Genomic DNA, 129,409 nt, shown 5'->3' on the forward strand with positions numbered 1-129,409 from the left:
AAGTGCGGCAGAAACATCAAACCAGCCAGCAATGTTAGCATACAAACGAAAGGATATATAAGAATACCTGCTGTATTGAGAAGGTTTTGAGTAAAAACAACACCCGATAAGTTATGCCAGAAGATTATGATTTTCTGTTATTTGTAAGAAAACGGAACCGATGGATAAGAGAATAGGAAAGTAGATACGTGGTAGTTCGTAGTCCCAACGATAAACAGCGTTGTAAATGTTGTGCAATTAAAATTCTTCAATCTAAAAATGAAACTATTCATAGTCATTGATAACAGCCAGTTCTGTGTTATCTTCTGAATAATTTATAGATGCTTTCATTTTACTGAAATTAAAGGTCTGAATTGTTAGACGAAAATACGATTTTTCTTTGTGAATTACCGATCGGAATCACGAAAATTCTATTATCAACTTCGTATCACTGTTTAATACTAGACACATATGTTGCCTATTATATTTGAAACCTATGTAGCAATGTCGGTGTTAGCAAATCATTGTCAGCTTGTTAACTGAAAGCGACGTGAATAATGGCCACAAGATTTATTTAACTGAACATCAGATCGAGGCCGCTGATATGTCCTTATGCTACACATTTTAAATGTAAATAGACGTCATACTACAAGGGCATACGAAAGTTCGTGTTGACTGAAGATTCCTTTGTTTTGCAGATTATTATAACTGAGAAATTAGATTTTTGTTGGTCTAGGAGAAAATAAAAGACATCGTATGTAATTACACAATGGAGATGCTTGGGTCAACTCTCACTGCCACTTACACCCGGCCGAAGTCGGTCGGAAACCACTTTCTTCCGTCTATAAGCACAATGACGGCAAGTTACAAGAGCCATGCCCCACCCCATGTGCTCAGTCATTCTCTAAGCTTGCCTTGGAGACCAAGTACATACTATAAGGTAAGGGATATAATACTTATGAGAAATCCAGTCTATCCATCAACACGAAATGAGGGCTAGCATATTTCTCTGGGTTCATATTTCTCTCGCGTTCATTAAGAAAATAAGATTTTGCGGAATAAATTTTAGTTATCTTGTGAATGCAAATCATTGAATAACGATTACACCATTTAACAGACATAGATTGCTTTATGGACAATATGTGTTTGTAAATAACTTGAACGTGAAGTCAATAGCATGGGTATGCACAAAAATAGAAAAGTCTGAATTCCCTTGCCTAATCGCCCGTTTCTTCGGGCTTAGACGAAAAACTAGTTACTGATTGATATTCAATGACGTCATAAATAAAGGCTCTCCATTGAGTCAAAAATATGACTGAGATAGTGATAAAATACCTCCTGAGGTGAGCACTCATTTATAAATCATTTATTTCTATTTCCCAGGTCGCCCAAGTCAACCCCACCCTCAATCCAATGAATCGTACATTCCCGTCCACGCTTGATAAAATTCCACCGCTGTCAGCCAGTAATCGCACAGCTCTTTTCACTCGTTACACACCTGATGACTGGTTCAAGTCCAATATCACCAACTACAAAACATCAGAATCATGGCGAAACAGCGCTGAGCGATTGAGAGCAGACACAGCACGAATGGTTCAAGATAAAGAACAGCTGACCTTTCGCACTCAACAAGAAAGCAGCAAAAACTTGGGAGAACGAGTAAGCGACATAACTTTCTGGAAATCGGAGCTGCAACACGAAATAGAAAATCAAATTGCGGAAACAAATGCCTTGACAGAGGTGAAAAAGCGTCTTGAACGTGGCCTTGCTGAAACTGAAGGTCCACTTCAAGTTGCTCAGGAATGCCTCTACCACCGTGAACGCCGACAGGGTATCGACTTGGTGCACGATGACGTCGAAAGAAATCTGCTGCGGGTGAGTTTCTTTCGTATTCATATTTGAATAAAGACTGAATTGTGTCGCCGTGTGGAAGTAATCATGCAACCGAATCAGTTTTCAATATGAGCGAACATTCGGGCGAAAGATGTGATTATTTTGCGAGGCGAAAATATGATAGTAGGCTTATTTATCGATATCAGTAATAAACAGTTGGTGGAACTCAAATTAAAAAGTTATACTTATGACAAATAATTTAAGCAATCAATTTGCAGTTTGTTTACAACATCGCAGAATATCAGTGTTTCAGTGCTCAAGTGTCGCTACTCCTGTCAAGCTAACATTTCTAAATTGAAACCCTGTACCACAGTCGGCGTCGAGTAGGCTCTTTGCGTTGTCCATAATTACTCAAGCTTCTTTCACAGAAGTTCACGAACGCAACTTGTGCCGGTAAAACTTCGTAAACTAATCGGTTTCGACCAACTCCTTTTGAGCCAAGCACGAATCGATAACGAATAGCGATTTCTGTGAATAAATGATGTATCGCTCATATTTGGCTCAGTTGTAGTTTTTAAATATATGGTTAACTGTTCGAGAAGTCCTTTGTTGGTCGTATACAAGTGTCTACTTACTTATAAGTGTCCCGGCTCGTTCGGTATCTTTAAGTCCTTGTCCTAAATGGAAGCGAATTGTAGATGATTGGATTGAGCCAATTTACTTCAATGTTGTTGAATGTCGTTAAGAATGAAACAAAAATGTGATAAAAAAATATCAAGATTATGTCAAGAAGTTCGGCCACCCTTGTTACTGAAATGTAATTCTGCGTCTACCTCCAAGTATGTTTCTTAAACTTATTTCATCTCTTTTGTGAGCAACAATGCCCCCCGTTCTCCGCAAGCCACAATTAACAGTGTTTTTCTTCATATTTCCTCAATGTGAAGAATATTTTTTATTGTGTGGTAAAAATAATTGTCTAGTCCATTTTGGTCTTGTCTAGACTAAACAAGATTATCACTAAGTTGGAGGCGATTTTCATTGTTGATCATCATCAAGGTCTGATCTGTATGGGTTTTAGAAAAGCTCTACTATTATGGGAGAATGCATTTTTTGCTCTGGTCGCCTTATACTTTCTAATGAGTCTGTGCAAGCTTGTCATTATATATATTCGAAAAAAGGTTTGCTATATATTTTACATGCCTAGATCAATGTGTCTGGAATGATTTGATTGACTTGGTAAAAGCTGTAATTGTGTGATATTTTGCAACACAGCAGTGAAATTTTCACTAAAAGTCGAGGCTGTTAGCAAAGCCCGAATTTGTTTCGACCTTAACTAGCTTTGACTGCCGGCCGTGCATGATAGTGAGGAAGCTCAATATTAGCGTAATTTTCTACACCAAACGCTATGAATATTTAGATTTACTTTAATGCGGTTTTACATGATGGGTTTCTGAGCATATAGACTGAAGGCGTACTGAACAAATTGACAAGCACAGGCACGACGTTTGGCACAAAGACGCAGACTCATGTAATTCACGAAACGTCGTTTTCTATCGCATTACAGTCGTTCAAGTTTATAATTTGCGATGTCAAACATGCTCTGTATAAATATTAAACATCCCCAGTGCATACATCAAACTTCAGCCTCTTTCCTTGACCCGTTGCCGAGGTGATAGTCACGTGTTTTTTCGGTCTGTATTCGATGATTCAACTTAAAGTGAATTAAAAATTAAATTAAAACTTGGATTAAAAAACAAAATAAAGGATTATAGCCTTCAATATTCTACTCTAATTTTATTGAGGTGAAGTTAATTATTTTAATTTTATCGGTTCGTGCATTAAGAAATGAAGAAAAGACTCAATGTACTCCTGTTTGAAGTCATTTCAATGTTTTCGTTCTCATTGAATAAAGATTTCATTTCAAATCTCTTACTGGGAATTTTTTTATTCTTATTTTCAGGAAGTTGACGTCATCAAATCATGCCAAGAACGCATGCGCAGACACATCGATAGAGCAATCGCCCAGTTATCGTGAGTTTTTAAATTCTAGTGTAGGAAAATCCATCTTCATATTGAATAAAAAGCAATGGAATTATTCACTAAACAAAACTAACAACTCACACAATTTTAATCGTCAACCTTCAATCGCTTGAACATCACGTATGAGATGTAACTTCCGCATGAACAAGACCGACATTCATTGCCCCAAATATATTAAATGAATGTTATGTATATATAACTACAAAACACAGTTTATGATTTTGTTCAAGCGTGTGCCGTGGTGTCATAACCTACAACACAATAAGCGATTTTACAAGCATTATTGACCGCCCTCAAAGGGCGTATAGAGATATCATTGTGAAAACATGAAGAACATAATGAAAATGTAAGAAATTTAGATCGACGGAACAAAAGCATCCTTAAGAAGGATCGAATATGGATTAATAATTTATTCTTTTTGTTTAAACAACAATTGAACGACGATCCAAAACTAATTTAACACCGGTGCTTCTTTTGTTCGTGGCGGTGTTTAACTGCCTGAGATATAGCGAAATGTTAGTGATATTTGTTCGTTCTGGTTCATGTAAGGATTGATATAATGTAAACGACAAACCATACAATGACACTCTAAACAAAGAAAATTGAAAACGTACCCAGCTCGGTTTTGTCTGTTTCTATCTGAGCTTAAACAAACCCTTTGTTACAAATGTTATGATATTTTAAAATGTTGTCTGATTATTGTTAATTTGTTCACGCGTGGTTTATAAATAAATCGCACCCATCCACACGCTATTCTTCCACGTAAAACGCTTGGCCAACATACATATAAGTAGTAATTATATGGGTTAATGTTGTCAATATGCCAGTAATCTAACGATAATAAGAAAGTCATATTCGGTCGGTAAAAATAATAAGAATGATTGAGTCTTCTCTTCCTGCTTTGAAGGTGAGTTCCAGGTTACGTAAATATCATCGCTTTGATGCTATTATAACGGAATATGCTTCATCGACCGGTGAATATAATATCTGCAAAATTAATTTGGTACCGTTGAAACATTATTACCTTTGGCGTAGGGTAATTTATCTGAGAGCGACGATATGTTGGACATTATATTAAATTTGTAAAAATTGGCCAGACACATTCTACTATTTATTTCGCTACATAAGTTTAATAAAAATTAATAATATTCTCTACTATGACCTCGTCCCCGACTTTATTCATGGATAAGTAATATCCTATCCTGATATCTTATCGTTTGCAGGCCTGTTTCTATTTGATGTGCAGCGCATATGATATATTTCAGGTTTATATCATCTACAACTATATTGTTTGAATATCAGAGGCAAACTTTATAATGCTTTGTAATCGCTATGAACATTACATCAACATAAGTTATTATTTCACAAAATTTATGAGTTTTCTACACACAACGTTGATATATAAATGAAATTTTACGTTACAAAAATCAAGAAATCCAAAACAGGCTTGTGATCTATGAATAAATATTCTTTGGAACATCTTCACAACTTGATGTTATGCGCACAATTCGTTATTAGTTGATCAGACATGATCTCAACTAATGTTCGTCAAAAGGGCGTGTCCATACAAATGTCCATTGATCACTAATGGTTCAACAAAAGCTTCCAGTAATCATTCCAAATATTTAGCCTCGCTCAAGCCTACTCAAGTTGTGTTTACTTGTCTTAGTTCTTTGTAAATATAATAATGCGATAAATCCGTGATGTTCAGCGTGATTTAATCCTATCTAAATATTACCCCACGCTGTGTGGCGATGTTTTTGTCATTCTCTGACATTTAGTCGACAACTGACGCAATCCTATAATAAGTCATAATGTCCTAGAATGGGCCGACTAGAAATTGGACGTCATTTATTTGATGATCGAAAATATTTTATTACATTGGGAAAAAATGGCCACTGTCAAGTTCTTTTAACAGGAACAATCGTGCTGCACAACATGAACTAGAGAGAGACCACAGCGATAAATTCTCTGCACTTCGTATTGATGGCAGATGCCATTATTACAGAAATACATCGGATGGAATCGCATTCCATCGAGGAGTGGAAAAAGTTGATGCAACGTAAGCCATTATTTATTTTACTTTTGCTCAAAAGATTTAACTAATTTTGCCTATAATGTTTTTTGGAAAATATGACCTCCAAAAGGAAGATTTTAAAGTAAAGTAGTAAGTCCGAGATAATAAATTAATGTATGTTATATTAAAAGTTCAAATTTTTTCTACGATATGTACCAATTTTGACTAATTAATAAACTAAAAACCGAATTTTGTTTTTTTCAGAGTATCAGTCCCAGAAACCTGGGCCAAATTTAGCGACGACAACGTTCTGAGATCGCAAAGTGAAAGAGCTGCTTCTGCTAAATTACGTGATGATATTGAAAATCTGCTAAATGCTACAAGGCAAGTCAAATCGTTTTGTTACTATATAATCTAGATTCTAAGACATCAGCAGCGACAGACCGTAAAATAACGCACTAAAACAGTGGCCTCTGAAATTTTGTACCAGCGTCAATTTCAGCGATGAAAATGAAATTCCAATTAAAAAAGTGATTATCGCGACTCCGCATCGCATTTCATCCCAATAAATTGATGCAAATAGTGATATTCGTAATCTTGAAAGTTATCGACAAACGAATGAACGTTTAAAGTCATTTATTGACTTCATATAATTAAATTCTACACGTACGATTACCACCGGCTTGAATAAAAACATTGTGTATAAGCTTTATAAATGACGTTCGACTTAAGTCAGCAGGACAACATAACCACTCTTAAATATTTTATGACCTTGATCGCAAAACGTTTTTTTTTTCTAAAATCCAGGAATGAATCAATCTTGGATCATCACTATGGCCTACTAAATTCATGATTCATGCTTGACTGAGGATAATAATGATGTTGCGTAAATGCCCCCAACGGAATAAAAGTAAATAAAGTTGCTTTTTTCTATTCCAGTAACGAAATGTGGACGCAATTCAACAACGTTAATGTTTCGTTCACTAACCGTGTAGCTGAAACCGCTGACGCGAAGAACAAATTGCAGATGCATCTTGCAAAGGTATGTTTGGTGTACAACAAGCAAGAGTAAATTTTTACGTCAGGGAAAGATTTGGTGTTATGCTATAACATTATTGACTTCATTTAGACTCTCCAAGAAATGTTCTCTACTGAACAAACTATCGCACATTTGAGAAGAGCGATACAAGAAAAAGATTCTCCAATGCGTGTTGCACAAACAAGACTCGATGAAAGAACAAGACGACCAAATGTAGAACTTTGTCGCGATCCGTCTCAAATGAGGTATATTTAAGTTCATTATATGCTGTTTTCTAGAAAAAAAATGGGTAAAGTACCAATTAGAAATCATTCGTGTTGCACCAGAACTTTGAAAAAGTGTCCGACGATCACGAAAGAATTGTAATATCATTAATAATGTGAACGCTTTTTGCTTTATATTTCCCATAGTAGTGAACGATACTATGATTTAGGTTGAGAATAATATGTGGTAATTACATTTGAGGTAACAGATTACCCCGGGTACCAATATGACCAGCATAATATGTGACTACCAATGCGGGAAAGAACGACTTTACGCATGAATTTGAGGCGTCATTTGCTCCAACAGCCGTGTGTATGTACATGCTAATGCGCATTTCAAAAATTCACTTATAAATAGTAAATACGTGTTTCAGATTGGTTAGAGCTTAATTTTTTTTCATTTTTCAGACTCGTATCTGAAGTACACACCATCGATGAAACAATTAATACGTTGAAAATCCGTCTGAGGGAAGCGGAAGATACATTACAAGGATTGGTCCACACTAAAGCATCACTAGAGCACGATCTTGCAGTGAAAGCCAACAGTTTGTTCATTGATCAAGAAAAATGCATGGGAATGAGGAAAACCTTTCCAAGTACTCCGCGTTTAGTTGGATATTCTTAAAATATCCACTCAGACGCGGAATTTACTTGCCTCACGACATGTCGACTGCAAATGATTTTTTTGTTACGATAAGACTTTGCTTCTTTCATTTATTTGCTATGATGTCTTCACATTTGTTACAATTTCTGAATAAAACGATTGCTTTAGTTTTCTAAATCAAACGCTTCTATTAAATACGGTTTTTGATTTTAGGGTTCTAAACAAAAACAATGCATTTTAAGTTTATTTTTCTGATGGCAAAACGGTGTTAATTGAAAATTATTGGATAGATTAATTGTTTCTGTGTTATGTAATATTATTGTATTCATCCGTCCTGACGTGTGGCTTTGTAGTGTAGACTGTGTTATTAGATGGTATTGTAATTTCATCCTATAATTTAAAAGTCAATTCAATGTCCAAGAATTAATATTATACGACGTCTTTATATCTACAATAATATTTGGTGCATAATTTCCTGTTATGTTATAAGTGATAATAAACGGAATCAACAACTAAACAAAGTTTTACTACGTCACTATAAATATGACATCATCACGAGTTTAGATTATCTTCAACAATTGCACAATTATTCAATTAAAATAATGAAAGGTAATGTATATTGGGTTTTCACTGCCCCAGAAAACGAAATTTAAATTTTTATAATAAAAAGCCATATATTGTAATTATATAACTATATAATGAAACATGTTATTTCATTTAATATTATTTGTAATGAGCCATATAAGACAGTATTATTTATGGTAAAATGCTTTGGGCTAATTAAAGCACTCGCAAATTATCTAGACTTTACTTTATAGGTTAAGACACTCACGGATTCCATTTTTAAAATAATTGATTACTGATTTTCTTTTGCTTCTTGTTGTATAAAACATTATTATTTTACCCTCACATTCATTGGTCTCGCTTCACTCAAATTCTCTAGATTTACAGATTCTTGTCGCTGGTAGTTAACTCGAAAATTAGTGTTTTTGTGTATATTTTTCTATTAATTACTTTTTTGCATCTGAATAAGTCATTTATTAACTGACATTACTTAGACAAAACTTTATTTTTCGGAAAAGATATGATGTTCTATAAATGGTTTATTTTGTTTCATTTTTGTGTGATGTAGCATCTGAAATTGTTTGATTTAAAGTTTGTTTTTTTGGTTGCATTAGTTTAATCATCAGTCAAAATTTCTGTCAAGTGAGGACTACGATATAAGCATTTCTATTTGATCTATCTATATATGGTCCATCCTTGAAGAAGAATGAACGTTGACTGGTTACTTTATTTTAGTCACAGATGACGCCGTAAGAGATTATATTAGTAGTTCGCTGTGTGCCCTATCCCTGGAATAATAACTATTATGCCCCCGCCATACATAAATCAATCAATTTGTGTTGTTTATAATCACACAACCTATTCGGTCAGATGCGCCCCGTATTTTTTCATTTACTAATTTCGCTCAATTACCTCAAAATTGAGGTTGAAAAAACAAATTATTCAACACTAATTCGAAAAACCCTGAATATCTACTAAGATTTTCCCCAAATTTAAGTTTTGTTCACATAGGCCAACTCCTATGTTGCATTTAAGTTGTTATTTACTGAACGTTTTTGCTTCTTATTTTTTTGTAGATGTGCTCAATGTAAATATTGCTTTATTAACCCATGCATAGAAATTCAATAATCGATCAAGGATGGCCAAGCACAATTGTACAAATCTCACAAAATTGAAATGAATTTAGACAATTATATCAAATTAAAGCTTGGCCATATTTGATTTGTCATGGAATTTTTAGGAAATTTTTTGAATATATTTTCTTGTTTCTTTAGAAACTACATACGCATCACATTGCACTTATTTTTGTAGTTTCGGTCAAAAAATGATCATTGTGGACACAGTAACGGCGTTTCCAGTCAATACTTGTCCCAATTGATCAAATTATGATCGTTTTTTTTTTTTTTTCCAGTGTTAAATTTATCTCGTTTTGCGAGAAACTTGCCATGGTAACAATGTGTGAAACAAAATGCAAGTACACCAAGTCATACGTGTTTCAAGTTTAATTGAAGATGAATTTTCTGCTGGGTTGTTTTTATTGTTTATTGTGAATATTAGTATGCCATATTTAGAAAATAAAATTTCTGGGATAAGAAGTCCCGTATGGTATATCCCCAGTCCATTGCACGATGTAGAACTGCCCGAAGTTTGTCAAAATGAAACATTTTGTCTGCATTTTTCTGATTGTATTATTTTAGGAAAAATCCCACATATTTGCTTGCTCATGAAGCACGTCCAGTAATGGAGATCCAAGCAAAAAAATGAAATGAACGAACTGTAAATTAAATAGCTTATGAAGTCGTTTGTTTCATTTACACTCGTAAGTACCATATACTTTTTATATAGACTGATATTATCACCGTTTTGCTATAATTTTATGTAATAAAAAAGGATTTTTATAAGAAAAACGTCGGGTCCTAAGTTTTTTTGAGGTATTGTATAGAGTAGGTATGTCAGGAAACTTTACTCTACAGAAACCATACCCAGCTTCGTGGACAGAAAGCGCCAAATCAAAATGCTTGTGGTAAAAGCTGAAATAAAACTTGCCTGATAATCAAAGCAATCACGGATAACCTACTGAAGTCCCAAACTTTATTGCAATCCCTGCTACATTTTGGCACGAGATGCCCCTGCTTTTCCCGCACTCCAAACAACATTGCCTTCCTTAGATAAATTTAAATTTACAATGAGTGTTTTCGTTACTGCTCAATGCTCATGTAAAATCGTGTTTTGAAAATGAGAGCATGATAACAGTGCCCATTCAAAAAAGCATGTGGTACTGATACAATGGATATTTTTTGTTGAAAATTGAATAAAAATTCAGTTATCATATTGGCTCGAAATTTTCTCAATTTCCATATTTTTTGCTTGTGTTTTGTCCAGTTTCAGAGATTAGTAAGTTATGGTAGCTCGATTCTTAAAACTATAACACGTAGACATGAAAGTAAGAGCTGTTAGCTGCAGTGTTCTACCCAAGTATATACCGATCATGAGAAGGGTATACAACTTGAAAATGGTGTACGAAGATTGCACAGTCTAAATTAGGCTTCTAAACTGTAATATAATAAACATATTTTCAATTGGAGACAACAATGCAAATGCTGCACATGGTTGCTTTGCTGTTTTACATTAATTAAAAGGAAAACGCCTGACTGCCTCCGCCAAGCAGATACAAACTCGCTGCTCAATTTAGGAATTGAGAGGTTTGCCTGCAAGGACGTGCGATCGGCAGGATGTTTACGTCAGGGTCATTTTGCGATGCTTTAGGAACTTGAGCATACCGATACAATAAAATTTATATTGGGAAACATGAATATAACATCGAGTAATTCCGACTCATGTCGAGATCAAATCGAATAACTTCCGATGCTTCATGATTTCGAATGGAAATTTGTAATCGGATCGGAAGGATTTATTTAACTTAAAACTAAAGAATATTTAGAATGAATTGAGTAAAAACACAGAACAAGTAAATGTTACTAATTAAACAAGTACCCCCCCTATAGGGGGCGACTTCTACTACACTACATGGGTCGGCATTAATAAGATGAACAAAAGAGCAATGCCCAAATATATGGACATGAAGATCAAAGCGAAGTAGTGTCAAATCGTCCACAGTATCACTGAATGCGAATAATTGTGAACTGTTCTTTTTCTGTTTTAATATAGCAGTAATGTTAAAGTAAAAGCTTAGAAAACGGTCTAAGTGAGATTTCCCCCAGAGATTTCACTACACCGACTATACGCCATCTTACTGTCGGTAAACATCACGGCACGGAGTTTCAACCTTGATATATTTCATATTAGAGTTTGAATTCTGTCACCATTGATGAGGTTTCAAGAGATTTACAATTAATACCGAAAATATATTTAGGAATGACATAATGATGAGATTTTGTTAATGTATATATATATATATACAATGATGCGTGTACTATACAAGAAATGTTATGAGTATAATTTACATAATACGAAATGACAATAATACGAAATGTCACTAATGTAGACTTATAAGACTTTCAAATATCGACATTGCTTTCCTGCATTTATCTTCTGTTTCAGCAATGAATAAAACGTGGTCGTTCGCGCCATGCATCTCTGCCACATAGACATCTACACACGAGGTTTTAGTCAGACGAATCGCATCGGCAAGTCGCTGACTTCCAATCACGCTCTTGTACCGGTAGTGCTTCTTCAAATCATAAGTTTCTTGAGGTGTGTTATACTCAGCGTGGTTATAAAGCTTTTGAAATTCATCAATTGCAGAGTCTGGGTTAAACTTGCGGTCAGGTGAAAGGCGATGTAGTCGAATGTTCAAACAATCACCAATTGTTTGAGTATCCAATCGCACACCGTTCGAAGCCCTGTATAATAATATGAATAGAAAAAATGATGAAACAGTATTTTATTTGTATTCAATAATAGCCAGTTAGAGCTCAATAGATGCAACAAGGTTGTTTACTGCCAAATGGTGAAAACAGTTGGATAAAGCAAAAAGTACAAAGAAAAGAGTCTGGAGTTTTGATCTATGTTTGTCTTAATCACAAATGAAGATGAATATTTCGCAGTGGTCTCACTTAATCTCCGAATCAAAACTTTGAATATTCTGTTGATACATTGTGCACAGATTCATTTGAAAATACAAATATATGGAAATATATGGATATTATACCATTGACGATATTCTCACCAAATTCTGTCGAGTGTACTGCGTCGAGTAAGTTCAAGATATCCAAAAATATCTTTGTCGACAGAAATCATATTTTCATCATTCTTATCAGTGGGTCCGCCTGAATTAGCTAAATAAAATATGAAAAGATTAGGTACAAATCCACACAAATGACATAGATTTAGAAAAAGTTCCACCGTAGAAATATACGTCTATGTGACACGATATAGGAGAAACAGCGCCTCTGTGTGATGCCGAATTTCAGTTTGCACTTACCGGCATTTAATTTTATTAAATTTTTTATAACTGAAAAAAGTCCAATAAAATCGCATCTATCAACAATTTACACTAATTAGCTACCTTGATTTGGGCCATTCGTCATTTTTTCTCGATCCAGAAAGTGTTTGAACATGTCCAACGCCATCCTGCATTTTTCGTGGTTCGGAGCAGTGAATATAATGTTGCATGGTGAATCATGCACTCGATCCATGTGTACTTGAGGAAACTCAGGACGAAGACTAGCAAAAATTCTTTCCAGTGCTTCATTAGGTAAATTCGAATCGAATTTGGTCGTATCCTGAGCGACAGAATTTGAAACTTTTTCATAAAGATCCTTCAAAGATTTTTCTGCTTTTTTAGGGTTTCCATCTGAAGTTGTAGGAGTGAGATTAATTTTGGACTTGTCGCCCATCACAGATTCGTTCATGTCAACGTCGAATTTTTTCCTAAAAATATATGTATATAAATTGTGTAGGCAAATAAGACTCTACATTAACGAACATCTGTGTTTGTTAAATTGTGAAAACGTTATTACTTTCTCAGTGATTATCATAGCTTACCTACCTGGTTTACTACTTTTGTTCAAAATCCATTAAAATTAGGAAAGGTTTTCGATGACCATAAGAATTGTATTGAACAACCAACCAAATAGTATCAAGGAAATATATAATGTTTCTCACTTAATATCATCCAAATCCGAAGAATGAACAAGTTTCTTATATGCGAACATATCCTTATCTATCACAGTTGATACAACTTTAAAGAATTTTGCAAAAAAACACTAATATATTTAATCAATGAAGTGTATCTCACAGTAATAAAAATAAAACAGTGAATTTCAAAATTTATGGTCCCAATTTTGAGTCTTAGTAGCACAATGAATTTTCTGAAGATTTTGCGGACTTGACAAGGGTACATGAATATTTATGGTTTCTTACTTGATATTATTCAAGTCCCAAGAGTGCACGAGTTTCATATATGCAAACATATCATGATCTAGGACAGTCGATACGATTTCTTTATATACTGGCAGATTCGATGATGTCTGTGAAACAAGCATTGCACCTGGACAATAAGAAAATAAGATAAGATACAAATTTTAACGCATAATTCATCTGAAACCTTCTTGTTCAAAGCGGGCACGTCTACATTAACATTTATGCAAATTTTTGAATATGATATTTGGTTGTAGACAATACTATTGAAACACAAACAATCCGGATACGTCGTTGGCATGCATCGATCGTTATATAATCCTTTGCAATTTTTATTTTATTGGAACCTTGTTACAAAAAATGAGAAAAAGGATTGCAAGCAGCTAAAGCAACAATGAACTATGGCTTCAGCACTATTCTCACTAACCTGCACTTGTAGAACTGTTCTCAGGTTCAAATGAGTCCGAATCAGATGCTACAATGTTCATGCTGTCCATTACAGACATACTTATGGCATGACAGCACTCAAGACACGTCTTGACGATTTTCTGAATAAATATAAATTGAAGAGGTTGTTATGGAATAATTGCGAATACGATTAATATAATCATCTGGAATATAACCTTCAAGATAGCATGTTACATACTTTTATTTCAATAAATAAATATTTACTTATCGAATAGTGCTCAAACCTTTTTTTCAATCAAGAATCTCCTATAATTGAGAGGAACTTTCTGTAGATCCACATAATGATCCAATTTCTTCAGTACTTTTTTGCGATCAGATGCTTTGTGTTCTATCCATGTTATTAATGCCTTCAGCTTCATTTTTTCTGATGCCTTCGGTAAAAAAAATGTGAGTTATAACTGCATGCATGCATAATTAATTCATTTGACAAAACACGTGTTTCAAGATTTTGTTTAAAACCATTTTTTTTTACCAGTTTGACTCCTATTGCTTAGATTTTAGAATATTGATATGTTAGAACGAAATAAGAAAACTCGCGCTTTGGTTGGCCGTGGATATTGATGTTCCGAGTTTCATCTCAAATAGGCTCGAGTATGAAGCGCTATAAGGTTGTCTCAAAATAAATTTATACTTGTTTAGTTGTTTCTACAAAAAACTACCTTCATTATAGGAAAAAATTATTTTTATGTATTATTCCAGCGAATTTATGAGCATTACCATAAAAATAAGTAGCAAAAATGGTGTTTTTAAAACAGAGGGCTATTGACCAATGTTAATAAATTTGAAGCCAAGCTATAGCTGTTTTTTGTACATAACATACTTCCATTATTTTTTTGCAATGTCTTCTTATTTACATAATTATACTGGTTGGTTAAAATAATGTAGCATGCTCAATACCTTATTGTCTTGGCATTTGATCATATCAATTATATCCTTTTCTTCGATGAATTTGAACTCTTCCTTATTTGAAATTTTCTCAAAATTCTTCATTGCAAATATTTTCCCTTTTTCCTCCAATATTTTGCAACCATAAAGATTCGCGATTTTCATCGTAACGAAATATGAGTTTTCATCAAGGTTTTCTTCGAGAGAATTTGTAATTCCATCGACAACTTCTAATAGTTATCGATAAAAACAAGATATTTTTAATGTGTTATTGACTAATTGTCATATATAGGCCTATATTTTTTGCAATATATATTGTCGTTTTATTCTATTTGATTCAAGAGTCTTTCTGCGCGCTAACACAAATGTATTTCTGTAGCATTCCTTCTGACCTCGGTTACAGAAATACATTCGTGTTAGTGTGCAGCAACACTCTTGAATCAAATAGAATAGTCATCCTCACTCTTGCTTCAACATCCTCACATTATACGGATACACTTGCACAAAGGCATAGAGCATGGAAATGTAGTAAGTTCCACGTAACCCCAAATGATAGTTCTCGCTTTATGCTGTTAAATATGTTCCTTTTAACTTCGTATTATAGAATCATAAAATCGATATAAACAAATATCTGCGAAAACCAAGAGATAAACACACAAAGAAGAAGCACGTACTTCTTAGCTGTATGAATTGAGCCACATTCATCAAGGATTCGGCGTTCTCAATTGTTGTAGATAATTCACCGGTGTAGATATATTCTATACATTGTTTCAGGCATACTGGATCCACTCCTTTAATCTCCACTCTGCCGGATTGAGTTTCAACATTCTTCCAAACAACAGATGAACAATCAAATTATCATTCTGTATTGTCGTACAATTAACATTCTCTAATCCTAATGCATATAATTCGAAACTTTTTTGGGGCTTTTTTTCAATATATTTAATGGATAACAATTACGGTGCCCAAAATATAAATTTTTGTTGTCGTAATTTCCACACTGTTCACCTATTAATCGCAGGTTTACGTAATTTGAATACAATACAATCTTACGAGAAAACTTTGTTGCACATGAGCCGTGATCGATATATTGAGAAAATAAAAAATGCCAACAATAATAAACCCACATCATGAGAAAGCATAGCTTTGAAGTAATCAGATCCAGCCGATATGACATTCTTGTGCACCGGGATTTCTTCTGTACCAGCTATAATAGTGAAATCGCAATGCAGCTTCGATTCATTTCTGTATCTTATATTCAAAAAATTAAATCAAAGTCACGTTTTTCAATAATGGAAAGTTTGGCATAAACTAAGGAAACATATTTGGCCACACTAAAGAATGACGGTATGCTCTGGAACAAAATAAAATCCATGGTCAAGTGGAAGAAATAACTTGCAAAATTGCTTTAACTTCTGGCAAAACTGAAGTCGAGAATCGCAAGAGAGCATATCACATTAGCATTGCCAACACCTCAAAAATCCAAGGTCATAAATCCTCAGAAAAGAATAAACAAAGTAAGTAAAATAAGAGAGGAATAAAGGGATAGTAAAAACACGTGAAATGAACGACAAGTTCGAGAAGTAGTTTGAAAGAATTTCCCGATGTTCATATAGACTAACAATTTTTGATAGCCGTTTCCTAATTAAAAAAATTATATTTCAGTAATAAAACAAACCTGTTCAATTCCTCCAACATTTCTTTTGCATGATTATCATCATTTACACCGATTTTTACAGACATCACACATAGATTTTATAAATAAAACTTTTAATTACACAGGTTTAACTAAATGGAAAAATAATTATAGATAGCAATTATATTGATTTTTGAAATTGCACAGTGCCATTTTTTTCGGATGCAAAGTATTTCATTGTCTGCCATCTTGAACAGCACTAACAAATAAATGTGATGCTGCTCAAGATATATAGTGACAATACCGGCAAGATGGAAGTTAAAGAAAATGGCAAGAACAGGGCAAATAAACCAGACCTCACCAAATACATAGAATATTGAGACACTTACACGGGACAGGATTTCGACCAGGGTGGTTCAAAGTTGTCGGCATCTAGGGCCACAAAATCATTTTTACATTGTTCGCGGACAACCTTGGACCTGCGCTAAAATTTAGGGCTGGGAATGGTTAATTTTAGATGGTTAACGGTTACGATTTATTTTAACCGTTAAAGTCAACTGACATTTCAGGTACAAATCATCTTTATATTGTACAATTCCTTCAAAAATGATAACGTCATCGCAAATTTATCTCCTGTGGCGTTTAATTCGAAAGAATATCACTAACTAACTGTATTGGTAACGACCCAATGAATGTGAACAATAATTGAAGTACCAAGATTGCTGATTATGAAAATTTGACAATGATATTTCCAGAATCAGTTTTTGGTCAAAATATATTGTTCACGATTTTATTGCAAAATCGTATATTCAATGTCATCCAACAAGTGCGCAGTTGATGCTGTTTTCCTTTATGATATCTTAAAGTAGAATTAGCACATCGAACATGGAAAATCACATTGTCACATAAATGACATTTAATACCGGAATCGGGTTTTACGAAAATACTACGATATGTTCGAACCACGCTGAATATCTCTTGCAGCAGAGCGATCACGAAACTATCTTGATTCCTGAATAATTTTGAGCGATACCGGGATAAGATCAAGCGAAATGGCTTTGTTTCCATTGTAACAAGCTGAAATTATAAATTATTACGTGAAACGTCACGCCTAGGGTAACCGGTTAATTTTACCCGGTTAACGGTTAAAGTGTTTTCCCTGGAATTCCCAGCCATAGCGCTAATAGATTCCTCCTCACTCAATATTTAGTTTTATTTTAGCGCGGATATTCCGACTGAAAAACTAGTTAACAATTTAGGCTAGCCAAGAATACTATTCAACTTCGCTGGTTGATTCATCTTTTCTTCTGTAGTTAGATAAGCTTCTCTCGGTTAAACGGACTTTGTTTGAGACGAGGTATTGTAAATTATGTATTATATATGACCAGCAACACACTACTCCACTCTTTGTACGCAAACCAAACATACGATTAGTCAAATATTAAATTTCAGATTGGTAACGTATAAATTGTACATATACATCGAGACGATTCGTACATTTATCATTGATATTATATCATTACTTTACACTGTGCAATATACATAAATTACATTGGCAGGAACAGACAATGATGACAACGACTCCGGGTGTGGCATAATAAATGTATTCTGTACTTTAATTAGGCTTCGTGTAGGCCAATATGTACTGAGAATACTTGCATCGATCATGTTAATAGCAACAGGGGAGCAATGCTCCACATTATGGACAGCATGACACGCTCAACGCTCACTGTCAGTCCCCTTTTTTCTTCCTAATTCGCATTTCGAATGAAACTCAAACTAGGACTTCAAAGTGTTCGATCAAACCCTGATTCAGATATGTATTTCTGAAATGTTTTTTCCGCCATTCAACAAAAAATATGAGTATATATTACTGATATATTTATCAAAATATGAATCCATCTTTAATTATGGTGTACGATGACTTCTACAATTAATCATTAACGAAGTCGTTATTGCCTAATAAAAGAATATTGGAAAACGCTACAAAATAGCGATAGTTGTTAACGATAGCGATAGTATTTTAAATGGGATATTAGATCAGGCGGTATTTTGTTATCTTTATAAAGTGAAAAACGTATTGTTAACACAAATTGTTGAAGTATCTTACCTATGAACCCCATTCATGTTATTGGCTCCGGGCTAAAACGAAATGTCGTACAGTGCTACACGAGCCGTTGTAATTAAGTAATATATGCGAAAAACTCCTTGCAGATATTTGAACAAAAATTGAATTATATGTAAATTCTCTCAGGACTTCGCAATTTCAAAATTCTATTCTTAGAACGTCATTCTCGTAAACGTAAGTTTGTGAAGAAACTTTTCTTCGCAAAAGTCTATTTGATAAAGCATATAGCACTGAGAGTGACTTTAAAAGGCTCCTTCAGCTTTACGATTGGTTCATACTTGGACTTCTTAACCTTGGGCTATTTTCTTTAGGACTATGTATCTTCTTACTCTTTAAACTACGGTACCCACGACAAGTAAATCTAATCTTGATATATTTCAGATATAAATTTGAATTTTTTCATTACTGAAAAAATAATCGATGGTTTTATAGATACAGGAATTCATTGGTTTAAGTGATTTACAATTAATTTCCAAAATAAATTTATGAAAGACTCATTAAATTTATGCCGATGAAGATACAATTATACGTATAGAATACAATGTTAGTGGTATAATTCACTTTGACAAATGACAATCATACAAAATGTCATTTATTTTGACTTAAAAGTCTTTCAAATGTCGACATTGCTCTTTTGTATTTATCTTTTGTTTCAGCAATGAATAAAACGTGGTCGTTTGAGCCATGCATCTCTGCCACGTAAACATCTGCACACGAGCTTTTAGTCAGACGTATCGCTTCGGTAAGTTGCCGACTCCCAATCACACTCTTGTAGCGCTCCTTCAAATCATAGGTGCCTTGAGGTGTTTTTTCCTGAGCGTAGTTATAAAGCTTCTGGAATTCATCAATTGCAGAATCTGGGTCAAACTTATGGTCAGCTGATAGACGATGTAGTCGTATGTTCAAACAATCACCAATTGTTTGAGTATCCAATCGCACACCGTTCGAGCCCCTGTATAATAATATGAGCTCAGCTAGAGCTATTCTAGATCTCAATACATACAACAAGGTTGCTTACTACTCAATGACGATTATAGTTGGATAAAGCAAAAAGCACATTAAATACGGAAAGTTTTAATAAAATTCGATCGATTGGCATCCATCGATATTTAAATTTGATCAAATTTTTGTTTTAGTCAGGCTCAATCACAATAGAACATGCATATTTCACATTGGTCTCACATGGTCATGCAAATATAAGATTACGCTTAATCTCCGCATTAAAACTTTGAATAATCTGTTGATACGTTGTGTCTATGGAAAAACTTTACCATTAACGATATTCTCACCAAATTCTATCGAGTGTACTGCGTCGAGTAAGTTCAAGATATCCAAAAATATCTGTGTCGACAGAAATCATATTTTTATCTTTCTCACCAGTGGGTCCACCTGAATTGCCTAAATAAAATATGAAAAGATTCAGTATAAACTATAAATTCACTGAAATTACATAGATTTAGAAAAAAATTTAGAATCGTAGAAATATACGAGTATGTAAATTGTAAAACATCACAGGAAAAATATCCCCCTTATGTGGTGTAGAATTTCAGTTTGCACTCACCCGGACTCAACTTTATTAAATTATTTATAACTAAAAAAGTCCAATACATTCGTATATATGAGCAATATACACTAATTAGCTACCTTGATTCGGGTTATTCATCATTTTTTCTCGATCCAGAAAGTGTTTGAACATGTCCAACGCCATCCTGCATTTTTCTTGATTCGGGGCAGTGAATATGATGGTGCATGGTGAATCATGTACTCGATCCATGTGTACTTGGGGAAACTCGGGACGAAGACTAGCGAAAATTCCTTCCAGTGCTTCTTTAGTTAAATTCGAATCGATTTTGGTTGTATCTTGAGCGACAGAATTTGAAACTTTATCATGAAGAGCATTCAAAGATTTTTCCGCTTTTTTAGGGTTTCCATCTGAAGTTGTAGGAGTGAGAACAATTTTGGATGCGTCGCCCACCACATTTTCGTTCATGCCAACGTCGAATTTCTTTCTAAAATTATATAAATATATATATATTGTGTTGGCATATAAGATTTATTTATTATGCCAAGAACACTAATTTATCCATAGATAAAGATATCTGAATTAAGGAGCATCTATGTTGTTAAATTGTGGCCTTGGCAAACATTATTAATTTTAACTTTTCAGTTATTGATCATAGCTTACCTACATGGTTACTACTTTTGTTCAAAATCCATTTATTTTAAAGTAACAAACGTTTTCGATGGCCATAAAAATTGTACTGGACAACCAACCAAATAGTATCAAGGAAATAAATACGGTTTCTCACTTGATATCATCCAAATCCGAAGAATGAACAAGTTTCATATATGCGAACATATCCTTATCTATCACAGTTGATACAACTTCCTGGGTTTTGATTGGTTGATGTGGTTGTTGTTGTTGTGGAGTAGGCATTACTACTGGCTGGAGCGGAATGCTGGGGACCTCGTGAAACACATTTCTTGACAAATAACCACTTTCTGGAGCCATTTTAGGTCCCATATTATCCAGATTTTGTGATATCATATTTTCAATTCTTTCAAAAACGGCTTGCATTTGATACCATTCACCTGAAAATGCAATATACTTGAAATACTGATTGTTTAGGTCAATACATCCAAAACTGGAACAAAACATGAATTTCAAGAATTCCCCAGATTAGAGAAAACAAAAATGAAAGTCGTTCGTTATTTGTTTTAATGACACTCTGCTTTACATATTACCACGTCCTATATTAATAGCATTATTTTATGAAGTCATGCTTATCTGCTTAACATTCATACTCAACCAATTTTATAGAAGCAGTACCTTCAGCATTATACCCTTGTCCACTGCCCACGGGAGTGATATTGCACCCAGTGGAATCCATGATACTTTCAAGTTCATCTTCGACATCGCCAGATTTGATTTTTAACTGTTGAATGACGTAGTCGGATATTTTCGCGGTGACAGTCTCGAATATTCGTGGCTGCCAAAATGATGAATATAACGAATGGACCTCAAATATATTATAACCCCCAGTTGTTAACGGACAAAACTCTTAGATTTTATTATTGAGAAAATTGACATGAAATCTACACTAACCAAGGTTGCGACTATGGGACCATTATGAATGAGGTCTGAATATGACTAACAAGTAAAAATACACGCAGAAATTTAAAATACTTACTTACGCCTTTATTAAATTTTGATATCGAATCAATCAATCGAATCGTTTTTTTATTAGCCATGCGGGAAAAGCACAATAAAATGAAAAGCAAGAGAAATCCCGGAATATAGGTATATGTATATATAATCTTGACTTGGCCCAGAATGGACACGATAACATCGAAATGACTTCGGTTTATTTGTCAGCGGCTATCTTGCAATAACTGTTATAATGAATAAAACAATACAAAGTTACCACAACGCAAACGCTTTTATGTTGACAGTTATGCTATCCTATTTTGTAATTATAATTCTATTTTATTTATATACGATTCCAACCCGCAGTTATAGTTATAACATAATAGTGTGTGTTATTAAAGAACACGAGGTACCTACAACATTGGTTTCAGCGGGGGCAAACATCAATATTCATTTCACCGGACGTGTCTAGATGCTTCACTTAGGTTTAAAACAAACAAACCCATATAATCGTGCTCAATGCTCACCATCGTTTGATTACTTACCCGCGGTTGCAGAGGGCTTACAGAAACTGTCTTCCCCGCTATTTTGTGTGTGTGTTGAAGAACGGACGGAACAGCTGAAAATCGAAAATATTTGTAATATAGTTATCAGCTCTAGCCATTAGCAAAGTATGATAATACATTCATTTTCAATAGGTAATCACGTTGATACTTTTTGTAATCGCTAGCCAATCACGTATGCGAGTGACGCTTTGTTTGCCCATCGTACATAATGGCGAAACACAGTCAATATTTCGCGATTACGTGACGACTGAAGCGAAGCCATGTCCATACTGTATTACAAAATGAAACACGTAGCAAATTGGTCGATTATGAAGCCTTTCCTTCCGTAACAAAATAACTTTGCTGACGAATATCTACGTTTCCGTGAATTTAGGCCTGACATAAAATGACGTCATAGTTTTGCCAGTCGCTATCTGTTAATTATTTGTTCGCGGCGGTGTTTGGCGCTCAGAGTTGGTCTGGCATACGATGTGAAACTACCGTTATCTGTACTTACTTTCTTGCTCTTCAAAGGTGATTATTGCAGTATCACTCTCTTGGTTTGATAAGGGAAAAGTCACTGATTGAACGTCACCCCCGCCGACATTTTTCTTTTTCTGGAAGTAGATCGTAAGTTTGTCCGAACTAACGTTCGATGGAATGCCTTTAACGACTATTTTATTCGAGGTAATATCTTGGCTTGGCGTCGAACTAGCCATAGTTGCCGAAATCCTCGACTATAATGCAACAAATACCTATAGACGTTACAAAAGAAACGGTCGATAAAAGCTGTGCGTTGAGAATATCAACGGACAAACTTCCTGTTCTTGCTGCGCATTGATCCGTGTAGTCTCAGTCATGGGGATTTCCCCAGGTATCGGGTGCGTAGCTTTACGCGAGACTTCACCTACATTGCTCAACAGACTCTGGTACTCGTTTGACTTATCTCCGACCAATAAGACGGGCAAAATACATTTATGCAGAGATGGCGCGCACACGATGTGAAAAACAACGTTCTGATCGTGTTGTAATTTGGATTTTTACCTCCGACTTCCATGTGGACTACATGCAATCGCCCATTAGCAAATCTGTAGTATAACTATATTCGTAAGAAACGCTGACTTACGACGAACACAAATAAATAAGCGCACATGAAGCATAATTTCGCGGCCATATTGAATCTCTATCCCACTGCTACTAATTATCATGGAAGTGTTTGTATTGCAAGGTGACTTTTCGTACGCAGTGTGCGATAAAGTAATAAAAGCAAGCTGCAAAAGCGCAAATGGCAAGGACACGGCAGTAATTCGAAAAAAAAAATTCTTCATGAGTGTGTATGGTAACTAATCTATCTCAAGATGCAATCATTACAATGCAAACCAACAACTTCACAACAGAAAGATAACTCAGTTGCAGACATCGTTTATTTTGTACAAACTACCAATATAGGACAATATCGAGGAACTTCCCCCTTATGTTAATCTACCCAAAGAAATCCCTTCAGACATAAAAGAAACCCAAAAGATGGTTAATTTTTCAACAGAAAATTGGTATAACTGCTTTCAAGCAAATCATGATAAAAAATATTGAATTCAAGTTAGTATGATTAACCAGGAATGAACCAATTACAGCCAAAAAAGTGATTCCAACAGACGTTCCCTGGGGATATGAGGCACAATGACAATGTTTCTCAGTTTTCTCTTTAGTCTGACTCGCTGCCACTTTCTCCACCTTCAGATTCATGAACGTTCATCTCTAATTTGTATTCTTGATCACACCCCATGAAAGCATCACTCATGAAGTACAAGGTGTAAGAATGAGTGCCGGCTGATGGTGGGATAAAATCTAGTTTGACCTGAACACACAAAAAGAACCATTAATGTTAAAACTCTCGCCCGTAAACGACTTTGAATTCCTTCAAACAACCACCAATAAGGAGAGCAGAAAAAAATGTCTTTCAAGCCCAGTTGTGTCTATAGATATAGGAATTGTTGGGACTTTCAGGTCAGAGAATTCTTTTTAGATCCCATGTCATGGTAAATATCTCAACCAAATCTTATACACCAAATCAAACCTTTTAAAATGTTAGAAAAATAACAGAAAAAATCCCACTGAGCAAGGTGTACATACATGTGCTTATAAACGAGTGGAATCATTTACCATTTTTGTTTTGTTGAATGTAGTATTAAAAGAAAATATATAGACCATACCTTCGCCTTTTGCTGCAGAGTTAGCCGTTTGATGGAAATAAGGCTGTTGGTCTTGGGATCTCCAACAACCACCCACCATCCTTCCTCACGTTTTTGAGGGAAGAAAGGTGCAATTACTGGTCCAGATACTTCATCTTCTCTTTCCAAAGTAACAACCACAACAACTGGATGACCTCTGAAGAAATTAGTAAAAGTTAATAGAGTCAAAATTTGATAATGATTGTACAATTGCAATCATACAATTACAAAGCACTGTTTCGTTTATAATTATAAAACAATGTTGTTATAGGCTCAAATGCACATTCTAGCTGACAACCTTAGAAAATTATTGGCTACTTATTTTTTGGGAATATTACAAGGGCCATATAAGCTTGGCACAATTTGGGCCAGAAAATACTGAGTACTTCCAGCATATCTAATAACAAAATGTGATAAGTAGATGACATTTGAATAGATAGATTTGTTTTGTCAAAAAAAATAATGATAAATGAACCTACGCTCTTAAATTATCGTCGTCCAATACATCATAAGTCAGTTCAATATTTGGGTATCTATTGCAAAATCTTGCAACATCGGCCATCTGTGGTTCCGTCATTCCCAATAAGGAATTTCTGTCATCATCTTCCATCTCTAATATGTCGAAAACACTTTCAATGTCCTGATAAAAAAATCATTTTTAGAATATTAATTAGAATTGACTGTTTCAAAAAATGTACCCATAACATCAAACAGTTATAGCTGTTAAGTGTTATGAACTGCTACATAAATAAGACAATTCGAATTATACTCTAACACCAACCTTTTCTGTGCATCTTCTGATAACATTTGGATCAAAGTGTGGTAACTGCTTCAAATAAGAATCCTTGCTCCACATTGCTTGTGTCACCATTTGTGCAAGTTCCATGGCAGCTAGTGCAGGTGACAACCAACCATTTGATGATAAAACATCAACACAGGCTTGAATCAAACGAACAGATTTGCTCAATATACCCTCAGTGTCAGATTGAAGTTCAGCGGGAAGTTGAAGCCGAGACAAATGTGCCTAAAAGAGAAAGATGAAATTAAACGTTTGACAATGTATTTGTGTAAATGTGAAGTTAAAATAAGTTAATGACAGCTTTTATCAAAAATTATGAATAATAATATGAATTCAGTGCCCTATTATTACTCAGTATAGAAAATGTTTATAGAGTTATCAATCAGACCTGCAGAAGCAAGTTAGTCTTGATATGTGGATCGGTGAATCTAACATTCTGTGGTTTGTATGGAACTTTATCCAGAAGTTGTTTGAGAGTTCCATCTTCTCGATGGCGTATTTGTATTGCTTCATATTCTGCCGCATTGCTGATAATTTCTATCAATCCACGAATCTTGGTTTTGGCATTCAAAGACATACTGAACAGCTCTATAGTGGTGTAGTTGATATAGTAGTAAGCAGAAATCATAGCCAGATTCAGAGGTGAAACATCCATGTCATCTTCTATCGCAATACACTTAGACTGCTCCAAGTCAGAAAGTGTGTTTTCAACAAGCTCTGACAAGCTGTCAGAAAGATGACGATGTGAAACTCCCTGGAAAATAATAAAATATTGGGTGATTGAATGAGTGATTTCTACTTCATAATATGCCCATGTAGTTGTTTATTGCTTGATTTGAAAATGTTTTTTCTACCATAATACAGCAAAACAACAATATGGTTTGAAATTTAAAAAAGTTCTAAGAGATACATTTTGTGTGCATAAGATTATGATTTATTTAATATTAGCTCATTTAACAAGACCTGTAGATAGCAATATTGAAGAATATATTTCAGCCACTCCATACTAAATATTAGTGTAAGGCTGTGCTTATTTGTTGCAACTAACTTTTGCAACCTGAAAAGCAATATTAGAAAGCACACATTGTGAGTCATGCTTCACAATAAAAATAATACTCAACTGTCGTCGAGTACCCCTGGAAATCTACCAATAAACCCTTGGCGACTCATAATCACCGGTTTAAAATATCTAATATATAAAACCTGCATGCATCATCATATCTCACCTGCAAATTATAATAATTTGGATTCTGAGTCATCCTACGATACAAGAAAGTCCATGTCATGTAATCAACTGCATCCTGTTTGTTTTCTATTGTTTTGGTGACAATTTCAGCATTGAAGTGATCATGTAAGCAATGATCAAGATGAGATTCTACAGGCAGGGGTTCGTAGACAAATTTCTTGAAAAAATCTTTTTTCGAGCCTTGACACATGATCACACATTTTCCTTCTTCATCCTTGAGAGGTCGATTTGCTCTTCCGATCATCTGAAGTACATCGGTAACAGGATAGTCAACATAAGCATGAATTTTTCCATTGTAGTATTGGGTGTCCATCACAATTACTAAGTGAGCAGATACAGTCAATGCCCAACACAAGCTACGTGATGCTACAAGTATTTGAACAGCTCCTGATGAAAATAACTGATCAACGACTTTTCTTTCCATCTCTGTTGTGCCATCGTGTAAATAAGCTACACCATTCGACAGTGTCTCCTTTAATGTATCATCATTCACATGTTCCAAGTATGGAGCCAGATCTTCTTCTTTGCAATGGAGGAACTTTTGGGGTTGTCCATCAGCTGCGGCAAATGTTAACATGTCAACAGCACTAAGTTTCGATTGCTTACGAGAAGTAACAAATATGATGACAGATCGTTTCGGGGAATGTTTAACAACTGCATTGTACACTGGTTTTGACATACTTAGCAATCTTGACTGAGCATGACTAATGTTGAAGCCTTGAATATGGATTTCCAAAGGAACTGGTCGGACATTCGGATGGAAGTTAAAAGTGTGAGTGGCACTGCAACCCAACCACTGAGCAACATCCTTTGCGTTTGCAAGAGAAGATCCGAGAGCTACAATCCTGATTTGTCGCTCAAGTTGAGAAGAGACATATCGCATTCTTGAGCAAACAACTTCTAATTCAGGTCCTGCTTCACCTCCAATCAGATGAATCTCATCGACAATGAATAACGAGACATTTTGCACATTTTTCCTTTGCTTCCATCTTCTAGAAAGAACATCCCATTTCTCTGGAGTAGACACTACAATATTTCCTTTGGCAATGAGCTTAAGATCAGTGCTTGTTTCACCAGTTAGTAGGACAACACGTTTGCCAAGATGAATTTCAAATTTTTCTCTCCAATCTTGATAAACAATTTCAGCAAGAGCATCCATTGGAGTGACATAAACACATCTGGCTTCAGGATTAACTGCCAATGCATGCATGAGTGCAAATTCAGCACAAACAGTTTTCCCACTACCGGTTGGAGCTCCAATAAAGATGTTATCATCACTATTATACAAAGCATTGAAAACTTGTGTCTGAATAGGGTTAAAGCATGGAAACTTATCTTCAAAAAGTGCTTCAAATTCTGGGTTTCTGAGAGCAGATACGGGCAAAGGTTGGAGGTCAAGTAACTCTGTTGGTGGAGGGTATTTCTCAGGAAGAATGAGATGACGGAAAGATACCGGGAGTTGTGTTTCTGATGATAACCACCTATCTGACACAATTCGAATGAAATATTGTGGTGGAAGTGGTTCAAATACAGGCACAAAGAAGTTGACAATATGTTCATCCGTAGAATACTTGTTTTTGAGCAGAAAATATTCATGGTGGAGAATTATTTCGCTGTCGACATCTTCCACAAATATCCAAAATGCTTCTGAAGACCTGTGAGTGTTTTCATTCCATTGAAAATCCGGAGTGATAGTGAGTTCCACTCGAAGAGTTGATCTGGTAATTGGTTGGATGTGAACAGACAATTCCATCTTTGGAAATTGATGTATAAGTTTGTGAAGAACTCTCCCCATTTTTGGCATCCTGATGAGCTCTCCAATTTCATTATGATTCAAGTCATAGAAACGTTCCCAGGGAAAGTTTTTTTTTTCAATTTTTTTAACCACCTCATCTGGTACTTTCTTGAATTGACGCAATGGACTCATTGACTGCCACATTCTACTTTGTATCATTTTGCACAATGATAGACATTTATCAGTAAGTTGGGCCCAACCTCTATAAAGCACAATTTCAAAAATAGCTCTCATCAGTCGACCAGCAGACTGTGTTACGTAGACCATATCAGCCATCAATGCAAACCCTTCCAATTTGAGCTGTGAGATGTAAGTTTGCAATAAAACATTAATTTTGGCAGTCGGCTCATCTATTCCTTCTTTGACTGGAATAGGCACTCGTTCCAAAAGCTTTTGCAGTTCCAATTTTTCTTCTTCACGAACTGCTATGTATTTGAACTCAGAAGAAAGTGAAAAAACTCGAAACAATTCAATCTCACTCAGAGTAGGTTTCAGTAGTTGGTTGTATGTTGCCATGCTCTCATGGGTGCAGTAATAATGACTAGCAATCCGGCCCAAATCTGTCACTTGCAAGTGCCCAGTTTTTCTATCATATTTGACTAAATTGCTTTTATCTAATATGTTTGCAGCAGAATGAATCAAGTCAACACGATGTTGTTGTAAAAGAGGATCAGCCTTTAGTGCATCATGACTTATGGAGTATAAAGTAGGCTGTCGAAGCATTCTAATGTACAGGTAACTGTACCCAAGCCAGTTCACAGCATCTCTGACATTCTGAACATTACCCAGCACAATTTCAGCATTCAGCATATCTGGCAGTTTGGCAACCATTTGACTTTCTACAGGCAATTGTTGATTCAAAAGCGACAAGTAATATTGCAATTCACTATGGGATGTAATAAGAACACCTTCACCCTTGGTGTCATATTGTGGCCTACCAGCTCGTCCCATCATCTGAAGTACATCAAGTGCACCCAATTCAACCCATCTACCTTTTTCTGGACTGTACACTTGTGTGCCTTTGATGATGACAGTATGAGCAGGTAAGTTGACACCCCAAGCAAGTGTGGCTGTTGAAACAAGTACCTGAATATGACGATCAGCAAATAAATCTTCAACCAATGTTCTGTCAACTCTTGACATTCCAGCATGATGGATTGCGAAACCGTATGGCAGAAGATCTTTCAATTCTAAATTCTTTACTTGCTCAGATTCTGTTCGTAAAACTTCTGTGGAAGCGGATCCTTCTCTCAAAAAATGTCCTAGAGTGTCATTTTCCAAGCACATATCTCTAACAGCACGAGCAGTTTTTCCAGTTTCTTTTCGTGAATGAACAAAAATCAGAACTTGATTTTTACCTGCATTTTCAACAACTTTTTCATAAACAATTTCATTCATAACCTGAAACCTCTTGATTGCTTTCTTTTCTGTTATGCCAATGTATTGCTGTTCTAAAGGACATGGTCTAAAACTGTTGTCAAAGAAGAACAACCCTTTGGAGGGATCAACACGCAAGAATGTGGCAACATCTTCATAATTTGGTAAAGTAGCAGAAAGTCCAACAAGTCTGACATCCTCTTGAGTTGTTTCGATGGATCTAATTGTCCTTGCAACAACAGACTCCAGGACAGGACCACGATCATCATGAAGCATGTGGATCTCGTCAATAATCAACAGACGTACCAGCTGTGTGTATGTTCGTTCACCACCTTTTCTTGTCACAATATCCCATTTTTCCGGTGTGCAGACAATAATTTGTGTGGCATTGATTTCTTCTTTGCAAAGCTGATGATCACCTGTCATTTCACTGACTTTGATGCCATAAGCGGCAAGCCGTTTTCCGAAATTTCCAACCATTTCTTGTACCAGTGATCTCATTGGAGCGATGTATATTATTTTAAAATCATTAACATTAATCGTTCCATCAGAATTGATGTGCTTGCCAATTTCTCTCAACATAGTCAAGAGTGCAACATTTGTTTTTCCAGCACCAGTGGGGGCACACAGCAAAATATTCTCATCACTTTCTAGTGTAGTCTTGGAAAGTCTACTCTGAATCCTGTTCAAACTTTTAAACCCTTCAAAAGCCGCTTGGGCATACTTGGGTAAAGTATCAATTGGAACAAGTTTTTCATCATCAGCAAAAACTTTTGGTTTTAAAGCAGGTACATGCACTTCTTCGTAACCTTTACGTTGTTTGCGATAAGAACCATCTGGTAACTGGCATTTTTTATTTGCCATCAAGTGAGATCCTTGTTCAAACATGATATCTTCAAGATCAACCCCTTTGCTTGGCTGTAAAGTTTCATCTGTCTGGTCAGTTTCCATTGCTTCTAGATCAGCATCAACTTTGCTTCTGCGTAATCTTTCTCTGCGTTCTTGTTCTTCTTTAATGATATCTTCTTTCTCAGTTTCGTTCAGTTGCTGGAGAATCACTGACAATTCTTGATCGTTCTTCATTCTATCTTCAATTTGTTTTTTTGCAGCTTCACTTTGTGCACTCGCAAGTAAAGTGCAATATAGAATCATTTGTCGATGTTCACGCAAAATTTTGATAAAATCAAACTGATTGAAACCGAGCAACATTACCAATTGATTTTCACATTGTAAATCATCAACCGCAGTCTTTAAAATTTCCAAGACTTCTTCTGCCTTTTTTTGCGAAACGATTGCATCATCATAAACTTTGCTCAAATTTCTTTGCAGCCAATAAGCATCAACATCGCGAGGATGTAGTCCACGATTCTTAATGATATTGACATTTCCGGCTTCGTTGGTAAGATTAGCAGAAACAACCATATTCGCATCTGCCTCTACGCCACCTTCTTCATCATCATCTTCATTTTCAGATTCCTCCTGAACTTCACCATACCTGTTTTCTTGGTCTTCTTCTTCATCATCCGATTCAAACTGGACGTTGACACCATATGTTTCATCAATGTTATCATCTGCGGTTTCAGCATCCTTATCTGTGCCGAAGTCGGTAATCTTTTTGCCCAAATTTACCAAAACATGATAGCGAGTATCTTCTTGAACTCCCAACAGTGATTGAACTTCTTTTCGTCTTTCCTTATCACGCAGTTTATCATTCTTAAGAACAATTATCACTTCGTCAGCTGCGCCACAAAGAATGTCTCTTGGTTGGTCACCCAATGCAGCCTGGATAAAGCTGAGTAAAATCTCGTACGTTTCTCTAGTTTCTTTTGTTTTTGGTTTATATAATATATTAACCATCTCATCCATTCCCTCAGATAACAGAGTTGCTCCTTTCAATTTCACAGAAGATTTTTGATCCTCGTCACGCTTGTATCGCTTTGCTCGACGCTCTTCCATCTGTGGTGGTCTTGTACGCTGCGCTCTATCACCCATTTTTGATCCAGTTAATTTTCCCTGCAATGAGATGACTTCTCCTGTCGGCTCATCTCTTGGTCGTCTATCAATGAGTGATCTGTCTGCTTGCAATACAAGATTAGAATTGGCTTTGTATTCATATTGCAGTGAACGGGCGGAGGCATCCGCCATGCTGTTTTTTTATTGACAGCGATTCCTCTACAGATTTAATATATCTGTGGTAAAACATAAATAATAACATGTGAAAACGGTTGATGCAGTTTTTCTAAACAAATTCAACTAGCAAAGCATATTGTATGTATTGCCCCACTCATAACCTCCGTCTAATAGTAATTTATGTGATTCTGCACAACAGTCTTAGGGTGGTGCAGCCAGTCTGCAGACAATTTCATTCAAACCGCTATAAAACAAAAACCAATATTTCTAACCCGTTAATTTTTTCACCGTAGGTGCATTGGCATTTATTCTACACGACACTCTGAAGACGTATTTGGGACCGAACGACCAGTTTGTGATCACGGATTTCAAGCCTTGAACATCGTTTCTGCTGCGTCGAGACTAGGGCAAACGCAGCCATGCGTGGAAAAATGGGCTTCTAATTGCATTTCTGACCGTCATATATTTTAAGAACACGGTTATTTCAAACAAAATTCTTCAAATTATAAACAAAGCACCGCATCACAGCAATCAAACAGACAAAAACACGGTGGTCGCAAATTAGTTGACAAAGATATTATTGACATATTGGAAATGCGCACCCCCCTACTTTGAAGATAGAAACGCGAAACTTTAGAGATGGTTAAAAGAAACACAACTCTACCCACCTGCCAAGTTTCATCTCTTTATCTCTTATATTTGTATGGATTTTCAAGCTTTTTTGAAGGAACAATGGGTAGTTGGCGACATGGTAAAATGGTCCGTTTTTTTTTTTCGGTCGTAACTTTTTTATTTGTGGCCGCATTTTAGTGTAATTTCGCAGAGCTACGAGGGATAAGTGGACGATAACGCGTGAGAAATATCAGCGCGGTTCGTTATTTTTTACGGCATTAATTTAATCGATGAAGTTGATGGTCGCAGATAGGTCATGGCCGCTAAGTGGGTAAGCCACCCTATACTCTACTGATCTATGAGAGTGATGCTCGAAAATATGACAGGGAGAATTAACAACTTTCCTTGGGTACAGATTTTTGCAAGCTTTTAAACAGTTTGAATGTTCATTTTACAATATTTAATAAACTTTGTTCAACTAATATGTCACTAACAAATTTTTCATTTGCTTAATCTTTCAATTACCCTTCAGCACAGGAAAATCTGTAAATCGCTATTGATATAAAAGGGCATTCGAGTCTATACTTGTTTGAAATATGGTTTAATCTTATAGCATAACCAGGCCTTTCATTCCAGCATCCGGTCACCAGCCCATGCCGTGTATGGGATTACAGGATTAGTCAGCCAGTTATTTCTTTAAGTTGCATGATGGTGGCGGGATCCATGCCTAACCGACGTCCCCAACAAAATTGGAACTTGTGAATTCTGGAATTACCCCTGCTTGGGGTAATACAGTACCGCTACGAACCTAATCAGCGTATTCCTAACCCTTATGCCTTAGCATGATGACTTACACTTCCGAGGCGGCGCATATTACTGTATTATTTATATCTGTGACTGTACCGTAGATATACTGAAGATGAACAAATGCCTGTGTCATGAAATCTCAAGTGCATTTCTCAGTTTCTAGTAAATCACAGTGCTCCATGGCATTACATGAAGACGTGAACATGAAATAGACTAAACTTTTCATTGAATCACTGACACGAACTAAAGTGTCGAAATTATTTCCAATTTTTGACAAAGAGGAATTTTCGTGTGTTTGCAATGTTCTAACCAAAACCTGAAAACGCTAAATTACCGTTTTTTATTTTTTGCTAGCGCACACACACCAAAACCAAATTCTGCAACAAGTCTTGATGTTTTATATAATCTATATCGATAAAGCCTTGGTTAGCCATGTGATAAAGACGTCTCTCCCAATACTGCAATACCGCAAAAAATCTCATAATTATACCTATAACAATAACGCGTGTGGGGATCAGAAACTTTCAAAAACTGAGAACGCACGACAAACGTCGGCATGATGTGCGCGGAGTCAAGGAAATCACACCTAATTGCCGGATAATGATAACGACAATTTAGGTGTAACAGACTCAATGTGAGAACCACCTTCACACTGAAACTTTACATATATGCATCGAGCTGATACAAAAAAGTTACCACAGTGTCCAATGAGATAATAAAAACTAAAACAATGCAGAGAAAATGCACAGACCCGAAAACAATGGAAGAGTCCACGCGCGGTATCATCGTCACTTTGTATTTTGTGAGTAGAAGTTTATTTCAACTCCATAATCAGCATAACTGGTAATAAAATTATTGATAAAACAAATAAATAAAAACTGTTTATCTAAAAATCCTTGTTCCTACTTAAAAGAGGCTGATTCAAACAAGTATAGGATTTGAACCTAAACCAAGCCAGCTTCATGAATATATAACATGGGCACAGGCTAAAATTGCTGTCACAAGCCAAGTGACCACCGTAGTATTTGTACCTGAAACTATGGCCCAACCCCTAACCTGGTACACAAACTACATTCTGGTGTCCGCCATCTCGGTACGCATCCTTCAGAAGTGCCAAATTTTGAACTGAACATCACGAGGCTACCCAGAACTAAAGCTGGTTTCAGGGATGCAGTTTTAACAGAATCGTAACTTGCTTATAAAGCTTAACATTCATGTTTGTATGAGCTCTGCTTCACTATGGTTTCCCCATGGTTTACTAAGAAAAACAACAAGCATGCTTTACAAATACTTCCTTGTGCATTTAATAAAACAATCAAAAATATTAGCAGTTAATCGGTCACATACAAATTTCATACTATAGAACCGGCAATCAATATAAAGTTTGTATACAACGGAAATGGTAGTGAAAAAATTCAATTTGTGACAAAAATCCTATTCAGTGGAATAAAAACTTTCGAAGATATAGATGTAATGACATCTAACAAGGGGACTTCCACAAAGTAAAAATATGTTTCTATGGAGCTTCCAGTTGGTATAAGCATGTCCAAAATGAAATAAGAACACTTAAAAAATGCAGAGATAAATACCTTGTTACCTACCTCACAAAAAAGGAATTTAAACTATCGAACTATGTAACATAAAATTAGAGTTCCATAAAAATTCAAAATCTATCACAATCGACCAGCAGTCAGTCGATTATGGTTTGATATAGATCAATTCATTTCAGGAACAAACGAAAGATTTTAAAACCTAAAAATTCTTCATAAGCTCCATCACTGAATCAGACTCCGTATTTATGTTATTATATGATTCGAGATGAAACTTAGTGAAGAAAATGTAAGCGGACACCATAAAGCAGCAAATATAGAAAATTGCCTAGAAGAAGATATGTACAAAACTTTCATTATCATTATAAGAACCGCGAAATCCTAAGAAAGCAGTAGTATTGCCAGAGCCTTTATTGGCCTCACATTAATAGGCAAATGATTTGTACCAAGACCATAAGAAATGAAGTTGGCAAATATATTGACAGTTACAAAATCGATATTTTTAATGATTGGCCATAGACTGAACTATCCCTCACAATAAAGGCTCCAGACCCTCATGGGTTAAAAAAGCTATGGTTATAAAAGAAAATAGTTCACAAGGCCATATATAAACACAAATACTGATCCAATTATTAACCTGTGTATCGTTGATATTGCTTCTTATAAATGCTGAGACTGATGAAGCGATAAACTAGTACGAATTACTGTAATACAGAGCGCCAGCAATCCCTGAACTGTTGAAACATACCACTAAACAGGGCGATGATATTAAAACTGGAAAATCCCGGACGAATAAATTTAGCAAACCATAACAAAATAAATCAAGGAAGTAATTAGTAAAAAATAAAGAGTTGAGATAATAGCTTTAAAAAACATATGTTTCATCCACCATTGCTATTGCCCAAGCAAATTTGTCACGTTGAGTTTTATTGTAGACTTTCTCAATTGGAACATCCCACTTCTTGCACCTTGAAACAAATATAATAAGTTTAATAGAAATTAGTGTTGTATTTAAGGTTACCAAGGTAAAGAATTAAATTAAATAATGATAGCCCAGATAACCAAAAAAGTTAACACAAATTTCACCGAGTAAAGTGGCATAAAAAGAACAGAATAAAGATTTTGAACATACCAAGCAACACTGATTCGTGGATCTAAGTAATTGAGCTTAGATGTTCCAAGAGCAATCTCCTTATTTTCTTCCTGAAATTACAAAATAACCGATACATGAAATTACACTGCAATATAAAAAATACAAATCGAATATTAATGATTATGTTGAACAATTGATATTGCTGAAAATGTATATTGTTCACTATGATATTGTGTCGATGCTATCTTAATATAGCACAAAATGTGCAAACATACTCTGTCAGTAGCTTGTACTTCCAATTTGATTAATTGTTCCTGCAGTCTTTCAACCTTTTTCTTTTTAGTTTCATATTTTTTCTTGTTGCTTTCTGTTTTATGGTGCTTGAAGTCTGATTTTGCGCTTTTTACTTCCTGTTTGGCATCTGCTATATCGTCTTGTTTCTTTTGTATCTGTAAAGACAGCGATATAAATTTAGCATTTTTATCTGATATGTCACGATTGACGATTTGAGACAAAATATTAATATAGAGCACAACTATACCCTCTCTCTTGCTCTTTGCATCTGTTCACTAAAATTTTTGGGAGCAGCACGTTGATGGTTACAAAGAATAGCTACAGCTCTGTTGCTTCTGTTGTATGAAAGCATACGCCCAGCCAACGTATCATCAGCTGAAGATGAAGATATTAGGAAGGTTATTAATTTTACTGCACATTTGCATCAATAACAGACATGGGCAAAATACATCCCGCAGGCTAAATCCGGCACGTTGGGTAGTTCAATCTGGCCCGCCGATGCAGCCACAACCACACTAAAACAAAATTTTGATGTTGAGCTAAGAAAGATAGCTCAAGGAACGAGGCTCATTGTTTTCCACTTTTGCTTCTGTACCAGTGTAAATATTGTTTGAAAAATGTAACTTTTTACGTCACACCTACATCATTACATGGCCCACCAGTCTCTAGATAGGCAAAATTTTTGGCCCCTGGTCTAAAAACCATGCCCACCCCTGAAATATAAAAATCATGAAATAGACAGTTGATCATTTTAGTAGAATTCTCATTGGTTATAGCCTCGTTAAAATAAGCATAAACTCACGGTCCGTCAGATCATTAAGTTGTTGCTGCAATGTGATGGAAGCATTATATGTACGGAATACTTTGGCAGTTAATCCGTCCATTAAACTATTCAGATACTTGTTCAAGTTCGATGTCTGAATAAAAAATAAGAAAAAAATCTTCACTTTTACAGCCATGGTGTATTAAAATTGGCATTAGGCAGAATGTTTGATGTAATACTTACAGTTAGTCTATCAAATAAATCATCTTCTCCGTCTTTGTTTTCCATGAAAAGATTAACATTTTTAAAAACCTGAATAAATATGGAAAAGTAGTTGAAATTGAGTCTACACGAGACAAATTCTTTACCAAATAGTCCTGAAGGGACCTAGCTCTGCCATCCCCCATAAATGTAAATGACTTTAATAGAGTCACAGTCAATCTCTTTATATTGCTGCACAGTTTTTTGACTGAAATCATCACGATTCTTACTGAATGAAGTCTAAATTTGAGTAATGAGTGAGTAGACTTTAGCATCTTAATTTTAATAATATGACAATACCTGTTTAGGAACAGGAACCTTGTTGTAATATCTGATTGAATCTTTTCCGAGAAAGTCAAATTCAATCACATATTCTTGCATGTCAAGCATTTTATGGGTTTTGATGTGTTCGCATCGGAGTGAGCAACAACCGACAGTATCCGCACCTTCGCCTTCTTCCTTTTCATTACCTGCTCTCAACGCCAACTAAATGAAGGATAATATATCAGAATCAAAATTATTGCATAAAAACTCCAAAATTTTAATTGTCCACACACAAACCTTGTCGATGAAAAATAGAGCCACAGCACGTTGTCTTATTGCCATTTCTTGTGATTTCATGTCTCTCCAATAGTCTTGTCGGATTTTATCGACGCGATCTTTAAGTTTTCTGGCAGTCTCGTATTTTTGCCAATCTTTTTCACCCTATAAAAATAACAATCCCTTTACTACACAAAGCTGAATACAACCAAAACAATAGGAAACATTCTTATCAGTAAACAACACTTAGAATAGAACAACTTATAATCACAAAGACAAACAAAATCACAAAGTGAAAATTTGCATTATAATCAAATATGCATACTCTCAATTCCACAGAAAAACCTATTATATTTTCTTTAAAGACTTTAATGCAAAAAAATCACCTTGATTCTTGAATTAGCGTTTAGCATGATGTATTTATTCTGTCCTTGTATGTTTTCAGTCCATGATACTAACCATGTCACAGTGTTGTCATGCCTGACCTCCTTCCACTTCTGTCCAGGAGGAGGTGATGGAACTTTGGAACCTCTGCATACAAGAGAACAACTTGAATTATAAAAAGTTTCATGAAATTTATTTTTTATATTAAAACACAGATTAACAGCTGAATATATTTCACTTGATCGTTCTAACAACCAAAATATTTCTATCATTTACATGATCCTTGAATTCCAAAATTTGCTTGTAAATGGGACTAAACAAACTTACTTGCTGCAATTTATGATGATATCTTTGGCTTGCAATCTTTTTTTAATTTTACCCATTTTGGGATGGTCCCCGCGTCCTCTAAACAAACTAGGAGGTTCTAATCGGAAATTTCCAATCTTTTCTTTATGATTGTCCCACATGCAAAATCCATATTCCTCTTGAATCAAATCTTTTTCTTCTTTTTCTTTCTGTGATGAAATAAAGAGAATTGATCATTAAAAGCATTCAATATAGTGATTATATTATGGTACTGCAGAAGTATGCATACCAAGATGTCGCACAACCTGAATCCTAGCCGGTAAACACATACTATGTTCAGGTATTGCGCCATCTTGGCGCGCATACTCCTGGAGGTCCGATTATATAAACAAAATTAGACAACTAACCTGCTTTTCTTGCTTTGACCTCGCTTTTCTTTCTTCCGACTTCATTTTAAAATATTCATTTGTGGCCCGAAAATCACATTTACCTAGATCTGTTATAATCTCCTTTTCCTTGCTGGTCATAACCTTGAAAAAAATAAAATGCAATTGTCAATCTCCATTATCTAATTCACCAAAAGTCATCTGTCAATCTCCATTATCTAATTCACCAAAAGTCATCAATTCAATAATACATAGTCAGGTGTAAATTACCCAAACAAGAGAGAATTATCAAAGTAAAGTTGACTATCTCAAATTCACTAAATTATAAAACTTTGAAAAGCTGATAGAAGCATGAATTCCTAATCTAAATTTGATCTATCCATCTATCTTAAAAGTATTCAATACAAACCTTGCGCCAGTCATGAAAAAAATTTTTATTGAAGATTTCTTTCGAAGTATAATCGTGGTCCAACATTTTAGCATAGAACGTCATTACCTCTTCTGTTTCTGGTTCGAGATGCATCACTTTCCCTACAAAAGCATTGATGAAACATCAAGTATTGCTTATTGTATTGGCACAAACTGAGGTTAAAAATAAAATATATGTGATAATGGCTATGATTTGCTGCAGAGTTGTTGCTTCCAAACTTTCTTACCGCCATATTTGAAAGGAACAGAACTTGGCAGAGGTTCATATTCAGGGGCAAACATTGGTCCTTTGTGTTCAAGAGTTTTCCATTTAATTCCATCATCAGTATCCTTCTTTTCTTCCCACCACTTCCACTTTGAAGCTGCTTCCTCCTCTTCTTTCATTTTCTTTGTTTTCTTGAAGAAATTAACAGAATTTAAATATTGTACCAATCCTTGACATTACCTTTTTTATACACATGTATGCCATAATGCATTTCCCCCAATATGAGAGAGCCATAGAAAAATGAACCTAACATTCTGGACCATATAAAGACGTTGCTTTTAGTCTACAATTGAACACTCACCTTTTTTGTCGGACTAGACAATGTAGAGGAAGGTTCGGCCTTCGTTTTAACTTTTTTCTAAAATAGAAAATTCATTATGACATAACATTTATTTTAAAATATATCAATAATCAATATCAAATCAATACTAAACCAAATACTTCTCATCAATTCTTCCAACGTTGTACAATGTTACAATACTGAAGGAGCCGGGCAATAAAATAAACTGAGATTTCGGTAATGTTAAGCGTAAAACAGACTAAGGCTATATCGAATGACCATTTCCTGACTTACAATATTTGGCTTCACATCATTTTCTTCAGCTTTTCGTTTCTTGGCATGTTTTTCCTTTTTCAACTTCTTCTTCATTCTATAATTGTTGACATGAAAATTATATTTGATGTATCTGGACATATATCATTCTGGTTAATGAATTTTCAACACATACCTCCTGATTTCTTCATTATCTCCATGATTAGTAACCCCTGAATTCTGATGAGGCTAAAAATGAATTCCAAAGTTGTTACGGTATGATATAAATAAATTGCAATTTAATACAAAAATTGGAAAAATAAAATGCCAAATACAATTTAGTGTTTTCCAAATAAAATTTTGGTTGCCCGCCCCTATTACTAACCTCTCCAGAATCCATTCTTTCTGTTTTAACTTGCATAACACCTTGACTGAAAAGAAAACAAAATCTGAGTTAAATAATTGCAAGTCAAGATATGATTGAGGGCAGGGTAGGAAAGTGCCAACCCCTTTATTGGCAAATATCAAAACCAAATTCAACTCTATGAAAAAAGAAAAGTATAAACAGGGAAGAAAACACTAAAAATTTATATGACGATCATGGACCAAGATAAGATTACTTTCACGAGATAGAATTGATTGCAGATAATTCAACTAATAATGCAATGAGTGATATAATTTACTGGATTCAATTAATACAAAGCATCAGCAAGAAACTCAATTTAAAAGATCTTACTCTCCAGCATGATTGGCAGTATGGTGTTCTGGTCGGTGCTCCCTTTTAATTCTTATTCTTTTCCCATCAGGACCAATTTTTGGTTTTCCATTTGAATCAAGTACATATTTGTGCTTACGATCTTTATCCTGAACAAAATAAATGACTATTATTAATAAGGTGCATGGACAACTTGTCTAGATTATTTCTTAATACAATTATCTAATAAGGCATGCAGTGATATATCACAGCCATAAAATATTCCAATTGATTTGGATTTCATTTGATTTCGCTGCATATTTTATTTATTTTGGGTTTACTCATTTTATAGAATATTGAAGTAGGTATTCATGAATTGAAAGATATCATTAAATCTGAGCTTGTCACTTCAAATCAATTTCATATATTTCAAAACTCTTCTATTACATACCCTACCTTAAATATCTTCCAGTCCCATTAAAGAATTATATTAATTATTAAAAACAAACAAAATTTAGAGAACAATATATCAAAAATAAATTCAACCTTGTGATGCTTATGCTTGTGAGGCGAATGTAATTTCTGTGGTGATGAACCATTCAGTGTTGTTGAGGAGTGTGCGAGTTCCATGGAAAGCAAACTAAAAAGGATTTTAAATTTTATAATTGAAAGATCATTCAGTCATTGCTAATGCAGTCATAAACCCATTAAAAAGTAACAAAACATTTAAAAATATAGAAATAACATATGCTATTTCACAGCCTTGCTAATAAAGTACGGGTACTGACAGTAGGGCTATTTTCGAATAACTTACCTAATATTAACAGTGAATAGTAGACGATCAGCGTCTGTCTTGTCTGTAGAATCAATAGAAAATGACTTCGCAAAGTTTTTTTCTTGGTCGTTGCCCTTGATTCAAAAACTGAATGACGACTCCAATGAGTAATGAAACCAAATTCGTAGTTATACACTTCAAGGCAGTGGAGTCGTAACCAACAAAGCAGACAAACGAAGAACCACACAAGGCAAACCAGAAGACAGTAATGGCGTTCAAAAAAAAGAACAAGTCCGACAATTTCCGTCTGCGCATGCGCACAGACTTAGCTTCTTTACCTTTTTCTTTGCCTGTGTTACGCAAACGGGTGTCGCGAGAAAAAAGTTAGAGTCTTTTGTCTGAGTTTAAACCTATGTTTTCGTTCAGATGTGCGCTGAGTTGGCGTGAGTGCGCTTGTAGTTTTATGAACGCGATTTGTCGATTCACGCAGTGAACACGAATCACCGTACTAACATTCTGAGATAAATTTCAATGTTGCTGCGTGTGGTCATATGTACATGCAGGGAAATCAAAGTCATTTCACGTTGCAACCAAACCGCATTGTTTCATCGCCAATTTACATATGCAATAAACCCAAACACATTCGATTTTTTCTGTTACGAACCTTCCTTTTTACGCATTGACGACATTTAACCACTTATGCATTTCACAGTTAGTTAGAATTATTAAAATCCCATAGATTTTCCCCACTTATACCATGGAATATCAGACCTCAAGTACAGAGTGCTGTCACCACAATTCCCAGTAATATTATGAAGAATATAAAGCATATATTCAAAGATGTCCATACACAATAATTTCATATGTTTTGAACTTGCTTGCTAGTGGTGCAATTGTCCTATACACTGCCTCAAACTATATCTTTTGAATTATTTAGTTGTTCTTATCCACTAGCATAAACCTTCTGGCTATTTTAATAACATTGTGGATCTTCTCTCTCATCAAGAACAATGTCTTCTGATACTTGGACAAATTTACAAAAGCTGAAAATGAAACAGGAAAGTTTAAGGGAAAGAATACAAAGAAGAAGACAGGGCCATAAAGGTGTGTTTTCCTTCCAAGACTTGATGGATATTTTTGAGTGATTACTATTTTCATGAATTTTACACATTTTGTTTGTCTGTTTTTATAGAAATTTTGGCACAGACTGCAGATTCTACTGCAGCATCGACAGTAAGCAATTCATCAGATGTGGCAGATACAGAGGAAAATGTTGACGTTATTGACCCAGGAATTGAGAAAAAATTTCAGCAATATCTATGTCACCATTCACTCACTTTCCCAATGCATTCTCTCAATATAATGTCTGGATTCAATAAGGTGTGAACATGATACTTTATTTGCCTCTATATATTTCTAAAAGTCTCAGTATTTGAAGCGCTAGAGAATGCCATAAGTTTTTAAACTTTTATACATACAAAGGTACAGAGGTATGGTATTTTAGAGAAACGTGCAGCAAAGGTGAAAATTCGAAAAAGTTGTGTATTTGAATACTATATAATGTTAATATTAAATCCATATTCCCATGACTTTCTTCTAGCAAGGTTGTTTCACTTTCGATTTATTTATGTATATCGATACAATTTATTTTTATTTTCAGATTCTCCAAAGCGTCCCAAAGACCACATCCTTAACTTTGCCTCAAGTTGAACTTCTCTTGAACAAGCAAGAAGCGCAGCGATTTATTGAAATTGAATACTCTCAATCAAGTGTAGATAAGTCAAACGAAACTGATTCAAAAATAACCGTTTTGTCTGTGAGCCATGCCAAACTTGCTGCAGTAGCTGGAGAAATGAAAGAACCAATTTATACAGAAGAAGATATTCGATCAAACATGTCTGCCTCTGAGAAACAAACTAGTGAACGAGAAAAAAATCAAGACAGTTCCCTGGTAAAGCAAAAACAGGCTGTGAAGCGCCACTCGTCTGATTCAAATCACAACCGAAAGCACAGAAGTGATACGAGACGGCCAGAAAAATCCTCAAAAACAAATGAGTCTGGAAAAAATAATGAACAGAAAGACTTGGATGATATAGAAGAATTGCTGTCAACTAAATCAGCGAAAGAACAGGACACAAAACGAATCGCAGAGGAAATTCAAGAACTACTTGGCACTGCCTCCACTAAGGAATTATCGTTAGCGGAAAAATTCCGAACTCTTGGTGGTTCACAGGTGCATATCGAGTTATTGAACTGTTATTATTTTGATTGGTTTGGCTTTTGACTCCTAAAACGTAGGTGGGAGGGTTAATCCAATGGCTCTAGTGAAATCTTATATTTCAATACTATACTGATTTATAATTGTTTTAATCCTGCAAATGCTTAGTCAGCCAATGGGGCGAAATCTAATATACCGCATTGCTAAACAAAGTCACATTTTCAAATACTGTTTCACCCGTAGAATCAAGCTGGAATTCTTTGTGGCAGGTTTCTAGTAAAAACTAGCAGTTTGCTGTGATATGTACTGAATTTTTACATACATATACCAAAGTCTTCCGTAAATTTCAAATTCTATACTCTTTTTACTACTGAGGCACATGTGATTAGATTAAAAAAAAATTCTGCATACAGGTTAAAGAATTCTGTCCTCATGGTACACGGTTTGAATGTATGCGGCAACGGAAATCCAATTATTCATGCAGTAAATTGCACTTCAAGAAGTTGATAAAGCCTCACACAGGTGCTTACAGTAATTATATAATGACAGAGATAATTTTGCGTGATAGTGGTTATAACAAAAATGATGGCGATTGAGAAATCTATTTCCCATACAAATTTTAAGATTATTTTTCCATTCAGATGAATCACTGGGAGACTGCTCTTTCCTCAACACTTGTTTTCATATGGATACATGCAAATATGTTCATTATACTATTGATTACAAGGGGACAGAACTTGACCCAAGGTATCAAAAAAGAGGAAAGAAAAGAACCGAGTCAAATGAAGATAATAAACTATTGCCAAAACTTGCATCCGATGAAGATTATTTGCAAAGGAAAATGCTTCCTCCACAGGTTGGTTTCGTCTCGAGCAAACTTAATCGTACATGACAGTTATATTAATCCTGTTTGTGATCAAAATTTATTTTATGAAGTTTACATAGACAATATAACAGAAAGTGGCATTTGTCCTCCCAAGTCTTTTTTGTTCATTTTAGTGGGTAACATGTGACATCAGATATCTTGATATGTCAGTGCTTGGAAAATTTTCTGTAATAATGGCTGATCCGCCATGGGATATTCACATGGAGTTACCATATGGTACAATGCAAGATGATGAAATGAGAGCATTAAGAATACAAGATCTATCTGATGATGGCCTATTCTTTTTATGGGTAACAGGAAGGTGAGTGTATCTATGAATAATTGTAAATTTAAAGCCCTTGTCTTTAATCATGTTACAAAAAATGCCAAGAATATTCATTTTATTGCATTTCATAAGGCAATCAGCTCTTTAAAGTGTTTCGTTGTTTGCTCATAGAGGTAAGGGTGCAACCATGCTATTACTCTAAGTCCTGACCAAATGATTCAATATACCTTCATATTTATGCTACAGGGCTATGGAGCTGGGAAGAGAACTCTTTGAATGCTGGGGGTAAGTTGAAAAGATTTGTTGCTTTTAAAAATGGTGATCCAAATAAAATTAGATTCATAATTGTACAGATACCAGAGATGTGATGAACTCATTTGGGTAAAAACCAATCAACTTCAAAGATTAATACGAACTGGAAGAACAGGTCATTGGATAAATCACGGAAAAGAGCATTGTCTGGTATGTCTTCAGCGCAGAGCGTAAAAGTCCAAGCAACTTCTGCTTGTGTAAAACTCGGTGTTGGAATATCTGCCTGTGATTTCATATAAAACCCGTTATCAAATATGACTGCTGAATTTTTTTCTGATTTGAGTCTATTAAACGTTTTTTCTTCAAGGTATTTTATTTTTAAAATTTTTCTTCCTGCAGGTCGGCATAAAAGGAAACCCTAAAGGCATCAATACAGGGTTGGACTGTGATGTACTTGTGGCAGAGGTAAATTTGCAATTCTTTAAAACAGAACTCGGCAATATGTTTGAAGGTTACAATTATATCTTTATATTCGTTGTAGGTAAGAGACACCAGTCACAAACCAGATGAAATCTATGGTATTATAGAAAGGCTTTCTCCTGGCACAAGAAAATTGGAATTATTCGGCAGGATGCACAATGTACAGCCAAACTGGTAATTATCCTCGATGCATGCACCTTTCTTTATAAGCATTTCTAAACTGTATGATCTTTATTATCTGTTCTTGCTACAGGGTAACACTGGGAAACCAACTCGATGGAGTGCACTTGGTCGAACCAGACGTTGTTGGAAAATTTAAGCAGAAGTATCCAGATGGGAAAGTCACAAAGCCTGCAACCAAATCTTCTAATTGACACTTTATTTAAAAATAATAAAAAATAAACGCACTGCCTATAGATTTCAGTTCATTAGAATTTCCGCAATCACAGATGTTCTTTATGATCAAGATCAGAATTATGCGGAGGTGGAGGAAAGAATTTATCTAATACAGCAGCAATCCATCTATGGTCTGGATCCCTTTTAGGTTTTGTCAATGAACAACAGCATTCAAAGGTGCAGCTTTTATGTTTGCCAGGTCCAGTGAGGAGTCTGTAGCATCGTCTATTTCTCCGACGAGAGCACTGCAAAAAGTGAGCTTGGTTTTAATACATGTATAGTGGAAGGATATTAGAAGAAACTGCCCATAAATATCCAACTGAACTGAAATTGATGCAATGGCTGCTAAAATTAGTTTTTAAGTAGCAGTAATATTTGCATGAAAATCACAATACTTTTCTAGTCATGATTTTGCTCTGAAGACGACTTGGCAGCAAATAAGTTCATACAACCAATAATTCCTCTACCTATATATGAAAATTGTAAATACCAAATGATCTCTCGTTCTAAAATATTATTTAGATTCCTGTTCAAACTTGGATAAAAAAAGGGCTTGAAACGCTTGCAAATATTAAATAATATTGGCTTCGCTTTTCAATGCAGATCTGAATAGGACCTTCCCAATGAATAAAAGGCTAGTTGTACTCGAAAGGGCACGTTGGTAAAAATAATTTAGATTTATATATTTCTTATACAAGTATTTGCAGATTACATAGTAAAGCAACTCACACATTGTCTCCTCGAATAATGTATAGTCCAAGCATGACTTGTTCGACACCTTGTGATGATGAAAACACTCTTTCATGACTCTCATCAAGAATAATGTTGACAGTCTGATCAAATCCCTTCAAAGTTCCAACTATCATTCTTCCATCGCCAGTGATCACAGACACAACATCTAATAAGTTTGTATTAAGGAAAATTTTTACAGAATTACCTTGAACTATATATTCCTGGCACTTATACATACCGTACTAATTAAAACTGAAGATCTAAACAAAACGAACTGTCTATCGAAATACATATAAAGTTAAGTGACTTTTGTCACTGTAAAGCTATCTTGACGATTGAAATGTTTTATGATCTTCTATTCAATTGCATTTTCAAAGGATACGATTCACAAGAGGCTCAAGCGCCATCGCCATGACGCCGCTGTCCAATGTGCTCAGATCAGTCGAAATAGGATTGCTCGGCTAGAAGATTCACACAACGCGCCACACTGTCTGACTGTAGCACCGAAACGCACGATTTCGATATACTGTAGTGGCCTGTGAGAGGGAGAGAGATTTATTTTACACGAAACGAAATTTGATGCCCACCTGAGGAATGGACCTTTCCCCGAGCATCGACTTCCTTGTTTACTTTGTGACATTGGCCAATCAGCAAGATGCAAAAAGTGACGTAACAATGCCCCCTTTTCGCATTCGCTCAGACACTTTTCTCACTCAGACAGATTTTCAAGCGCGGTTGTAAACATTACCTCGTTTTCGCGTTTTTGAACTCTATTCGTTAGTTTTCAGTTGTGTTTCGGAAACTTAAATATAAATCAGATAATTCAATGATCACTCTGTCTTCCTAGGAGTTTTAATTAAATTGCAGTAATAAAAATTAGTTTAGAAATAGCTGTGATAGACTAGCCTGAAATTCTTTACCGGTACTTTAAAAAAACAAATCGTTGTATGCGATGAATCATAATGATGGTTTAAAACACCTACTCCATTTTACAAGCGCCAACTCGCAAAAGCACTCCTAAAATAGCCTCGGAAATTTTGCAATGGTAAAGTATAGGAAGAATTTTCCAGGGGTTAAAAGTCGGGGAAAGGTCCATACTTTGGCAATGTTGCTGGAGGTGAACAATATGCCTAGATATATATAGTATTCATTATAAATAATATTGTGCAAATTCAGATATATCTATGTGAAATAACATATTTTGATATTACGGAAAGCGTCTATCGTGCGTGGTGACCCGTGTTTAAAAGGTCAAATTACATACCGAAAATAAACATAAAATCATTTTGCAGATGTTGGTCTGTTGTTAGCTCGCCTTGTTTTGTTGGGTTGGTATTTTCAGCGTTCTGTAATCAGTGAAAGTCCGAATGCATTGCAACATTGTGTGGATGTGAATTAAAAAGTGGTGCAGATTTCTATGGATGGAATGCAGTCTTAATATAGAATCTTCGGCACTAGTTCATTAAACGCCGTCAAGTGCTTCTAGTTGGCGTGGCATACGGTACCGGTAGTCATTTTTGAACCACACCTGACTATGTCATCTGAAAATTATGACACACAAACGATCACCCGAAATCGAGCAAGCCATTTATCTCGTCGCATCGATCCCGATATAACTATATGAGAGCGATCGCTGATTTCTTTATCGTTGGCGCAGATACCATTTTGGGCGATCGTAGGTATACTTTGGCAAGCTCTATGACATGATTGTGACATAATTTTTGGATGGCTGAGTTTGGTGGGGGTTAAGATTGACATGTGCATAAATCGTTATGCTATGCCCACTAGAAGTACGAAACTACACGAGACCCTGAAAATCATACCTTTTTCTGAATTTAGTAATTAATAACATATTTTCTATTTTATTCATCAAGACATGGATAAAATTATGAGTGAAAATGTGGGTGATTCTACTAAAAAAAATGATGAGTATTACCGAAAAAAGTACAAACGATTGAGAAAAACAGTGATAGAAATTGTGCACCAGAATGGTGCTTTGTGTGAAGAAATTGCAAGAACTGAAGACAAGATTTCCACTGTGAAAGCCGAAAGGAAATATCTTTTAAAAAAGCTTATGCAATATGAAAAACCAAATCTTAATTCTTTGAAATCATCCAAGGGAAATAAATCTCAGAAAACAGCAAACACAAAAGTAAAAAAATCTTCAAAAACATTTGGTGAAGGTACAACGAAAACAGGTCAACAAAAAGCAAAATGTACAATGGTGAACCCTATTCAAGTGGATAATAATGGCCGGCCAATTTTTCCCATTGAGATTGGGGATTTATCTGTGTACAGTATAGGTGAAATCGTTCATGATCGACCCAATTATCATAACAGAAAATTCATCTTCCCTGTTGGTTATTGTTCAACGAGATCTTTTAACAGCATTTCTTCTCCAGAAAGCGAGTGTCTGTACACATGTAAAATATTTGATGACAGCATAAGTCCAAGATTTGAGATATCTCCGGAAGATGCACCAGAAATAACATTCTTAAGCCAATCAATATCAGAAGTTTACGCTTCTTTTTTGTTAGCTGCTGCTCCTCAAAATCCTGACAATCTCACTTTGAGTGAGTATGATTTCTTCGGACTTTCTCATCCCATTATACAAAACCTTATTCAAAGTTTGCCTGGTGCAAGTGAATGCTCGGGGTATGAATGGAAAAAATTTGAAGTAGTGCGACCTGCCAAATCATCTCAGGCTGTCGCTGGTCATCAAAACCTTAACGCTGATTTGGTGAAAACTGGGAAAAGCAGATCAAGACAATCTGATATTAATATAGAGGCTTTGGAGAAATGGGCAAGGGATTTGTCATAGCATAAAATAGTTTTTTAATCTTTATTGGTTTCCGTTTTGTCGAAAACATTTGTGAAAATATTTGACAAATGAGGAAGAATAGCATACATTCTTTATGTCGCTATAAAATATTGCAGGCAGTTTCAAATTTTGCTCTTAATAGCAGTCCTCTGTGTTGTGGGGTGACAGCTAATAATTTTACAAGGCTGTACAAATTACTGTTGACTACAACTCTCTGCTCAAACTTTCACCACACCACTTTTTTTTACTTTTTTGCACAATTCTAAAATAAAATTGACCTGAACATTTTGTACTTTCATATAGTCGTGGGACTGTAGACTAAAAAATGCGCCTATTGTGTTGGAAGTCAATAATGAATGATTCAATATACAGATAATAAAAGCATGTTTTCTAGAAAACAAATTAGAGCAATATTTAATATAAACGAAAGTGTCAGTGCAAATACAAATATTTAAACTATTCACAGTATTAAAATATAAAATCTCATACTGCAGCAAGAAGTTTGAAAATTTAAAAAACCAAATAAGCATCATCTATCACTATATTGGTTGGATATTCGCTATGTGGGAAATATTTCGACACAACATTGAGGATTTATGAATTTAATTACAAGCCATTTTATTTATTTCACGATTCCAGGCAAGGAGTAAGTGCATGACTACAGCATGTGCAACTTTGGGAATATGAAAAAGTATTTGAATGAATATAGATTTTGCGAATACGCCAAATAGATTTTGCTACTTTAAAAATGGTAAGAAAACCCCAGTGATGTGTAATGTTAAAAAAAAGTACTGCATGAAAAGTAAAAAAATATATATGATGAAGATTTCAGTCCAGAACTTTACTTTTGTAAAATGAATCCATAATTCTACGATTCTCAGATGTTGCTGCTTGCCATACATTTTCCAATTCATTTTCCATCAATCTGTAAGTTCAAATAAAGGTTCAACTACAAGAATGAACCACATTTAGGTTAAGAAGCAAAGTACAATCAGGCTGAATTAGCATCAAGAAGAGAAAACATTCAAATTATATATTCTACATTTGTATTTCCACATTATTCAGTATTTGGCTCCGCGGTTGGCATTGTACTATGTGTTAGAAATACACTTGAATAGCACCTCTAATTACCCAGCGTGGACCCGTCCACCATCAAGTCCGTAATCTGAAACAAATTACTGGTCGACTACTACCATACTCGACATGGACTGGTAACCAGATGAGAGGCTGTGTTTTGTCATATGATTATTTAATTACCTTACCAGCTTTTCCTCAGTGCCAGGATAAATAGGAGAAACTATACCAGGATGAGCATGGCCATAAAAGCGCACCCTGCCTCGTGTACCCCGTAATCTTAATTTGTACATTGGAAAAGAAAGTTTCTCAATGATCAACCAGAACGAGCTTTCAAATCACAATTCACCTCTTTTCATGGGTAACATCATCCAACATTGCTTGTTTTTGTTGTAACAATCTTCTTAGATGTGACATTTCTCTGTGATATTCTTGCAATCTTCCTTGATGACTTTCTTCTAAACCTCTAATCTTGTCCGTAATATTGTTCATCTGATTAGAAGCTTGCTTTTTGTATTGCTAATTGGTAAAAGATGAGTTATAAGGCTTAATCAATTATTGAATGGTTGGGCTTCGAATTTAAATGTTCTATACGATTATCAAGTGGAAACTGACATACAATGTGCATTCATCAATGGAGTCATTACAGTAATATGGAAACTTTAAAAGACTTCCAATCTAATTTTTAAATCTTGTCTTTCTTCAACATTAAATATTATTCATAAAAGCTGGGTAAGACTGTTATACCTTTACAGTTTGTTCCATTTTCCCCATTTCCCATTTTCCATGCATTTGTGATCTCAATGCTTGTTCAGTCATCCTTTGTTCTTTTTCAACAAGAGCTGCAAGTGCATCTCGCTCTGCTGAAGTTTTATCAACAAGTCTTAAAACTTCTGCTAAATGTGCTTCACATTCTGAATTTCTTTTGTCAGAGTCTTCTAGTTCAGATCCCATATCAGTGCATTTGTCTTGAAGTTTGCTACAAAAAATTTGAACAATTAGTTACTCTTCAAACATCAAATTTAAGGTGCCAAACTACAAACCAAACAAAATTAATAAAACAATCTTGCCAAATATGAAAATTACTGTGCCAAGTCTTCAATTTGTTTTGTCTACAATAGTACTTGTCAACTTAATATTGAAGAATAAATTTTGGAATCAATCAATCCCACGTATCATACTAACTTAATTGTTAACTTATAGAAATATATTATATATGATATATGTTTAAAATAAGAGTTTTACATAAATACAAAACCTCTAGAGTTAGTCTATGTTTTATATAACTTACTCATAAGCTTGAGTCAGTGCTTTGATTTGTCCTTCAAGTTGTTTATTCTTGATTTTTGAATCTGTTATATCTAAAGTTAATGCAGCTCGTTCTTCCTCGATGCCCTTAACAAATATAAAGTTTAAAAATTAAGACAAGGTTGCTGTCGCAAATTTTTTTTAAACATGAATCTTTAGATGTTGAAATTTTGTAATTTACCTTTATTTTTTTCATTGCATTAGACAACTCCTTTTGAGATGCCTCTTTAATTGATTCAATCTCCCTTTAAAGCATAATACAGAGTTTGAATGAAGATTGCAAGAGTTAAACTTCAAGGTAAAATATAACATTTAATTTAAAAACATTAACCAAAAAGTATAATGCAAGTAGAAACTTTAAATTTATTTCTGTTGTGGTTTAACTGACAATTTTTATATGAAATTTGATGACAAGAATGGCACAATTATAATGCATTATGTGCTATATAGTATATGTTTGAAACAATAAAAACAAAAACTTACTCTTTTAATTCATTAACAGCAGTTACATGTTCTTTTGCAGGAATTTTCTCTGCACTTTCACTGACAATCTTTTCATGGTTTTTCTTGAGATCATTGAGTTCTTGCTGAAGTTTTGCAACCATTTCAGTTGAAACTTCAGCTTCTGCCTCTGCTACAGCGACTGCTTTAGAGAGTCTGGCAACTGTGAAAAAATGCATGAGCGATTTAACAATGGTAAAGAGATTTGTATTCACAATGGATACTGAGATTTTTATCATATGGATTGTTATCATTATAATTATTCACATTTACTGCCCATTAAGGAATTTAGTCATTCTTAGGAAAGAATTTTTCTTTGTAACTAATGTATTATTGCTAAAATTCTCTAGTTGTTTTTTTTAAATTTTTTTTACTTATGCACATTTTAAAAACCACTCAAACTGTACAGAAGTGAAGTTGCGACTTCCGCATGACACTAGCTAGGTTTCCATTAAAGATTGAACATTGTTGAATTTAAAAAAGTTTGGAAGTACATGATGAATAAATAGATTAATACTCTAATCTTATCTCAGAGTTATATTATTCTGGCTTTATCTTCAAGAGATAAGAGTCATGTAATCTACATTTGTGCGAATGTCTTATCAAAAACAATAACCTGGAGGGAAGACCAAATGAACAGAGATCATTTTTAAACATTTTCGAAAATTTTGACATATTTCTAACTAAATGGAACAATAATGGCCATCATTCCATGCTGATATGCAGTCATTTACCTTCTCGAGCATTGCTTTTATTGGCTTCAGATGATTTTTGTTTTGCCATTTCCAACTGTTGCATTAATATTTGAATTTCTTCTGTCATTAAATTATTCTGTTCTGACAGATTATCCCTGGAAATAAATTGTGAGTTTTATTGACTTCAACAAAAATTTAGTTGCTCCTGAAGTATGCGCACCAAGATGTCGCATAACCTGAAGCCTAACCTGGTACACAACCTGAGTTCAGGTTGTGCGCCATCTTTGTGCGCATACTTCAACAGGTCCAAAATTTATATCAACGAAGTTACACAGTGGTGAACTATAAAGTATGATAAGTATAATTGAATATGGAAAAGCATTAAAAATATTAACAATTTTGAATATTCATGACGATGACACTCAACACCAATAGTTAATGTTTTAATATAAACTGGTAGTCATCAGGGAAAACTCAATTGTCTTACGAGTAACAGCCCGACTATATCTTATTATTTGATTGAGATAAAAATATAAATCTGTTTGGAATCACATTTTGAAGTAGTGTAGAAAAACAATATAATGTATTTATTAAACATACCATTTATTCTTCTCCTCTGACCCCTGAAAAAATGAGAGGTATATAGAGAAAAAAGTTTTAATAGACAATGCTGGGCTTTGTTTATAAAACTGATGTCACAAAGGAATGTCTCCTTTTTGTAAAGTCCAGTTTGAGTAAATGCAAAGTTGATAAAGATGCAGCATTGTTTGCAGCTGCAGCATTTTAATTCTTAGTGAAAACAAATGCTGTCTTAATGGTCTTCACCATTCAGAATACTTTTATTCCGAATTGAAAAAAGAGTGAGACATGATAAAGAGGTGAAACAGCAACCAAGAAAATTGCTGTGATAAATTCTTGAATTAAGTAATGCAAGAACAATCATGTAACACACAAGAATTTGACAACCAATAATTCAGTAATATTTTCTGCTTACAGCCTGTGTTTCAATGTTGAAATTAGACTCCATCAACGTGAGTCGCAGAAAAAAAATTTACTGTGATTTAGCTGTACCGTTACTAAGTCATTCATAGCATTGAATATATTAACAATATTCTCATATATGATGATTCACTTTATTGTTTATGTTGTTTTCAAATCATTCTATATAGAATATGTGATTTTTTAGTTCAATTGAAATTTTGTTGAGTGATAATTACACAGATAATAAAGACAAACTTCATAATTATACAAAAAAACTTACCTGACTTCCTCCAAGCATCTTTATAATTCTGTCTTTTTCCTGCAATTGCGCATCATAACTTGTGAATAGCGGACTCAAGTATTCAACTTCAGTCTGAAAAAAAAGTCAGTTCATAAATTTACAAACTTATCTTTACGATTAATTATATAAATTTAATGGGTTAACAAAATGTCTGCATCTGAATACCAATTTAAAAAAAAACAATCGTTGCAATGATCAACAGGTTCATTATTCACTTTTATTTATTTATCACAATAATATAATTTGAATAGATTAATCAATATTGTCTATAACACGGGTGTGCAACCTTTAATACAGGTGAGCCATATACAAACAACTGAGTAAACCGCGAGCCACGCCCTTTTCAACAGGCTTTCTAGTAGTTGCAAACACAAAAATTCTGGTTATTGATCTTACGACATGTGCTGTTCGCTTCGCACAAGCTAGCTGTTAGGGCATTGTTACATCATAGGCATAGATAATAAATTGGACTGAGGTGTAGGATTTGCAACGAAATAGGATTGAAATTACTCGCATGTACCAGTTCAAACTAAATTAAAAACTCGTTTTACGGGCACGTTTTCCAAAACTGGCTCTTCCGCGTGGGCCGCACAATTTTTCCTTGTGGGCCGCATTTGGCCCGCGGGCAGTAGGTTTCACTCCCTTGGTCTATAATGAATGCAAAGGTTGACATGACTTATGTAAAGTGCATTTCAAATGTCAAATATCTACTATATACAGATAGATCAATACTAACAAAGCATATTAGAAACTTTTGATTGGTACTTAGCGCAGCAATGTTGAAATATTCATAGCCTATCTGGAGTAGTAGCAAAATAAAGATTTTTTGTAGTTCTGATTTTCTTCTAATTCTACTGTTGAGCAATGTTTTATTGACTCCAAAAAAGAGAGAGGTTTGCATGTTCCCATACCAGCCATTTTGGTTTTTGTTCCAACCCATCAGAAAGTGAGCGTCTTGATTTAGGTTTGCCAGGTAGTTCTCCATATTTTTCTTGAAACTTATGTAGTTCAGTATTAAGTCGTTCAACAGTTCCTCGTAGAATATCATTTTCATTCAAGATTTCTTCAACTTTAGTTCTAGGAGATCCTTGTTTCCCTGAAAACATGTAGTAATAAAATATACCCATTATATTTCACAGTCTAATCACAAATGATCAACAGTTCTATCACGTTTAAAAATATTTTTATTTTTCTATGTTACAGCAGTTTAAATTTTAAAATATCTTTAAATTGTTAGACTATCTGTATTTTGAAAAGACATCTTAAAGGTGGAATGCTTCTACACCACCACTTTAAACAAGGATCCGAACATGTGACAAACTTATTTATAGCCCGATGTATGAAATGACTGTATAATGGCTATAAAAAAGTGATATAAAATTTATGTGAAGTAAGAATATACAACAAACCTGCACGTTTTAAAGCTTCTGACAATGCATGCAGATTTTTGTTTTGTTCAACAAGTGCCGAATTTTTCTTGATTAATCTGTTGTTTTCATCCATCAATGCTTGATTATCAACATCTAATTCATCCAGATCATAAGATATCTCAGAACTTCTGTGACCTAACAATAGATCAGAAGAGAAATATTTATATAGACACTTCATATCTTAATTTACCTGCATATATATCGGATGTATTTCTCAATAACTGTAATTTTGGTAATTATCAGTATATATTCCTGTTACAGACGGTCAAAGCGATCTCCACCTGGACCAAGGGCCATTCCAAGCAAAAGTTGAATTCCATCAATGTTTTAAAAAGTGTAGTGAAATTATTTTTTTTTTACTTTTGATATCAAAAGACATTGGAATTTTATTGGACTGCATTCATTTCATTGAACAATTTAAAATTTCACCCAGGTTTTTGATGGTTTTTAAAAAATGGCCTGAAATGTATAAATTTTGGTATAATTGACATATTTTGTGATGATTCCTGACACAAAGTGTTTGATTGTGTGGTACAGTTATTTCATATGGAATTGACGCACTGGATTTAAGTTAATAAAGTTTAAATGTTTGCAGTGCTGTAGAACATTTTTTCACCCATTTAACGATTTATTACCAGAATTTTAAGAGATGATAGATGCTGCTATTCCGAAGTGGAAAAATGTCCTGTAGTGTCACATACAATATGCACATTATTGGCATGGATTTACAGTGTTACATTAAGTAACTTGAGCAACACATAGAGGGGTAGTTCAGCTACTGCACCAGAAAATATTATGAGCTCCTACTGTACCATCGCGAAAATTTACAGCACAACACAACGTACTGTTAGTGCATGGTGGATTTGCCGTCCTGTAGTGTCACGCTATATTTTACTATATTTTTTTTATCTACCAAGTAAGGTTGGGTGTAACTTTTGTGCAATTTTTTACATATTCAATAAAGCAACTGATTGGACAATGAAACAAAACATGTAGCTGAAAATGTGAAAAATATATTGAATCTAACAACATGCAAAATTTCTGGAATTGTCCCGTAGTGTCACTTGGAATAGCCCCAAAGAGGAATACTGTTCTAGGTGTGATTCCATTTCTTACCCGAAGACCAGAAATCAAGTTTCACGAGTGGGCTAATAAATATGGACCAATCATATCAGTCCAAGTTGGTAGAGAAAATTGAACTGTTCTTAATTCATATGAAGCGGTAATGGAAGTTAGGGTTCGTCAAGGACAAAAGTTCAGCGAGCGACCACAAAATTACGTCATTCAGCAAATATTCATAAACAGAGGATTTGTTTTTGTTGGTGGTGAATCCTGGCAGACAATAAGAAAATTTGGTAATTCTGTTTTCCGGGCTCTTGGAGTTGGCAAAAGAACATACGAAAAGATAATTCTAAATGAAATGGATGTTTGGCTAGAGAAGTTGAATGCTATGCGAAGTAAGCCGCATTGTTTTGATTTGGATATTTTAAAACTGTTTTGCAATATAACGTGTCAAATTAGTCTTGGAAAGAAATACGATAACAATGATAAAATATTCAAGTACACAGCAACAAATGTGACAGCAGATCCATGGAAAGGGATGTTACTCAATGCGGGAATGATACTACCATTTCTGAGGATTTTACCCCCAGTTAAAGCCACTTTGAATCAAGTTCGAGATGACATGCATGAACTTATTGACTACATAGGTGAAGAAATAAATGACATAGAGTCAGTAGCCGATCCAAATGAAGTGGAAAATGTAGCTCAAGCATTTTTTAAAGTAAAAAGAGAAGAAATTGAGAGTGTGATCGGAGTTGACGAGCCTTCTCTATCAAACCGAGATTCAATGCACTATACACAAGCTTTTATTCATGAAATTTTTTCGATATTGCACTATTTTGCCTTTGGCTATTCCACACATTGCCTCAGAAGACAGAGCAATTAATGAATTCTTCATTGGTAGAGGTACAAAAGTTATACCCAATATTTGGAGCATACATAATGATCCAGCAACTTTTAAAGAACCACAAAAATTCCACCCAGAGCGTTTTTTAGATGAGGAAAAGCAATTTACAAAACCAAAGATCAAAAATATAGTACCAAATTTGTACCAAGGAATGAAATGAATAGCACGCAGAGCTCATAACCAAATAGGAAAAAAAGAAGCTATACAAGAGGATGCATTATATGGGCTCAATTATAAGCCAAACCGAGACAGAGAAATTGAAGTCTATTTTTCGCCAAACTTGAATTGTTCATGATTGTTAATAGTAAAACGTCATTCTCTACCTCATATAGTGTAACTTTGAACAGGACTTTTTGCGTCATTTTAAGAAGGCGACCCATATATTACATTATGCTTCCCCAATTTGAAGTATTCCACAGAATTTCGTTTTTGAGTAAAGTCACTATCTGATTCACAGATAGTTTTTTAAAATTGGTTATTTTTAAGTTCTAAACCTACCGTACCTTATGCTTGTAGCATAGCCTAAATTGTTTGCGTAATTTTATGATCTTGGGTAAATGTTAATAATGATAGTAATTATTGAATATTCACTGCATTACAAAAGCAAGGTATATGCCGGTATTCATCTTTCAATACATCTTTCATCATGAATATTATTCAGTTTAATAGTATTTTAAATATCAAATGAACTAAACTTGATCATGTTACACCATAATACTTTCTCGCTAATTCAAAATTATAATTGATCTTACTTCGGCGCAATGAGTCTTCATGTTGCCTTGTCATGACTTCTCGAACCATTTCTCTCGTTTCATCGTTTTGCATTTGCATTTTTTCTTCCAGTCTACGTTGCTTATCTTCAAGTTCATATCCTAGCTGTTCAACATCAGCTTTGCCAATAGAAGGATCAGCTCTCTTCTGCGGAGCGAATATGAAAGCATATAAAATAAACCTACTCAGTGTTATAACTACTACACTATCTACATTTGTTTTGACTATATATTATCATATTGTTTAAAATGTTAATATTATTGTATTTTTACTGATATCATGTTTGATATTAGTAATAATACACTGATGCCCTATTGAAATACTTGAATTACTATTATTTACCGAGAGCTGTGTATCAATGATACATACTATGTATGGAATAAGAGACAATACCTGCTTATCTCTGGGTGATCCCTTTTTTTGAGTATCTGCAACATCGCCTGATGATTTCTGATATTAGAAAGAAAAAAATACTTTGTGACAGGTTTAAAATGTCTTGATGAATCACTGTCAAATAATTCTTAATTCAAAGTTTGTATAAAGAACAAGATGGATAGGAATAGCAATATGCCAACCTTTTCACATATACAAGCATGGCCCTTGATAAGATATCAGAGTATGTTTTATATAAAGACCCTACCAACTTGATACACCTTAAATGAATTGATCAATGCTCTGGCCCAGAATCGCACGCTAGCCGACAATTCTAGCACTGATAAGCCAAATAATAGGCTAAGAATCCACAAATAGTTTATCTATACATTATGTTAATTGCAAATCTTTGTTATGCTTTCCTAAAACCTTTATTCAATAAAGTTACGAAAAATCAATAATACTCACTCCTTTACGACTCCGTGCATAAATATCTTCATGTCTGCCTTGCATTCTGTCTTGTGCTATTTGAAAAGAAAATACAATCTTTATCAGTTCATGGTAGAACAGAAACAATCCAAGCATGCATTCCTCCACGTAGACAAGTATATTTCTCTCAAATAAATGTCATTGCCTTAGAACCAACCACAATGGTGTGCATTCATGCATGGCATTTATTTTACGAAGTGTCAGGATATAAGATATCACTGTAACATGATACCATTGCAAGGATTGAAAATGAAAGATTTTAGTGAGAGCATGATCAATTCAACAGTGAAAGTTTAAAACTCTTGTTATTTAGTATTGATAAAATTATTATTGTGCACTTTTCTACTACTGACGATAATGTATACGATGGATTGAATGATGATTTCCTATTTATCATGGAAATCCAATAAAGTTGCTCATTCATATAGCAAGCCACAGCCCCTCGTTCGGTTACTAGTTGAAAGGTTGTTTTGTTATTTGTTACTAGTTCAAAATCTGAAAAATTTTTACAAATGAAAACCAAATGCAAGCTAAATGATCGACTGACTGACTACAGAATTTGAAGTCTACAGCTATATGCAAATATACTTTACCTGCTGATTGAACAACTTGAGCTTCAACTACCATGTCCCTTCCACCGTCGTTATCTCGTCTTCTTGACCTTCCTCGTGTGGCAATTGAAGCATATCCTCCCTCATAGTCCTAAGAAGATCCAACATAAGAAATATTGTATGAATTACACACAAAGCAGTTATAAGCCGTTTAAAAAAGTGCAACCTCTTTAATAAAGATAATTACTTTCATGGTACTCCTTTTTTTTTAATTTCCAAATTAAATATAAATAATCCAAACACTGCTGTTGTAAAGGTATACAATAATTCCATGAAAGTGTTGTCAGACAATTTCATTGCCATTAGGGTACTGTATTAACTGGGATGCATGTGTGTGGTGAAATAACAGAGCAGTCAATGCTGTGGTAGATTTTGATATTCAGTAAAAAGCTGATATGGCAGTTTAATAGTATGGTGGACCCCAACCTCTTGTTTGATGTAGGGTATGGAAATATTTGTATCAGTTCCGCCATGATTGCTCGGCAGTAACATGAACCATCCTATCACAAAGCCAGGTAGTAACATTTTACAGATTCTACTAGCTATAGCACTTTGATCATTGCAGTTATTTAAACCCAAATCAACTTACCATTGAAACATCTGGAATCTGAGAACTACGATCTGGTGAACTTCTTGCACTTGATGATTCAGCAAAACTTAAACCAACTGCTCTCGCTAATAATTAAAATGATATTGCATATATTATTCTAATGAAAGCACTATGTCAAATTACCTACTATAAACTTCTAAAAAAAAATAAAATTTTCGAAAGCAGCTCAAGTATTCCATATCCATAAATGAAGACTTGTTTTTAAAAAGCCATAAATAAATTGCTGTTCTAAAATAGGTATATTTCACTTTGCGGCATATCATAGAATTTATTATATTCATCAGCCATAGTTTTCTCATGTGAAACATTCAATCACTATATCCACTTCAATCCATAGAGATTTTGTGTAGAGATCCAATAGTACTTTTGCTTCTGGTACCACCAAGCTTCTACAAGGATATCACCATAATCTGAATGCTATAAATTTATTTTTATTACTTTGTCTGAGCTTACCTGTCCTGTTGATTCCCATTAATACCGGGAGAATTGGTGAAGGACTCGGCGTCTTCTTCCGTTTCTTCCAAAACTTCATACTTCTTGATGGAGTAGGAGGAGTTGGTGGCGGAGTATTTGGAACAGCTGCAAAAGCAACAGGAGGGACTAAAGCAGTTCCAATATGATCCTAGAAAATAAAATGAAATCAATAAATTAAGGTTTTCCTAATTAACTATTACTAGTATATTCAGGATGCATATTTAGCATGAACAAGGAAGCTTCCAGGTTAAACAAGCACCAGACCATAATCTTCAAAAAAGACAAGCAGAAATCCACCATTATTCATACACATGACAAGCATTTTGCATAGAATTTCACTTACACTACAATTTATTTTGACATTCGGAAAACATTAAACCAATTGTAAATAGGGCCCGACCGATACTGCCTCATAAAACCGATGCCGATAGTTTTCGAAAACTAGGCAGATATGCCGATACCAATGTTTCCTAACTTGAAAAGATGGCTACAAGTAACAAGCAAGACTCTGAGAATGCTGTGTTTTTCTTGCAAAAGAAATAAATTCTATAACAAAATGTTAAACTCATGCAATGATGACAAAAAATTGCATAAAAAGTACATTTACACCTTTCTTTGTGCATCACTGAGGTGATTTTCAACGCCTTATGTTAGAAATTATCAGTGTTAAAGCTCTACGATTTACTGGTGTTTTTTTTTTAATCAGCGAAACCTTTTGACCTAATAATGATGTGATGAGCATATTTTACGAATTACACCATCATTATGGCACACGAAGTATTCCCTTACTTTTCCTTACCGCTAGAACCAGCCATCTATAACATCAATACAAGAAGTTCAATCGTGCCTTGAACGACTAAAGCGCAAGGAAAATTCAGAGCTTTGATGGCCAATGGTTGACTTGATTCTAATTGTTGTAATACTGTAATAAGAGTTTTGTTGTGGTGCAACAATTTAGAGCAAGGGAAATCTGCTTTTAAATTACTTTATATTTACAAAATTTACTATAGTTACATGAAATAAAAACTTGAAGCACAAAAATAATCAACATTTTCTTTTCAAAACATTTGATATCATTTTTAAACTGACACTTGAGTTGTCAAGGTTCGTTGTATGATAAGCCTTTAGGCTACTGCCTCTAAAACAAATTTGAATACTCATATCTCATCTGTTAACAGAGTTCTCCGTGAATGTTTACCACTACAGGCATTACTAAGGTCAGAATCAGAAGAGCAGGACGTTACCGTACCTGTACCTACCAAGCATTTCATATGGCAGTATGGCAGAATTCAGTACCGGTAGTAGCCATGTCCTACCAACCCCTAAACTCAGTTGATAGGATTACCGGTATAGCAAAACAGTGATATAGTCAACAGCCGAAAACAGGTCTGTCTAAAGGGTCTCATGTAGTTTCGTACCTAACATACTTCTAGTGGACGTAGCATGACAATTTTTTCACGTATCAATCCTAACCCCCACCTGACTACACCATTCAAAAATTACGTCATTACGACATCACAGTGACGTAATAGAGCCTTTCAAACTATATGAACTGCCATCCAAGACGTGCAAACGAGCACCCAAAATCGAACAGTTATTTCTCTCGTTTTCTCGTCGCAACGATTCCAATAGGAGAGAGATCGGATAACGTCAGTCAGTTCTTTATCGTGGGCGCTAATCCTATTTTGGGCGATCATACTATATTTGGCAAGCTCTATGACGAGATTGTGATGTCGTAGTGATGTAATTTTTGGATGGCGTAGTCAGATGGGGGTTAGGATTGACATATCAAAAAATTATTATGCTACGTCCACTAGAAGTACGTCAGGTGGCGCGGCGGTGTGGCTCAGGCGCGGCGGTGTGGCTCAACAGGCTAAGCGTTAGGAATACGCTCGCCACCGCACCTCTAATCACTCTGCGTGGGTTCGCAGGTTCGAATCTCATGCAGGGATGGTTATGTGCGAGAAGATTGCTGGTCTCCTCGCCGTCGTTGGGTGGTTCACAGAACCGCTGGTCGGTTACGGCTTCCTCCACCACCAAGTCCATGCTTCCGAAAACAAACAATACAGTACTGCAGTAAAACTAATCCCATACCCGACTTGGAATGGTAACCGGACGAGAGGCCGTGGTTCGCCATATGGATAAGCCGTCTTATCGGCTTTCCTCTCCCCCGGGATAAATATGTAAATCCTATCCTATCCTAGGTACGAAACTGCACGAGACCCTATCTAGATAGTAATCTACATGAAATCAATACATGCCGCTACCGGTCGTCTAAAACTCTAAAAGATACGAGCAAATGATTCAGTATTTACCAGAAACTTACCAGAGATTTCGTTTTTTTATTACGTTGCGACATACTTCAATACTTTTTATGACATAATATTCATTTCATTGCGAAAAAAAGTTTTGCGAAAGAAGCGAAATATCGAAACTTACGAATGCATAGCTAAATCAAAGCCGGCGAACAAGCCTGTTGACGTATGTTGCTCAGTTACGAACACACAAGCAATTCTAAATCAAGCGGTTGCTTAGAAAAAAATCATGGTTACGGTCTCCCGAACATTGACTTTTTTGTTTACTTCCGTAACATTGGCTAATCAGCAAGATGCCTAAATTGACGTAACAATAGACATACTGCAACTGCTTAGACACTTTTTTCATTCGGCCAAGTTTTCAGACATGGTTGTAAACATTACCTCGTTTTTGCATGTTATTTGTTTTCGGAAATGCATGAATCAAATTACTCAATAATCATTTTGTTTTCCTAGGAGTTGTAGTTCAATTGCAGTAGTCGAAAATTACTCCAGGAATAGCTATGGTAGAGGGAGAGAGAGAACCAGAAAACAAGCAATGGTGCACTTTTAAAGAACATGTTGTTGAATGTTTTGAATAAAAAGATGATTCAAGCATTCAAGGATCAAAATTCGCGAAATCACTCTAAAAATGAAAATTTGCAAAGAAAGAATTTTCTTGGGATTAAAGGCCATGAAAACCTCCAATGGATGCACAAATTCGAAACAAACAGATACAGCTGTACAGTCGATTATGACATAATAATGACATAATAAATATTGGCGTTATATATAATTTATTGCGCGAGGTTGTGAGCTTGTGACCATGCAGCTTCCAACAATTCCGAATCTGAAGTGTTTTCCAATACTTCGAATAAAAATTGAATGGTAATACGTAGTCCATATTTCTCTTTCTCTTCATATCCTCCTTATGAATATGTTAAATCTTATATACTGTCGAATTGAGGCCAGTTGGTATATGCCTTGCTCCTACATGATGAAAAGGTGCGAACGCCGCGAAGGTGAAACAGCGGAATGCAGACAAGGACGTGACTTTTTGCACGTTGAATGTTGGCACGTTTAGCTATAGGTCGCGCTTGTCTTAGTACTTAAGTCAGGCGGAAATTGATCGTCAAGACTAGTTCGATCGTATTGTCGCGAAGGTATACTGTAACTTGATAATTATAAACTAGTATATCTATATCAGTGTGTAATAATATAGATTAGTAGATTGTGTACCGGTAATCGTGTAATTTGATTCGCTGATTCGATTCATGTCTCATGGGAAATTCCCCTGCTTTCAAAGGAAGGGCGAGGCTAACTGTTAATGACAGTAGGTAGTACCGAAAATGAAAGACCTTCAAATAATTTAAAGTGTTTTCTCTCTAAAAACCTTTGATAAACAAATAAAAATGTAACTTTGTGATTGATTGTAATGTCTGAATGTTGAGTTAACTATCTACATATCTACCAGTAACTACATTTATTTACGATTATTCTGGTATTGGGGTCTGATAATTCTAAAACTCTATTCTGCCATTAGATTTCTTCATAGTCCCTTAAACTGTCAAATCTTATTCAGATATTTAATGCTAGATTTCCAGACTGTGCTTACACATCACATGCTTCAGTGCTTAGTATGCATGAATGATGAATCTTGTAAGTGTATAAATATTTCCAAGGTACAGTTAATCTGTCTGTAATTGAATATAAAGGGATCTGTCATTCATTACAATAATATCATTTCTATTGTATCTAATAGCAGAATAGTCTCTATGCCAATTTACTTGATTCTGTCATTTTTGGCTCATCATTGTATAGCGCAGTGGTTTCCAACCGGGGTTCTGCGGCACCCTAGGGTTCTGGCAGAAGAGCCCAGGGGTTTCGCAAGTTTCCATTGGGAACGAACAGTATAGTATTTATATCAAATACCTATTAGGTTTGCAATTCTTATAAACATGACACACTTTCAGAATCATTTTGCTTTACCAGTATTAGGTTTGATTATAATATGTTCATAGTTTATACAATTCAGACGATAATAAAAGTCATTCAAATTAAACTATTGTACAGGGGTTCCTCGAGCTACTGGAATGTTTCATTACACATTAGGGTTCTGTTCCATCCAAAAGATTGAAAACCACTGGTGTAGAGATAAAATCTACAACAATAGATCACGTCAGTAGATTAAGAAGGCTATGTCGAAAAATGTCTAGTGTCCTGTCATTTATTTCGCACAATTCCTTGACACACTTGGCTTGCTAATCATAATTTTTACAATGGGATGTTTCTCAATCTGTATTTTAGATAATACAAATAAGTTTAAGGATGGCTTCTTACAAGATTGTTATGGTAAGACATGGAGAAAGTGAATGGAATAAAGAAAATAAATTTTGTGGATGGTTTGATGCTGATTTAAGTGAGAAAGGAGTAGCAGAGGCCAATGCTGCTGGAGAAGCACTCAAAAAGGAAGGATTATCTTTTGACCTAGCATATACATCAGTCTTAAAAAGGGCTGAAGAAACTCTCGATATGGCTCTGAAAAAACTAGGACAAACCGATATTCCGATCAAACACACATGGAGATTAAATGAACGTCACTATGGAGGACTAACTGGATTGAATAAAGCTGAAACGGCTGAAAAGCATGGAGAAGAACAAGTTAAAATATGGCGACGAAGTTTTGCTACTCCTCCACCTCCGATGGACACAAGCCACCCCTACTACAGCATAATTGCGGAGGATAAAAGATACAAGGATGTACCAAATGGAGAAATGCCTATGTGTGAAAGTTTAGAATTAACAATAAAGAGAACCCTACCTTTCTGGAATAATGAAATAGTTCCACAGATCAAAGCTGGAAAGAAAATCATTATTTCTGCCCATGGAAACAGTCTGAGAGGAATCGTGAAGCACTTGGACAACATGTCAGATGAGGAAATAATGGCATTGAACCTTCCTACTGGAATTCCATTCATTTATGAGCTTGATGAGAACATGAAACCCATCGTTTCAATGCAATTTCTAGGTGACGAAGAGACTGTGAAAAAAGCTATGGAATCAGTTGCAGCACAAGGACAATCTAAAAAATAATAATTCTTTGCAAAAAGCACTGTGTATTTGTATTAACCAGTTCTGCCATTTTTTTCTCTCGATAAGTTCACAGTAAATGATAATATCTGTAAAACTCATTTCAACAAAATTTTTCCTTTATAATTTTCAAGTATTGCTGTATTCTAAATGGAGTTTTGTGTGTGAATATATATTTCAATGTTAAATACTTTTGTCAGAATAACACATTTTCTAGGGATTACAGGGAGTTATCCTAAGATCACATCTATTCAAAGGTCATGGACAGACAGCAATATTTCCTACAAAGTACAATTGTCCTAGATTAGTTCATTCTTTTAACGATGGTATCATCATGCGAACAATCAGCCAGATTCAGTAATATGCATCTTGCATCGAGTCATATCAAATTAAACTAGACGATCCTTGGTATCTGATACACATTTTAGTCAATTGTTACACTTCCAAAGGTCACCTAAGATTCCTTTACTAACCACGCCAAGTAGTTTGTGAGGGTTCCAACAACAAAGAGGACTACAACTGGCATTGATGAACATATTTTATTTGCATCGGACAAATGTATCAATGCGGAAATTCCCAAGCAACCCACCGAGCGTTAAAAGTTCTAATGAAAAAAATCAACTGTTACTAATATTTGTCATTGGACCTTATTTCTTCAAGGCGCGTTATTAAAAAAAAATTTTTGGTAATGAGAATTTACTTGTATGTATTGAGCAAAAACACTTTAATGCTTCCCATATAAGTATATATCGAACTTTCTAAACCTTCAGTTGTAACACCAATTTATATTTTTTGGTGTTTATTACACCTTGAAGCAAACAATAGACACTATGGCATTAATGAAACAAGTTAGTGTCTCAGAGAAGAGACAACTCAGCAAAGCTGAGAGAAACTCAGAATATTTATAATTTACAAGACGTTTAAAAAGTGCAAAACAACCAAATTAAGTTCATGAGTAGTTTAGTGACTTCCAATTGCTCAGATACTGATTATCATCTGGGATTGTGTCAATTCTTCACAAACTTGATTTGAGTATGCATCACACGATTTCAAAAAGACAGTATTTTGATAAACATAATTTCTTTGTGAAGGTATTTAAACAGGAATGATCAGATTAATTGAAACATGCAATAAGTATTTCTAAAAAATAGGCAGGATCACTAACTCTTAACAGGTTTCCATTTTACTGGGAAGGAAACTGGTGAGCGGCTGCAGATGACGACTGTGAACATGGTACGTTATCCAAGCACTACAGGGCAAAAGGAATGACACAACTAATTAAATTTGTCGCATCATGTCTACTAACATTCCAAACCGAGCAAAAGTAATTTAAAAATTTTCTGGAGCTCTTTATCAAGAACCAATTTTATATACATACCAGGTCATACGTCTGCTGGCAAAAAATTATCCATAAAATGCATACTCACATGAAATACACTAGGAGAATAAACATTGAATCAGAAAGATACAAAATAATTGAGAAAAAAAAATATAATAATACAGTTCACAACCAATGCATCAAAGGAACAGTTTTGTCTAGGCTGCAACAGGTTTACTTCAAATTGTTTTTACAATGTAGATAAAATTCATAAAATCACCAATTGCATCTTAAATATATTGAAATGCACATAAAACCAGAAATTAATTAAAAATGGCAATGGGTTCTGGTAAACGACGAATAATCAACAACGGAATTTGAAATCTTGTAATTTGCGAACCACATTTTATAATATAACATGGGAAGATGACAGCAAACGTGAAAATTAGCTTCTGGATATTTTTTTCAGTAATTTTTCATACATACATTGAATGTAATTGTGCAGTTAACTATATAGCAACTACAAAAGTAATTCACATTTCTTTCATTCAGTATTGCTTTTTTTAACCAATGTCAAATAATTGGAGGAATTACCAGCAGAACAAGAATATATACTCCTTTGAATGCTTTCCATTATTAATTGATAATTTCACAACTATATAGCATCATATACACAATTTTCAAAAATTCACAATCCTATGTTCGCCATGATTTCGCATGATGGGACCTGAAGCATTAACAGTTATCTGTGACAATTCATTAGTTCGGTTTCCAACAGATACTTATAATATATACAAAATTTCAATACTATGTATATATTTGGTGGTATTCATGCAATACGTGTAGCTATCTCCTTAGGAGTCCTGGATTATTTGGGTTTGACAGTATTTTTGAAAACAATATGCTGGTGAGTGTGATTTTTGCCTATCTTGCAAGTGACGTTATGAGACTTGAACACATTTCAAAAAATTCCATCGTGTGGTGAATACCGGGAGGCCCTAGGCTTTTCAAACTGGTGCGATCAGGTGACATTTGAGGTTTGGGCAGCGAAGATGCTTCAGATGAACAGAGTTGAGAAGTGTCTTCTGGAACTAAAGAAACGTTACTAAGAATTAATCCGTAAAAATGAAGTATTCAAAGATTCTTCAGGTCAGTCAAATTCCATAAAATGTACTGCTGGACAATTTTTTATTTTTTAAATTATTAAAACTATATATAGATATATATCATATTTTAGATTAAGTAAATGTGATATAGAAACGCAAAAATAAAATTACCATCAACAGCCATCTGGGATGGCACCGAAGATGGTCCTGGAATTTCAAATCCCATCGATTTTGGGCGTCGTCGTGACAACATATCTTCACTACTGAAACTACTTTCCATGCTTCTAGGTATATCCTCTGCTAGGCTACTGAAGTCAAGAAGATAGCTTTTGTAGTCAACTTGGTAGAGCTAAAGAGAAAGATATAGAACGTGAGATATAAAAAAAGTTACATACATTTATCGTTTTTTTTTATGATAGGGGAAATATAATGGCAATGCTATTGACTTGTTAAATCTAATGAATTCCACCTTTATTGCGCTTCAAATCTAAAAAACACAATATTACTGTAAATGCCACAAGTTATAATCCTCGAAAATCAGTCAGTAAATGCAGGGTAAAAAAGACGATTACTAACAAACCTGAAGATTTATTTTGTTGACATGGCCACTAACAGGATTCATTCTTCTTACACGAACATGGTATGGTGTGATTATTTTCCACTCAAATTGGAGTCGTTTCATTGCTCTGAAGACCTGTATTTAAATATGAAACACCACATTATGACAAAGTAAGAAAAATATTGTTGAGTAAAATGAAATTATTATAACTTTTGATTTTCAATAGATATCTCAAAATGTCCACAAAATTGCAGTGGTATTATTGACAACAGCTGATTATACTACCATGACCATAATGTGGAATCTTCAGAATCATGATAATCTGAGGAGATTCTTTTTTAATTAAGCTTGAATCAAAAATGTAATTTTATAATCAAGTGAAGCAGTCAAAAAAACTGATATAAATCTCTTCAAGAATATCATTTCTTTTAAATGAAATTTCACAGCTATACTTGTTCAAAACGATATAGTAACAATTTTACAAAAAAGATAGCTTAGCTGTATTCTGGTGTTGAATATAATCAATATAGAAAAGCAGTCACCTCATACATGATATCTCTGGGTTTGCTCTGGGATCTGATTCCCAAATGCCATTTTGCCTTTTTCATTGTTGCAGGACGTGGTCGTACATTCGCAGCAGGATCTGCGACTGGGGGTAAGCCTGTTGGAACTGCATCCATCAATGGTGCAATACGCTCAGGATGAGAAGATGGTCGTGCTACATGTGGACTCATCAAGTTAAAGCCACCCTTAGGTGGGCTCTGTGCCAAGAAAAAATCTTGAGCTTGGCTGTAGATTATCTGATAACATAAGAAAAATGTTGTACTTTAGTGCAGCAATATTGAAATTGATAACATGATAACTCAAAAAACATCTTGCAAAGTGTAATAATAAATTGCAAGTGGCAAATTATTGTTATACTATTTCAAACAATTCTTATTTATTAACTATATTTACCTTGTTATCAATAATCAAATGATAAGCAACGTTCAGTGGATCCTCAGGTCCATTATGTTTCAATGCATGTATAACTTCATCTTCAGAAACTTCAAACTTTTTACATACCTGATGAGGATAACAAATTAAAATAGTAGTTCAAAGTAGAAAAGAAATGCTGTTGATGACATAGCTAAGTTGTTCACATATGCAAATTAAAACAACAGCTAACAAAGGATAAGAACTTCCAAAATGAATAGCAATGCTTCAATGATAATCTCAATCGAAAACAAAAGAAAATATTCCTGTAATCAAGAAACATTTTGATATAATACTATGTAAAGTTGCAATATACATCAATATATTACGATACTTCCAAAATTATTGATGTAAAACAACTAAATTTAAGGAAAAATTCGATAAAACAATCCAACCTCAGCCAATGCATCTTCGTTAATGATATCACTGGTATTTCCTTCCTCTGGAAACAAATATCTCGGTAAATCCTGCTGAAACCAGGGATATCCTCGAATATCTTCAACTGTCGCTCTTTTCATTGGATCAACCTGTTGTATTATTTTGAGAAATCAACAATATTGTAGGTAGACAGATTTTAATAAAGTAATTTAGTAATCCAATTCCAATGTACTGGCCATAATGTAAAAAGTTTGGAATCATTTATTTCAAGCCTATTTAGATTAATCATGCAAGGAAATAAAATACGCAATAAGCCATTGTGTTCATAATCAACATGGAATTCATAAACAGTAAAACCTATAAATTCTTTCTTGCATTCATATTTTGGACGTTATTTTCTCAGGTTTTCAAAACTATTTCAACTTACACCAAATCATTTATCGTTCCATATACACCCAAAAGCAAATATTAATCAAAACACCCTCAAAAGCTATTCAAAACAAAAGAACAATTCAAAGGTTCAACCCATAAAATGTGATTTATTTTTATACAGTGATAGGAAAATGTAGATTTAATTACCAATATCCATCTATTTCGAGTTGCACCATTGGTAAGCGTATTCAATGCCTAATTAAGGCATATGCAATGAGTTCACTGATAGTACATGTTATTGAATCACATTTATTAATAAAATATACATGTTCCTGTTTTTTATTGACTTGAATAAAAACAAGATATTTACATAATGGAAAATTGAAGACTAATCATAAAAACATGTTGCTGGGATTCTATTTAATATGTGGAGAATTTGTCTGTATTTACATAGTGAGACCATTCATTCAGAGAAATTGTATATTGACTTCATTTCATTTTAGGACTTACAATATATTTTATTATGATCCAAGCACCATAAAACTTAACAGTGATTTATAGATATAGCAACTGGTGTATCGAACTTTTGTCTCTCCACAACAACATAAATTTAAAAATTATTGTTTTTTACCCTTAGCATGTGTTTGATGAGACTTGCTGCTCCTTTGTCCAAATAATGAGGAACGTCAAAAACTCCACTTCTTATCTTTCTGAACAGACTAGGGATATGCTCATCATCAAATGGCAAAGTTCCACACAACAAAGCATACAAAATGATGCCACTACTCCATACATCAACTTCAGGTCCAGCATACAACTTTCCTAGTATGCAATACAAGGTCAATATAAAAGTAAGAAACACTCAATAAAGCATGCTGTAAGAGCCGTGCTTTGATCAGCTTGAACCCCAATAACACAAAAATTGATATCATATAATCTGTATTTATTTTACCATTTATATACATGCAGTCATTGAATGTAAAATTTAAGCCAAATTATCTTTTATTATTTTCCAATTTCGAATGTCTGATACAATTAAGTATATTAATATCATAAGCAATTACCTATGTATAATAAGCAGGTACAGAAATAAAAATTTTATAGTTTAACTGAGTTTGACGACGCAACAGTTTAAATATGATATATTATTTATTACAGGTCAATAATTTCAGTCAAAGTTGCAACATCTGACAATGAGTAAAGAGTTGAAAGAAAACAATATTTGCTTTCCAATGTTATATTTAGTGAGTAGAAACACACACACATATTGTTATATAAATCTGAACAATTAAATTCATGCAGAATTGTGTTTTTATATTAAACTGGAAGTCTAGGAAACCTACAAAATTTAAATTGCTATGCAATTTGTCATACAAAAGGTGGACTGGTGAGTTAATATTACAAGATTGTAGTTAGGAAATAGAATGAATCTTGGATAATCAAATATTTACATTTATTAGACTAACAGTTATCATTTTCATCCTATACCATAACACTGGAACAGCTAAGAAATAAAATATGATATCTGACATTTCTCCATATTGAATCAAATTTTTCTTAAAACACTTGCTATCACCTGTTGCCGTATTTCATACATATAATTTTACCTGATATAACCTCTGGAGCTGCATAATTGGGTGAACCACAACTTGTGTTGAGAAATTCCCCATCCGACATCATATTAGACAAACCAAAATCAGCAATTCGTACATTACGATTGCTGTCGAGAAGTAAATTTTCAGGCTTCAGATCACGATGAACTACTTTATGCCGATGGCAGTAATCAACTCCTAGAAAATTAACATAAACACATATTAGATAATTTATACCAACTACATTACATCTGTGTCATTGCGTGTACAAGTAAAATATGAAGATGTTTTTTATTACAAATTATATCAAATATAAACAAATAAAATACATCAATTTCAATTATAGGGGTCATATGTTTGTCGAACAAACAAATTTTGTAATTTACAACAATATATACCTGAAATAATTTGCTGAAAAAATTTCCTAGCTTCAAATTCCTTCAGTTTTCCATTTTTCACAATGTAGTCAAATAACTCGCCTCCAGGAACATATTCCATCACCATAAATATATCAGTAGGGGTGCTGAAAACCTGATAAAGCTTGATAATATGGGGGTGACGAAACAACTTCAAATTTTGAATCTCTCTCTTGATTTTGCTAACAACATCAAGTGATTTGATTTTCCTTCTATTCAAGATTTTGACCGCAACTTTGTGTCCAGTAATATGATGTGTTGCAATCTTCACTTTACCAAATGTGCCAACACCCAAAGTAGGACCAAGTAAGTAATGCCCAATCTTCATAGGTTGAATTTGGCTAGCCATATCTAGCTGCTAACTAATTACTCAACACAATGATAACGAAATTAACTACCTACTCTGTTCAATAAAAATTAAATTAATTAAAAAAAATTTCAGAGATATGTCAGATTTCTTGTTTGAATTAGAGAAAATCCCAGACTTTTTGTAATAAGTTCATGACAGAAGAATACAGCAGGTATTGAAGAAAAAGGACTTAAAATATGGTTACAAATTCATAACGCACAAAATCCAGATTGCTCATAACAACCTGAAGTGAGAATACATTTACATACATATCATACATAGGCTACATAGACCATTATTGGGCATAGTCTAAATACTATCATCTGGTATATTTTGTGTACACAGTACAACTAAATAGTAATTGACAAATCTAATCATGACATATTTTTCTTTTTGAAATAGTTTCAGGCAGGAGCACTGTGATAGTACTTCAGATATTTTGAATAATAGTTTTGCGAATGAATTTGTAGTTGTTTAATTCAGTGGTTCCCAACCGCCGGTCTGCGGGAAATTTTATTTTGTAGTTTTACTACCGTCTCAATCGCTTTACCGAGGCCGAAAAGACGAAGTTGGTTTATCACAAAATTTCTCTCCCGTCGTCATATTGCTGTTAGATACGAGCAGAGCGGTATGGCCCGACGACGTCTTGGCGCCGAGTAATCACACTATTCGCTTTTTCTGTTCCGATTCATCACGGAAGCGCTCAGTCAAATCTCGCAAGATTCAGAAACCTGCAAATCAGCATGCGTGCATTTTCCTTTCTGAATGCTTTTCTTGATTAAGAAGTCGAAGTTACGTTGGTTTATTACGAAATTTCTCTTCCGCCGTAATATTGGTGTTTGATGAGTGCGGTATTAATGGCCCAGCGACGTCTTGGCTCCGAATAATTACATTTTTCGCTACCGATTTATCGCGAAAGCGTTACGCCAAATCTCGCAAGATATAATATTCCAGAGCTTTACCATAACACCCAGCGAGATATGAACTTGTTGCGACCCTGCAGGTGGTCATGAGACGCGCAACAAAAGCGGGTTGATGTGTTGAACCCGATGAACAGATTTATAAAAGAATCATTGTCACAATTCATTCTTGGACTTTCTTGATATCGAATACCCATCGCTAAGTAATCGAGCAATCAACTGTTGTCTGAATTTTCAACCAGTTACTTCGAGCTTTAATTAAAACGAAGCAAATAAATTGACTGTGAGCCGCTGCAAAGCTACGTCTTGCAAAACCTTTTTTCGATGCCTCGTTTGCAATCCCGTATTGGAAACGAAACAGTATCAAAATTCTCACTGGAATTAATTGTGTTACTACATGATTTGGCATGTACATGTTTTTATGTGATATGTGTGCCTTTTTTACGCATAATGGGTGCCCAGCACTCGATTTTATTACGCAAATATATGCTATTATTTAATGTTCCACACATTTCAATTTTTGGCCGGCACATTATTTGATAGTTTTTCCTCATGTGAAATGTTTTTAAGTGTGCCTTTTTCATCTAGAAGCATAGTGAGTGCCCTACATTGCATTACATTTCGCACATATATGTTATTATTTTCTATTCCACTCATTTCATTTTTTTGCCGGTTCGCGAGTACATTTTATTTAATTTTATCGGTCCGCCAGGGTAGAAAGGTTGGGAACCACTGGTTTAATTGGTTCGATTTGACCAGTCGCTTGTCTGAAGAAGTTTGATCTCATTCAGACAAAATAACAGAGAAATACATTTCTGTGACTGAGCAGTGAATATGTACGTACCCTAGTCTATGTCTAGTATAAAGAAACCGCAACAGATAGTGATTCAAAACTGCATTTCAGATCATTCATTGAGTTTATGTCGATGCTGTGCATAAAAAAATTGAATAATACTGATATTATAACTTCTAGCTCCTCTGGAAATGATGACAGTTATTCAAATCCGTAATCATCAATGACAGTCATCACATTTGAGTCTCGAGTGTCACTATGCCAAGTTCTTTTTTTTTATATCTCATATTTAAATAATGCTTTTGAATATCTTACTGCAGTACTGCTTGATTTGATTTCAGTGTGTTATTCATAGTTCAAAGTGCAGAATTGTAGATTGAAAAATAGGCAAAGTTGGTTCGATAGATAACAGAAATCGGTTTCTTTCAGCTATTGAGTTATTTCAGTATTCATTAAATTCGACTAAATTAATATTTTTTGAACACGAATGCATACAGATTCAACTTATGTACCTACGGCATACATACATTAGGAATGTTACAAAACGCGCTTTTCCGCGCCAAAAAATGTACGCACCACGTCTGCTAAGTACCGTTACGACGTGTCAGAATACCGCTCATAAAAACGATTACAGACTGCCTGCTGTTGTTTGGAATTCCATGAAATTTTGACATAACTTAGATAAAATACACAACTATGCTTCGGTATTTGAATTTTTTCATTAGCGCATAAATTTCCCAACATTCGGGGCTTTTGAAAATTACGCTCACGGTATACGTACTGCAAATTAATGATATTGTCTATGGACACCAATAAAATATATATGGACGCGTGTATGTCATTCCTAACTTGATACTTACCAATTTTTATGAAGTTTGTTCAATCAGAACATTGTTAATTATTACCCGCAACGAGGCACTGTCAAACTAATATGCACTACTCCAGGGTTGATTTGCGACGATCTTCCGACGGCGTCAATGACCGTTGCCAGAATAAAATCCCAAAATAATCCCAAATTTTCCTAGATGTGACGTACATCGAAAGATTAGTCATTGATATGTGTTCTTTTTTCATATTCATTAAGGTTCTTATTAAAAAAAGTCAATTCGCATACGTTTACGAAACGGTACAAATTAATTCAACGTACGGGAAGTATGATCTTAGCACGCGTCTGTCAACGCGCATCAGTTATCGATTGAATGCCGACATTTTTCCTCGCAGCGATTTCTCTCGTTTTGCGTTTCACTAAGCGCGGTAAGTATCTTACGAGATAAAGAATATTAAATAATAATTAATCGTTCATCAATTAAGGTCGGATATGAAAAACGCTGAATCAGTTAATTGCCGCGTAGGCGGGAACTTGCGTAGTGGCAAAGTCGTTGCCGACCAGAGGTTATGTAAAGTTCAGAGACTTTCTCGTACATAATTAATTGGAAAGCAGCTAATTTCGTTGAAAAGAATTTGTAAATTTTTTTGCATTAGGTTCTTCTATTCACAATAACTTCTCGTTCCTATTTTTTTTCGATTACCTTCAAAAATAGCCGAGATACATTCTGTTGTTTATCGGTCTGACATTCTCGCGGTCACAGTTTTTGAGTCGGCGCAATACAATCCTTATGGAAAAAATTGGCCTATCAGGCGGTACTGAAATGCCGATATCTCCGTTAATTCTTGACCGTTTTTCGCAAACTTGGTATTGTTTTCTTATTTTCACTTAGATCTATCCACTGGTGCAGTTTTTATTCAAATCGGATGAACTTTAATTTTTTTGTAACATACCTACATACATTACATATCTGCACATGCTACAATGTAGAAGCAAAATTTCAAATTTAGCAACCTTCAAGTTTAACAACACATGCTGACATGATCAGATGCTAGCACTAGCGGAGTGTTCAATTACCTGAATTCAGGAATTACTGACAAATCCCATTATTTCTTCAACCCTGTCAAACAGTCACAGGATGCAATACGCCTGCTACTGTACCGCCAATATTCTTTTCTTCAAATCAAGTATGGATTTGTAATGATATTGTGAATAAAAATTTCCAAAAACTCTACTCCGTCTTCAATGTATACCGGTACCCGTCTCGGATACAGCAATACCTGGTTTGGCCCAACATTGCAACAAACCTCAGACAACAACACTACAAGAAAAGAAAAACAAACCCAGAATGAACAAAAGTATATGGAGTCAAATTTCAAAATCCGAATGTTACGGTAACGCCTAATTGCCTATGTATCGCAAGTGCGGTTGGGATTTTGGATTTCCAGATTTCGGGGCTGGATTTGAAATTTCGTGATCGTTATTTTTATGTAACAGTCCAGAATTAAAAAAATAAAAAGGTACGGTATTGTTTATGAAACGGACAAAGTCCCGGTGTTTTTCATATGATTCAGCCGTCCTATCGGATTTATCTCCCCCTCCTCCAAATTGAATCATCGTCGGTCCCCACAGAGTTAAGCTCATCGTCGCTAGATTTACACACAGGGTTGACTACTCGCTGAAATTTTCTGTTTTTCCCGGATTAATGTACGGAGCTATTTTCTCCCTATCCATCTTACACCCGGTTTTTGTCTTTCGTCGATAAGCTTTCTCATCTCTTGCCCGATTGTTCACAGCAGATGCGGGTTCTTCACATGCCAAACTCTGTCTTTACGTTCGCGCTGTTCCTTCCCTCAACTACTTTTTACATTCTGCCTGGCTGCAAGCTAATTCGCTTCACTGGCATTTTTCTTCCTTACCCACGTTGGTCCATAAAAGGGAACATAAATCGCAGCAATATGATGATATTAAATACATGAAAACATCTTTTATGTGGGGTTAGTTGGCGGGACCGATAAAGGTCCATGACAACACATGTTGTACCAACTAACTTGTTTCCTTATTCACATCTGTAGCCAGACAAAAGGATGCAATACCATGGGGTATAACATCACATATTTACGACTGCTCTTTAGAAGAGGGGTGTCAAACTCACGGGTTTTCGAGGGCCGCATTGCATTTTGGGAATTGTGCAAAGGGCCGCAAACAGTTTTTGATAATGTATGCTTGAAGCATATTTTTGGATAGATGTAGTTTGTGACATATATTGTGATGCAATTAAACAGCCGAATGAAGTTTTGTTGTTATTTTCTTAAATTTCAAATGCCATTTACATATTAATTTTTGCATTTACTGTGTTTATTACAAAAAATAATCAATTTTTATATACAACTATACAAAACTGAACTAAGTTTGGATATGAAAAAAATAATAGCCTACATACACTAAAAATGACTTGAACTAAATATATAGACCTAAAATTTACAAAAATACCACAGAATAACTCAAATGTTTTTTTTTATTACATATGTTCTGACGTTTGGCATCTCTTGTGCCACCAGCATACTAATATCAGGCTGAAATGATTTTGCAGTTCCAACTCTTATTAACGAGGACCGAGGTCACATGATCATCGGTTAATCTGGATCGTTGAGAATGTTTGATTAATTTCAGTAATGTAAAAATATTAATATATTACCTTTATTATTTCATGTATAGATCAGAAAACAAACAAATGACAGACTTTTCAGACCAGACATTTCAATAACTTGGCATAAGACCGCTCGAGTTATTATTGATATTTAGTATTTGTATATATTTAGTAACTAGGTCGTTGTATACCTATAACAATATACAAACAAATTTTCTGTTTCAAGTTGATCTTTAAATTTGTCATATTGACTGCGGAGCTTACTCTGATAATGTCTACTTGTATTGTATTCTTTCATTGTACTTATGGAAATCTGACAAATTTAACAATGTGCTTTAGAATTTTGAGAAATGTAGAAATATTGCAATTCCCATTTTTCTTCAAAAATGTCACCTTATTCATGTACTTTGCGTTTCATTTAATCCCTGAAGTGTTTTTTTTCACAAGTATTCTTTTCCTAGATTGAGGTGTATTCAAAATTGGGTCGAATTGAAAACAAAAAAAACCTCAATTTTCCAAAACTACTTTCAGTAAATTGTCAATTTCCGTGTAAATAATCAATTTCACTTTGGAAAATTTTAAAAAATGTATTACATTTAGATAAAAAATTTCAAAATATTACGATTTTTGGTAAGCATTCGATGGCTGCATTGGAAGTTGGAGTTTGACGCCCTTTGATCGTATTAATTGCTCAAAATCATTTAAAGATGTTAAAATAAACCATTGACATAAAACGACTTCGCTAATTATGACTAATTTGATTTATGATATAAATTGGTATTAAAGAAAGCTCCATACTCCATAGAATATAAAGAGTGAAAACTTCTGAACCTGCATAATGTTCAATCAGCTCTACCGCTTCTACCTAATGGCATATCTCGGCCAAGATAATAACACTACAAACTGAAAATCATGATCAAATACAGAAAATATCGGAGGAATGACACAAGCTTATTGCAATGAAAAATTTGAAAAAAGCAGCTAGAAGGTTATTGTATATATACATAAAAAGATTTATAATGTTACGTTGTTGCAAACAAGTACAACAGACCCTTTGCAAATTGGATTATCTCAGTTCCTCCAAGCTTTGATTCACCATAGAATCTATCAACAAATGTGATTGGAACCTGGAAGTGAAATATGATATTTTTGATAAATTCCCAACAATACTGGCCAATGGCCATATCCTTATATCACCCATGAATTGAAACACCCACCAATAAATTAATATTTCTATCATCAATCATGACTTTTACAAATGTATCAAAAGACTGACACACAAAAACTGTTACAAGTTTCGAACATTAAAATCCAATATGATAAATTTCTAGTTTCAACCTACTGTACATATATTTATGAAGAGAATTTTTTGATCGTTGTTACACAACCAGTTGTTACTTGTACAGTCTTGATTTCATTGAGACTTGTCTATGGTCCAGACAAGCATTAAATATAACGCAAGTGCATGGTTGAAGCGCAAGTGACTGCCATGCCAATGCAAGAGTGTGGATGCTTGCTGCAACCCCTAATATCTTACTTTCGGTCCCTGTTGTCAGTTACCTATTGATGATATGACAAGCAACAATTAAGACTTTACCTCTCCAATCTTCAGGTCAAACTGTCTTGCCCGAATTATCATTTCCATTTGAAAAACATATCCTTTAGAAATACAAGACGAGATCAGCTTTTCCAAGACATCTTTTTTATACAGTCTGAAACTTCCAGTCAGATCAGATACTCCAGGACGTAGCAAGACTTGAGTGATATAGTTGGCAGTCCGACTGAAAAATTTAAAGCTATACAGAAATCTCCAATTTTTTAAATCACATAAAAAATAACCACGTTCAAGCAGTATTAGCCATGTAACAATCTTGCAAAGAATTATGTTGCAACTTGCATTGATTGCTATAAACAAAACATCGTTAGAATGTTATGTATTGTTGTTCATGTACTACTTGTTCAAAATATTTGACACAGTCATACATCATCTAGCATTCTAGGGCAATCATGTTATATTCATCTTTTCACATAAAATTTAGGGTGTAATAAAAAAAAATATTAATCCATAATTAAATTACCTAACTAGCTTTCTCTTCCAGTCCCATCCGTAAACACCGCCTTCTCCAATATATCGAGTACCTGATACAACATCACAGTCCCCATCTTCTTGTTTTCTGGCAAACAAAGTAAATGTGTTGAACCAAAAAAATATGTTCATATTTAAACCATACAACTTAGATGTGTCAACATGTGAGTACGCACAAATGTGAAAATAGGTCATATTCCTTGTATTGTAATCACAAAAGAGTTCATAATCTTACAAATGGTTGATACTGATGAGCTTATTAAACTATTGTAGGATAGAAACACATATATGATACTAATACTCACTTAATGTATTCTGGAATAAACTTTGGCTAAACAAAGAAGACATATGCTAGTAATGAAGCAGTATCATAATAGTTTAGATACATAAACGGGTGTAAGACAACAATTAGTAATACTTTTACATGGCTAATCAAATAACAAATAAACTGCAAAGGAATTGCAACAGTGATTGCTGAAATGAGCTAACAAGCATATAAAGATTACAGAAACATGCCTCACGATTAAGAAATGACTGTTGACCTCATTAACAAAAAATATTTATTCATTGCTTTGTGTATTTCTGATCGGATAAATATTTAATACTTCTAAAATCTGAACATTAAATTATAGAAACAACCACCAAAAGTGGATGATAGCCGATCGACCAGTACAAATCAAATGTGAATAGTACATTTGAGAAACCTGCTGCACAACTATACAATGGCAACTAAAACCATACTCTACTCACGTGATGTGAAAGGTCTGCATCCATTATGAAAATAAAATTGCCTGTTGCATGCTTAATTCCATGAATGTATGCTGTTCCAAGACCCAGTTTCTTTGCTCTTGGGCGCAAAACCTGAATGAATTTATTAGGGCTTTTTATTCAATTTATTAGGGCTTGAACGATTAGAACTTCCAGCCACTGGCTTCTAGATCGCCTGCTCTTGAATGTATGTATGTATCATTTTCACAGTAATCATATAAAATCAAGATGTAAAACTTAAACTTAGCATAATATTTTGCCCAACTTGAAATGCTCAAGAAGTTTCCTTCAAAATTAGAATAAAATGATATTAAATTCGCTTTGTGATCTTTATAGCATGCTTTCAAAACGTAAATATAGAAGTATAAATTTGAATATTGACAAAAATTACAGTATTTTAAATGAAATAATTTGCATGAAATCAGAACATACGATATCAATTTTTATTTATTGAGGTTTTTATAAAATAACATACGATTTTATCTTCTCCGTATATATCCTGCAACTGTTTGGCGACATCTAATGTACCATCTGGACTCCCATCATCAATGATGATAATTTCATGATCACAACCTCTGAAATATTTAACAATCTTTAACTTCGAAATCAATGTGAAAAAAAATGGCTCAGATAACTGGGAGGAAATATTACAGAATCCATATTTTAGATAACCATCTATCAATAGTTTAAAATTCTACTGTTTATTTGCTCATACTTTATATTGGAATAATTGAATATGATAAGATACATATATATTAAAATCGAAAACTCACATTTCTTTGAAATATTTCATCAATAGCCAGATAATTAATGGCAAATTTTCCCTTTCATTATAAGTTGGTAACAAAACTGAATATTTATTTTTTGACCCCATAATTCTTAAATATACCTATTAAGAAAAAACAAAAAGTGCAGATTTATTCATAGAACACAAACACCACAGATTAAACAAGCGTTAGCCTAAAATGCAACATGCCAATAAATGATAATTGTCATCAGGTACAATAATTTTAAAAACTGAGATTTTGTATTCAGGTGACCTCAAATACCTTCATAATTTAATAACATTCATTAAAAAAAGGAAAATATCAGACATGCCAGAGGAAGCGTTTTTTTATAATAATACGGGCATTTCACACAGTCAGTCACACACAGGGAACTATTTTTCAAAGAACCCAGTTTGGTATTGCCTACCCAATTTATTACAATATTTATTCAACCAGATATGCTAGTTAGGTATAACATTCTTGGCCATCTCAGCCAAACATTAAATAAATCGAAGAGAAAATTAAATGTTCATAACTATGGGGTTGTACAGAAATTTGTAAACAACGAAATAGACATGATTGAAATTTTGAACAATGAATTGCAACAAAAGAAGGTGGAGACCCTAACCCTGTGAGTATGTGGGCTAGCGGCATTAACAGAAAATTTCCAAAGTCGTTGACACAACACAGCTGGAAAAATTTTCATTAACTTAGGTACAAGTTAAGAGTTGACATGAAGTAACTAGTACAACTCTATGTGCGAATTTGAAAAAAAAGAGCAAAAAATGAAGTCATCGAGACTTATGAACAATAGAAGATAATAAATTATTTGATACAGAACCAGAATCATCAGAAGAGCTATCACTTTCCGATTCTTCTTCACTTTTATCATCACTATATGCTGCTAAACCAGGTAATACACCAACAAGCTTAGTTGCTGATGGATAAACTATTGTTTGTGTAAGGTTCTTATCAGCATTGTTTGATTCAGTTTCGGATTTTTGAATTTTCTCTGGTGGACATGGGTTTGTCTGCTCTTTATTAGAAGTTTGAGAACTTGGTACTTTTCGTTTTACAGCATTTTTCAATATGCTTTGTTGTGGATTTTTTCTGACAACCTGTGATTTTTTTGGCAACTCTTTTTTGTCCTCCGCTCTTGTTGAAGAATCTATTGGCACATTTGGAAGTTCTCTTGACTGAGCTACGGCAGTTCGAAAGTCTTCAAGTTCTCTTTTTTCTTCATCCCGTTTCTGTTTGTCAAGTTCAAAGTTTCTCTTTGAGACATCAGAAAGAAAATTAGATTCATCTTGATCTATCCCTCGGAATTGATTTTTAAACTTTAATTGTTCTTCAAACTCATCTTGTTTTTTGTCTTTTTGCTCTTGCAATCGTTCAAACAATGATCTGCTGTCATGAACTTCTTCTGGTGCCTCAACAGGGTCTTCAGGTTTTCTTAATTTTTCCCATTCTTCCTGTCGAACTTTCCTCTTTTCTTCCAACTGTTTTTCAGATACAAAGCTTTTAATACCAGAACTCATTGTGAGTCAGCAGATGAAACAGATTAGTGGATTAAATGAATATTGAAATATTTTATCCGGCTAAAAACGTATCATTAACGTTAGTTGATGCGCTCAATTACAGAATGTATCTAAAACCATACGGTAAAATGTTTGCACATAGACCAATAAACATCGGTATTCATTAAACAAATTGAATGAAAAATATGCATTCGTAAGCAGCAATTGCAATAACTGGAAAACAATAGCCTAAATGCAATAGGTCGCACACGGGTCTCGTGTAGTTTCGTACCTAACGTACTTCTAGTAGGCGTAGCATAACAATTTTTTGACATGCCAATCCTAACCCTCGCCTGACTACGCCATCCAAAAATTACGTCACTACGACGTCACAATCACGTCATAGAGCTTGCCAAATACTCGTACGATCGCCCGAAATAGCATCGGCGCCGACGATAAAGAACTGACTGACGTCAGCGACCTCTCTCCTATCGGGATCGTTGCGACGAGAAAACGAGAGAAATGGCTGTTCGATTTGGGATTCTCGTCTTCGCGTCTTGGATGACAGTTCGCATAGTTTGAAGGGCTCTATTACGTCACTGTGACGTCGTAGTGACGTAATTTTTGGATGGCGTAGTCAGGTGAGGGTTAGGATTGGCATGTCAAAAAATTGTTACGCTACGCCTACTAGAAGTACGTTAGGTACGAAACTACACGAGACCCGTGATGAGTGAAGTGAAGAGGATGATATATTATCCTACACTGCTAGAGGCGGTGAGGATGAGATGTTATCGAAAAACATTTTTATCCTACAAACTTTACATATTGCAGCTGGATGATACCATGGTTAACTGAATATTCAGTTAACCATGATGATACGGTACGATCGGTGCCGGTACGATAGTCAATCAGACTGACACTAGTACAGTACAGTAGTATGGTATAGTTCAGGGTGGTCAAAACCCAAGCCCGCGGGCCACATGTGGCCCGCGTCGCATTTGCGAGAGGGTAAACAAAAAGTCGCATTTGGTGTTGTTTCATGATAAAAAAGAACCAGAAAAATCTTTTGACACGTTACATCACTAATTCCACTGAACAATGACATTAAACAACATGATAGGCAACTCTGACGTCACTCCATAAGACTACATGCGAAAGATTGTATTTCATGATACGCTCCAATGCACATATTTCTCGTCGCCTTTCGCGGCCGTTTTCCGCTCGCTTCTGCTACTCGGCGTCTTCTTTACGTGTAGTACCAGCCTTTTTGCGCCTGTAACAAAAGAAAATAATCTCTATATCTAAGAAGTTTTGCTCATTTGGAAAGCTGGAATGGCAGACAAGCTGTAAAGAGTAATTCTGGACATCATAGACGTTTTTTTTTATCATAGAAGATTACAAACGCGATAGCGTGAAGATTTGTGTGGGACATTTTGCAGATAATGACAAAGTTCAAAGTTAGTAATTTTAATGTTTGCGTTTAAACATTGAAATTTCATTTAAAGAGGGTGTCATACAAAACAGTAAAACTGTTTATACTTCTCTTAACGGCGATACAATTCCATAACACAAAGTTTGCACCTATCGAACTTGCTTTAGTTGGTGAATTTATGAGACATATTACATATTTAGTTAATCATAGGTAACATTGCTGGTACATAATGCCTCGTAGATAGGTATGTGTCTAAACTTAGGAATTTCGCTCATAGCCCACTATTTAATATTATCTTCTATGCAGAAGGTTGCAGGGCTGATTTAACTTGCAGCCTTACCGATCACCTGACGATGCTCATTTATTTTGGTTCGAACAAGTCATCTTGAAAGACTTGTGTGAATGGAAACTAACTATATGTTTTGCCTTCCTCCGATTTTAGAAGACAAATTTATTCTGAGGGGTTTCGCATATAATTCTCATTGAACGTTGGCTGTTTACAATTCCTATTAATTGTGAGTACTGATTATAACAGAGAGTTAAAAAAAAATTTACGTAATTTACTGGCACCCTTTTCTTGTCAATACTCCAAGCTGAGGTAATAAACAAGGCAATACATTTATGTCATCTGGAAGCAAAATATGCACACTTATTAAAAGTTTGACACATTGAGATAATACACCATGACAGAAAATACAAGTTAAAGATATGTATGACCATCACATGATAATTAAAATTAAAAAAAAATTAATAGGGGCTGTGGAGTATGAAAAGTTCAAGACAAAGAAAAGAACAAAAGTTCATAGAATTTTGCCTCCATTGCTTTGTGAAGGCCAATATATTCCGAGTTGCTGAATTGGTTTACCTTTATGATAGCAACGATTTTGTAATTAATATAGCGAGATTTTTTTTCAATTCAATTGAAGTGATATTATTTCCCAAAGCAATGCTTTAATCGTCTAGACTCTAGAATAGATGGGTGGTGTCAAACTCATGGGTTTTCGAGAGCCGCATTGCATGTTGGAAATTGTAAAAAGGGCCGCAAACAGTTTTTGATAATGTCTACTTAAAAGATATTTTCAAGATAGTTTTAGTTTGTGACATATATTGGGATGCAACTAAACAGTTGGATTAAGTTTTATTATTTTCTTTAATTTCAAACGCAATTACATATTAATATTTGCATTCCACTATTATTGCACTGTATTTATTACAAAAAATCATAAAATTATATGTACAGCCATCAAAATCATTTTTGAACAAGCTTTGGATAAGGAAAGAATAATACATACACTAAAAAAAATGACTTAATCTAAATATATGGACCTAAAATTAACAAAAATACTACAGTATAAACTCAATGTTTTTTTAATTACATTTGTCCTGACGTTTGGCATCTTTTTTGTGTCACCAGCATACTAAGGCCAGGCTGATATGATTTTGTATTACCAACTCTAACTAACGAGGTCACATGATCATGGGTTAATCTGGATCTTTGCGAATGTTTAATTAATTCCAGTAATGCAAAAAAGTTACTTTTATCATACCATGTATAGATCAGTAAAAAAAAACAAATGACAGATTTTTTCGACAAGACATTTCGTGCCACATTGCGTGGCATAGGATTGCTTGCATTATCATCGATATTGATTTTTAGTAACTAAGTCGTTGTATAATTATATTAATATAAAAACACATGGAAATTTTCTGTTCGGAGTTGGTCATCGAATTTGTCATATTGACTGCTGAGCTTATTGTGTTTTTTCATTGTATTGATGTAAATATGACAAATTAAACAGTGTGCTTCAGAATTTTGTGAAATGCAGAAATATTGCAATTCCCATTTTCTTTGAAAATGCTACCTTCTTCATGTACTTTGCGTTTAATTTAATCACTCAAGTGTTTTATTCAAGTATTCTTTTATTCTCAATTGGATCAAAATGTGAACAAAAAAAAATTAATTTTCCAAAACTACTTTCAGTAAATTGTTTTCTGTGTGAATAATCAATTTCACTTTAAAAGGTTTGAAAAATCTATTACATTTAGATAAAAAACCCTTCCAAAATACTATAACAATTATTGTTAGGCGTTCGAAGGCCGCACTGGAAGTTCTCTGGGGCCGCGAGTTTGACATCCCTGGTCTAGATTGAAGTTGTCCAAAATATATAACAGTATTTTATCATGAATCTATATCATATCTATATTACTACCAAAAGTTCTTCTATTGCAAACATTAATGGAGTACTTCAATTATATTTCTTGGAATTACACTGTCACTGATATGTCGCCAGACTTCTGATATCTCCCCTTCTGCTACAGTTGTCCTGTGAATAAATAATAGGAAATTGAGGTTAGACGAATAGTTGAAAGTTTTGCTTTATGTCGGATTAATTTCTTGATTGATATACATACTATTTCTGCTATTGCCTCTTGTGCTGCAGGAGTCTCACAATGCTTAGACAGGTTTTTCCACAACTTTCCCATCTGAAGAAAGAGAGGAGATTTATTAATTTTCGTTAAGAATAAATAAAGCAGTCTATATGATTTAGAGTGGAAAAACTAATAAATCTAATATCCCATGTCTATGTAAAATATGTTTTACTGAATTTGGTATATAAACCAACTAATAAAAGGGTTTAGTCAGAAAATTACAAGCATTCTTATACTTGAAATACTTGAGAGATCAGACTGTACAATATAGACCGGTATGAGTAAAATGTTAGGTGAACTTAACCCTTTGATTCAATACGCAAATAAAAGTTAATGAGCAATAGTAGGTTACAGCAATGAGTATATATCCTCACTGATTACAAAAAATCTAAATGGAGGTGCATGAACTATTTGAAACCATAAGGGGTAAGAAAATATGCAATTTCGGCAAATGGACAACTACGTACCGTACTGAATTAATAACTTCGTAGTATTTGACAAAAGCTGGCTTTCCCACATGTACTTAACAGTGCGATGCCCGGGTGTGATATACAACAATAGTATTTACCTTACCTTTTTCCAATTTCTTTCTACCTCAACTTTACAAAATATCATTAAAATCGACAACAACTGTCAAAGCAGGCACGAACACCATTCGTGCTATTCCTTGAAAGCAGCACACATCCGCTCGTTGTCGTCTCGTCAAGTATGTGCAGTGGAGCGTGCTATCGGATACGATCTTCGGCTAAAAATGGCGGAGTTGCGCATCATGTTGTTTAATGTCATTGCACTGAATTGACTAGTGTTTTGTCTAGTTGAGGCAACTAGCAAAGTTGAAAGATGTGTAGGCTGTCGAAATATTTATCTGGCTGTTCATCTTTTTGGTTGGGAATATATGCTAACAAAAGAGGCTTCATAGAAAACTGAAAATCGAATGAGGAATCTATTAGCCTAGGTTGGCTATGCCTGATAACTAAATATTAATGTTATGGCCGAACAATACAATTCCCGCCGGGTGTTTTTTTTTTGTAACCAGCCTAAACAGTATTACAAAAAATGCTGCCTATATGTCAGAAAATTGAGTAATTACCCTCCTGTATCTCAAATTAGTAATCAATCAATTTGCAGTTACGTGTAAGTTATTTTGTAAACATGAATTTAAAAATAAAGCTGACCAATTTAAACATATTTTTGACTGGGTGTGGGAGCGAAAATACCACAATGCTTGCTTGATATGTCTGCAAGTTGTGTCGGTGACAATTTAACACGGCAGTTTCTCTTTTTGATACTTTCTCCGTTATGAAAAGATTGAAAATATAGTAGGATTTTTGCACGTTTTAGTGAGTTTTTTTTGTGGTTTTTGCATGCTTTAGCTTAAAAAAAGTTAAATAATGATCAATGTATTTGACAATAAAAGTGTTTGTTTTGCACTGTTAACATATTCTTGGCACTATTGTGGCCCGCGAACAATACAAAAATAATAGTGTGGCCCGCGAGGTCGACAACCTTGAACCAACCTGGTATAGTTCATGAAAGGTTTTGATCTACTTCCTACTTCCACATTGTTGATAATAACTAAATGTATCAATAGAATATTCATTGAGCTAGTAATACACAGCCTTTCACGCTGTCGACGTTTAAAAATATAATGAAGCAGTCACATTGATCAAGGAGCTTCGAGCATAATAAGTTAGTCGCCATTTGATCGTCTCATCATACTCAACAACGTAGCTAAAAAAGTAAAATTACAGTCCAGCCATGGCAAGACTTACATTCACGTATTTGAGAATCTCTTGGAATTTTATGTCTCGATCAAATTTTTTACCCAATACATTTAAATTTTAAACCATAAGACGTCATAGATAGACAAACGCTGACACACAATCACATAAAAATGTTGAAAAAAAATCACTCACTTGGTGAGAGAAACCGGGGAGGGCCCGCGAACTATTCGATTTTTTTTCAAAATACTGACTTGGCTTGGATTTTGTAACTGTCCACCCGTTGACAAAAAAAAATTCTGCGGATAACAAGTTTTCTGTTGCGTAAAATATTCAATCCATGGTCGATGCTAGCATTTATAATATCTTGACTATTGTCATAATAATTTAATTATATTTATCGTTTCTCGTCTTTGAGTTGAGATTACTATCACGATGACTAAAATGAAAGATTACTAATCTAAAATAATATAAAATACGTGATGAACAGCCGACTATAAATAGATTGGAATCGTATTTTTGCGACCTTTTGATTCGTCAAATTTGTGTTGTTTTTCCAGCACTCGAGGTTATTATTAGGCAAGATATCGCCATTACAAATACCCTAAGATCAAGGTAAAATATCAATGAGTACAATCGTAACTATATGTACAATCTACAATTGCCCAATTCATGACCAATGACTGTTCATGACCGATGCGTGCATATTTGAAATGCCTTGTTTATTGGCTTAATTGTGCTGGATGTATGACATACGACTATATAGAATCATCACTGCTAAAATTACCACGGCAATCCGCGGACATGAAATGAGAAACAAAGTCAAGTAAACGAAGCACTTGTGGACTACCATTCATCCCGAACAATGCTGTCATCATAAGATATTATAATAAGTTGTCTATAAGTATATTTTGATTTTCCCGCAAAAAAAAATCATACACAAAACACAAACAATGAACACACAGAAGGTTGGGAAATCTGGCAAAACCGTTACAAGGGTTTAATACATGTAAATATACATGCGCCAGTTTACCCACATTCAACGCAATGCTGTACTGCTTACAGAAGAACATCCCTCCCGCCGGTACCGGTAGTTTTGATTAAGATTAAGATTGTGTGGCAGATTACAGCGATTTAGCGACTTGGCCAAATTTGATCCGTTCTTGCAACACTGACTCCGCCCCATCGCAGGTCTGCCACTCAGATTCTTTTTAAGACATTGTCGCGGACTAAAGTGTCCGTGGTTATATGGTGTGTATACATATATTTTTATGTTTATAAACAGTTATGTTGACTATTGTTTGATGCTGATTTGTCGGATTTGGACTCCGTCCACTCACTACACGTGAGAAAAAAAACTGTCTTTCGCTCTCTAATCTCCGGCCGTCGGGCTGGAGGTCGGACGTGGGTTAGTTCTTTGGTGATGTAGGCTAATCTGTTATGTGGTTTTAAGTTTGATATTAGAGTTGCCGTACAATAAACAACAAATCCGGAATCCTTAAGTCTTCTGATTCATCTACAACCACATTAGAAACATCTTTATACCGTGACAATATATCACCGTTGGAAAAATTCCAAGATCTGGACAAAATATGAAGGATTGAAATTTACTTTATTGCATTAATAATTTGATTGATATACGTTACATTAATTAATTATCCTATATATCGTCATATACTGAAAAAAAGTCGCATGCAGCTCTGTAGTTAATTTCAAAATAGATAAAAAGGTACATCGCGCGCACAATTGACTGTGTTTTGATTTTAGTGACTACGGTTTAATTTCCAAAGAAAACCTTACACAGCACCAAAATTGGTGAAAAGCGGTTTCAATCCGTCGCGAGTCTGCTAAAACAAAACTTATGGTGTTATCTTCCGTTTTATAATGCCAATTTTCAATCGAAAAATTTGGTTTGCGGAACCACCTCTTTATTAATTATTTTTAGCATCTCGTCGCCGATGATTATAATAAACCTAATAACTACACATTGAACTCACAATTCCGCACGAGAACCCAAAAAATAATTATCGTCGTCTCGAGGAATACATATGCCGAAGAAAATCTGTGATTTAGGAAGAATAACCACCGACGGAAGGAAGTTTACTGCATAAAACAAGTCACGTTGACGAAAATAATCGGCGATTTTAACAAAATGTAATCGCGCACGTTTATTAGCGACTTTTTCAGTCTTCCAAAAATACCAAAAGGAATTTATTAATAATGGTTGTCAAGTGTCAAATTTACAGCTTGCCAGATCACGTCATATTTTGGTGCCCTTGTGAATGAAAAATCAATTGCAGGGCAGAAAGAATTACGATTATTTTGCGTGATTTTTATGGAAAAGCAGCCAGCCTCGGTGATTTTTTTTTCTATTTTCCTTCACATCCCACTACTTTTCTCTTGGCTAGAATGGTCGCTGATCTTTCCTGGGCCCGATCTAATTTCGCTCACTCCATCCATGATGCTTGTCGTCTGATCTAGTTTTGCCCACCCCGTTCATGTTCGCTCACTCACTCCATCCATGCTGCTCTGACCCCTTTCTTAACCCTGTCGCTGGATTTCCTTACTATATCGCTCCGTTATTTCACTCCCACTCGTCTTTTTCGCCACACTCTTCGCTGATTATTAGCGCCATTTTTACTTAAAATCGATGATAAGTAATTACTACACAAGTTAAACGGACGCAATGTTGAGGTCAATACAAAAATCAAGTGAATGCAATTCTCTATGTAACAGTGTATCTTTCTCTTCATTCTAATACTACGTCGAGGTCACTCGTCATATTTCTCCGGATTCTGATGAAATATCAGCTAAGCAATGTAAAAGGCTATGGTCTAATATAAATGCATTCATTGGGATTCTATTGCGATTCGCGTATGAAAATTTCTGTGGTGCCCAATTTCTCAGCACATGCTTTTTTGCTTAATGGACAATCCTGCACAGCTTAATACATATAATTAATCTATCTATTTAATACATATAATTTATCTTATGGGCCTTTCCCGAGCATCGACTTCCTTGTTTACTTCGTGACATTGGCCAATCAGCAAGATGACAAAATTGACGTAACAATGCTCCTTTTTCGCATCCGCTCAGACACTTTTCTCACTCAGACTGATTTTCAGGCGTGGTCGTAAATATCACCTCGTTTTCGCGTTTTTGAACGCTATTCATTAGTTTTCAGCTGTGTTTCGGAAATTCAAATACAAATCAGATAATTCAATGATCACTCTGTCTTCCTAGGAGTTTTAATTTAAATGCAGTAATAAAAAATTAGTCTAGAAATAGCTGTGATAGACTGGGCTAAAATTCTTTACCGGAACTTTTAAAAAACAGGTTGTTGTATGCGATGGATCATAATGATGGTTCGAAACACATACCACATTTTACAGACGCCAACTCGCGAAACCACTCTTAAAATAGGTCCCGAAAATTTTGCAATGGCAAGGTATAGGAAGTATTTTTCGGGGGTCAAAGGTCGGGGAAAGGTCCTTTAAAAAGTTTTAGTATTTAAATTAGGTTTCTGTATTAATACCCTCAAAATATGATAATTATTCTTCTGAGGAGTAATGAAATCTTTCATCTGTTTTCTTGCTATTCCAAAATCACAATATCTAGGCCAGGGTGGTCCAAACCCAGGCCCGCGGGCCACATGTGGCCCGCCGCGTCATTATCTGTGGCCCGCGTCACATTCGTACATCGCATTTCAAATCGCAATTAATTAAAAAAACATATTGTTACACATTATTGATACATATATTTGACACTAATGTCACTGAATTGACTAGTGTTATGGCTATAGCTGAGGCAAATAGCGAAGTTGAATGATGTGCTCGGCGGTCTAAATTATTATCTGGCTTTCTATCTTTTTGGTCGGAAATATATGCTAACAATATAGGCATCATAGAAAATTAAAAATCGAATGCGGATTCTATTAGCCTAGGATGGCTATGTCTGATAACTATGTGTTTGACTTTGCACAATAAAAGTGTTTGTTCTGTATTGCACTGTTCACCTATTCTTGGCACTATGGTGGCTCGCGAACAAGGAAAAAATAAATTTGTGGCCCGCGGAGCCGACAACCTTGGACTACCCCGATCTAGGCAGTAATGGCTGTGGAGTCTGACAGTACTAGTTGGCTCAACCAAGTAGGGGCGAGTCTTGGGAAAAGCCACGTTGTAGGGGGCAGCTGATCCGAACTGTGGAGTTCCCGTTATCACATATATGAGTTTGTTGCTCAGTTTGATGCTTTATTTACATAATAACAGTGGCGGCGCGTCAATAGGGCCAACCGGGGCGATGCCCCGGTTGTTTTTTCGGTATAATAAAAAATATTCGAAAAATACCTCAATATCGGTTGCACAGACTGTCTACACTAGCCATATTCTCCCGACATGGTTCATTTTTCGCTCGCAAAGCCTTCGCCGAACGTCGACGGGGCGACGCCGATTTTGGCCCGGTTGCTCATTGTATATCGTATTCTCTCTTTTATCTTCCACTCGCCGCGTTTGTTTTCTGTTTCTTTTACTAAATCATCGGGGCCGATCGGGGCTAGCCCCGAAATTTTGACGACACAATGCCGACGTTCCTTACAACAACGTGTTGACATATTCACGCATTCCTTCTCGTTCGTTGGTTGCTTGAAGTTTCCTCGCCTTCGTTTTTGTCGCTTGTTTCGCTATTTGAATCAGTTAGAGACCTTTAGTCCATTTGCTTTCGATTTTCCACATTCCTTTTGAGCTCCTCACTTCTTTCCGGCTTCGCATTTCTTAGCCTTAGACCTCATAATGAATAAGGTTGATGCACTACTTCGCACTCCGTTTTCGCAGCTGCCGCTGGAACAAAAATTAGAGGTACAACGTCTTGGGCCTTATCTACCAAAAAATTGTTCACTGGAACAATCCCATGACGGAGGAAAGCGTCGGCGTACATTCTGCGCAGAAACTTGGTATAAAAAACACGAATGGTTGTGTTACAGCGAGGACAAAAATGTACTTTTTTGTTTTTATTACCTACTTTTTGCTACCGCCCGTGACTCACGTTGGTGTAAATTTGGTTTTAGAGATCTTAAACATCTTTCCGAGCGTGCCAGGGATCATCAATCTTCTATGGAGCATCTGGACAATGCAGTAAAATACCGAACATTCGGAAATGTTAATATTGCAGCACAGTTGGATGAAGGACGCGCGGTTTCTATTCGTCGGCACAACCAAAACGTCGAGAAAAACCGCCATGTTCTCGGTCGATTGATAGATGTTTTGAAGTTCATTGGTTGTCACGAGCTGTCCCTCCGTGGGCACGATGAATGGGCTGGCTCTTCTAATAGAGGGGTATTTTTGGATATGGTGGAATACACCGCATCCCTAGATACAGTATTGAGAGATCATCTTGATGCCGCAACTGTTTCGAAAGGGACATCTAAGGATATCCAAAATGATTTGCTCGACTCAATGTATAAAATTTATTTACAACATTTGGCTCTGGAAATTGAGAATTGCCAGTTCCTTTCGATTCAGTCTGATGAGACAACTGGCATCACGTGCGTTTCCCAACTGGCTGTGATTTTTCGGTTTGTGAAAGATGGTAAACCTACCGAGAGATTTCACAGCTTTGTACCAATCGTTGATCGCACGGCTTGCGGGATATCGGCTGTACTGAAAGAAGTGTTACAGCCTTACAACGCGAAGTCAAAATTGATAGCTCAAACTTATGACGGCGCGGCAGTCATTAGTGGGTCGGAACATGGTGTTCAAGTTTATATAAAAGAAGATTTTCCTCATGCGCATTTTTTACATTGTTATGCACACCAATTTAACCTCGTTATTAAAAATATGTGTCTTGATACCCCTCTCGTCCGTATATTTTTTGCAAATGTTTCGGGGTTTTCTTCATTTTTTTCCGTTTCGCCGAAGCGCTCTGACCTCCTTCGCCAGATATGTAGCCGCCGTCTACCAGCTTGGGCACCAACACGTTGGAACTTCCAATCACGCGTGGTGCAGGGCGTGTCCGAAATTAGGTCTGAGCTCATTGAGTGTTTCAATGGCATTCAGAGCTCTCCGGTTTGGGACGAACGCTCTGTGAGGGAGGCGGCAGGTCTAAAGCGTCTGCTAGAAGATGGTGAGTTTTCATTTTTTTTTCGCTTTTTTCTCCACAATTGTTATATCTTTATAACAAGTAATGAATACAGACTCATTACAAAACTGCACGCGATTTATTTGGACATCCGTCCGTCAAATTAGTTCAGAACAAAAGACCTCTAAACAGAGGAAAAACAACTTACGGCACTAGACAGCATTGTGACGTAACAATATAGCACACAAGCAGATAGAGTAGTAAACAAGCTATGATAGTAAGCTTAACATAATATATAACAAATATTCTATCACGTGGATGTATTATACGGCGCATTGCAGTCAATGCTAATGGATGGAGCGTCTGTGCAGTCGTGTATTTCAGACTTCTGCGATGCTGTATCTCGTATCCGGGAAACAATAAAATACGACGACACATGGAGTGCTTCTTTACGCCGCGGGCAAACAACGCAGCGTTTTATTTTGTCTGCAAAGGAATGCTGTGACATTCTGGTGAATCAAATAGGCGATCGTCTGCGCACTGAACACCTTGCCGCGTTCTCTTTGATGAACCCCAAAATTTTTTCAAAATTTGCAAGTCAATTTCCCATCCATTTGTTGGCTACTGTCTCCAAATTTTACCCCATGATAAACGTGGGTAAATTGGAAAATGAATTGCGATGTATATACACCAATCAAACTTTATTGAACATCACATCAACTTGCGCGCTCTATGGGTTCCTCATAGATAACACTCTAGTAACTACCTTTGCGGCGTCTGCAAAATTTCTGGACATCATTTTGACGACGCCTATTTCTTCCGCCGACGCAGAGCGAACATTCAGCACGCTCAAGCGTATTAAAACGTATCTCAGAAACACAATGAAGCAAGATAGATTAAATTCCTTGGCTGTTTTATCCATTCACAGAGACGTTATTTCTGGGATGCATGACTTTAATCAGCGCGTTATTGAGCATTTTGCTTCCAAGAAACCGCGGCGTGTTGCATATATGTTCAAGCAGTAGAAGTCTAGCAGCATATATATCTATGAGTGAGCGACGCATGTCCTTATCTTTGCATTACCTTTCCTTTCTTCATAGTAACGTTTTAAACCTTATTTTAGGTTTTGTCTGCTTTCCCGAAGTTTCTGTTAATATGTCATTGTATTTATCTGGGTAAATATTGCCTTTCCTTTTGAAAGAGGTTTCAAAATAAACTATGTCTATATTTATTAATCCCTTGACTTGGACCGGTTCTAAAGACACTTTCTTATCGTTAAAAATTGTCGCTTTTGCCGATTGGTTGTTACCGATGGAATGGTTTTTATACTCATAAAATGATGGGAGAACTTACAGCGCTCATCCTGTCCCCGTATATGGGGGTGACTTGGCCCCGCAGTAGCTTGCCCCGGTTGTCAAAATGACCACGCGCCGGCACTGCCTAATAATACAAATATTTCACCCTTACATGACCTTAATTTATTTATTTTCATGTATATATATATAACCATTTTGTCTATCCCTCGAATTGTTTTTGGAGCTAGTTAGGGCAACATTATCAAAAACTCGCCCTGGGCATCAAAAAGGCACTCCCCTGACCAAGTATCAGCTTGTTAAATATATGGATCTTTAGTTTATTTGTCCATCATTCATAAAATACACTTTGTGAAATAAGAATGCAAAAAAAAATTAAAATCGAAGGTTTGAGTAATCTCGAATATCACTTTTTATAATTAAATTGTGAATACAAACCCCTACTTTACGCGACCGAAATACAGCCTATCACTTTTGTCGCAGAAAAATTCGCGAAATTAATAGTTCTTCGAATGAAATTTTTTTATTGAACAATTTAGGGGCCGTTTTGTAAGAAAAACTGTCGTGCAAATGTTATCTTCCATTTAGTAAAAATCGCTACGCCTAGATAGCGATCGAGATTGATAATCTCAGAATTTTTTTGTTTGTTGATCGCCTGTTTTTCTCGTCGGCGTGACTTGGTTGTATAGGCCCTGAACATCAGTAAGCGGCAAATCAATCAATACAACTACAGCAAAAGAGTTCTATGTAGGTTAACCCCAATTTCTAGAGTTTTTACCGTTAGCTATTTTCATATTTGTCCCGTCGATTTATCCTATGGCCTCTGAGATTCGGTTGTCAGCCAATTCCGCATATGGGTAACAGTTTATTGCCTCGTATGCCGGAAAAATTGTGACACGTCGATATCACACTCTTCATTTATCATGTAGACCTCAGTGGAACCATACGAATATTGAATAATTTTTGTCGGCTGTACGTCTTCAAATATCACTTGTGGGCTAGTTTCATTCACTACCGAGTGAGCGGATTCTCATTAGAAACTATTTTCCTTGACAATGATTACATGCTCATGAGAAAAAAAATTAGATGTGCAAAGTGTATTTGATAATGGGTACAAAACAAAACACTTACAGTGAACATAAAGATACATGATGGTGGGATGTCAATTAGGATTGCACAGATTCCAGAAAAATACAGAAAATATTAATGGTTGGTCATATCAATGCTACATCACAAGATTTATCAAAGAATTAATGACCAAACGGAATATGACTAGAATTGATCACATAAGAAGCAGCAATTATATAAAACATTCAACGGAAAAAGCATGAAATAGAGTTACAATCAAATTTCATTTTTTCTTCTAGCTTTCTTTGGATTTCTTGATCTACTCTTTGCTTTGCACAATGGGCAAATTGGTGCATTTCGATGAATAAGTTGATGACAAGATTGACAAGACTGGAAGAAAAATGAAATAAATGATTTGACTATGCATGCAACTTTGCAGCATATTGGTTGATAATACGAAAAATTCTGATCACAGAATAGAAGATTAGATAATTTGAAGGCTCATATTACTGGTGCAGTCATGGTGCCTACAATAAAAATGATATCTATTCTATGTTACATCTACCACTCAAAGACAGTGCTCAAACAAATTCCAACTATAAAAATGTCAATTGAACCATTTTCATGTATGCTCCACACACTATTTGCCCTTTAAAGATAGCTCTGAGTATATAACTAAAAATCTTATGAATACAAACCTTCATTGGAGCGGGTTGCTGCTGCCGGATTGTTGGTTTAGTAAGTGTGATTTTTCCACAATTTATTGGGCCTGAGGGCAGATTCAGCTGTAGAGCAGGTGGTTCTGGAACTGGTTGAACACTTGATGATGTTACTTCAGACTCTGAAGATTCACTAATTAGAAAACATTATTACACATTGAATTTCAAACCATCAACATAATAAGAAAAACACCCTTATCACAGCACAAAATTGAATTATTGCAGTTCGCAAAGTTTTTCAGCTGAATTAAAACTGATGTACCCACCCAGATTTTAGAACATAATTTAAACTCTCTGGTTCTTGCAAAGGTTGTACACCAACAGCTGATCTCATTTCATCTAGTTCTTTCTTGAGAGGTAAAAATTCTTCATGTGCTTTTTTAATTTCATCTACTAACCGTTGCCGGGCAGTTTTTGCTTGCTTTGCTAGATTTTCCATCTAAAAAAATACTGAGAATTTAAAAAAATATAACAACAACACATTTTCCTTCACCACGCTATATCTTTGGGTTGAAATATGAAAAAAAGTGTGAATTTTAGTACATTTCTAGTGTTCTAATAATAAACTATAAGCCCTTAACTTGCTGATATTTTATTATTATATGAGAGATATATTGGCTGACTAAATGTAAAAGTATGATTGTAATTTGGCGCATTTCAATATCCTATACCTTGCGTAAACGCATGGTAATTCACAGTACATTTTACATAAGCTTGCAATTAGTACCAATATATTATGATTGAATAAAAATCATAAAAAAACTTTTTTGTTACACTTAAAAAATTAGAACATCTTAGAATGGGATGAATGATGTCGATATTTCACAGAACTACTCTCATACATGATTAGAATAAATTAAATAAACCTACTGTATTAATATCTGTGTGAATCAGCCTTAGTTCCTCAACATGAGCCATTTTTTCTTGAATTAATAACTCGATTTCAGTCTGATAATCAGCCAAGCACTTTTCCTCACTATGTAGATCATTCATGAGTTCTTTCATGTTCAATTTCATTTTCTCCGCAACAACAGTTTTTTGCCTATAAACGGAAACAGAATCGATCTTTCACATTATCTCTAAATGATATTCGAAATCGAAAAATTTGCACATTGAACAACTCAAATATAGTGAAAAGTATAACTTTATGAGCTCTTATAAATAGAGAAAAATGAGAGTCGAATATTACATATCCTGAAATGTCTCAAGCCTTGTGAAAATTGGCATTTACCAACATGTAATACCATGGTATGGCTTTGATTTTATAGATTGTCCCTGTAGCTCTCGGCTCTTTAAATCTGTAAGTGGTGACCATAATTTCACCGAAGCACTCAGAGATCAGTCGGCTTTATCTCAGACTCAGTGTGCATGACCATGTTTTTGAGAAAATTTTTCCTAAAAAAAATATGCCACACAGTTTGAAAAAGGCACTAAAGTACCGTGGCATAGCGGTACTCTAATTTCTAACGTTAGCCTGCTTCCTACTGTCCTAGGTTGAGCCTATTTCACAAAGTTACCTAATTTCTTTCACGAGTTCAAGCTTTGCAAAATAATCTTCTTCAGAACTTTCGGGATCCATCTTTCTATTGTATTTTCGGATTTCACCAAACAAATGACAAAAAATACACTTTTCCAGAGAGCCAACACTAAGAGATCTAAAACGATGTTGCCTAGAGCCTGGAATTCTACAAGTTTAAAGAATTTGTATGAAGGTCTTAATGCTAATTTGATAAGTTACGATATTTAAAGAACCAATTTCTTTCCCCGCCTCCTGACTGGCTTTACACGTAAGACTGGCGGTAAGGTAATTTTTTTTGGTTCTACAATGTGGATTATTCAATTATTAAAAAAAATATAAAATAATAAATGAACAACGATGAATTATCATACGAAAATAACAAACTAATACAATACGAGCAGAGTTGTTTTATTATAGTCCATTCACCATTGATTGTATTGTTATTTATTTTTTACCATTAATTATTAAGAAAATTTTTTAATATATATTAGTTTCAATACTATGGATCACAGTTTTAAAAATCTGCAAGCTATTATAGCAAGTTCTCTTGTGAAAATCGGATGTTGCCTAAACTTTTCTACCTAGCCTATATTTCTTCTCACTATAGCCTATAGGCCTACTGCTGCTATTCTTCAAACCTTTCTTGAGGTTTTGTTTGCTCTGCCGATTCTATAATCAGTTATTTTCTTTCTTTTTTTTGTTTTTATCCATTTATCGTCAACTGCTGATTATGGAGTCGAAATAAACTTACTTATAAGTATATGGAACTTCTCAATTTTCATGATTAGAATGCTATGTATCCCCTATCCTATCCTAACATTTGGATTAGCATTTTGAAAAATTACTGCATTCTAACCAAATTTTGTGCATCGAAGTGCAAAATAGTAATATGATAGGATATAGTTTTCAACCGACAATAGACTTCACCCGCAACAATAAATAAATGGAAAAAACAATGTTAGGCACAGACAGTACATTCAGGGTCGGATCAGGAGTCTTATTTTTACCTCTTCGGAGCCGTAAGACGGAATTCTGATGTTAATGAAATTAATTTAAATATTAATTAAATTTAATGAAAGTCTGAATATCTGATAAAATTCGGAATTTTTACTCAAGAATTTCAGGGGTTTAGGATTTAGGATAGGATTTACATATTTATCCCGGGGGAGAGGAAAGCCGATAAGACGGCTTATCCATATGGCGAACCACGGCCTCTCGTCCGGTTACCATTCCAAGTCGGGTATGGGATTAGTTTTTACTGTATTGTTTGTTTTCGGAAGCATGGACTTGGTGGTGGAGGAAGCCGTAACCGACCAGCGGTTACGTGAACCACCCAACGACGGCGAGGAGTCCAGCAATCCTCTCGCACATAACCATCCCTGCATGGGATTCGAACCTGCGAACCCACGCAGAGTAATTAGAGGTGCGGTGGCGAGCGTATTCCTAACGCTTAGCCCGTTGAGCCACACCGCCGCGCCACCGGTTTATAAATTTGTAAATACTACATACATAAGCTGAAAATTTGAAAAGTTCACCCATATTTTGGACACGAAATGAACATATGGGTAGTTTTCACAGAGATATATAAATAGAGTGCGCTTCTCTCTCGTTTCCGCGGGATCATTTGAACGCTCTCTCGTTTTGACGATATGCTTCCAACTTTTCGTAGTCGCGTAATGCATTTCTTATGGGATTTGACCTTGACAGAAATCAAATATTTGCGTCACATATTCTCCTGATCATGACTCGTTTCTCATTATATATCAAACGCTAATATATCCCAGACCAACATACGGTGCTAATTTTGGCAGTTTTATAAATTTGCTCAATTTGTGGTTAATAATCAACGTATCAGTCTAAAGCGAACAAAAACGACAACAGAACATTAGCCAAGATGGCTTTTCGGAATCGCTTCCCCGTTCACACGTATTTGGCCATGTTTTATCGCCTCAAGTATTTTGCGTGGCGATCTCAATATCATTGCGTGGCCTGGTTCCGTAGTACCCGAGCTATGAATAAATATAAATAAAACTGAAGGGCGCTCTAGAAGTGTGTGTATCAATATGGAGGTAACTAATATAGTTCGCCCACTTTACATTAAGGTGTGTAAAAGGACCGAAGTCATATTCACTTGGCTAACACACACAGTACCCGATATCGTAATAGAACGAAAATAAGGAAAATCGGAATAAAGGTATAACCCCAAGTCCCCAACCTGGTACACAGACTACGGGAGCTGCGCTTCGCACTTTACCCAAGACTTGGGTGAAAGTTTCCCTGTGGAGAATATTGCATTTTTATGATATCACGCAAAAATAATTGTTTCCACCTATATCTATTGTGTAATCGCCTGAACAATCAAATTTTTTCAAGAACGAGATCCACATCGGGCTCTAAATTTCCAACTCGAATATAATTGTATTTTAATACCCACACAGTGTCGCATATACATCCATATGCGGCGCAATAGACGAAATACGGGCCAAAACCATATGCAACACGAAGAAACTCTGGAAGAATAAATGCCAAGATGGCGGCGATCAAATGATCGGCGAGACAACGCAAAACGAGAGAGAAGATCGTTTCATGTACTCCAGTTCAATGGTCGTTTTGCGTTTATTACTTATCGATCTTAAGATCGGTAAGTATGTTGATAGGTATTTGTCTGTTAGACACTTTCGTAGGCCTATGTTACGCGATATCTCACGAAAGTGATGTTGAATCTCCTCCAAATTCTGCATGTGCATTCATCATATCGAGTTATTAATTAATTAGTGATGGGACACACAGTGTCGCTGTGGAGTAAGAGCGGATGAGTCGAAACCGCAGTTTCTGTTTTGGGGGATCCCCTAACTTTCGATCGATAAGTCTTCGGTCTCTGACCGATATTCTCGTTTTGTTCTTGTTGATATTTTTTTAATGTTGTTATGAAAGAATCGCTTTTCTCATTCACCAATGGACCAATTGCCTTGAAATTTCCAATGGTCAAAGATTGTATTTTTCGCTAGTAGGCTATTACTTTTATTTATTCCGGAAATTATTCTCATTCATCGTTGTTCATTTAATATTTTATATTTCTTTCAATTATTGAATAATCCACATTGTGGAACCATAAAAAAAGATACCGGTAGGTACGGTACGAAAAGTACTTTGTTTTGGACTTCGTGTTCGTACATTTGAGCATCGCTCTCTTGTTCCTATTAACATTGGCGCATAAACAATTCACATCACAGACGTTTCTATTAATGCGGCTTCTGATATTATTTGCAAAGTTTGGAAAAGCACGTTCGATCGCAAATTATGTAGCTAGTTTCGAGTGGTTCCCAGCTACCTTCCCATGCTATCTGGCCCTTTCCGATGACCTTATAGAACAGAATTTTCCTTGCACACTTGGCGAAGTGGGGCTGACGGAAACCCCATCTACATGGAAAATCAGCCTACCTCCATCAGTGAAGTACCGGTAGGTCTTTTCTCTATCATTAGGGATCCCCACTTGAAACATGCGAGAGCATGCATATTTTCACAGCTTAATTGCGAACGCATGAAGTAATATCGGAGTACAATCGGGCGTAATTGACGTCCTGAGATAAAATAAAACGCACAGCGGAGGTTTGAACACGGGGTACGAGTACGATGAAGTAAAAAATCCACAAAGTTTCAGTGCATTCATCAGTCTGTTTAGAGACTATTTAACGCTCTATGTCTATAATTTGTCATATTGCTGATTCATGCACGAGTTCAATTAATATATATATATATATATCAGTATTCAATGCCGTTTCAAATTCATTTCAACATTAGCGATTAGTGATTACGTTGGCTCACGTCATTGTTATTGAAAAGCGTTGAAACAGACGAATAAACTAAATATTTTGATGCGTACAAATATAGAAATAATATTTGTACATATATCTCATTTTTATATCCGAGGGCAACACATTTATACGAGGTTACATTGGCCTTGGTTTTCTTTTTATACTGTTTATTTCCAGTAATATTTTATATTCGGACTATCAGAAACCACAGACGGCAATGGGCTGAATCTAGTGATATGATTCAGAATTTTAAAAACAGGATTTCTTTTGCAAGGAATTCACAAACAACAGTTTCGCTCATTTCGGAAACCACTCAACCAACCAGCTTATAGCCCTAAAAACAAGATCGGATTCACTAGTTATCACGACCTTTCCAGAACGGGTTCGCACGCACCAGTGCTACCAACCCATCGAATCTCATCACTAAATTTAAACAGAATAAAATGGAATTGTAATTTGAGAGATTTGTATAATAACAAAATCAAAAATATTAGTTTATTTATTTACATTTATAAATGGATAGAATGATTTTAAAATGCAGCAAAATTTAAGTTAAGTTGTCCAAAACGGATATTTTAACAATTGAGTGCATATGCTTTTTGCCACACCTGAAACCATAAAAAATCGAATATATAAGAATGAATTTTGCATGTTACAGGCGGATAAATCAAAGCCATGTATAAACAGTATATTCAATATCAAATTTCGTACGATCTTTGTTTAGTTTGGATCATAGATAAGAAAACCCTCATCACTTTTTTAATTTTAGTTATTTTTTGGTGAACTGTATTTACATAATCTTTTAATTTTTTATTCCAGAGGCCCAGAAAATAGTGTTATCGTACACGGCTTATGGACCTCATGAACTATGCGCACCAAGAGGGCGCACAGCCTGAACTCAGGTTGTGTACCAGGTTAGGGTACTGGTTGTGCGACATCTTGGTGCGCATACTTCATGAGTACCCGGATTATTTTATAAATAGGCCTCTTTGTCTGTGATATTCGTGTTATTAGCACGAAATTTGATCTTCTGTTTGTTTGTTTTTTTATTTTGTAATATCCACTTTTGCTCGTCGTTTAATTCACAGCGTTGACTTCAAGCGCTAACCTCAGACGCCTTTTATAGAATAATCTCGTACTGCAGTAAACAACAGTAATCTTATAATATCAACCTTTCACTGAAATTTTTAAACCAGTTGAATGCATAGAAAGAAATCTTTTTCTGAAATATCTATTTGGACTGGTATGCGATTTGTATGCTGCTTTTGTTCTCTGGGTAAAAAGTGAAATCGCCGACAGTCGGAGATCAATGAGATACGTGAATAATATATCACGCCATGTGGCTGCTCTCATTATTTTCAAATTCACTTTTATTAGATTATTGACAAAGTAAACAAAACTACAGCTTCGTCGCATATGGGACGTGAGCTTATGATTTTGGCATAATGCATCTATAACTTCACACTCCATTTTTATCACATTGTTTATTTGTTTAATCAGGGACAGCAATCATGGCATTTATTAATCATTTGTCTTTTTTGGAAGAATGAAAAATCAGAAGCTCAGAAGTCATCTGATTTTCTCTGTCATTTGCCAAACACTTCGTGTTTGATTTGATTCTGCAAAATGTACTGTCAACTCATTCATCTCTAAAGTGGTATCAAGTATATACATGGGGTCTTTCAAAGACATCTTCAGATTTGGACATAGTGAGTTTCTATTTACTCGCAGAGTTTGTCAGAGCGTAACTGAGTGATCGATGATCAAGTCTATTGTTGTCGGTACCCCGCGAGGCATTTAGCCACCGTCTATGGAAATTCCCATTACGCAGTTTTATGTTCGAAATATGAAACGCAATTTAGATTAAATCCATTCTGAAGGAAATCGCAGCTCAGACAAGAGAAAAGTAAGGATCTAATTTGAATTCATATAATATTTTGATAGCTCAAACATGATACCTGTGTATTAAATTTGCTCAAAATTTAGCAAGATTTTATATATATCCAGTATAACAATTCAATATTACGAAGTAGTATTAAGTTTGTATGCAGCATGACGTCAAAACTCGATCATAATGTTTCAATTTGAATGTACCCATTGCCAATCGAAAAAATATCTTTTTGTTCAATGTTACCATACGTGATTACAGCCCACTGTAAAAATATGTATTTTATCGTTTGAATTCTTTTGTAAATTACATTGCTAGTTTAGTAAGGCTATCGTGCAAATTGTATCGCTATTTTAACCTCATAGCGAGAGCATATATATTTTCACAGCTTAATTGCGAAAATGCATGAAGTAATATCGGAGTACAATTGGGCCTAATAAGTCCTAAGAGAAAATATAACGCACAGCGAAGGTTTGAACACGGGGACGAGTACGATGAAGTAAAAATCCACAAAGTTTCAGTGCATTTATCTTAACCCGCTATGTCTATAATTTGTCAAATTTCTGATTGATGCACGAGTTCAATTAATATATATATCAGTATGCCGTTTTAAATTCATTTCAACATTAGCGATTACGTTGGCTTACGTCATTGTTATTGAAAAGCGTTGAAACAGACGAATAAACTAAATATTTTAATGCATACAAATATATAGATAATATTTATACATTTATCTCATTTTTATCTCCGAGGAAAGTAAGGATCTAATTTGAATTATTATAATAGTTTGATAGCTGAAACATGAAATTTGCTCAAAATTTAGCAAGATTATATATATATATATATCCAATATAACGATTCAATATTACGAAGTAGTATTAAGTTTGTATGCAGCATGACGTCAGAACCTGATCATAATGTTTCAATTTAAATGTACCCATTGCCAATTAAAAAAAAATCTTTTTGTTCAATGTTAACATACGTGATTACAGCCCACTGTAAAAGATATGTATTTTATCGTTTGAATTTTTTTGTAAATTACATTGCTGTGTTATAACTGTTGGTCTGTTACACGCGTGAATAGTCAGTGTTTGCAATGGAAAATCCAATGTTTTCAATTCGCTAGTTGCCTTTTCATTTTTTAGAAAACAAAGAGAAATTGGATACTTGCCGAAGGTTTACCACGTCGCCGAAATTCGTAACAGTCAGTTAGTTGAGAAATGAACTTGTCAATGTGGGTAGCGTCTGCAAAATAATGTAAGCAAGTTAGCGTAGCGTATAGTGTCAGTTATAAGCAAATGTTCGCCACGAAACAGAAAGTACTGAACAACAGCAAAATTGAATTTTATATTTCAAACAATTAATAGAAAAAAATGGAACAGAAAGAAGTATTGAAATGCAAACAAAACTATTTCAATATTTTCCAAGCTCGTGAAAATCGGACCCGAACAATTGCTACGGTATTAACCTGATGTGATAAAAAGATCCGTTTTGTGAACAAAGTATCACATGGATTTACCGCATGGCTGCCGCCCCTTCGGGCTGATGTGTTTATGTCTTTTTTTTTTCAGAAACATAAATAATAAACGCAAATTCTGTAGGCTATTTGCACGAGCTGTGCAGGAAAAAAATCACAGCAATCACAGTTTCACCAAAATTGGCCGATAGGACAGAAAATCATTTGCTTCAATTTACAATGAGTGACTCAACGAATCTAAGAAGGCGTAAACCAGGGAGCCGTAGCAGTGAGAATGATGACGCATCTTTCACCGAGTCTGATGGGAAAGTTGAACTTAAAAAAGAGGTCAGAGAATAAAAATAATCCAAAATATGAAATATTTATTTGATTTTGTTATAAGCAATAAAAATAACGTTTTGTGATGGAGAAATTTTGTTTATAGGGAATTTGTGTATCAATATATTTTCACGTATTCTAAGTAATTTTCTTTTAAAAAAGCAATTGTGACTAATTTTACAAGGTTCATAATTTTTATTCTTAGTGAAAATAATTTGAGCTTGTGATACATCCATCCCGAGTTTCTACCGTTTTAAATACTGCATATTGACACTACGAATCTTCATTCAAAATGAATTGAATGAAGATAGTTTGTGGCTTTCGAATATAAAGAAAATCGTTAAGTTTGACCGGTGAAAAGTTTAATCAGTGAAAATCATTGAGTTTTGCATAGCTAAATCTATAATATTAGAAGCATCCAAGATATATTCCTAGAAACTGTATACAATGTTAGAAGTATATTATTTAGATCGGTTTATTCGGCGGAATCGCTCTTGTCGTTGGAACAATGATTGGATCAGGAATATTTCTGTCTCCGAAATCAATCTTACGAAATGTTGAATCAGTTGGAGCAAGTTTGTGCGTTTGGGCGGGATGTGGAGTTCTGGCCACATTTGGTAAGGGATGTCTCGCTCGAAATAAACATACAATCCAGATTTTATTTAGCATACTCCCAACTCAAACTGATTTTTACTGTACGTTTTTTACTGAAAAATCCGCTGCCAGTGTTGTGGATTTTGTAACAAGTGCTATATATTAATATCCAGGTGCAATCAGCTACATCGAACTTGGTTTGATGATACGAAAATCTGGAGGGGAATACCCATATCTTCGAGCTGCTTTTGGTGATTTGATCGCTTTTGTTTTTACCTGGACTTCTGTGCTTATTTTGAAACCTTCTTCGTTTTCAATAATATCGGTTGGATTCGCAGAATACGTGACAGCTCCGTTTTATCCCGGATGCGATCCTCCAGTCGTAGCGCAGAAATGTGCTGCTTGTTTCGCTATTCGTGAGTATATTAAGATTACCAAACTTAAATTAGGATTCTATGTTTCTACATTTACTCTTAATTTTCAAAATGTGAAAGTGTATGAAAGCAATATTAACCTGGATGTCATTATAGCCCATACTTAGGAGCAGCGTTTCTCAAACTGTGTTCCGCGGAACACTGCTTTCCGCGAGCTTCTTTGAAGTGTTCCGCAGAACAGGGATTAAAATTGCTATTAAATCGGTCGCCATGGCGATCTCGCCCGTACTTCGGCGACTCTGGGTCGTAAATTTTTTCTACCAACTGCGACACACAGGCCTTGCTATCCAAACAGTCTGAAAAGCTTGACGTTCTCGTTAACCGTTTAATATCGTTAATCGTCGGCCACATTTTTTAATAGCAAAGTTTACAGCAAACTTTTCAATTTTACCATAGGCTTATTTTTGTTTAAAACAACCCACCAATTCCACCTTCTAATTTTTCGGTGTTCCGTGAGACGAGATAAAAAGCTTAGGTGTTTCGGGGCAAAAAAGTTTGAAAAACGCTACTTTAGTGCATATATATGGTTATCAGAAAATAGAATATTATAAAATATACCTAATATTGTCCGGCATCTGCCCTACGTGGTATTCAACGTCTTAATAGTTTTCTTATTGCCACCTGAGCCGTTTTCATTTAAAATATACCGTTGACATTGAATTAATTTATATAGAATACGTAAAAAAAGTTAATCATAATTAGAACTGATATTTTAACGAGGAGGTGTATTAAAACGTCAACACAAAGTAGAGAAGAGACGAAATGAAAATTTAATCTTCTAAATTAATGCTTTTTGCCGTTTTTTTTGCAATTTCTATATATATTATTTGTAAGTAATGGAATAATATGACTTAGAATCGCCAATCCTACGACAAAGTCATTGACTATATTCAGAATACTAACATGTTGAAAAAAAGTATCGACAGTCGAAAAGTTTATATAGTTATCAATAACTGGGGTGTCGTCGCTGCAGTTTCTATTGTAGGTAATAAACAAATAAAAATTCAGTTTTGACCTGAAAAATATCATTCGATCTTCTTCGGTAAAATAGACTGTCAACACCGGTATATAAATCGCATGTATATTTGTTTTCAGTTGTCATAACGACGGTCAATTGCTACAGCGTGAAAGCAACGAATTTCATTCAAATATTTTTTACCATCGCGAAATTACTGATTATTGTAGCCATAACTATTGGAGGCTTTGTTCAAATTGGGATGGGAAAAACTCAATATCTTACGAATAGTTTTGAAGGAACAACAAGTTCCGGTTCAGCCGTGGCATTGGCTTTTTATTCCGGACTGTGGGCGTATGACGGATGGTAAGCAAACTCATTGGTCATCAATTTATTAATTTTTTCCGGATCTTTTTCGAATTATAATTAATAAATTATGTAAATCTTTATCTTTATTAGGAATCAACTGAATTATATCACCGAGGAACTAGAAAATCCAAGAAGGTAAATCAATTAGAATGCATGCATATCTATTTTTAGTCAGCCCGTCAGACAAGCATGACGTTCTGCCAAATTTTGACACATTCCTTAATAGTTGGTTAACCATCCATGAATTTTTCGAGACAAGTTAAAATAATGGAAAGTTTCAAAATTTATCAATTACCGTACTTTTGTGATCTCCATTATAAAGTTTTTCCATTTTGCTACACGTTAGTTAACAAGGTGTCTCGCTTATCATCATCCACGGGATCTGAATAGCTTCCCAATTTTAATTTAGGAAGCAATTATTTTCAAATATGAGTTTATTTCTGAATCAAATTTTACTTAAGAGTAGAATGAAGATCAAGTGCATTCTATAACTAGATATATATATTCGAATATTTTAACAATTTGTAATGAAAAAATCTAACAGCCTAAATTTACATTCACAACTAGGCATGATATCATTATTGAAAACCTCAAAATCCGATTGTCAATCTCAAAATATCTCATTTTAGGAATTTGCCTCTTATTATCTGGATCGGACTACCTCTTGTAACAATTTTATACATTCTTGTAAACATTGCATATTTTACTGTTATGTCTCCTGTCGAATTACTGGACTCAAATGCCGTAGCAGTGGTAAGTTTTTAACCTTATTTTAAGTTATGTTTTTAGTTTTGAATCCTGGGGTTGCATTACTCGAATTCGAGTTTTTTTTAACTATACGTAATTAACGGTAATATTTCAAACTCACACGGGGGCAGAACATCTGATTCTAACTTGTTTTTTTGGTTATTTTCAGACTTTCGGAGATCGAGTTTTTGGCGCATTTACTTGGACGGTACCTCTCGCAGTCGCATGTTCAACGTTTGGAGCAGCAAACGGAAGTGCTTTTACATCAGCAAGGTATATATATACATCACGATATATTCTTCGATATCGGCGAAAAACAATGCTTCCGTTCACAAGTAAAAATATCCTGCTTACTATGTTGAATTTGATAAAAATTTCGAATTCTTTGGGTACTACTCACTTATTGCCGAATTAGTTGATAAACTATTTTACCAAACAGAGGCAGCTTAAATATAATTTGCTAAGATCTGAGGGAATTATTTATACAATTGAAAGCAACTGGAATCTCGATTGCCTTCTGAATATATTTGGAAAATAAAGTCAAAGTAATGAAGTCCCAACATATATACTCAGTGATAAAATCTTTATAAACGCCGAAACCACAAGTATAAATTACGATGTCTGTACAATTGAAGGTGTTATGTAAAGGTTTGCGATAACGATTATGTTTACCGTAATATAATATCACAATTCATCGAAAAAATGTTCATGCCGAGTTTTTTGGTATATAATAATGAGATTTTTTCGATTTCTTCGTCGTCGATGACCCTAATTTTGTTTGTTTAACATTTCAGATTGACTTATGCAGCTGGTAGGAACGGCCACGTGATAAAATTGCTGTCGTACGTCAGCGTAGAACGCCTCACCCCATCTCCAGCCGCTATGTTTAACGTGAGGATATTCATATTGTTTATTCGAACCTTAGTCAATGTAAATCATCACACTTTTTATTTGTAATGAATTACAACAAGTCCATTTAAAGGGTTGGTACAGCATGATCCAGCATTAGCTGGCTGGCTGCCAAGTTTTAGTTGAATGAACTTGGACGACTTATCTTGTTGAAACAAAGTTCCATTTTTGTTAAACTACAGAACTAATCGCTTTCAATTTTTGAGTATTTAAAGATGTGTTGTCTGCCGGGAAACTCGTATATATATATTTGTTTTAATATTATTGGCCCCTCGTTTTACCCCAAATTTTGCTGGTTACAAAAAAGTCCACATCTGAGCATTACACACTCTTGTCTTGGTTATTATTACATATATATGGTTTTAATGGTCTTATACAAAATGCACTTGATTATTCAGGCTTTCATTGCAATTATCATGATAATACCAGAAAGTTCAACATTTGAAACTTTGATCGATTATTTTTCTTTCGCATCATGGATATTCTACGGCGCTACGTTTCTTTCCGTCATTGTGCTACGGTTCACAAGACCTAAGATGGAACGACCATTCAAGGTAGCTAATTAGTTGGTCAATCGACAAATAACTTCAGGATAATTTTTAGGAAAATAAGTAATTAAATAAAGCCCAAAAAACTAGAGCTATAGAATTCAATGGAAGATCTATATCATAATGTTTGTTGCTTGGTAGTGGATAATAACTACGTTGGGTTTCTTCAGTTCAATTATTGATCTTATCTTACCATTCAACTACATTCCATCAAAGATAGTGTTCAGTAATAAGCTGACAGCAAAATAATTCGTGTAATGTTTTTTTTTGAAGGCTTTTATTGGCATCCCAATAATATGTTTCCTGTGTTCCATTTACCTCGTGATCGCCCCGATCATTGAAGATCCAGCGTTAGAATATTTGTACGCCAGTATTTTCATCATTGCTGGATTCATAGTCTACATTCCTCTCATCCATTACAAGATTTCATTGCCTTTTATGGGTAAGTGGTTGGGGAACTTTATATTGTGTCTCAATTTTTATTAAGACACATTGTCATAGTTTTCTGATTTGACACATTTGATTTGGCCCCGGAATAACGCTACAATATCTGGAGGCAGCAATTAATTATCAAATGTATGGACACGGAGGCCAGAACGAAGTAATATCAAACCTTTTACAGTACCGGTGATCGGTCGGAAAACTCCGGACTTTGCTAACCACCAGATCGCACAACCGGTCGCAGTTTTCAATTTTAATGACGTCATCAAACAAAATTTGAAAGTGAGAAAACGAATCCACTAGCGCCCACAGAATTTTAAGAATCAATAAAAGTAATAGCCTTATAGGGACAACAACACTCTTTTTCCACTGAAAATTGACCGTCACAATTACATAGTAATTCTCCACAATCTCGTGGATATATATATAAAAATTTGGTTGATCAAGCACGGTGGGAGATCTAATCGTTATTAGCCGATTTTAACAATATGTTTGTCCTCGGGCTACGGGTCTGCGACTCAACTAATAGCTATAGAAACTGAATTGTTGTGACCAACTCGTTTGACCTAATTCAAATAATCTTATTTGAACCCGATATAAATCTAATACTAAGATTTTGTCAAAATTCGATTAACTCGATATGAATGCGATTGAATAAACAGTTGAAGAGGAATCGTTTTTTTCCACAACAACAACAACAAGAAATATACCAACAACAAAATTTTAATTAAACAATCCGTAGGTCCACTTCGTGTGAAAAAAGGTGACTTGGGTTGTAAATATCACAAAATATATGAATTGATAAGAATTCGTAAATAACTGAAAGATCATTGGAACGTCGTGTTCACGAATGTCAGATGAAAATTGAAGTGCTATATTCTATTTTACTACAGATCCAATCACAAGTTTCTTTCAACAACTGTTAGAAGTAGTTCCTCCTCCAGATTTCAAAGAGGATGATGACGAGGAAGAACCAAAAGAAAGCAAAGTGGCTGAAATTTAAAATGCTAAGAACTGACAACCTAAAACTAATAATATCTCTCATGCATTTAGAGTACAGTAGCCTCAAAATCAATATAACGTTTAAATTGCATGTGAACTTGGCAGAATAATCACTACACCACGAAAAAATTATTAGCTCTAGAATAACCAACTTTACAATTTTATTTCAATAACTTGAAATGCGGTAGCCTACGTTTGATATACAAATGTATAAAATACTATTTGGATTGTACGAAAGCCATGTATAGCCTACTGTGGATGATAGTTTTTGGTAGAATTGTAGGGGAGAATCTGCAAGTTCTGATCTGATATAACTCATCACTAACTATTTTAGTTTTGTTTAGAAGTGTTAAAAATAGTGAAGTTAATTAACGTGAATGAATATTATACTTTTCTTTACTAATTTTATTCACTCAAAGGTCATACCTAGTAGCTTTGAGAGTAAGAGCGTGCAAGCTGAATAGTATGCCCGAGATATTGAAATTTCGGACCTCCAAAAGTATGCGCACCAAGATGGCGCACAACCTGAACATAGTATTATGTACCGGTTAGGATTGAGGCTGTGCGACATCTTGGTGCGCCTACTTCTGGAGCACCGAAATTTCCTTAAAAAATACCCGACCTTAGATTTGTTTGAGTATACCATCAGACCGGCTTAGCAGTAGTGTTCAAAGACAATCTTTCCCACAGAAGCAGTCTGTTACGGTAGATAAGCCCGTTCATAAGTGTATCCAAGAAACAAAGATTTCCGCGGTGCGCAACAAAAATATTTAAGTACTCCAATTTGTCTTACAAGTTTGGACTGCAGTAGAGCAGAATTAGATTACGTATTGTGAGTTGCAATGACAAGATTGCCACACCTGTGTCAGAGCCAATTCATCTATCTGCAAATGATATCCACATCCCTAATTTTAAAGAAATCTCCTTGGTAGGGTTACCATAGCTGTGGTTTTTAGGCTTTACATTTCACAATTTTACTACTTAAGTCTACATTTAAAGCTATCCCGGCTGTCTCCATTGATTATATTGTAATCGAGAGTTCATGCACATATTCTCTGTCTAGATATCGGTTTCAGATCGAAAAATAGAAAGGAATTGACGTTAACGATACAAAATAATTCGAATTTAGAGTTTTTATGCACAACGACAGGAAGAAAGAATAATAAAATAGCCTGTCGTTTACAAGCATTGAGAATGTACATATTCGCAAGCCTGCAGCACCGCAAGTGATAAAAGATAACCTTGTACTGTACAGGTGGCTGACCATCACCCTCTTGACGTACAGGGCTTACACGTAACAAATTGTACTAATTATTCACTAACAACGAAACAAACAAAATCACGATTTCACCTTCAGTAAGTAGCCAACCGGTACGCTACACAGCAACGACAGTAACGAAAACACAATAATTGGTAATGTTCGTGTAGTAAGCTGGCGCTGAATGCCAAAGCGGGATATTTGGCTGACCGATCGGGACTGTCCCGCCTAATACGGGACGTATGGTAAGCCTACTCCTTGTAGTTAGTCAGATAAGGGGTCTTTTTGGGCCCAACCTTGTTTTCAGACATAAAGTTTTTTTATTTGTGATTATTCATCTTGGGTCAATGCCCATCATTTCTACATGGGTGTAGAGTTTGCAGCCTTGAGCAATTTTTTTACAGCTTGATATTTGTATTAGTGTTTTTCGTCAAATCTGTGCACTATAATGGCGCACAACCTGAATCCTAACCTGTTACAATACTATGTTCAGGTTGTACGCCATCTTGGTGCACAAACTACGGAAGCACCAAATTTACTAAAAAATACAATCAATAACTTTTAGGTATTTGTTGAACCCAGCTTCGGGTCGCGACCCATATATATGGAAATACTGTTGAAACATACGCGTAAAATAAAGAGTTCTGTTTCAGAATACCCGCATTTGTTGCAATTAACAATACAAGCCTGCTAATGCAGTCGGCAGTGGTTCAAGTGGATATACACCCGGTGGAGAACAGTCAATTATTTATTAGCAAGGATTGTTATGCAGCGGGATGATCACGACGATGCAGTGAAAGATAATGCTATCACGAGAATAAGAATGAGAAAATTGCTAAATTTTATAGTATATTCCTGGGAAAGAATGTAGTTCATTCTTATGTTCCATGCCAATGCTTTCCAAACTACCGAAGACTCTCAACAGTTTTGCTTCTTCTCTTCTATAAAAATACATTGGTATTATATATTCGCATTTCAATTTGTTTGTTCGTGCTTCCTGATAACCGATCAGTGGCCTGCAAGGAGGCCGTAGCCCCTTTTTAGGAAACCATGTCATAAACTAAAAGAGGCCACCGTGCTTCTCTTGTATGTTGTCATGCTGGACCTCGAATTCAGCTACAACAAAAAATTCATGAAAACGGGTTTCAAATTTTATGATTTCATTAATATTCTTGACAATGAATGATATACGGGTGGTAAAATGCCAAGTTATTCCAACAACATGATCATGTTTTGCACTTACAACCAATTTTGTATGTAACTTTGTTTGACAGAGCCGCAAGTGATCTAACTACAAATATCAAAAATGTGAGGCCAAAAAAGTTACACTACAACATAGTCAAATGTGCTGTATTTACGATAGATAACAGGATTACCAGAAAGCATTACATGAAAAATGGTGAAATAGAGATCAATTTAGCAATATCTACTTAGGACTTGGTGATATGCATCTGTTGATGATTTTATGTGTTTGTTTTGGAAGTTTAATGACAGAATTAATTGTGGTTGCTGGGGATGTTTAAAAAAAAGGTTGAATGGAAAAAAGTTTTCACAAAATGTCGAGGTTTGAGAGTAGCAGAGAAGTAGAAAAAATACTCCCATGTTTTCTTCATTTGATAACCACGCCACAGAATTCCGATAAATATACGCAGTAATTGCGAGAGGCAGACACGCCAAGATGGGATTTCATCGCATTGCAAACCAGTATTAGTAAATTCTTCGATATATTCGCGCATTCCCATCTGAACAGCGTGGAAAAGATTATACCTATCTACACACTTGAAAACCTATGTCAGATGAGCGTCATATTATTGAATATCAGTAAAGGAACTGTGCAATGGAAAAAGACATATAAGGCGTAACGTTCAGTAATATGCAATCAAATAATCTTATTGTAGAATATATATTTCAAAACATTTCGTCACGCCAACCGCAGTCCGAAACTTTTTGTCTCTGGCTAAGCTTAGATATCAATTGTCACTCATGTAAACTGGTAAGAGGCACACGATGGAGCAGATAATATGAGTATCCATCCCCCAGCTGTCCTTTGAGTGTGTAGTGCTGTTTTTATTGCAGATGATACTGATCTTTTTGTATTAAAGATTTACTGGCATCACCGATTCAGGGATGTCAAGTGATGGATATAAATGTACCAGTTGGAAACCAACACGCAATATTACAAAACTTTCTTCCAACACGCGGTTTGAATGAATGAAAAAGCTGAAACTAGTATTCTTTAGAACAGCATACAAATTCTATGGAATGAAATCATACACAAAAGCTAGTCAAAAACCTATAGCTCAATAAACAAGTGGAATTTGAGGCAAGTGCGCAAAAATGTGCGCGTTACTACGTACAACCGATTGAACCGAAGCACGCAGGAAAATGTGTGTGACGTACTAGTGATCAAAATGTTTGACTCAACTATGTTGGCATAACAGGTGCACATCTCGGTTTTGCATACGCATACCTTCTATCTCCACAAGGATATGTTAATTGGGCCAAAGTCAATGCTGCACCTGAAAGGTTCCGGTTCTTCCAAAAGAAAACACGTTACACATCGTTAGATACCAGAGATTTTACATGGCCTTGTTCGGAGTGAAAGAAGAGGTCGAATATGCCAATCCATTTCAACTAATAAAATATTTCCCAAATCCCTAAGTTTAACCAGGAAACGAAATGCCCGCGGCAACACAAATGAAGTTTGAAGAGCGCAAAAGGAAGGGCTAGATGCTGTTGATGAATCTTGGCTTATATTAGTGAAATAAACTACCATTTATTCTACTAAAATTGAATTTCTGACATTGTTAGGAGATTCAATGTTACTATGTATTCAAAACTAACCCATATTGTTATAAAATAATCGTTTTTAACAAAAAGGTGCTCCCGAAGTATTCGTACCAAGATGGCGCACAACCTGAACATTGTATGTGTACCAGGTCAAGGTTCAGGATGTGCGTCATCTTGGTACGAATACTTAAAATCCACTTTGAAAAAATTGCTCAACATTATATATTCCACACACACCTGGATATCATTATTTGGGTCATCGACATTATATCTAAACAATAAAAAAAACTTTATGTCCCAAAACAATGTTAAGGCCCGATTCTGCCGGATTATTGGTAGTACTTTGTACTTGTAGTATGCAGTCTTCCACAATCTTCACCACTACGTCTGTCCACTAGCCAGATAACAACCAACCCGAACCGCCACAAGGTGCGCAATTTTTTAATTTTGATGACGTCTCCGCACGCAAAAAAACGAATCCCACGAAATTTTTGAAATAAATAAAAGTAACAGCCCTAGAGCGAAAAATACAAACTGAAAATTTCAAAGCAATCGGTCTAGTTCTAGTAATTAGAGAGATAAGCGATTTTTTTCGCAACAACAACGAGAAGAAAAGAATGACTAGCAAGATGAAAAACAACAACATATTAATAAAGAAACGATCTATTTGTGCACTCCTTGTCCAATGAATGGTCAAAGTGAAGACGCGCGAAGTCACGGCTGTTTAAAATCGCAAATGGTTTTTCGGCAGTTTCTCTGCACTGCTTTCCTTTTCTCTTTCACTGGCGCACGCGATTCCTCATTAAGGTTTTCACTGGGCGAAGGGCTGGGGGAAGGAAGTATTTCACTTGGGTAATTCAAGGACATAATAATGATATGTTCGCCTGCCAAGACACGCAGTCGTCACGGGTGTTAGGAATCGCTGGGATTTTTAGCGATTTGATGGCTGATTGTAGCGGAAAATTTGGGATAAACATATCATGAGCGTGAGCAACAACGTTTTGTGCAAAATATTCCTTATGCCATTACGCCGAAGTCTAATAAATAATAAATGCACCAACAACCTGTCCATTTAAGGCCGATAACTAGTGTGACGAAATCGTTGCAAAAAAAAGTATATATTACCATTGCCCCGAAAAAGCCTTGCTGACCTGAATGGGCAGTCTTCATGAGAAGGTCACTTTGTTTCCTTCAGGAGTTTCAGTTTATTTTGTTTGGTATTCGACATTTTGTCATGCCTTTTTGATTTCATATATATATATTTATGCCCACAATTTTTTTTGATTTTTATTTTATTTTGATAATGTATATACAGGCACAATTAAATCAAATATTGAACAAAAATAACATTGACCATCGTGCTCTACGTTAGAGTGCAGTTGACGTATTTGTTGCTGAATGTTCAAGCATTTGGGGAGTGGATGGTGCCAGGTAAGTGGAGGCGGGGTCCGTATTTCAACTACTATATAGTGTTCGAGAGGATTGGGTCAGGTAGGTTGTAGCGGGGTCGGTATTTTTACTTAAGTGGGATCATTTAGTTGGCCGATTGTATAGATTGTATAACTAGAGGGAATTATTTATAGCTTATGTTATATTACGATGTCAGTGACTTATTTGGAACCATATTTTACTTATGGTACATAACTCATATTTACTATAGCTAACGGGGGTCATTAACTTATTGTTATATTACAATACAATATTAGTAGCATAGGCTTTTATACTATTATCTGATATTTATACTATTAGCAGGATGGGTTCCATTATATACTATCCATAATGGCCTATACCACCACTTGTGGTGGCTGAGCATATCGGGTCAGGTAAGTTGGATCTGCCTAACAAAGGTAATATAGCACAATTTTTACATCTACATTCACAACAACAAAAAATAACACTAAAAATTTTTTTTACACGTAACATGCCTAAGAAAAGTAATATAGCATAATTATATACATCTATACACGCAAGAGAGGTTAACCCTATCTATCTTAAAACATAACATGCTTGGCGGGGTGCTTCAATCAGAACTTTATGGGTTTCTATACATGTGCATGCATTACAAGCGCATGCATCACAGTTTTGGAATAAATGCAATACGGCGGGGATAGTCCAGTTAAAGTCGGCTTAGGTTGCGTCTACGTGGGCTATTTCCGTAATAGGGTTGTGCAACGTTTAAGGGATACATAGCTGGTTTCGTATAAGTGGTTTCTATATATGCTTGTTGGGGATCTCTATATTTAGTTACTCAGCATACTTAATATAGTACACTGTTGGAGATCTCCATGTTTAGCTACTCAGTATACTTAATATAGTGAACTATCATACGGGTGTTGGGGAGAGAGGATGGTGCCAGGTAAGTATAACCAAGGGGAATAATTTATAGCGTATAGTATATTACGATATTAGTAAGTTATTAGGAACACTATTTCACTTATGGTGTATAAGATTCATATTTAGTTTATATAACGGGAATCATTCATAACTTACTGTTATGTTACAACATTAGTAGCTGTATTCGTATAGGTGGCTTATTGGGCATTTGTATCACAATCCTACAGACACATGGGCCTTTACACTATCATGTGATATTCATAATAGTATTAGGGTAGGTTCCATTATATACTATCCATAATGTCCTAAACCAGTGGTCGGCAACCTTTTTCAAGTGACGGACCGGTAAAGCTTGACCAACCTTTTGGCGGACCACCTTTATACAAACGAACTAAGCCTATGCAATAAATTATACGCATTAGGAAATTTATATTGGCAATATACTAAAAACGACGGTGATGCTATTTAATGTGATGTCTGTATTTGTTTGATGGCCATTAACGGTTCCCATATTCGGGATATGGTCAACATTGACACACGTAACGTGTTTCTTACTTCCGTTTTTGTAGTTATCAAGATTGAAAACCAGGCCTCACATTAAGATTTCGGGAAAGTTAACAATGCCTGTATCGTTTTGTTGTGGAAATCTTAGTCGGACTGATGAGAGGCATTCTGATACAGGCGTAGAGAGAACAATTGACCCAGCATTATTGCGACATACTGACATGGCAATTGTTCTTGAAATCAGACATGTTGCTCAATAGTGTTATGCAGTGGTCGGCATACTTCATGCACTTGCGAGCCAATTATAAACATCTCCGTAGCGCGCGGGCCGCAATATTTCCGCTTTCGAACAATCGCTACCATAATAAAACTTCAAGTTATGGCGCATTCGCATTGCTACCCTTCTATTGCTGTGTTGAAAGCCTGTCCCAATGAGATGTATATGTGGCGTTTCTTTTTATTATCTAACAATACATTGTTTTTATGTACTTATTATCAATGTGAAAGATGATGCTTTTATGGTAACTCGTCGTCAAAATGATGATCTGACAAGCGAGTACGAAATCCAATCTAAGTGTAATGCATTTTAGATACAGCTGCTCAAGCCCAATTATGTTCTTCCGAACGTGCACGTTACACGTTTTGCACTGTCGAACAGATCAGCTGTGGCGCAGTCCCGGGTCTCGGGGTCGAATTTTCGACGACTCGTTTCGTAACGAGTTTAACATTGAAACCCTTACCAACTGCGATGTTGACTGAGTATATTGAGCAAACCGGTTTTGAAATGCACAAGAAAGGAAAATATTTTTCCGTTTAAGCACTTTGGAATGCTCGACCCGCGTCGCTCCGTTTTCCAAACATTTTCAAATTTTAAAAATCAAAATTAACTCGAACGACATACAACTGACGCTACTTGTTACATAAGAAGCTCCGTACATCAGCACTTGTCACCACATAAACCCGTGTAGAAACAATAATAAATTTGGGATTAATTTTTGTTTTATTTCTTAAATGTCGGGTCGTTCAAGGGACGCAACAAATTAGATCGCGGGCCGCATTTTTTCCGACCCCTTGTGTTGTGTTTGTCTGGTTTACTGTTGTTGCGCTGTTTTTTAGTCGTGGGGTTTGTGGTTAGATTGTAGAGGTTTTATTACAGAATTGTCCGTTTTTGTGTTACCTCTCTGCGGACCGGAAGTAACGTTTCCGCGGACCGGCGATGGGCCGCGGCCCGGTGGTTGCCGACCACCGTCCTAAACTATCATTTGTGGTGGTTAAGCATATTGGGCGAGGTAGGTTGGACTTACCATAAGCAAAAGTAATATAGCACAATTGTCTACAATCTACATCTATCCATACAGAAGAAATTTACACTAGATACATCAAAAACATAACATGCCTAATAAAGGCAATATATATCACAATTATATAGATGTATACACACAAAGGAAGATAACACTAAGTATATTAAGCATGACATGCTTGATGGATAAAGTGTGGGGTGCTTCAGTCAGAACTGCATGGGGTTCTATATATGTGCATGTATTATAATCGCTAGCATTTGGAATAAGGCAATTAGATAGGGATATTTCAGTTTATTACAGCGTAAATCTCGTCTATGTGGGTTATTTCCGAAATAGGGTTATGCGGCGTTTAAGTGATTTAAAAAAAGGAATAAGGAATCATGATTAGAAATACGTAAATTAAAGTCGAAAGACATAGTTACAATTGGGTTTTGACATGAGCGGTGGCTTTTGCAATGTCTACTGCTATCTGAATGCTGTTGATTAACCACAAATGCGTAAGGTTAACTTAAATTTTATAGTTACGAATAGACGAATACAGTTACTACAGGGATTTCAAGTTTTTGATATTTTTCAACCATATTGTTGGCTATTTGTCTTAGAGTTAAGAGCTCTTTGTTGTGCTCGGACCTTTTTGCATAATTCATCAGTTTGAATTTGTAATTTATTCCAGCAGTTATTTTTGCTAACATTGTTTTAATTGACGGCGGTTGTTTCGTTTGGATTATTTTATTTCTTTCAGTCCAGATGCTCCTTTTAATAGCTGTTGTGAGGTAGATTAAAGTTGTTTTGGCCGAAATGTTTGTCTCTATCTTATCGTGAAATTTTAAGTGTATCAACACTGCCTCTGTCGGCTTTATCCGGCCTTGACTAAATTCTCTTGCCCAGATATTAAGGGCTTCAGACGATATTTTACACGTGATTTTGCATTTCGTGAATAGGTGCATTTCTGTTTCAATCTCAGTTTTACAAAATGTACATCTCTTTGATTTGCTGGTGAAGTATATCCTTGGTTTATTGTTGGATGGTAAGATCTTGTGGGCAATCTTCCAATTTAGGGTTCTGTCGTTTTCATCTAATATATTGCTGTGTATATTATTCCAATTGTGATTGGCGAAGTATGTTGTTTTCCATTTGTTTCTGTTGTTAACTATTCTTTGATATATTTCCTTATTTGAGCAGGTCTGTATTTCTTGTTTTGTCATACTGTTTTCCTTTATAATTTGCACTACTATTGCACATTGTTTTTCCGGATTCCATGTATGTGGTCTATTTAATGTTAGCTTTATATCGGCGAATTTTTTCAGTTGGTATCCCAATTGGTAATTTATCGTTTTGTTGATTGGGTGACATTGATGGTCTTCTGGATTTTTGCAGTATTTCAGTACTGGTGCTATGTACATGATATCAACGAATGTTGGAATATCTATTACATTATAACCACCATTGTTCTTTTGTCGCACTAGGAGTTCGTAGTCAATATTTTCTTTGCCTTCGAAGCAGAATTTCATTATTTCCTTCTTTATTTCCGACTTTACCGTTTTTGTCATATGTCGGAGAGTGCTTTTGTATAAGAATATTGGCAGCATTTTACTGTTTACTATTATTCTTTTTTGTTCCATTGTTAGGCGTCGAGGTTGATATTTTAAGGTGGTTTGCCGCAGTAGTTTTATTTCGTTTATCCAATGGTCTTTCGCGTTAATATATCCATGCTGGTGGCCAAGTATGTTTATGGATTGTTTCCATATAATTTCGGGGATTTTTTTCATCTTTCCAAATTGTATTCCATGAGTTTTTTGAGGGTTTTTGAGGAAAATTTTCAATCTGGATCGCTTTGTATATAGAGTATTCCGTATTTACTGTGAGCGTCGGATCGTCAGCATAAGATGGTGTTTTGAATTCTTGCGCTGTCGCTTTGAGTTTTATTGGTACTATCTCCGTGTCTTTTGTTATTTGCTGCAGTAGAGGGTCAATCGCAATTGTAAATAGTACCATCGATAGATTGTCTCCTTGTCTGACGCCTCTTTCTAAAGAAAATTCATGTGTTAAATTTCCATTAACAAGGATTGCTGCGTTTGCTGATTTATATACCCTTTTTATATACGATGTAAACGTATTATCAAAACAATTAGCCGTCAAGACTTCAATTAGGTATTCGTGATCTATTGAGTCGAAGGCCTTTTTAAAATCGATTGATATGATTGCTTCCGTTCTGGATCTTTTCATCTGGTTTGTAATTTCTCTCAGAATCAGGTTGAGATCAGCTATTTTATTTGGCGGGTTAAGGAATTGGTGTCGATGGGTTATTTTTGGAAGTATTAATTTGATTCTATTTGCCAGTACTTTGTTCAAGATTTTGAAGTCCACGTTTAATATAGGGTGATTGGTCAGTAATTGTCTATGTTTTCTTTGGGCCCTTTTTTATGTATTATATTAATTATTCCTTTCGATAAGATTTGGGATATTCTGGGGGTTGTAAATAGTTCGTTTATTATAGTCCTGAGTTCAAACTTAATAGTGTTCCAAAATATTTGATAACATTCGATGCTAATGCCATCTATTCCGGGAGTCTTATTTCTCTTCATATCAAAGACTGCCTTTTTGAGCTCATCTTCTGTTATGAAGTTGCTCACTTCACAGGCGTCCCATGGTGGACAAGACGCGAATTTCTGTAGAAAATTTTGCATATTATTTTGGTGGACCGAGACATCTTTTGAGAATAATTTTTTATAATATTGGTATACAATTTCTTGTTTTTCTGATTCCTTTTCTCTAGTTTGGCCTTGTCTATCTACTAATTTTTCGATTCTTGATTTTACGCAGATATAATTGAAAAATTTTCTCACCTTTTGTAATCCGATTCCTAATTACCTCCAATTGGTGCCTTAGGTATTTTTCCTTGATTTTTTCTTTTCTACGTTTTTCCTTTGCGTGTTCCGTTAGGGTGTTTTTTATCTTGGATTTTATCAGGATCCACCATTCTAAGTGAGTGGTTGCGTACAGTTCTTTAAGAGTAATCCATTTAATCCATTTTTGTTTGAAACAGGTCGAAAATTCCATGTTATCGTATATTGATGAGTTATTTTTCCATCTGTCGCGGCCAATTAAATCAGATTTGTTAAGTTTTATTTCCGTTTGAACAGCCTCGTGGTCGGTGGTCGGTCATCAGGCAGGGTATTTGAGTTACTTTAGTTACTGGTATGTCTAGTGATACATAAATTCGGTCTAATCGTGAGCCTCCGTTAAGATAAATATGGGTATAGTCTCTTTTGGTTGAAAATAATTTTCGAAAGGAATCGGTTAAATTTAACTTTTTTGTGGCAGAAATTAGGGCTTCAGCTACTGGTTTACTCGGGTTGTATTGTTGTACGGGTGTCCTGTCTAAATTTGGATTTTCTACTACGTTGAAGTCACCTCCTAATACTACAATCAGATTGTTTTTTATCAGATTTGGCAGGGATTCGAAAAGTCCTATCCGTTTTTTATTTTCATGCCCGGATTTGACATATCCATATATATTAATTAAGTTTATAAATTGTCCTTTTATTTTGGTTTTTGTTGCGATAATGCGCCCGTTTGAGTCCATGTAAGTGTCGGATAATTCTACATCCTTCAATTTGGGATTAAATAGTATTGCCGTACCTGATGATTTTGAATTAAGCGAGTTCCAAATTGATAGTCCTTTCCATTTGCTTTGCCATTTAATTTCTTCTTTTATCGAGGTATGCGTTTCCTGTAGAAATATGTCACTATTGATCTTTTCCAAAAAGTTGTATATGTATAATCCCCGTTTTTTTGTGCTTATTCCATTTATGTTTAATGTAGTTATTCTAATTATTTTCTCCATAATTTAGCTGAAAAGAAGGGAGGGTTATTCGGGATAGGGCGGGAGGGGGGAGGGAGGAGTTTTTGGGGGGCACTTTTTTTGATGAAGGTCTTGCATTGTCGAATGGGTTTCCTGTATAGGCCGTTTGATTTAATTGAAATTATTTTGGGGGTTTTCAATTTATCCATTTTGGTAAGTAAATTAAAGAGGTCTAGTTTGTCTTATATATATATTGATTTTGGATATGGCTCTTTGCAGCGGGGACAAGCCCGTTTATGTGACTTTATGTCCGTTTTGGCAATTAGGGAGTAGCAACACTTTACTGGGACTGCCTCTTTGCTACATTGAGGGCATTCCGTCTCCTCCCAGAATGCCATTTGATCTTTTTCGGGCATTACCAGGGTTTGTGTGGCACATCAGGCTTGCAGGAGGTGGAAATCCGTGTCGCAGTTCACACAATAAGCATCTCGTTGGTCGCTTACCAGGGCGATCGTTTCCGCGCACCTGGGGCACATTAGGATGTGTGTGGGCTCAGTTACGCTTGCGTACTTTCTACCACGGCCTTGTAGCTCTGCGGTACTTCCTGTCGACTCCCTTTCTCTTTTTAGGTCGTTTATATTGTCATCTGTGACATTAATTTCAATTGAATCTTCGTAACTACTTCTTTCCTGGCTGCTCGTTGTAGTTTCGGTTTGTTTTGGTTTTGTTTTGTTTATCCTAGTTTCTTGATTGTGTGAACTGTCGCTCTGATTAGTGTTGTTTTGGTTATTCTCGGGTGGTGTCTGGCGGCCTGATGTTGCTTCCTTATAAGGCGTTGTTGCCGTTGCAGGGTTGGTTGCGTTTGGCTCTGTGTCTTTGGGCGTTTTCGCAATTTGCTGTCTTCGGGTCGGGCACGTTGATCTTTGATGGCCCGCCTCACCGCAATGGAAGCATGTTTGTGTAATTCCATGATGTTTTACATATATTGTGCAGTTTTGAATTCTGATATAACTTTTGGTGGGGTTTTGTTGCATATCCTTTTTATTTATTATTACTCTCCTGGTTCCGGTTTTAATCCCATCATCAAGTATGTAGTTCACCGATGTAACGATCCCATGATTTCTTTCAAAATATTCTTGAATAACTTCATTTTTCATTTTAACTGGAACGTAATTTTAGTATACCGGTATTTTATCTGAGACATAGAGCCTATGCGCGGGCAATCTCTTGCCTTTGCTTTTTAATTCCCAGATTTTTCGGTCAGTTTGAATTGCTTTGAGCCTATTAATACAGCTGATATCAACTGCTCCGTTCGGGTAGATGACATAGCCGTCTAAATCTTCCCTTGTCACTGTAATTTCCTGAAGAAAAGTTTCTAATTCCTCTTTGGTTATAACGCTTTGAAATTTAAAGCTTATGTCGCAGCTTCTGTCTGGTCCATCATTTCTATTTTGGACAACTACATTTGAGTATGATCTCTGAAGGGTGGCTGGAATGTCTGCCTTGGTTTCCATTTTTTCCTTACACGGGGTGGCGATAGACTCAATCAGGAAAGTCACTAAAGCTGAGTGCTCTTTCGTGCGGTCTGCTTGGTTCTGGCCATTTTTTTTTGTTCAACGATAGATACTCTCGCGTAACTGATTTTTTGTCATGCCTTTTTGATTTCATATATATATATTTATGCCCACAATTTGTTTTAGAGCAGAATGCTTTAAGTATGGCTTTCGGCATCTAAATACCGATGTGAAACATATCGGCCTCCTTAAAAAGCTTCGGCATATGCCAAAAAGCAATGTCGGTCGTCTTACATTACATATATATAATAAACAGTATATAAAATAATGACTTTCAGACTACAGCATGCCCTCGTGTGCTTATACATATATATATTTCAATTTTAACATAAACCAAAATACTTTTGAATTAGTAGTTTTGTAGCGCATGGGTGGGCAATTCCTTTTCTGGGTACCAGAGTTACAGAATTGGTTACTAGGCCTGACGCTCAAAACTCAATATGAAAATCTATGAATACAAAACAGTGTATTTTACAAAAGATAGTCTAACATCTAGGCTAACGTTACTATAATAATAATAAGCACAATGTATATTTTCAACGGAAATTATATCCATAAAAACCATAGTCGTAATTTCAGCAGGCACCAGTAGGCCGGATCCGGCCCGCGGACCGTAATTTGTCCACCCCTGGGATAACGTATGTAAACTTTATTACCGGACTTTTTTATCTGGCTTCTGATGTAGAAAAGTGGTGTAGACATATGGTTGTAAAATACAGGCAGAATGAACGAAGATATGGCCTTTATTTACATAACAACGCTCGTTGTGTTTAAACGTGTCCATAGGTCAGGCAAAGGTTTGTGGTGGTAAAACGTAGTTTTTCAAACGCGTAGAACAGGCAAGATTACCGGAATGCATTAGTAGACGAAATTTTGCTCTTCACGCAGTTTTCAAAAGGTGCGTAGTGTAAGTTACGTAGTGTCAGCCTCTATTGCTACGTAACTGTTGCATAACAATAAAGGTAGACACTACTTGTTGCAATTCCGTGAGGACTGTAGTTTATTTATCTTCTGAAGCGAGTTCAGAGCGAACTTGAGTGATTTTTTTTAGTATTTTAAATGGAAATCAGGCCAAGATGCAAATATTTAAAAATAGTTGGCATTATTTGATAAGTTTGGAATTGTGGCGACTTGAATCTAGAACTCACCAACGCCTCTGATGGCGTATGGTGAATATGATATGCTTTTATAAATATATATATATATCATTTATGTTTGGGTTTTCCTTATGTATGCGAAGTCGGGTAACGTCTGAATATAAAGGGATCAGTGTCTCAAACAAAGTATTATAAATGTAGATGTATGGAATAAACCAGATCACTGCAATACCTATGTGGCACATTCATATCGCTCTACAAATAATGTGTTGGTAAAAGATTAACGAATGCCAAATTGTACAAATATACAGTCATTGTAGAGATTATGGTGTTGGAATACGGTTTTTCTGTTCCGTCTCATTTACCTTGCCCATCCCGTTTGAATATAATTTAATAAGTATTATTAAATTTATGAAAATGTAGGTTTAGTGTCAAATAAATAGGACCACGTGCAAAGAGACATGAAAAACAAAAAAATTCACTGACTATGTCAATTTTAAAAGTCAAACGCATTGTAAAACTTTGACAACTCAGTATTATTCTGGCACTGTTATTTATTTCTGAGTCACTCTGCTTATTCAACAAATTATCAATTTCCTACTCGTGGACTGTTTCTAATAATTCAGTGAATTCGTATAATTGCCGAACTATTTCCTTAATTTTTATGCTACGTGCAAATCTGATGTAAACACAGTTTATAACAAGAGCAAGTAATATCCGTTTTAGTAAATTACTCAACAACAATCCGGCCGCTCTAAATAGGCGC

The 129,409-nt window shown here is 35.2% G+C and overlaps 17 protein-coding genes across 18 annotated transcripts; 6 read left to right on the forward strand and 11 right to left on the reverse strand.

Annotated features, from left to right (window-relative positions):
* The first annotated feature begins 681 nt into the window (after positions 1-681).
* Positions 682-10,246, forward strand: LOC120341595 (tektin-3-like). The gene is made up of 8 exons (XM_039410130.2): positions 682-919; positions 1,363-1,854; positions 3,773-3,843; positions 5,771-5,914; positions 6,134-6,253; positions 6,809-6,911; positions 6,999-7,153; positions 7,580-10,246. The coding sequence occupies exons 1-8, from the start codon at positions 749-751 to the stop codon at positions 7,794-7,796; spliced, it is 1,473 nt and encodes a 490-aa protein (XP_039266064.2). The 5' UTR covers positions 682-748; the 3' UTR covers positions 7,797-10,246.
* A 1,551-nt stretch (positions 10,247-11,797) lies between these two features.
* Positions 11,798-13,344, reverse strand: LOC144431950 (uncharacterized). Its single transcript, XM_078119795.1, has 3 exons — positions 12,868-13,344; positions 12,529-12,637; positions 11,798-12,202 (listed from the first exon to the last, which is right to left on the reverse strand). The coding sequence occupies exons 1-3, from the start codon at positions 13,211-13,213 to the stop codon at positions 11,836-11,838; spliced, it is 822 nt and encodes a 273-aa protein (XP_077975921.1). The 5' UTR covers positions 13,214-13,344; the 3' UTR covers positions 11,798-11,835.
* A 376-nt stretch (positions 13,345-13,720) lies between these two features.
* Positions 13,721-16,932, reverse strand: LOC120340812 (kelch-like protein 12). Its single transcript, XM_078120061.1, has 7 exons — positions 16,753-16,932; positions 16,202-16,325; positions 15,749-15,905; positions 15,087-15,304; positions 14,414-14,560; positions 14,149-14,269; positions 13,721-13,851 (listed from the first exon to the last, which is right to left on the reverse strand). Exons 1-7 carry the CDS (start codon positions 16,815-16,817, stop codon positions 13,721-13,723), a joined length of 963 nt encoding a protein of 320 aa, XP_077976187.1. The 5' UTR covers positions 16,818-16,932.
* A 2,262-nt stretch (positions 16,933-19,194) lies between these two features.
* Positions 19,195-23,358, reverse strand: LOC120340778 (uncharacterized). The gene is made up of 7 exons (XM_039409138.2): positions 23,049-23,358; positions 22,532-22,605; positions 21,669-21,828; positions 21,148-21,430; positions 20,483-20,847; positions 20,128-20,236; positions 19,195-19,790 (listed from the first exon to the last, which is right to left on the reverse strand). Exons 1-7 carry the CDS (start codon positions 23,248-23,250, stop codon positions 19,427-19,429), a joined length of 1,557 nt encoding a protein of 518 aa, XP_039265072.2. The 5' UTR covers positions 23,251-23,358; the 3' UTR covers positions 19,195-19,426.
* A 579-nt stretch (positions 23,359-23,937) lies between these two features.
* LOC120340440 (U5 small nuclear ribonucleoprotein 200 kDa helicase-like) lies at positions 23,938-32,161 on the reverse strand. Its single transcript, XM_039408695.2, has 6 exons — positions 26,785-32,161; positions 25,947-26,312; positions 25,541-25,783; positions 25,239-25,399; positions 24,742-24,916; positions 23,938-24,386 (listed from the first exon to the last, which is right to left on the reverse strand). Exons 1-6 carry the CDS (start codon positions 32,119-32,121, stop codon positions 24,234-24,236), a joined length of 6,435 nt encoding a protein of 2,144 aa, XP_039264629.1. The 5' UTR covers positions 32,122-32,161; the 3' UTR covers positions 23,938-24,233.
* A 2,644-nt stretch (positions 32,162-34,805) lies between these two features.
* On the reverse strand, positions 34,806-42,044 carry LOC120340887 (DNA topoisomerase I, mitochondrial-like). The gene is made up of 20 exons (XM_039409273.2): positions 41,837-42,044; positions 41,569-41,662; positions 41,065-41,192; positions 40,714-40,759; positions 40,525-40,577; positions 40,371-40,446; positions 40,098-40,154; positions 39,759-39,927; positions 39,512-39,633; positions 39,124-39,246; positions 38,738-38,925; positions 38,413-38,557; positions 38,048-38,191; positions 37,787-37,972; positions 37,469-37,537; positions 37,265-37,379; positions 36,710-36,837; positions 36,444-36,617; positions 36,208-36,278; positions 34,806-36,043 (listed from the first exon to the last, which is right to left on the reverse strand). Exons 2-20 carry the CDS (start codon positions 41,650-41,652, stop codon positions 35,941-35,943), a joined length of 2,181 nt encoding a protein of 726 aa, XP_039265207.2. The 5' UTR covers positions 41,653-41,662; positions 41,837-42,044; the 3' UTR covers positions 34,806-35,940.
* A 353-nt stretch (positions 42,045-42,397) lies between these two features.
* LOC120340890 (N(6)-adenosine-methyltransferase catalytic subunit METTL3-like) lies at positions 42,398-46,314 on the forward strand. The gene is made up of 11 exons (XM_039409276.2): positions 42,398-42,901; positions 42,990-43,177; positions 43,458-44,030; positions 44,429-44,537; positions 44,657-44,871; positions 45,015-45,202; positions 45,413-45,451; positions 45,520-45,628; positions 45,818-45,883; positions 45,960-46,072; positions 46,152-46,314. The coding sequence occupies exons 1-11, from the start codon at positions 42,808-42,810 to the stop codon at positions 46,270-46,272; spliced, it is 1,815 nt and encodes a 604-aa protein (XP_039265210.2). The 5' UTR covers positions 42,398-42,807; the 3' UTR covers positions 46,273-46,314.
* LOC120340894 (U6 snRNA-associated Sm-like protein LSm8) lies at positions 46,261-47,567 on the reverse strand. Its single transcript, XM_039409283.2, has 3 exons — positions 47,409-47,567; positions 47,024-47,192; positions 46,261-46,539 (listed from the first exon to the last, which is right to left on the reverse strand). The coding sequence occupies exons 1-3, from the start codon at positions 47,437-47,439 to the stop codon at positions 46,449-46,451; spliced, it is 291 nt and encodes a 96-aa protein (XP_039265217.1). The 5' UTR covers positions 47,440-47,567; the 3' UTR covers positions 46,261-46,448.
* A 576-nt stretch (positions 47,568-48,143) lies between these two features.
* Positions 48,144-50,112, forward strand: LOC120340891 (transforming growth factor beta regulator 1-like). The gene has a single exon (XM_039409277.2). The coding sequence runs from the start codon at positions 48,903-48,905 to the stop codon at positions 49,845-49,847; it is 945 nt and encodes a 314-aa protein (XP_039265211.2). The 5' UTR covers positions 48,144-48,902; the 3' UTR covers positions 49,848-50,112.
* Positions 50,113-50,214: 102 nt separating this feature from the next.
* On the reverse strand, positions 50,215-64,748 carry LOC120340889 (centrosomal protein of 89 kDa-like). 2 transcript variants are annotated; one of them, XM_078119737.1, is made up of 18 exons: positions 63,760-64,748; positions 61,413-61,581; positions 60,939-61,024; positions 60,332-60,440; positions 59,718-59,773; positions 59,271-59,327; positions 58,859-59,021; positions 56,117-56,272; positions 55,619-55,803; positions 54,687-54,779; positions 54,026-54,048; positions 53,465-53,580; positions 52,713-52,893; positions 52,411-52,474; positions 52,213-52,316; positions 51,669-51,900; positions 51,271-51,440; positions 50,215-50,772 (listed from the first exon to the last, which is right to left on the reverse strand). In XM_078119737.1, exons 1-18 carry the CDS (start codon positions 63,790-63,792, stop codon positions 50,676-50,678), a joined length of 2,094 nt encoding a protein of 697 aa, XP_077975863.1. In that variant the 5' UTR covers positions 63,793-64,748; the 3' UTR covers positions 50,215-50,675. The 2 variants fall into 2 exon arrangements, with proteins under 2 accessions (XP_077975863.1, XP_039265209.2); XM_039409275.2 differs by having other exon boundaries at positions 58,859-59,024; positions 63,760-64,743.
* On the forward strand, positions 56,304-58,792 carry LOC120340893 (cytochrome P450 2B19-like). The gene has a single exon (XM_039409282.2). The coding sequence runs from the start codon at positions 57,363-57,365 to the stop codon at positions 58,083-58,085; it is 723 nt and encodes a 240-aa protein (XP_039265216.2). The 5' UTR covers positions 56,304-57,362; the 3' UTR covers positions 58,086-58,792.
* Positions 64,749-66,013: 1,265 nt separating the features above from the next.
* On the forward strand, positions 66,014-67,005 carry LOC120340892 (phosphoglycerate mutase 2-like). Its single transcript, XM_039409279.2, has one exon. The coding sequence runs from the start codon at positions 66,056-66,058 to the stop codon at positions 66,818-66,820; it is 765 nt and encodes a 254-aa protein (XP_039265213.2). The 5' UTR covers positions 66,014-66,055; the 3' UTR covers positions 66,821-67,005.
* Positions 67,006-67,289: 284 nt separating this feature from the next.
* Positions 67,290-73,932, reverse strand: LOC120340955 (5'-AMP-activated protein kinase catalytic subunit alpha-2-like). Its single transcript, XM_039409358.2, has 9 exons — positions 73,516-73,932; positions 73,133-73,315; positions 72,157-72,347; positions 71,171-71,302; positions 70,758-70,865; positions 70,343-70,600; positions 69,822-69,935; positions 69,413-69,590; positions 67,290-69,226 (listed from the first exon to the last, which is right to left on the reverse strand). Exons 1-9 carry the CDS (start codon positions 73,880-73,882, stop codon positions 69,060-69,062), a joined length of 1,698 nt encoding a protein of 565 aa, XP_039265292.2. The 5' UTR covers positions 73,883-73,932; the 3' UTR covers positions 67,290-69,059.
* Positions 73,933-80,003: 6,071 nt separating this feature from the next.
* LOC120341352 (dolichol-phosphate mannosyltransferase subunit 1-like) lies at positions 80,004-82,839 on the reverse strand. The gene is made up of 7 exons (XM_078119771.1): positions 82,699-82,839; positions 82,401-82,500; positions 81,908-82,018; positions 81,463-81,488; positions 81,150-81,245; positions 80,669-80,852; positions 80,004-80,198 (listed from the first exon to the last, which is right to left on the reverse strand). The coding sequence occupies exons 1-7, from the start codon at positions 82,797-82,799 to the stop codon at positions 80,094-80,096; spliced, it is 723 nt and encodes a 240-aa protein (XP_077975897.1). The 5' UTR covers positions 82,800-82,839; the 3' UTR covers positions 80,004-80,093.
* Positions 82,815-84,758, reverse strand: LOC144431941 (PSME3-interacting protein-like). Its single transcript, XM_078119770.1, has one exon. The coding sequence runs from the start codon at positions 84,228-84,230 to the stop codon at positions 83,484-83,486; it is 747 nt and encodes a 248-aa protein (XP_077975896.1). The 5' UTR covers positions 84,231-84,758; the 3' UTR covers positions 82,815-83,483.
* Positions 84,759-98,259: 13,501 nt separating this feature from the next.
* Positions 98,260-100,710, reverse strand: LOC144431942 (zinc finger C4H2 domain-containing protein-like). Its single transcript, XM_078119772.1, has 5 exons — positions 100,482-100,710; positions 99,835-100,006; positions 99,231-99,403; positions 98,944-99,097; positions 98,260-98,635 (listed from the first exon to the last, which is right to left on the reverse strand). Exons 1-5 carry the CDS (start codon positions 100,541-100,543, stop codon positions 98,522-98,524), a joined length of 675 nt encoding a protein of 224 aa, XP_077975898.1. The 5' UTR covers positions 100,544-100,710; the 3' UTR covers positions 98,260-98,521.
* Positions 100,711-107,294: 6,584 nt separating this feature from the next.
* LOC144432113 (b(0,+)-type amino acid transporter 1-like) lies at positions 107,295-114,379 on the forward strand. Its single transcript, XM_078120194.1, has 11 exons — positions 107,295-107,990; positions 108,451-108,598; positions 108,749-108,991; positions 110,105-110,330; positions 110,424-110,468; positions 110,963-111,086; positions 111,250-111,353; positions 111,875-111,971; positions 112,388-112,543; positions 112,811-112,979; positions 113,872-114,379. Exons 1-11 carry the CDS (start codon positions 107,883-107,885, stop codon positions 113,979-113,981), a joined length of 1,530 nt encoding a protein of 509 aa, XP_077976320.1. The 5' UTR covers positions 107,295-107,882; the 3' UTR covers positions 113,982-114,379.
* Positions 114,380-129,409: the final 15,030 nt, after the last annotated feature.

This window comes from Styela clava, chromosome 14 (assembly GCF_964204865.1).
Source record: "Styela clava chromosome 14, kaStyClav1.hap1.2, whole genome shotgun sequence".
In the NCBI taxonomy this organism is placed as follows: Eukaryota; Metazoa; Chordata; class Ascidiacea; order Stolidobranchia; family Styelidae; genus Styela; species Styela clava.

Coding starts and splice junctions, on each gene's coding strand:
- LOC120341595 (XM_039410130.2), top strand. CDS start 749: ATGGAGATGCTTGGGTCAACTCTCACTGCCACTTACACCCGGCCGAAG. Junction 3,844..5,770: donor AGAGCAATCGCCCAGTTATC/GTGAGTTTTTAA, acceptor TTCTTTTAACAG/GAACAATCGTGCTGCACAAC. Junction 5,915..6,133: donor GTGGAAAAAGTTGATGCAAC/GTAAGCCATTAT, acceptor TGTTTTTTTCAG/AGTATCAGTCCCAGAAACCT.
- LOC144431950 (XM_078119795.1), bottom strand. CDS start 13,213: ATGAACGAATCTGTGATGGGCGACAAGTCCAAAATTAATCTCACTCCT. Junction 12,638..12,867: donor GACGAATGGCCCAAATCAAG/GTAGCTAATTAG, acceptor TATTTTATTTAG/CTAATTCAGGCGGACCCACT. Junction 12,203..12,528: donor AGTACACTCGACAGAATTTG/GTGAGAATATCG, acceptor ATTATTATACAG/GGCTTCGAACGGTGTGCGAT.
- LOC120340812 (XM_078120061.1), bottom strand. CDS start 16,817: ATGTCTGTAAAAATCGGTGTAAATGATGATAATCATGCAAAAGAAATG. Junction 15,906..16,201: donor AAGCTATGCTTTCTCATGAT/GTGGGTTTATTA, acceptor TCTGTTGTTTGG/AAGAATGTTGAAACTCAATC. Junction 14,561..15,086: donor TCAAATGCCAAGACAATAAG/GTATTGAGCATG, acceptor TTTTTACCGAAG/GCATCAGAAAAAATGAAGCT.
- LOC120340778 (XM_039409138.2), bottom strand. CDS start 23,250: ATGGCTAGTTCGACGCCAAGCCAAGATATTACCTCGAATAAAATAGTC. Junction 22,606..23,048: donor CACCTTTGAAGAGCAAGAAA/GTAAGTACAGAT, acceptor TTCGATTTTCAG/CTGTTCCGTCCGTTCTTCAA. Junction 21,829..22,531: donor TAAGCCCTCTGCAACCGCGG/GTAAGTAATCAA, acceptor TCATTTTGGCAG/CCACGAATATTCGAGACTGT.
- LOC120340440 (XM_039408695.2), bottom strand. CDS start 32,121: ATGGCGGATGCCTCCGCCCGTTCACTGCAATATGAATACAAAGCCAAT. Junction 26,313..26,784: donor CAAATTATTATAATTTGCAG/GTGAGATATGAT, acceptor ATTATTTTCCAG/GGAGTTTCACATCGTCATCT. Junction 24,387..24,741: donor CTCTGCAGCAAAAGGCGAAG/GTATGGTCTATA, acceptor TTGTGTGTTCAG/GTCAAACTAGATTTTATCCC.
- LOC120340887 (XM_039409273.2), bottom strand. CDS start 41,652: ATGGAACTCGCACACTCCTCAACAACACTGAATGGTTCATCACCACAG. Junction 40,155..40,370: donor ATGATGTGAAGCCAAATATT/GTAAGTCAGGAA, acceptor TTTCTATTTTAG/AAAAAAGTTAAAACGAAGGC. Junction 37,380..37,468: donor ATTTATTTGATAGACTAACT/GTAAGTATTACA, acceptor TTTTTTATTCAG/ACATCGAACTTGAACAAGTA.
- LOC120340890 (XM_039409276.2), top strand. CDS start 42,808: ATGTCTTCTGATACTTGGACAAATTTACAAAAGCTGAAAATGAAACAG. Junction 44,538..44,656: donor GTTGATAAAGCCTCACACAG/GTGCTTACAGTA, acceptor TTTTCCATTCAG/ATGAATCACTGGGAGACTGC. Junction 45,203..45,412: donor TTTTTATGGGTAACAGGAAG/GTGAGTGTATCT, acceptor TTTATGCTACAG/GGCTATGGAGCTGGGAAGAG.
- LOC120340894 (XM_039409283.2), bottom strand. CDS start 47,439: ATGGCGATGGCGCTTGAGCCTCTTGTGAATC. Junction 47,193..47,408: donor GCTTGAGCCTCTTGTGAATC/GTATCCTTTGAA, acceptor CAAACTTATTAG/ATGTTGTGTCTGTGATCACT. Junction 46,540..47,023: donor ATTATTCGAGGAGACAATGT/GTGAGTTGCTTT, acceptor CACTTTTTGCAG/TGCTCTCGTCGGAGAAATAG.
- LOC120340891 (XM_039409277.2), top strand. CDS start 48,903: ATGGATAAAATTATGAGTGAAAATGTGGGTGATTCTACTAAAAAAAAT.
- LOC120340893 (XM_039409282.2), top strand. CDS start 57,363: ATGGAAGTTAGGGTTCGTCAAGGACAAAAGTTCAGCGAGCGACCACAA.
- LOC120340889 (XM_039409275.2), bottom strand. CDS start 63,792: ATGTCGCAACGTAATAAAAAAACGAAATCTCTG. Junction 61,582..63,759: donor ATAAAAAAACGAAATCTCTG/GTAAGTTTCTGG, acceptor TTTATTTTCTAG/GATCATATTGGAACTGCTTT. Junction 51,441..51,668: donor AAATGGAACAAACTGTAAAG/GTATAACAGTCT, acceptor TTTACCAATTAG/CAATACAAAAAGCAAGCTTC.
- LOC120340892 (XM_039409279.2), top strand. CDS start 66,056: ATGGCTTCTTACAAGATTGTTATGGTAAGACATGGAGAAAGTGAATGG.
- LOC120340955 (XM_039409358.2), bottom strand. CDS start 73,882: ATGGCTAGCCAAATTCAACCTATGAAGATTGGGCATTACTTACTTGGT. Junction 72,348..73,132: donor AGCTCCAGAGGTTATATCAG/GTAAAATTATAT, acceptor ATTGCATACTAG/GAAAGTTGTATGCTGGACCT. Junction 71,303..72,156: donor TCATCAAACACATGCTAAGG/GTAAAAAACAAT, acceptor ATAATACAACAG/GTTGATCCAATGAAAAGAGC.
- LOC120341352 (XM_078119771.1), bottom strand. CDS start 82,799: ATGGGGTCAAAAAATAAATATTCAGTTTTGTTACCAACTTATAATGAA. Junction 82,501..82,698: donor ATGAAATATTTCAAAGAAAT/GTGAGTTTTCGA, acceptor TAAATATTTCAG/AGGTTGTGATCATGAAATTA. Junction 81,246..81,462: donor TTTATTCCAGAATACATTAA/GTGAGTATTAGT, acceptor TTTGTTTGCCAG/AAAACAAGAAGATGGGGACT.
- LOC144431941 (XM_078119770.1), bottom strand. CDS start 84,230: ATGAGTTCTGGTATTAAAAGCTTTGTATCTGAAAAACAGTTGGAAGAA.
- LOC144431942 (XM_078119772.1), bottom strand. CDS start 100,543: ATGGATCCCGAAAGTTCTGAAGAAGATTATTTTGCAAAGCTTGAACTC. Junction 100,007..100,481: donor GAACTCGTGAAAGAAATTAG/GTAACTTTGTGA, acceptor TTCCGTTTATAG/GCAAAAAACTGTTGTTGCGG. Junction 99,404..99,834: donor TTCACACAGATATTAATACA/GTAGGTTTATTT, acceptor GTATTTTTTTAG/ATGGAAAATCTAGCAAAGCA.
- LOC144432113 (XM_078120194.1), top strand. CDS start 107,883: ATGAGTGACTCAACGAATCTAAGAAGGCGTAAACCAGGGAGCCGTAGC. Junction 110,469..110,962: donor GAACTAGAAAATCCAAGAAG/GTAAATCAATTA, acceptor ATCTCATTTTAG/GAATTTGCCTCTTATTATCT. Junction 111,087..111,249: donor ACTCAAATGCCGTAGCAGTG/GTAAGTTTTTAA, acceptor GGTTATTTTCAG/ACTTTCGGAGATCGAGTTTT.